The sequence below is a fragment of the Bufo bufo genome, chromosome 5 (genome assembly GCF_905171765.1).
Source record: "Bufo bufo chromosome 5, aBufBuf1.1, whole genome shotgun sequence".
Taxonomy (NCBI): domain Eukaryota; kingdom Metazoa; phylum Chordata; class Amphibia; order Anura; family Bufonidae; genus Bufo; species Bufo bufo.
The window spans coordinates 183,719,606-183,863,784 of NC_053393.1; positions in this window are offsets into that span (position 1 = coordinate 183,719,606).

A 144,179-nucleotide genomic window follows, 5' to 3' on the forward strand; every position below is an offset into this window, starting at 1 on the left:
GGTATCATCAAAGATGAGCTTGTGGGGCCTTTTCGGGTTGAGGATGGAGTCAAGCTCAACTCCCAGTCCTACTGCCAGTTTCTGGAAGACACCTTCTTCAAGCAGTGGTACAGGAAGAAGTCTGCATCCTTCAAGAAAAACATGATTTTCATGCAGGACAATGCTCCATCACACGCGTCCAAGTACTCCACAGCGTGGCTGGCAAGAAAGGGTATAAAAGAAGAAAATCTAATGACATGGCCTCCTTGTTCACCTGATCTGAACCCCATTGAGAACCTGTGGTCCATCATCAAATGTGAGATTTACAAGGAGGGAAAACAGTACACCTCTCTGAACAGTGTCTGGGAGGCTGTGGTTGATGCTGCACGCAATGTTGATGGTGAACAGATCAAAAGACTGACAGAATCCATGGATGGCAGGCTTTTGAGTGTCCTTGCAAAGAAAGGTGGCTATATTGGTCACTGATTTGTTTTTGTTTTGTTTTTGAATGTCAGAAATGTATATTTGTGAATGTTGAGATGTTATATTGGTTTCACTGGTAAAAATAAATAATTGAAATGGGTATATATTTGTTTTTTGTTAAGTTGCCTAATAATTATGCACAGTAATAGTCACCTGCACACACAGATATCCCCCTAAAATAGCTAAAACTAAAAACAAACTAAAAACTACTTCCAAAAATATTCAGCTTTGATATTAATGAGTTTTTTGGGTTCATTGAGAACATGGTTGTTGTTCAATAATAAAATTAATCCTCAAAAATACAACTTGCCTAATAATTCTGCACTCCCTGTATATATATAAATAAAATACAAAAGGGAAATGAAACACATCTTCAATGAAGCTTTGGTAGCACCAGGAACTCAGCGGAGAACCAAACACAAGCTAACCATAAGTCCATCAGAAGCTATAAACCGCAAAGCATAGTGGGAGAAACAACAATAAAAAGAGAAGGTAAAATGACCACAAAAGCCAAACCTGGGGAAAGAAGGTGTGGCAACAAGCACCAGAAACAACACAGATGTCATTTGATCCAAAAGGAAAACGTGTCAGATCAAACCACGTATTGCCAGCCTCACAGATTTCCTGCCATCTGTTGCAGGAATGTCCGTATGTCTCGGTACGTCCGTGACACAGAGCCAAACAGGCGGAAGGTGTGGCCAAGCTAAGTAGGAGGGGGTTTTGCAGGGTAATCTGTATTTTTTTTTATTGATAGCATTTTGGAATATGCCTTTTTGATCATTTGATCATATGCCTTTTTTTGGGGGGAGATTCAGTTTTGATTTTTTTTTTCCATTATGGCGTTCACTGTACGGAATAAATACATTTATATTTTAACAGTATGTATGCAACAATGGCAATTTTTTATCGTTTTATGCACTTTTTTCTGTTCTTATTATTTATTTATTTAAAGTCTCCCTAGGGGACTTTAACATGTACCATGTGATTGTCTGATCACTGCTCCTATATACTATACATGTATAGCGGAGGTCGTGAAGGGGTTAACCCTTTAAGGACCCTGAGATTTTCCTTTTTTGCGTTTTCGTTTTTCACTCCCCACCTTCCCATAGTCCTAACCTTTTTTTATTTTTCCATTCACATAGCCTTATGAGGGCTTATTATTTGCAGGACAAGTTGTACTTTCTAATGGCACCATTTACGTTTGCATACAATGTAGTAGGAAGCAAAAAATAAAATCCAAATGGGGTAGAATTGGGAAAAAACGCAATTCTGATAAAGGTTTATATTTTTTTGCTTTTACACTGTACACTATGTGGTAAAAATTACCTGTTATCTCCATTCTCCAGATCAGTATGTTTACAACGATACCACAGTTGTATCAATTTTTTTTTATGTTTTAATACTGAAAAAATAAATTAAAACCTTTAAAGGAAAAAAGAAAATGATAACCATATTCTGACCCCTTTAACTTTTTTGTAGTTATGTATACAGGGCTGTGTGAGGGCTCATTTTTTGTGGGCCGATCTGTACTTTTCAGTGATACCAATTTGAAGTGTGTGTGACTTTTTGATCACTTTTTATTTAAAAAAAATATTGGGTAGTTGAAGTGACAAAAAATGGCAAATTGGCTGTTTTTATTTTCTTTCCCGTTATGCTATTTGACGTATGCCATTAACATTGTTATACACTGCTCAAAAAAATAAAAAGAACACAAAAATAACACATCCTAGATCTGAGTTAATTAAATATTCTTCTGAAATACTTTGTTCTTTACATAGTTGAATGTGCTGACAACAAAATCACACAAAAATAAAAAAATGGAAATCAAATTTTTCAACCCATGGAGGTCTGGATTTGGAGTCACACTACAGGCTGATCCAACTTTGATGTAATGTCCTTAAAACAAGTCAAAATGAGGCTCAGTAGTGTGTGTGGCCTCCACGTGCCTGTATGACCTCCCTACAACGCCTGTGCATTCTCCTGATGAGGTGGCGGACTGTCTCCTGAGGGATCTCCTCCCAGATGTGGACTAAAGCATCTGCCAACTCCTGGACAGTCTGTGGTTCAACGTGACGTTGGTGGATAGAGCGAGACATGATGTCCCGAATGTGCTCAATTGGATTCAGGTCTGGGGAACGGGCGGGCCAGTCCATAGCATCAATGCCTTCGTCTTGCAGGAACTGATGACACACTCCAGCCATATGAGGTCTAGCATTGTCTTGCATTAGGAGGAACCCAGGGCCAACCGCACCAGCATATGGTCTCACAAGGGGTCTGAGGATCTCATCTCGGTGCCTAATGGCAGTCAAGCTACATCTGGCGAGCACATGGAGGGCTGTGCGGCCCTCCAAAGAAATGCCACCCCACACCATTACTGACCCAATGCCAAACCGGTCATGCTGGAGGATGTTGCAGGCAGCAGAACGTTCTCCACGGCATCTCCAGACTCTGTCACGTCTGTCACATGTGCTCAGTGTGAACCTGCTTTCATCTGTGTAGAGCACAGGGCGCCAGTGGCAAATTTGCCAATCTTGGTGTTCTCTGGCAAATGCCAAACGTCCTGCACGGTGTTGGGCTGTAAGCACAACCCCCACCTGTGGACGTCGGGCCCTCATATCACCCTCATGGAGTCTGTTTCTGACCGTTTGAGAAGACACATGCACATTTGTGGCCTGCTGGAGGTCATTTTGCAGGGCTCTGGCAGTGTTCCTCCTGTTCCTCCTTGCACAAAGGCGGAGGTAGCGGTCCTGCTGCTGGGTTGTTGTCCTCCTACGGCCTCCTCCACGTCTCCTGATGTACTGGCCTGTCTCCTGGTAGCACCTCCATGCTCTGGACACTACGCTGACAGACACAGCAAACCTTCTTGCCACAGCTCGCATTGATGTGCCATCCTGGATAAGCTGCATTACCTGAGCAACTTATGTGGGTTGTAGACTCCGTCTCATGCTACCACTAGAGTGAAAGCACCGCCAGCATTCAAAAGTGACCAAAACATCAGCCAGGAAGCATAGGAACTGAGAAGTGGTCTGTGGTGACCACCTTCAGAACCACTCCTTTATTGGGGGTGTCTTGCTAATTGCCTATAATTTCCACCTGTTGTCTATCCCATTTGCACAACAGCATGTGAAATTGATTGTCACTCAGTGTTGCTTCCTAAGTGGACAGTTTGATTTCACAGAAGTGTGATTGACTTGGAGTTACATTGTGTTGTTTAAGTGTTCCCTTTATTTTTTTGATCAGTGTATTTTAATTGTATGGGCATTTTTGCACACGGCGATGCCCATGATGTTTATTTTTTTATTGATTAAGTATTTTTATTTTAAGTAAAGGGGGGTGATTTGAACTTTTATATTTTTTTCATTTTTTTACATTTGTGAAAACTTTTTTTTGTACTTTTTTTTGTACTTTTTTTTAAGTCACCTTGGGTGACAATAACTGTTAATCATTAGATTTTCCATGGTGTTAATTGATGGCTATATTGCCATCATTGAACACTTTATTTACAATATAACAATGCACTGCTGCCACCTGGTGGCCTGTATTGGTATATTCCTGAAATAGACTCCGAAGCCTGCTTGAGGCTTCGGGCTATTTTAGCAATGTAACAGGCTCCCCGATCTCTGCCGGGGAACGCTGTTATTGGAGCAGAAGCACGCGGCTTTCTCTTCTGGACTGCTCAAATGCCGTGGTCACGTTTGACCACGGCATCTGAAGAGGAAAATGTATGCGATCAGCCTCATGGCTGATCGCATACATGTTCTGCGGGTCTCTGCTATTTAAAATAGTAGAAACCCGGCGGCTATGGAACCCAGTGCACGTGCGAGAGGGCGCCATGTTTAAAGACCAGACTTCCGCTGTACATGTACGGCGGAGGTCCTCACGGGGATAAGATAAAAGTAATTCCCCCATATAACTATTAAGCATGTAATATAATAATAAATAAAAAAATACTGAAAATTAACTCATGAAACTCAGACATTGCTTTCGAATTGTGGTTAACCAGAATAATTTATTAAACAAACTAATGAACTGGCCTGAACAAAAATGATGGTACCCTTAAAGGGACACTGACAGGCCTTCTGAGCATAGTTAGCTCTTTATATGCCCCCCTAGGTCTTATAATAAGTTCCCAATTCATATAAGTATTATCCCTGTGCGCATTATAAAACTTTTAAAATAATCTTTATAATCACCTCTCCTTTCTGCCCAAGGGGCGTTCTTTGTGGCGCATTTGTGCCCAGCCGCGTCCCAACTGCCGGGTCCTTAGACACGCCCATCTCATTAGTATTCACTTCGCTGGGCGGTATTTCTCAGTCCCCGACATTCGGAGATCATGCGCATGCGCCCGGCACCCTCGCTCGCCGGGATCACATTGCGCCAAGTGAATACTAATGAGATGGGCGTGTCTAAGGACCCGGCAGTTGGGACGCGGCTGGGCACAAATGCGCCACAAAGAACGCCCCTTGGGCAGAAAGGAGAGGTGATTATAAAGATTATTTTTTAACGTTTTATAATGCGCACAGGGATAATACTTATATGAATTGGGAACTTATTATAAGACCTAGGGGGGCATATAAAGAGCTAATTATGCTCAGAAGGTCTGTCAGTGTCCCTTTAACTTAATATTTTGTTGCACAACCTTTGGAGGCAATTACTGCAATTCCTGTAATTTCTATAACTGTCAAATATACTTAGAGTATATTTGGTCTCTGGCTTAAAAGGTGCCTTCTCCAGACTGCATGTTTCAGCTGCTTTCACAGACATTCAATAGGATTGAGATCAGGGTTCAAAGAAGGATGTTTTAGGTGAGTTTTAGGTCATTATCCTGTTGGAGGACCCATGAAGGGATGGTTTCTGGGAAACTAACGATGAACAGATTTCCCCAAAGAGAGTGCTTCTCTATATCTTCCACCTTTTCCTACAATTGCTTGATTTCTGCCTCTGCAGCTTTCAGATGAGAGCAAGTAACAGTTACCTCTGACTCCAGTAGAAGAGGTTTTATTCCCCCATATAACTATTAAGCATGTAATATAATAATAAATAAAAAAATACTGAAAATTAACTCATGAAACTCAGACATTGCTTTCGAATTGTGGTTAACCAGAATAATTTATTAAACAAACTAATGAACTGGCCTGAACAAAAATGATGGTACCCTTAAAGGGACACTGACAGGCCTTCTGAGCATAGTTAGCTCTTTATATGCCCCCCTAGGTCTTATAATAAGTTCCCAATTCATATAAGTATTATCCCTGTGCGCATTATAAAACTTTTAAAATAATCTTTATAATCACCTCTCCTTTCTGCCCAAGGGGCGTTCTTTGTGGCGCATTTGTGCCCAGCCGCGTCCCAACTGCCGGGTCCTTAGACACGCCCATCTCATTAGTATTCACTTCGCTGGGCGGTATTTCTCAGTCCCCGACATTCGGAGATCATGCGCATGCGCCCGGCACCCTCGCTCGCCGGGATCACATTGCGCCAAGTGAATACTAATGAGATGGGCGTGTCTAAGGACCCGGCAGTTGGGACGCGGCTGGGCACAAATGCGCCACAAAGAACGCCCCTTGGGCAGAAAGGAGAGGTGATTATAAAGATTATTTTTTAACGTTTTATAATGCGCACAGGGATAATACTTATATGAATTGGGAACTTATTATAAGACCTAGGGGGGCATATAAAGAGCTAATTATGCTCAGAAGGTCTGTCAGTGTCCCTTTAACTTAATATTTTGTTGCACAACCTTTGGAGGCAATTACTGCAATTCCTGTAATTTCTATAACTGTCAAATATACTTAGAGTATATTTGGTCTCTGGCTTAAAAGGTGCCTTCTCCAGACTGCATGTTTCAGCTGCTTTCACAGACATTCAATAGGATTGAGATCAGGGTTCAAAGAAGGATGTTTTAGGTGAGTTTTAGGTCATTATCCTGTTGGAGGACCCATGAAGGGATGGTTTCTGGGAAACTAACGATGAACAGATTTCCCCAAAGAGAGTGCTTCTCTATATCTTCCACCTTTTCCTACAATTGCTTGATTTCTGCCTCTGCAGCTTTCAGATGAGAGCAAGTAACAGTTACCTCTGACTCCAGTAGAAGAGGTTTTATTTCCAGCATTTCCCATTGTGTAAAAAGGATTGTGCCACCTTGCATGACAAGAACTCCTGCAAGTCAGGTAAGATTCTGAAAGCTATTTCTATAAGTGTCAATAATCTCCATTACTAGTGCGGTTGTTGCAGCCTTGCCAGTAGTGATAAGAGAAGGATGCTCTGGATCCTATATCAGAAGTCGCTTCACTCAAAAATTTTGCTTCAGTTCCGACTGGTAACTCAAAACTGAAGCCAAGTTTGGATCCAAGTTTTAAAGTGGTTTTCCTCTTTAAAAATCAAATACCAAAGTTATTCACAGATAATTTTGCGAGAATTCGTAAATATCTGACTTCGCCTCATCAGAGACCATACATTTTAATGCTGCACGGAGACGGATCTAGGATTAATACCAGCTTTAGGATGACCTTTTTGATTTGTTTTGCTCCCCATAGCTACTAACTCACAAAAAGTTTGAGATATTTGGGTTTCGGGTGAAATTTATGGAAAACGTAAAAAGTTCACACCACAATGATATTATATCATTAAAGAAGGGCAATTTAAGTAGAAACATGCAATGGTGATTTCCTCATTTCAAACTATTTATTGAAACACTTGAAAACAAGTGCGGTCACCGGGAGCAGGCAGTTCCGAGAACAGCCCAATGAAGGCCCCCGGTGGCTGTTCTCGGAACTGGCTGCTCCCGCTGACCGCACTTGTTTTCAGACTGGCTCGCGCACAGGCACAGTTAAGGGCTTACCTGTGCCTCGCCAGACTTGTGAAAAAAGATGGCAGCCTGCATATGTTCTCGGGCGAACAAAGCGAATTGGCCATCACTGGTGGTGGGTATACCCCCACAAAAAATGTCAATGTCTCAAAAACTTGTCATGTGGCCTTGTGCAATTACAGCTTGACAACAACGTCTCATGCTGTTCACAAGTCAACTTATTGTCTGCAGAGGCATGACATCCTACTATTCTTGTAGGGCAGCCCCGATCAGGTCTATGAGGTTCTGAGGTACAGGGTTACAAGCCTTTATACGGCGACTCGGCTGCTCTCATAGGTTTTCAATGGGATTCAGGTCTGGAGAAAGTACCGCCCACTCCATTTGCGATATCCTAGTCTCCAGCAGCCATTCCCTAATGATGCAATCTTGATGAGCTGGCGCATTGTCATCCATGAAGATGAAATTTGGCCAGTGTTGTTTATGCAGAGGCACAATAACTGTATTAATCATGTTATTCAAGTAGTATGGGCTTGTCATTGTACCATTCACAAAGTGTAGGGCAATTCTGTATTGACTAGACACAATGGCCCAAACTGTAACACCACCACTTAAGGCTTGTCTGGTGACAACAGTGGCTGATGTATAGTGGTCTCCTTGACGTCTCCAACATTGTTGGCAGCCATAATTTCTGTTAAGCGTGAATTGAATTTGATCATTGAACAGCACTGAGGCCCACTGGTCCGTCATCCAGCATACTGTAGATTCTCCCTGGTCCATGCAAGACGATGACGCCTATGGTCAGGTACTCTTGCAGGTCGCCTGGCATGCAGACCACACTGATGCAAACGGTTTCAAATGATCTGGCAGGACACTTGGGTGCCTCTCACCTCCCTTAAATGTGAATGAAGTTGTGTGGCATTCATCATCCGATTCCGCAGGGCATTGTTCGCAATGAAACAGTCATCAGCGTGGGATGTGTCAAAAGCACATCCTCTTCTATGCTTTTCTCTAATTCTTCCAGTTTCTCTATATCTCTGTTGCAACCTGCTGTGACACTTTAACCCCTTCTACCCCGGAAGTATTTTTGTTGTTGCATTTTTGTTATGCGCTCCCTGCCTTCCCAGAGCCATATTTTTTTTATTTTTTCTATTCATATAGCCGTATGAGGGCTTGCTATTTGCGGGACAAGTTGTACTTTCCAACGTCACCATTAAAAATTGCATATGATGTAGTGGGAAGCTGGAAAAAAAATTCTAAATGGAGTGAAATTGCAAAAAAAAAAGCAATTCCGTCATATTTTTATGGGGTTTTTATTTACGATAAAACTAACCAGTTAATTTCATTCTACAGGTCAGTACGAATTCAGCGAAACCTTATATATGAATAGTTTTTCTTGCATTTTGATAGTGATAAAATACAATGTTTTAAAAAATCAGTTTTATTTTTTCGTCGCCATATTTTTACCCCTCTAACTTTTTTGTAATTATGTTTACAGAGCTTTAAAGATCCGGCCAACTCCGTACTAGTGTGGCACTAGTCAGGAAGGGGTTAAGCACAGTTACACTTCCATCTGAGAACATCCTGCTTGATGCCTCGCAATGGCGAAGTACTGTTGATCAATTATTAGGTGTCGTCTTGGTCTCATGATGTCAAAATGTGAACAGCATGATGAGGAGGACTGTTAAATACCAATTCTAATTGAACCAGGAAATTTATTGGGCATTTCATGGATCAAATAACTATTGTGAATTTTGCCATTAAGCTTCTTGTTAGAGAACAGCAAGTTGTGCAAAAAGTACTAAAACACTTGGACAAGTGCATTCAAAAGTTTAGAGAAGGTCACATTAAGTTCATGTGCATTTTAGGTTCATCCTTAAATATCACCCACAAGCCAAATATATCTAACTTTTTGTGAGTAGTGTATATGCAGTGTCCCACATATGTGTGTAAAAGGGACACTTTAAACATCTGCCTATTTATCTAATGTATTTGCAATATATGGTATTTCCTATTTATCAGGCTGGCATTGTCATTGCACCCATTCGCCTCTAGGTGTTGCTAGCGCCATTCATTTTCATAGCTTGGGGTGTGTCTAGCTTATAAAAGAATGTAGAGTAGAGTGTATTGAAATGTTGTAGAAGGAAAACAAGTGTATGGAGGAGAGAAACAGGCATTGTCCACCATGTAATCTGCTATTTCTACCCCTTGGTTCTGGCCAGGCTAAGGGAATACAGCAAACATTTATCTGCAGCAGCAAAGCACAAAACAGCAAATCTATGTCTAAATATGAAGCAAGCCTAGTGAGGGTTACAGCTGAATCCAGCCTATGCACTTCACAAGCACAAGTGCATGAGGACAACTTTAGGAGTGCCGGGACACGAATGAATAATTGATGCTTCACTAGAAGCCTTCTGGGATATAGTGGAAACCTAAAAACCTGAATCCTTTGGGAGAGCATCCTGCAAATAATGTAGCAGAAGACTGATGCCTGCCACAAGGGAGAACGCACTCATTTGATAGCTCAAGATAAGTAGAAAACAGCATATTTAGTACCAGAGTGCTATAGTTTGGAATTAGAATAATTACAGAAGTCTTGCCTGTAAAGTGTCAGCCTTAAAGAGAACTCTTCAACTGACAATTGCCTAAACCTGATAAAAGAAATACTATTGGACCAATTTCTGAGTCATCACTCATGCCATACAAATGAAATGCATTTGCACTGACTACCTGAAGACAATTGATTCAGTAAATGTTCAACTGTTTGATTACAACCGACTCCTCATCATTTCTACTACTACTACTACTAGTCTCAACATATGCACCTTATGGTGCTGGCATCACGAAAACAGGGGCCCAGCCACCAAAGCACCTTAAACACCTATACCATCAAGGGCACCTCAACTTCCATCTGGCTGGTGTTCCCTGCAATAGAGAGTGTCCCAGAGGATTTAGTGCTGTCTTCCCATCCACTGTACTGCTGGCCCAGGGAGGCTTTGCTAACCATGAGTACATGAACTACTACCCCCATCGGCCCACCTTGAGCCTCACATGTTTCCCCTGTGGTCCGGCTCGTTGCATATATATATATATATATATATATATATATGTGCCCTCTCTGCATTACAATGGCAATTGTATTTAGGGACTCTGTTCCAGAATGAAGGGGAGAAAAAGTATGTCGGGACAAGTTGGCAGGGAGCCCTCATCACACACTGATAGCCTTTTGGTGGTTCTTTTCTATGTTATAGCACCTCAATTCCTCTGCAAACTGGAAATATAGCTGGTAAATAGACAAAAAGTCTCTAGTACGTTGCCTTTTTCCGCGTCGCAGGTCCCAATCGTGAAGTGGGTACAATTCACATAAATCTCAATCCTTTTCCAGTTGGACGTCGCTGCTCCAGAAGGCAGGAAAATCACCACTCTAGACTCATACCAATAATCCGTGGATATAGGGAAGCAGTAAGGCTACAGAAAGCCACAAAACCTCCACTCATTCGCCTCTGTCAGAGACCAAAGGATAACCGCAATAGTGAAGCACCATCACATATACGGAATTAATAGAATTTACAAACCGGATTCCAAAAAAGTTGGGACACTAAACAAATTGTGAATAAAAACTGAATGCAATGATGTGGAGATGGCAAATGTCAATATTTTATTTGTAATAGAACGTAGATGACAGATTAAACGTTTAATCCGAGTAAATGTATCATTTTAAAGGAAAAATACGTTCAAAATTTCACGGTGTCAACAAATCCCCAAAAAGTTGGGACAAGTAGCAATAAGAGGCTGGAAAAAGTAAATTTGAGCATAACGAAGAGCTGGAAGACCAATTAACACTAATTAGGTCAATTGGCAACATGATTGGGTATAAAAAGAGCTTCTCAGAGTGGCAGTGTCTCTCAGAAGCCAAGATGGGTGGAGGATCACCAATTCCCACAATGTTGCGCAGAAAGATAGTGGAGCAATATCAAAAAGGTGTTACCCAGCAAAAAATTGCAAAGACTTTGCATCTATCATCATCAACTGTGCATAACATCATCCGAAGATTCAGAGAATCTGGAACAATCTCTGTGCGTAAGGGTCAAGGCCGTAAAACCATACTGGATGCCCGTGATCTCCGGGGCCTTAAACGACACTGCACCACAAACAGGAATGCTACTGTAAAGGAAATCAAATATGGGCTCAGGAATACTTCCAGAAACCATTGTCAGTGAACACAATCCAGTGTGCCATCCGCCATTGCCAGCTGAAACTCTACAGTGCAAAGAAGAAGCCATTTCTAAGCAAGATCCACAAGCTCAGGCGTTTTCACTGGGCCAGGGATCATTTAAAATGGAGTGTGGCAAAATGGAAGACTGTTCTGTGGTCAGACGAGTCACAATTCGAAGTTCTTTTTGGAAATCTGGGACGCCATGTCATCCGGACCAAAGAGGACAAGGACAACCCAAGTTGTTATCAATGCTCAGTTCAGAAGTCTGCATCTCTGATGGTATGGGGTTGCATGAGTGCGTGTGGCATGGGCAGCTTGCATGTCTGGAAAGGCATCATCAATGCAGAAAAATATTTTCAGGTTCTAGAACAACATATGCTCCCATCCAGACGTCATCTCTTTCAGGGAAGACCCTGCATTTTTCAACAAGATAATGCCAGACCACATTCTGCATCAATCACAACATCATGGCTGCGTAGGAGAAGGATCCGGGTACTGAAATGGCCAGTCTGCAGTCCAGATATTTCACCTATAGAGAACATTTGGCACATGGAAGGTGCAACAAAGAAGGCCCAAGACGATTGAACAGTTAGAGGCCTGTATTAGACAAGAATGGGAGAGCATTCCTATTTCTAAACTTGAGAAACTGGTCTCCTCGGTCCCCAGACGTCTGTTGAGTGTTGTAAGAAGAAGGGGAGATGCCACACAGTGGTGAAAATGGCCTTGTCCCAACTTTTTGGGGATTTTTCCCTTAAAATGGTACATTTTCTCAGTTTAAACTTTTGTTCCGTGATTTATGTTCTATTCTGAATAAAATATTAGAAGTTGGCACCTCCACATCATTGGATTCAGTTTTTATTCACGATTTGTATAGTGTTCCAACTTTTTTGGAATCCGGTTTGCATTATACTCACAAAGGTGAATAAAAAACAGGCAGTATATAATATCCAATCTCATACACCCCTGGGTTCACTATTGCGGTTATCCTTTGGTCTCTGACAGAGGCGAATGAGTGGAGGTTTTGTGGCTTTCTGTGGCCTTACTGCTTCCCTATATCCACGGATTATTGGAATGAGTCTAGAGTGGTGATTTTCCTGCCTTCTGGAACAGTACGGTCCAACTGGAAAAGGATGGAAATATAGCTGGTTCCTACTCCATCTGGAACATTGTAGGCTTATGTTAGGCCCAGGAGAGTTTTGTTAGTGTTAGGTACCCATCTGCAGAAGCTTAGAAGCCCTAGGCAGATGGGCAGGAAGTGCTTAAACTAAAAAAAGGCAGCTACCCTCCAAACACACAGCAATACAATTTAGACTAGCAAATCCAAAGTCACTGGTACACATCCATAAATTTAACAAGCAAAATATGGCAGTACACTGTAACTACACCATTTATAGTATGTACTGTCCCTATATGTTGTAAATCAGCCAGTGCTGACTGCACAATCTGCCTGCCATTTCCTAGTTGCTGGTGAGTCACTCAGAGAAGGGACTGCTAAGGGACATTTCAGGACAAGGTTTTCTCTTAAAAATGCACTAGTTCTCTAAATAAAATGTATTAGAAATATATTCCCTATCACTGTCCCTGCAAATTATAAGAAAAAATAAATAAATGGCAGTTACACTTTAAGTGGTTAATATTCAAAAGCAGGTATTACATTTGTTTATCTCAGTAATCATGTAAAGTTATTGGTTATACAATACAAAGCAGGGATATGTACACTTTCCAGGACATAGCCATGTCAACTTCAACAAAAATGTTCATTACAATGCAGCAAAAATAAAGTTGAGGAAATCCCATCATAAAAAACAAACATGCAACTAAAATGAATTATACTAGTTATTGCATTATTTGCTATTTTCTCTGAAACATGTTTTTTATGGCTAAGGTCCTACGTTTTAGAGAAAATGGCATCGGTCAAGATACTTTATATAATAGAAAAACCATCTGATTAAAATTAGGTTGAGAGCTATGAATCAAATGCATATTTCATAATGTCTGACATCATTCTTGTTCTTAAGAAATAATAGCCAGTCTATATGCATAATCTCCACTTATAGCATCTGTTTCCTTTACAACTAGTTACGGTAACTTACAGATACTGTAATGGAAACATTTAAGTATTGCATTATTAGTGAATAGACCAGGCACATAAAATGAATTTAGTTATACTCTATATGGAAGGCTAGGAAATGGTTGAGGCTGAGGAAAAGGTCAGGGATGATGGCATTCATTATAGTCACACCAAATGGGACAGCAGCAAAAATCAATCACAGATAGTGTTAAACATGTCAAATACAAGGCAAGTCCAGGAGATCAATTTGGGTGTAAAGAATTATAATTCATGTTAAAGAAAAGAATGACACTATCCAGAGGCAAGAAAAAGCTTAAGTAACTTTCACAGTCTGTAATGGTGTCTACACTTTTCAAATGTGTGATCAATAATTACACAAAAACTGGTAATAGTCAGCAGTAGATGCATTAAGTCTAGATGCAGTCAATTGAGGAAAAAATACAAAATGATCCATTCGAAACATATTAACTATATACAGATGTAGCAGGGTTAACACACAAACTCTTAATTCAAATTTCTTAACTCATCGTGTTATCTTGAAGCAAAAGCCATTGAAAAGCAATTGAAGGTGTTTGCTTAACGCATTTAGTTTAGATAACACGTCTCATAAAGCATGTGTGTTAACTCTACTACATTCCTATGTGCATTAGTTTGTTATGAGTATTTGTTTGTCCTTTTAGTATACCTGATATTATTAGACTGGAAAAGCATTATTATAATTATTATTTTTATTATTAAAGTGCCATTTATTCCATGATGCCGTACATCTGAAATGGGATTGCAATAAGCATGAACAAGACAAGTTACAAACTGTTACAGAAGGCGAGAGGACCCCTGCCTACAAGGACTTGTGATCTACAAGTGCAAAGCACCACCCACAAGGGCCCTATCACGTCCCAGGTTTAGTGGAATGTCGAGTGGTGTGGTCCGATGCGGCCTAAATGTGTCACGGTGCTCCTACAGCGGGACCCCAGGCTTAGGCTCCAAAGCAAATAAAGGAGGGATTGTTGAGGTAGTGGATGAAAAATAAGTTGAGTCCAGAGCTTGGTAAACTTTAACAGTAGCTTTACTTGGGTAAACTTGATTCCAGACAATATTCAGGCTTTTCTTACATTCAGGCGTTCTCTTGGTTCCAGCAGGCTTTGGCACAAACTTGATAACTCTGCTTTCTCTCTTTCTCTGCTGGGCTGACAGGCTTGCTTAATAACTCTTCTTTCTTTCTCTCTGCTATGCTAAACTCTACTTGAGTCTGGTTACTGGACTTTTGGTCGGTTCTGGTATGCTTGAATTGGGGTGCCTTGGGCTGTTTTCCCTCTTCTGACACTCAGTGAAGTAAATTAGCATGGAGTCTTGGTGCTCTACACGCTAATTCCCTTTGGTGGCTCCTGCTCTGGCTGCTATATCTTCTTCCAACCAAAGAACATCTTCCTCTGGTTGCTATAGATGATGAGTGCATGTATGAGCATTTTTTTTCAGACACTTTGTTGAAGAATGCACAAATTCAAGAGATATTTTTGAGTTCAAGGCGGTATGGGATGGAAAGGGCTTGGATGTGTGGTTTGAAGGACAGAGCAGAATCAAAGGTTACTCCAAGGCAGCAGACTTTGTTGCCCGTGGAGGAGTGTGCAGCCATTGACTGTGATAGATAGGTCTTATGGGGGAGTTGAGTGAGATGGGGAAGATGATGAATTCTGTTTTCTCCATGTTATGTTTTAGAAAGCGAGAAGAGAAGAAGGAGGATATAGAAGATAGGCATTGTGGGATTCTGGATAGCATGGTGGTGGTATCTGGACCAAAGAGGTAAATTTGCGTGTCATCAGCATATAAGTGATACTTGAGGGACACCAACAGAGAGGGGATTAGACAAGGAGTTGTGTGCGAGTGGGAGACACTAAATGTCATGTCTGTCAGGTATGATGTGATCCAGGAAAGGGCCAAGTCCTTGATGCCAAGAGATGAGAGAGTTTGTAACAGAAGGGAGTTGTCAACATTGTCAATGGTGGCGAAGCAGGTTTTGGGGGAAGAGGACTGAATAGTGATATAGAGGGGCTGTGAGGACTGTAGGCTGAAGTTTTCTATGATGTTAATCTTTTGTTTGACGTATATGGCAAAGTGCTCAGCTGAGATGAGGCACCGTCCCTTAGAGCTCCGCCCTTAGAGCAGTATAATATGAAACCAGCCAAACACAGGGTGTGACCAGGACTGAGTGGAAGCTGTGGAGCGGAATCCTCAAAAGCAATGGCAGAAACAGAGCCCAGGACCGCAGCGGTGAAATGGGAAGCACCGGCCACAGATCACCGCTGGCACGGTGCCCGGAACCGCGGCAATAGGCGGGAGAACAGCGGAGTACAGCAGCCACTGCTACAGTGCATTCCATATTCATAATATTACATTCTTGTATATTTTGATTATGTGCACTTTACAGAGCCAAACTTAAATGACTTAAAAGTAGGCATATTGGACTGGAAAGTCAATTGAGCTCATGGATTCCCAAGGCAGAGATGACTTTAGGAAGAATCTTATACGTTATGGCATAATAAGTAGCTGATCAAAAGCTAGAAGCCTGGGATTCAAAAAGGTCAGAATCAGTTGTTTAGGGTAGCCTTGAGGTAGTCATGTAATAAGCCACAGTGGAAGACAGAGTGAACAGTTAAGCATTTATTCAGTTTGATCCAAGGTAGTGCTACATGCAATAAATGGCATTGCATAGCAAACTAGCAAGACTTGACAGGAGAGTATGTATGTATCACAAATAAACTCCTTTAGGACTATGCGATTTTTGGCTTTGTGTTTTTAACGGTCTTCCCAGAGCCATAACTTTTTTACTTATCTGTTCAGATAGCCCTATAAGGTCTTGTCTTTTGAGGAACAAGTTGTACTTTCTAATGGCACCATTTATTATAACATACAATGTAGTGATAAACTAAAATAAAAAAATCCAAAAGGTAAAGAATTGGGAGAAAAAAAACTATTCTGCCACAGCTTTATGGGTTTTGTTTTTACAGTGTTCCCTATGAGGTAAAACTGACCTGCACTCTTCATTCTCTGGGTTAGCATGATTACAATGATACTTCATTTATATAGTTGATGAAAGGGGAGGGGAATCTAAAGATATAACAGATGAAAACTATTTCCTGCACGAAGTGCCGGTTACGTTGAATTTTATTGTTGTTTTTTATAAGGTGTATTCCTTTTCTGGTATTTTAAGGTGCATTTAAACCCTGTTAATGGATTGGAGTAGTAAACTCGAAACGTAGGACAAGAGAGGTTCCCATGAGGACTCCCTCAACCTCTGGGGGATGATGGGGGTATAGCTGGTTGGAGTTTGATCCATGTCCTTAAGGACTTGGTTGCATGGTTTCTTTTACCTTTTACTGACAGTGTAAACATTTATGTGTTTCAGGACTGGACAAGTTCCAAACATGCATTGCTCTGATCCTTTCAAACCATACTAGACAAACTTAGAGTGATGCAGAAGCCTGGTGTCACAAGATATTTCTCATCTTGCAAGACCAGACTGGGTCAGAAACTCATTACAGGACTGAGCGACATTGCAAGCAGACGGAAACTTCAGTAGGGGCTAGTTGCTTTAGAAGACCAGTAAACAGTTTAATGTCTGAACTCCACTCTGCGGACATATATAAACAGGGGCGGACTGGGAACTTAAAGTCTCCCTGGAAAAAAATCTAAAAATGGCCCCAATTTATAGGCAGGTCCCAATTAACAGAAGGCGGGGCAACACAAATAGTTGGGGTAAAAAATACCGTAGTGCAAAATACCATTCCAGCAGAACCAAATAACACAATGTAGCACAATATACTGCCCCAAAAGCTGGTCCTCTGTGGTGACTATCAATAGCTACCATCTTTTGTCCTCCTCCTCCAGTTGTCTATGGAGCAGGGGGCTTAGGAGGTGAGGTGCGGGCCATAGCAGTCGAATTCAGGAGAGTATGTGCAGTCGCTGGCCCGTTAATTACTGTTGATAGATCATTATGTACCTGGTCAGCGGCAGAGAGGGTGGCCCTCTGGGGAATCGGCCCACCTGGAAATCTCACTGTAAGGTCTATGGCCATCCGCCAGTTAAGGAAGAAGCAGCTGTAAGCAGATATACTTACTTTGTATAGTATATCATAAGCAGATATACTTACAATAGGTTTGTGTGCTTTGTTTTAAGAGCGTTGAATACTATTTGAACAGATTTAAGTGCATTCTGGAATTTATGGTTTCACAAATGTTTCCTGTGTTGTAGTTGTGTTCCAAACAGAGAATTGAAAAGAAAAGGATTTAGATTTTTTCCGTTTTCTACTAGGTTTTATATTTCTTGTCTACATTCATCACTTTCCATTACCTGTATACCATTGCCATCTGCTTCATTGCCAGACTCCATCTTCCTCACCCATTGCCATCCTCATCCAGTTTCCTATCATCTTTCTGTGAGTTTTACTCTTCTGTATTTTTTGCCTGTCAATCTGATTCACGCTTTTATATATTTTCAGGCAACCTTTTTGTTGTTTAGTCCTGGGGGTATCTAAGTACCATGAGCCATAGTTAGAGCTTGGAAAAGGTGGATTCTATAAGTGAAGTCTGCAGTCTTGCAATTACTGACATAATTTACAGACAAGTCCTCTGTAAGCAACAAAAGCGTAAATAACTGAATGAATGTGCATCACAATGCCCAGAGGTAGACCAGCTGAGATAGACAATAAGCCAAGGTTCTGGCTACCCAGGATACACAGGAACTCAATATCTAAGCAATTCTGAATACATGTGCCTTTTGGGTAACTAGATATAAAATCAAATGAAGAAGAGTGGTCTAAAATGAGCAGCAGACGACAACTGAAAAGATATTGGGCTCGGAAACATGCAGACTAAAGTCATATTATAGCTCCCATGCAAACCTTCTGGAAAGTACAAGCACTTCATTAGCACGAACGAACGATAGATAGATAGATAGATAGATAGATAGATAGATAGATAGAGCGATATGAGATTGATATTAGATAGATAGAATACTGTAGGTTGATAGAAGATATAAATACAGATATTAGCTAGATAGATAGATAGATAGATAGATAGATAGATAGATAGATAGATAGATAGATAGATAGATTAGAAAATACAATAGAGTAGTCCAAAGGGGAAAGGAGGCAGACACAGAGAGGCTCTAGATTGTAGTTCCTCCTGGTTTTCCACTGTAGCTGTTTCATCCATCATCCTTCTGTGGTTCTTCAATAAATAAGTCAAATGAAGAAGAGCAATGACTTCGGTTTCTATGTGCAACCATTCAAAGTCACATTTTCCTTTCAGTCCACTTTGATCTATTAATTGGAAAATGTGCTACAGTAATTTGCACTGATGTCCTTGTTGATAGATCTTTTTGTCAATTTTGAACTGCTGAACTGTGACGAAGGAAGTAGATTGCCGCCATTCAATCAGCATACTTCTCCATACCCTATACCTGCTCATCTTACCGATCAGTGCAATGCTTAATGAGATTGTAGTCTGTTTTTCAAGTTCTTAACTAGTGTATTGTTTTTCAAGTAGTCTAGATAAATGGGTGTAAGCAGATAAATGGATACCAGTTAAGTGCTCATAGGAACTCTCTACAGTGCAATCGCTTCTTTCTTTCTTTCTTTTTTTTCTACCAGTCTATAAAAAAAATCACCAATACCTGAGATTGAGTAACTGAGTATAAATATACCATTGCAAGAGGCATTAGTCACAAATGTTTATGTGATATCACAATCAATAGGCAAAACAGATTCATTTGCTTTATTACAAATGTCCTAGCAAGTTAATGAAACAAATATAATTAATAATGATTGGATATTGGGATAGACGGAACATGTTTAGGGTGAGACATAATTATAGCAATTACATTAAAAGGAAGCTTGTTTTCTTGATGTGACTCTTGGGAAATGTGAGTGACATACTTATTATATAAATTGATGTATACTTGAGTACATATCATTTATTTTTGCATACATGTTTTTTATTAAAAGCGACATTGTTGTTGCGCACACAATGTTTTAATTACTTTATAATTAGAACTGCTTATGAATTAGTTGACTCACTTTTGCAAAAAAATTAAATAAAATGAAAAAAATTACAGGAATTTACAAACCTTTGCAAACTGTATGTTTCCAGCCTTATAGGCTGTTGAAGTCCTTCAACTTAATTATGTTATTTGTCCATAAATGTCTCCTTTGTTTTCAGATGATAAGAACTGAACAGGGAAAGCAGAGGTTAATGCATTTAATCAGATTTGCTTGTCACACTCAATCATTTGAAGCCTAGACAAAGTAAAAGTATTGTAGGCATATCTTAATATTCCAAGGTGAATTACCAAGCAAGATGGATGCTGACACAACAGATTATGGTCAAAGTAAGATTTTAATATGCCTGTACTTAGCAACAGAATGTCAGTCCCGTCACCCCAGAAACTTTGACAATCTTAATGCAAGCAATGGATAAAGCGATTAGAAAGCAGAAACCATTGGGTAAGTTATGGTATTATGCACTTGGATTAGGTCATTGTGTCTTGCACTATTACAGCAGCTGCTGCAGCTCAACTTGCCAGTCCTGGTTTCTTGTCTGGTGTTCTCTCTGTCACATCATTTTCACCAATATATATAACATTATTGCCCCACAGAAACGCTGGGCAGGCTTTGGTTTTCCAAGTGCCCAAAGCAAAGCAAAGCTTACCCAGCCGGGCACTTCGGAGTACATAGCGGTATGTTTGGAAGTACAATCTTCTGTGGGGCAATGCTGTTATATTGGTGAAAGTGACCCGATCGACTCCCTTTAAGGCAAGGGATACATGGCGACACTGGTTGCGTGACACCTGTCGTGGCCAGGATCGCTGAGCAGAGGTGATCGTATAGAAATGAAAGTGATCGCCATGGCAGTCGCAAGAAATCCAACACGGCTTGATTTCTTGCGACTGCCACAACTATCTCGTGTAGCCCTAGCCTAAGAGCTAGAGGGAGCGTGAGTGCCCTAAGGGAAAAAGAGGAGAAGCCTATCCAACATTATTCGGCTCAATGCTAGAGTATATATCTAATATATACACTGCGTGCAGAATTATTAGGCAAATGAGTATTTTGACCACATCATCCTCTTTATGCATATTGTCTTACTCCAAGCTGTATAGGCTCGAAAGCCTACTACCAATTAAGCATATTAGGTGATGTGCATCTCTGTAATGAGAAGGGGTGTGGTCTAATGACATCAACACCCTATATTAGGTGTGCATAATTATTAGGCAACTTCCTTTCCTTTGGCAAAATGGGTCAAAAGAAGGACTTGACAGGCTCAGAAAAGTCAAAAATAGTGAGATATCTTGCAGAGGGATGCAGCACTCTTAAAATTGCAAAGCTTCTGAAGCGTGATCATCGAACAATCAAGCGTTTCATTCAAAATAGTCAACAGGGTCGCAAGAAGCGTGTGGAAAAACCAAGGCGCAAAATAAGTGCCCATGAACTGAGAAAAGTCAAGCGTGCAGCTGCCAAGATGCCACTTGCCACCAGTTTGGCCATATTTCAGAGCTGCAACATCACTGGAGTGCCCAAAAGCACAAGGTGTGCAATACTCAGAGACATGGCCAAGGTAAGAAAGGCTGAAAGACGACCACCACTGAACAAGACACACAAGCTGAAACGTCAAGACTGGGCCAAGAAATATCTCAAGACTGATTTTTCTAAGGTTTTATGGACTGATGAAATGAGAGTGAGTCTTGATGGGCCAGATGGATGGGCCCGTGGCTGGATTGGTAAAGGGCAGAGAGCTCCAGTCCGACTCAGACGCCAGCAAGGTGGAGGTGGAGTACTGGTTTGGGCTGGTATCATCAAAGATGAGCTTGTGGGGCCTTTTCGGGTTGAGGATGGAGTCAAGCTCAACTCCCAGTCCTACTGCCAGTTTCTGGAAGACACCTTCTTCAAGCAGTGGTACAGGAAGAAGTCTGCATCCTTCAAGAAAAACATGATTTTCATGCAGGACAATGCTCCATCACACGCGTCCAAGTACTCCACAGCGTGGCTGGCAAGAAAGGGTATAAAAGAAGAAAATCTATTGACATGGCCTCCTTGTTCACCTGATCTGAACCCCATTGAGAACCTGTGGTCCATCATCAAATGTGAGATTTACAAGGAGGGAAAACAGTACACCTCTCTGAACAGTGTCTGGGAGGCTGTGGTTGCTGCTGCACGCAATGTTGATGGTGAACAGATCAAAACACTGACAGAATCCATGGATGGCAGGCTTTTGAGTGTCCTTGCAAAGAAAGGTGGCTATATTGGTCACTGATTTGTTTTTGTTTTGTTTTTGAATGTCAGAAATGTATATTTGTGAATGTTGAGATGTTATATTGGTTTCACTGGTAAAAATAAATAATTTAAATGGGTATATATTAGTTTTTTGTTAAGTTGCCTAATAATTATGCACAGTAATAGTCACCTGCACACACAGATATCCCCCTAAAATAGCTAAAACTAAAAACAAACTAAAAACTACTTCCAAAAATATTCAGCTTTGATATTAATGAGTTTTTTGGGTTCATAGAGAACATGGTTGTTGTTCAATAATAAAATTAATCCTCAAAAATACAACTTGCCTAATAATTCTGCACTCCCTGTACAGCTGAGTGTATTTATGTGTGTGTGTGTGTATGTCCGCTAAAGGAATCTGCGCCGTCGCATTTACAATCACGAAATTTGGTACACAGGTACGTCATGTGCCTGGGAAGGTTTTAGACCAGGTCTCAGCTCTCTAGCACGAACCATTCCTGAGATATTCCAAAAAATGCATTAGCCAATAGAAGCCTGGTCACATGACCCTTATCAACCAATAGAAGCTTGCAGGCCCTTAGTCTCCACATACACACAGTTTTAAACCAGGTTTCCATAACAACTGAGCCATTTTTCTTCACTGCTATAGGTCAGCTTTAAAGGGGCAGGGCTCTGTGGATGACACTGTTAAGGGAGCGGAGTGCTGTGGAGGTCACAGTTCAGGGGCAGGTAGAGTGGCCAATCAGGTCATCCTCAAAAGATGGATTTAAAAACCACGCCTTTGGTCCCACTATGCCACGCCCCACACCAAGTTAGGCCATGCCCCTCCCACTCCACAGCGGGAGGGGATTGAATAAATTAAGTTAAAAATCAACTTCTGTCAGCTGCAGGGGATCGGGGGAGGGTGACTTTCTCCCTGCAGCTCAAGCTCATACAGCACAATGCTGCTATCTGAGAGTGAGCTGTTCAAAAAGACATCGCTGTGTCCGTCCAGGTCCTGCGCCGGACAGAGGACAGGGAGTCTGAAAGCTGGACTGTCCACCCTAGGAACAGGTTGCTGGGGAGGTCACAGTTAAGGGGACGGTCCACTATGAAGGTCAGTGTTAAGGGGCAGATTGCTGTAAAGGCCACTGTTAAGGGGGCGGGGTGATGTGGAAATCACTGTTAAGAAGACAGGGTACTGTGAAGGTCACTGTTAAGGGGGCGGGCCAATGTGGAGGTCACTGTTAAGGGGCAGAATGCTGTAGAGTTAACTGTTAAAGGGGCGGGCGCTGTAGAGGTGTCTGTTAAGGGGGCAGGGAACGGTGAAGGTCACAGTTAAGGGGACAGTCCGCTATGGAGGTCAATGTTAAGGGGCAGGGTGCTGTAGAGGTTACTGTTAAGGGGGTGGGATATTGTGGAAATCACTGTTAAGGAGAGGTGGTACTGTGGAGGTCACTAATAAAGGGGAGAGCGCTGTGGATGTTACTGTTATGGGGGTAGGCTGCTGTGGAGGTCACTGTTAAAGTGGAGGGCACTGTGGACGTCACTGTTAAGGGAGGAGGGGACTGTGGAGCCCACTATTAAAGAGAGGTACTGTGAGGTCACTGTTAAGGAAGCGGGGTACAGTTGATGTCACTGTTAAGGCAAAGGGTGCTGTGCCAGTCACTGTTAAAGGGGCGGTCGCTGTGGAGGTCTCTGTCAAGGGGGTTGGGAATGGTGGAGGTCACAGTTAAGGGGACTGTAACCTAAGTTCAGTGTAAAGGGGCGGATGCTGTAGAGGTCACTGTCAAGGGGGTGGGCTGCTGTGTAGGTCCCATTTTAAGGAAACAGGGCACTGTGGTGGGTCAGTGCTAAGGGGTGGGGGCTGTGGAGGTTACTGTTAAGGGGGCGGGGTACTGTTGATGTCACTGTTATAGTGGATACTGTCGATATTTTTTCACGACACACACAAAAATGTAAATAGATGAAATGTACCTGTGCAAAGCCGAGTCCTTCAGCTAGTCTAATATATAAAGCTGAGTATATTTATGTATGTATGTATGTCCGCTAAAGTATTCTGCACCGTCGCATTTACAATGACATAATTTTACATAGCCGCCTCCTGTGACACGGGGAACGTCATAGACTATGTTTTGACTGCAAATTTTCACTCACGCTTTCCAATAATTTGCCAAAAAATATGCTTAGTAGCCTAACCGCCAAAGTACAGGAGCCACTTTCTGTTGGCTGTTGTGGCAGTTAGCCTGGATATTCATCCAGTTGCATATAGCAACCAATCATAGCTCAGCTTCTATTTTAGTATAGGTAATTAATATGAGCTCTGATTGGTTGCTATAGGCAACAAAAGACATTCTTAGTATAAGACAGCTTATGTGTGTTAATATGATTTTGATTGCAACGCTTAGCCAATGTTGTTTTAGAGGCTGATGTAACTCACATGACCTTAAGTGCATACAGATTCTGTGGGGTTTTATATACTGTCAATTACAAACAATAATGCACCGTAAGAAAATGAATTTTTATGATTGTCAGGCCACTGTGGAGGTCACTGTTAAAGGGGCAGGGGAATGTGGAGACCATTATTAAAGGGGAAGCTGCTATGGAGGTCACTGTTAAGGCAGCAGGGTACTGTGGCAGTCACTGTTAAAGGGGCAGGTGCTGTGGAGGTCTCTGTTAAGAGGCCAGGGAATGGTGGAGGTTTAGGGGACTGTCCCCTATGGAGGGCACTGTTAAGGAGTGGGGTGCTGTAGAGGTAACTGTTAAGGGGAGAGGCCCCTGTGATGGTCACTGTCAAGGTGTTGGGGTGCTGTGGAACTCACCGTTAAAGGGGCATGCTGCTGTGAAGGTCAAAGGTAAGGGGGGCTGCTGTGGAGGTCCCTTTTTAAGGAGGTGGGGCACTGTGGGGGGGGGGGGGGGGTCAGTGTTAAGCGGTGGGGTGCTGCAGAGGTCACTGTTAAAGGGAGAGGCCCCTGTGATGGTCACTGTCAAGGTGTTGGGGTGCTGTGGAACTCACCGTTAAAGGGGCATGCTGCTGTGAAGGTCAAAGGTAAGGGGGGCTGCTGTGGAGGTCCCATTTTAAGGAGGTGGGGCACTGTGGGGGGGTCAGTGTTAAGCGGTGGGGTGATGCAGAGGTCACGTTATGGAGGGATACTGTTGATATATTTTAATGACACACACAAACATTAAATGAAATAGATAAAATACACACGTGCAAAACCGGGTCCTTCTGCTAATATACAGTATATTGTGGGGATTTGCTCTGGTAGACAGGATAGTGGACGCAGTTCAGTGATTTATTCACACATACAGAAAAACAAAAAGTAACGGTTTGCAGTCTTGGTGTTTGTTCACACCATAAAAAGGTCACAGAACAAAAGCCTTCACCTGGTCAGCAGTTTTTCCACCCGCAGTCCACAGCAGGCTTTAGGGCCTGTTTCCCAGCAGGCTTCTCTCAGTGAGATGTGGCTTCTTTCATTCCCAGGAAAGTTCTCAGTTCCCAAACACACAGAGACTGACAGCGCTCCACTGTCAGAGAGGAGAAAACCACACCCAGCTGAGACTGCTTGCCGGGTTTAATATAGGCCAGTAAAGACCCGGCCGGGAATATGGGGAGCGGCCACCCACCCAGCACTTTGGCTGCTCCCAGTAAGAGCTGGCCCAGATCGGCATTACAGCCATACTAACAGCAAACAGTGTCAGTCAGCACTAGCTGCCGCTGACACTCAAAACTACCGGCTCTTACCTCACCGAGGCCGGTGACACATACCTTTCGTCAATGACGGTCCCTTGAGCCTTCCTAATATATATATATATATATATATATATATAGTGGGGATTTGCTCTGGTAGACAGGCTTGCTGACGCAGCAACAACAATGTCTTTAACTTAAACAATTCGGTGTTTATTCACACATAAGGATAAGCAAAACAAAAAGTCAGTTTCAAGGTAAACAGACACCTTGAGTCTGGTGTTTGTTCACACAATGCAGCAATGCAGAAGTCCTTGGACATAGCAGAAACCAGCTGCTCTCACGCCAACAAGGTAGCAGGCCCAAACTCCCAGGTTCCAACACAGAGACTGACACATATCTTCTGTCAAAGACGGACCCTTGCGCCTTCCTGCAATATATATACAGTACATACCAAGAGTTTTCTTTATATTAATGACTATGAAAATTGTAGATTCACACTGAAGGCATCAAAACTATGAATTAACACATGTGGAATTATATACATAACAAACAAGTGTGAAACAACTGAAAATATGTCATATTCTAGGTTCTGCAAAGTAGCCACCTTTTGCTTTGATTACTGCTTTGCACACTCTTGGCATTCTCTTGATGAGCTTCAAGAGGTAGTCCCCTGAAATGGTTTTCACTTCACAGGTGTGCCCTGTCAGGTTTAATAAGTGGGATTTCTTGCCTTATAAATGGGGTTGGGACCATCAGTTGCGTTGAGGAGAAGTCAGGTGGATACACAGCTGATAGTCCTACTGAATAGACTGTTAGAATTTGTATTATGGCAAGAAAAACGAGTGGCCATCATTACTTTAAGAAATGAAGGTCAGTCAGTCAGCCGAAAAATTGGGAAAACTTTGAAAGTAAGGGCTATTTAACCATGAAGGAGAGTGATGGGGTGCTGTGCCAGATGACCTGGCCTCCACAGTCACCGGGCCTGAACCCAATCGAGATGGTTTGGGGTGAGCTGGACCGCAGAGTGAAGGCAAAAGGGCCAACAAGTGCTAAGCATCTCTGGGAACTCCTTCAAGACTGTTGGAAGACCATTTCAGGGGACTACCTCTTGAAGCTCATCAAGAGAATGCCAAGAGTGTGCAAAGCAGTAATCAAAGCAAAAGGTGGCTACTTTGAAGAACCTAGAATATGACATATTTTCAGTTGTTTCACACTTGTTTGTTATGTATATAATTCCACATGTGTTAATTCATAGTTTTGATACCTTCATAGTCATGAAAATAAAGAAAACTCTTTGAATGAGAAACTTTTGGTCTGTACTGTATATACATATATAATTATATATATAAAATATATATATATATCATATTTTTTGCTTTATAACACGAAAAATGGCTGTGCATCTTATAAAGCGAATACAATGAGCGCTTCTATTATGGAAGCGCTCATTAGTATGCTTTAGGTTACGGGAGTAGGGAGTGAAGCGCTGCAAGCGCTTGTAATACTCACCCTCCTGGTCTTCATTCCTCCCCTGTCTTCCCGGCCGGCGCATCACTGTCCTGACCGCGTACAGTGTCAGGACATAGTGCGTGTACTATGACCTGACGCTGCACACAGTCAGGTGAAAGTAGCCTAATATAACGACGCATACTTCTTACATTCAGTGACGTCTCCTCTGATATAGATGTTCTCTGTCCTTATCTTCTCAGACCAGACCACTATGATGATTTCTTTCAGCCATCTCTTCTCTCTGCAGATTTCGACAGACAGACATCTTAGTTTCCAAGTTTTCCATCATCCTCCCACCTTCTGAACACCACATCCTGCCACCCCCAATACTGTGCTCACTGTGCTCCCTAATACTACTAGTAACACACAGATATTACTGCCTTCAGTAATTATTGGCACACAGAGCCTTAAAAAATAACTGCACCCAGGAAATACTGTCCCTGACACTAATAGTCTAAACATAATGTTCCCCAAAATAATTGTGCTGACACTGTGCCAGGGTACCCTCCACAGTAATAGTGCACCCCAAAGTCCCGCCAATAGAAACTATTATCTGCACGTGTTAATAATAGTGCCCCCCAACAGAAATAATGTCCTCACTGTGCCTCAGAAGTGATAATGCTCCTATAGTGCCCATACTAATATTAATGGGTCCCCAACTGCAATAAAGCCCACCATAATGCCCTGGTAGTAATGATTCTCTTTATAATGTGTGCCAGTAGAAAGTGCCCCCTTATAATGTATGCCAGTACATAAAAATGCCCTGTTGTGTGGCAGTATAAAAAAAAAACTCCTCTTAGTGCCCCCAGTAGAACCATTTTCCACATAGTGCCCTCATAATGTATGCCAATGCACCCTACTGTGTGCCCAAACAAACATCTTAGTGCCTCCAGTTGAGCTAAGGTTCCCATAGTGCCCCTAGGTGTGCCAGTATATAAGATAGGGCACCCATAGTGCTTCTCCCCCTCCATATTCCCCCCATGTGTGACAGTAAATAAGATAGTGCCCCAGTAGATGCCCCCATAGTGCTCCTCTCCCCTCTTCTCCAAAGTGCCCCCCATGTGTGCCAGTATATAATATAGGGCCCCCATAGTGCTCTTCCCCTTCAAAAAATAAACTCACTTACTTATCCCCATGCCTCTTTCAGCCATTTGATGCAGGCCTACTCAGGCTTGTGTCCTGCACTGTACGACTCAAGCAATGCTATCCGTCTGCACCGGCCTGTGATAGCCACTAGGCCTAGTGCCTATAGCCTATCAGAGGAACAGGTAATGGAGACACCTGTATCGCTATCATGCCCTGCTGTCAAAGATGCACAAGGGCACCTTCCTACACTAGGCCCCTGTGCAGCCGAACCGGCTGCACAGGCGGTATGTCGGCCCCTGAGTTAATGTAAGGCCCTACATAGGGACTGAATAGATAATTACTTTAATTTAATATTGATTTGTGTGATTTTGTTGGAAAAATTCACAGGCGCTTCAGAATTGTACAAATATATACCATTGATCAACAATAAGCTTGCATACAGTCAGGTCCATAAATATTGGGACATCAACACAATTCTAACATTTCTGGCTCTATACACCACCACAATGGATTTGAAATGAAACAAACAAGATGTGCTTTAACTGCAGACTGTCAGCTTTAATTTGAGGGTATTTACATGCAAATCAGGTCAACGGTGTAGTAATTACAACAGTTTGCATATGTGCCTCCCACTTGTTAAGGGACCAAAAGGAATGGGACAATTGGCTTCTCAGCTGTTCCATGGCCAGGTGTGTGTTATTCCCTCATTATCCCAATTACAATAAGCAGATAAAAGGTCCAGAGTTCATTTCAAGTGTGCTATTTGCATTTGGAATCTGTTGCTGTCAACTCTCAAGATGAGATCCAAAGAGCTGTCACTATCAGTGAAGCAAGCCATCATTAGGCTGAAAAAACAAAACAAACCCATCAGAGAGATAGCAAAAACATTAGGCGTGGCCAAAACAACTGTTTGGAACATTCTTTTTAAGAATGTTCCAAACAGTTGTTTTGGCCACGCCTAATGTGAGCTCAGCAACACACCAAAAGACCCGGAATACCACGGAAAACAACTGTGGTGGATGACCAAAGAATTCTTTCCCTGGTGAAGAAAACACCCTTCACAACAGTTGGCCAGATCAAGAACACTCTCCAGGAGGTAGGTGTATGTGTGTCAAAGTCAACAATCAAGAGAAGACTTAACCAGAGTGAATACAGAGGGTTCACCACAACATGTAAACCTTTTGTGAGCCTCAAAAACAGGGAGGCCAGATTTGAGTTTTCCAAACGACATCTAAAAAAGCCTTCACAGCTCTGGAACAACATCCTATGGACAGATGAGATCAAGATCAACTTGTACCAGAGTGATGGGAAGAGAAGAGTATGGAGAAGGAAAGGAACTGCTCATGATCCTAAGCATACCACCTCATCAGTGAAGCATGGTGGTGGTAGTGTCATGGCGTGGGCATGTATGGCAGCCAATGGAACTGGTTCTCTTGTATTTATTGATGATGTGACTGATGACAAAAGCAGCAGGATGAATTCTGAAGTGTTTCGGGAAATATTATCTGCTCATATTCAGCCAAATGCTTCAGAACTCATTGGACTGTGCTTCACAGTGCAGATGGACAATGACCCAAAGCATACTGCAAAAGCAACCAAAGAGTTTTTTAAGGGAAAGAAGTGGAATGTTATGCAATGGCCAAGTCAATCACCTGACCTGAATCTGATTGAGCATGCATTTCACTTGCTGAAGACAAAACTGAAGGGAAAATGCCCCAAGAACAAGCAGGAACTGAAGACAGTTGCAGTAGAGGCCTGGCAGAGCATCACCAGGGATGAAACCCATCGCTTGGTGATGTCTATGCGCTCCAGACTTGAGGCTGTAATAGACTGCAAAGGATTTGCAACCAAGTATTAAAAAGTGAAAGTTTGATTTATGATTATTATTCTGTCCCATTACTTTTGGTTCCTTAACAAGTGGGAGGCACATATGCAAACTGTTGCAATTCCTACACCGTTCACCTGATTTGGATGTAAATACCCTCAAATTAAAGCTGACAGTCTGCAGTTAAAGCACATCTTGTTCGTTTCATTTCAAATCCATTGTGGTGGTGTATAGAGCCAAAAATGTTAGAATTGTGTTGATGTCCCAATATTTATGGACTTGACTGTAGCTGCCCGTGATGAGAACAAAGTTCTACCACTTTACAAATCACTAGTCAGACCACACATGGAGTACTATGTACAGTTCTGGGCTCCTGTGAACAAGGCAGACATAGCAGAGCTGGAGAGTGTATAGAGGAGGGTAACTAAAGTAATAACTGGAATGGGGAAAATACAGTACCCTGAAAGATTATCAACATTAGGGTTATTCACTTTAGAAAAAAGACGAATGAGGGGAGATCTAATTAATATGTATAAATATATCAGGGGTCAGTACAGAGATCTATCCCATCATCTATTTATCCCCAGGACTGTGACTGTGACGAGGGGACATCCTCTGCGTCTGGAGGAAAGAAGGTTTGTACACAAACATAGAAGAGGATTCTTTACGGTAAGAGCAGTGAGACTATGGAACTCTCTGCCTGAGGAGGTGGTGATGGTGAGTACAATAAAGGAATTCAAGAGGGGCCTGGATGTATTTCTGGAGTGTAATAATATTACAGGCTATAGCTACTAGAGAGGGCTCGTTGATCCGGGGAGTTATTCCGATTGCCTGATTGGAGTTGGGAAGGAATTTTTTATTCCCCTAAAGTGGGAAAATTGGCTTCTACCTCAGTTTTTTTTTTGCCTTTCTCTGGATCAACTTGCAGGATAACAGGCCGAACTGGATGGACAAATGTCTTTTTTCGGCCTTATATACTACGTTATATACTATGTTATTGTTTTCACCTTCTACCATGGGGATCAGCAACCTCCGGCATTCCAGCTGTTCTGAAACTACAACTTCCAGAATCTTCCTTTCTATTGAAGTTATAAGAACAGCCAAGTAAGTGTGCATGCTGGGAGTTGTAGTTTTACAACAGTTGGAGCGCCGAAGGTTGCTCATACCTGCTGTACCACATTCATCATGAGGGTGTGTGGCTGCGTGGCCATGTGTTCACATGTTATGTATATTGACGCACCCCTTTTGCATTTTATAAGTATCAAATCAATACATCTACCTGATTAAACCAAGAAGAGACACTAAAAGACTTGAGTTTGGCAGCCTGCAGAATTGAGAATGTATCCCTGGATTATAATAGTGTACACACTAGAAGTTAGAAGCTAGAAAGACATGAAAAGAGGTAAAAATTTACACGGCATTGGTTCTTTCATCTCATTTTCTCATTGGGCTCCTTTGGATATTGGTCACTGTATGTTGCTGTATGTTTTTTTAGCTAGTTGTGGTAAGTGACTGCACTGTACATAATTTATACATCTGGCCTGTCTGTTATGCTTCTGAAAGTTAATGCAGTAGCCATAACATAGACTGAAACCTGGAATAAGACTTTTACGAGCGTCTGCAGCTGCTGCTTGCATTTAGAAAGCAATAAGACTTGATGTTGCTGGAAGCTTGGAAGCCAGATACAAGCTGGGTTACAGAAAATTAGCCTTTGGCTAGTGAACATGGGTTTATAGAATTTCTGTGAGTCTATTTCCCTTTTCCTAATGGTTGAATTCCAATTATTTCCATTATATCTAGAAGAGTTCTGTCTACAGCAAATAACATTGTGGGCTCTAATGTTTTGTCTAATCATAAAGAGCAAAACTCATTACTAGAGATGAGCGAATTTTTCAAAAAATTTATTTGCTTGTTCGCCTAATTTTTGGGGAAAAATTTGGTTAAAAAACAGCAATTTCCTGACTGCAAAGAACCTTTATAGTGGTGTAGAACCAGGGGCGTACATAAAAATCATTGGGCCCCATAGCAAGAATCTGAATTGGGCCCCCTAACTCCGACCAATACCTACCCTGGCCCATCCCACTACCTGCCCTGGCTCCTCCCCCCCCCCCCCCCCCCCCCCCATTGTATTACTACAGACCCAGAGAATGAAGGGCACAGGTCAGTTTTGCCACAAAGGGAACACCGTAGGAACAAAACCCGTAAAACGGTGGAGGAATTTTTAATTTTTTTTCTATTCCACCCCATTTGGAATTTTTTACCTGCTTCCCACTACATTGTATGCCATATTAATGCACAACTTGTACCACAAAAAAGAAGCCCTCATATGGATATGTGAAAAAAAATAGTTATGGCTCAATGAAGATAGGGAAGAAAAATGAAAATGCAAAAATGAAAAAACCTCCGGTATCTTAATGGTTAAAAGGGTTATCCAACCCCTATTATGTCCCTCAAAGTGCAACAGTTTTTCACCCTTATGGCCCCAGAATACACCACATGCCCCCTCCCTCACAGCAATGAGTTCCCCTCACTCACGGCATCTGAGAGTGTTAAAAACCGGAAGTGTGGGATTCCTCTTCAGGCGCGCTTTTCCCCAGTGGAGATCGGGAAAAGCACCATGTTCTATAAATAACCCACAGCCTGTACTAGGCTTCCAGGCTCATTGTTAGTATATCCGAGTTTAGGCCACTAGGTGGCAGAACTGTGATATAGTGATTTCTATACAGACTAATGGAGCAATTTACATCTGATGATTGTAAGTTGTGGTCTACTTAGGGGACCTAACAAAAAGTAAAAAGAATGTAAAAAAAGTTTTGAAAATATAAAAAAAAACTTAAAAATTAAAATCACCCCCATTCCTCATACTGGTAAAATATTTTTAAAAAAGTTAGCCCATATAGTGAATGGCGTAACAGAATATTTAAAAATAGGCCTATTCGCGTTTTTTTATCACTTTATCGCCCAAGAAAATTGAATAAAAAGTGATCAAGTCATACACACCCCAAAATGGTATCGTCAAAAATGACAGATCGTTCCACCAAAAATGAGCCCCATACATCTCCGTATACATAACTATAAAAAAGTTATGAGGGTCAGAATATCACAATTTTTTATGAAGTGAGTCCTGTGTATTTAAGTTTTATTTAGACTCTATTTTTAAAATGTTTCTGTGGGTATTTGAACTCACAACCATGTACATTAAATGCAAGAATGTTAAACCCTGTGCTACAAAGCATAATGTTAAGGCACTTTTGAAAAACCTCATAGAAGTTTCTCTTGTATGACACAAGAGAAACTTCTATGAGGTTTTTCCATAATGACTTAGCACTGAGCTCTATAGCCCAGTGGTTAAGGGTCTTATCTATAATGTAGATGGTTGTGAGTTTGAATCCTCACAGAAACATTTAAAAAATAGAGACTTATACAATGCTTGGAAATACCCCTTTTGTTCATAACACTGACTCCATATATGGACACATCCTTATATGGAGTCAGAGCAGGGACTCCTAAGCTGGGAAATTCCTCACTCCGGGGCCCTGACTGAGCATAATAAAGCAAGCAAGGCCTGGAACATAATAAAAGTGGGTGCTATCTGCCTTGAGCTCTGGGTCCCCCAGTGCCACGTGCCCCATAGCAGCTGTGTGGTCTGCCTATATTGGCAGTACGCCACTGTGTAGAACACTGTGCCTTGCAGTAACACAAATAGGGAGTCTACTATGGTAGTGAAATAATACTGTGAGTCCGTATGACAGACGTCACACTTAGAATCACTGCACACTTCGCTTATTTGGGCAGTCACAGGGCCAAAACTGACCAAATAACTCACCTATGAACTCTGCCTTACAGGTCAAAGTTAGCGCCAAGAAGAAGCACACTCCTTTTACACCGTCATCAGCTGATTCCACATAAATGTCTACAAACCCTGTTCTATTAAACACTTTTACAAGTAGAACCCCCCGACATAGTGGAGAAGGTGTCAGCAGTAAGTTTGTCATAACTTCACTGATTATTTTGCCCTTCCTCTGATCCGTCAGAACAATAACCCACAAAAAACGGATCCTGTCTGTGGAGCATCCGCATTTGGTCAGCAATCCATCAGTATTACTAATGGAGGAGTGAATACAAAACAGAGATGACACGTAAACGGAATAGTTGCATGTCCGTTTTTTGTGGGTTATTGTTCTGACGGATCAGAGGAAGGGCAAAATAATCAGTGAAGTTGTCACAAACTTACTGCTGACACCCTCTCCATTCTGTCGGGGGGATCTACTTATATAAGCGTTTAATAGAACAGGGTTTGTAGACATCTCCTGCGCATCCCCCATACTCTGGAACTCGCTACCCCAACATATCAGACTCTCACCTACAGTGGAATCCTTCAAAAGAAACCTGAAAACCCACCTCTTCAGACAAGCCTACAACCAGTGACCCTGCTGCCTCTATACCGCCATGACCAACTTCACCTGCACCTACTGTGTCTTTCTCCCATACCATGTAGATTGTAAGCCCTCATGGGCAGGGCCCTCTCTCCTTCTGTACCAGTTTGTAACTGGTTTTGTTTATGATTAGTGCAATTGTCTGTATTATGTATGTATACCTCTTCTCATATGTACAGCGCTATGGAATGAATGGCACTTTAATAATAAATAATAATAATAATAATAATAATAATAATAATAATAATAATAATGTCTTCTGTGTTTTGTACTCACTCCTGCTTTTGGCTATCAAATCTTAAGCCAATTCTGATGTGACCATACAGGCCTTACAGATGCTACACAGACTGGATCCGTTGTGCGTCTCATTTTATCTTCCTTCTGACAGATCAGAAGAAGGGTCAAATAAATGATGATGTCGGCCAAGCCAAAACGGCTAAATAGTGGCCCAGTCATGAAGTGGGGAGGGTGGGAACAGCATGAGAAGTCCACAGAGTGGTCCTATGACATAGTGGTTAGGTGGAAGCAGCATGAGGAAACCACAGATGGCACAATGACAGAGTGTGGTGGTGGCGGCAGCATCAGGAGGCCACAGAGTGGCTAGGTGACATAGTGTGGAGGTGGCGGCAGCATGAAGAGACCACAGAGTGGCACAATGACAAAGTCTGAAGGTGGCGGCAGCCTCATGAGGCCACATAGTGGCACAATGAAATAGTCTGAAGGTTGCAGCATCAGGAGGCCACAGAGTGGCACAATAACAAAGTCTAGAGTTGGCGGCAGCATGAGGAGACCACAGAGTGACCCAATAACAGAGTGTGGAGGTGGAAGCAGTATGAGGAGGCCACAAAATGGTACGGTGACATAGTGTGGAGGTGGGTGGCAATACCAGTACCCAATGTAGATGGTGGGTGAAAGAAGGAGCACTTGGCATCAGATGTCTGGCATCAGGTGGGTGGCAGCCTCAGAAAAGTAGCTGAAGCAGGTAGCCAGAAGAAACCGTTCTCTTTTGTCAAAGTGTTGGTGTCACGACCATGGTCGTGACTCCTTGAGCCGCATGCAGTTGCCCGCGGTCTGGTCTTGTTGTCAATCACAGGTGAGGCCTGTTAGTATTATGCTTCATGTGTGGTTGCTGCTGGCAACATGATGTTATTTGGCAGTATAGCAGCCTGAGCTGGTTGCTAGGCAGCTTGCTGTCAAGTGCATGCGGTTGCACCTGGCAACCTGTCTTTGTAGGTGTGCACTTTGTATGTTTGGTGTGTACGGGATTTCAGTTATGCGTGCATTTCCCCTTTAAGTGACACTTACCTTCTTTGGTGTTGGAAGGGTTAATTCCTTTCCTAGTATGTCTGTGTGGGTGTGGCTACTTGGGCTATTTAGCCTTTGCTGGAAGCCTGTAGCTGAGGGGTACTCCAGGCATGTTATGCTGGAGTCATCCTCCTGGTATCCTGATGCCATCTATCCAGTGAGGGCCACCCTTGTGGTCATAAAAATTAATGTATTGATGTTATGCTTATGTTTTGTGTGGAGTCTCACCTTATTGCAGTTATGGGTCTGGTTTCCTGTGTGAGTTTATGTTGTGTGCTGTGTCCTTTTGTGTTTGGTGTGGATAACAGCTATTGAGCACGGGTTCCAGTCAGTGTGTCTGTGGCAGGTAGGTGTGGAAGTGGTTTCACTCGCCTGCCATATCCATATGCTGTTGATGTTCCCCTTTCATTGCAGCTTGGCCAGTGAGACTCCTGTTCCTCCGTGTCTAGGAGGAACAGGTCGTCTTACCCTGCTCCTAGTCCAGGGATCTCTTGAGGGCTAGTAGGGACTCGAGGTCCCTGAGTATGAGCCCTCCTACCATCTGGGTTGGCTCATACAGTTAGGAGTCAAAGTCAGAGTTAGGGACGCTTTAGGAGGTGACCTGCTCCCTAATTCTGTTGTCCAGGCCTAGCAGCTTCCTTATCCTTAACATCGCACGGATGAGGGTTTCCCCCACTCTCATCCGTGACAGTTGGTATGGCATCATGTATGATCTAGTCTGATGCATTAGGCATTGGTGGGTGGAAATCCTGGCTGATAAATGCCTGATTCATCTTGACAAAGGTCAGTCTCTCCACATTTTGAGGTGACAGGCGAGTTCTTCTTGGGGTAACTATGGCCCCCGCTGCACTAAACACCCGCTCTGATGCAACACTACTGGCCAGGCAGGACAGCTTTTCCAAGGCAAACTCTGCTAGTTGCGGCCACAAATCCAGTTTGGCTGCCCAGTAGACCAGTGGATCTTCAATGTGGGTTGGCAGGGTGCTGTCCAAGTATGCCACCACCTGCTGGTTCAGGTCCTGCTCTATGTCTAGCTACTGGTAAGTAGTTTCTTCACTATGCGTGTGAAGGAAGCTGCTCATCAGCAACTCTAGACTCAGGCTCCTGCTGATGGAGCTGGTACAACTCCTGCCACCCCACCCCTCCCCAGCAGCCATGGCAGTGGAACGTGAGCGCAGAGGGCCCCCCTGTTCTGACCTACAAGAGGTTGGACGATGGAAGAGAGACAGTGGCCAACTGACTACATAGAATGTCTCTATAGTAGTTCAGTTTGTCCTCCGTCTCAGCGGGTGTAAAAAAAAAGCCCCCATTCTGGACCGGTAGCGAGGGTCCAACAAGGCGGAGGTCCAGAAGTCATCCCTCTGCCGAATGGTGACAATTCGGCTGTCACTACGCAAGCAAGTGAGCATGAATCGGGCCATTTGTGCAAGTGACTCTGAGGGACTCCCTGCCTCCATCTCCGCTGAATACTGCCACGGTGTATCCGGGTACTCTGTCTCATCTTCCTCATCGCCCTGAGCTCCTCTGGCTGCTCCTGCTACTCCTGTTCTGTTGGTTGAGTCAAAAAACCAACCATTTCTCTACACCTTGCATGTGCTTCAATGTCCCCCCCCCCCCTTCCTCCTACTCTTCTAGTTCAGCCCCCACAGGGCTCATGTGGCCATGAGATCTAGGCGCCACGTCTCCTGTCCCCTGACCAGTTATTGTTACCAGCATCTGTTCCAGGACATGAAGCAGTGGAACGACGTTGTTCATCCCGTAGTCCTGGCGACTGACAAATAAAGTGGTGTCCTCAAAGGGCATGAGCAAACGGCAGGTGTCACGCATGAGCTGCCACTGGCTGAAAGTTACACATTGGAGTACTCCTGTCCGCTTGGATCATCAGGAAATCGTTGATGGCCTTTCTCTGTTTGTACAGGTCCAACATATGGAGGGTGGAATTCCAATGGGTTGAAACTTTGCATATCAGCCTATGTTGGAGGATGCTGTACTGCTGCTGCAGCTCAAGGAGGGTGTGAGTCGCGGTGTCCAAGTGGCTGAAATACATGCAAAGTTTCCTGGCCATTTTTAGGATGTCTTGCAGATGGGTGGAAGACTTCAGGAAACGCTTGACAACCAGATTGAACACGTGTGCCAAACAGGGCGCATGGCTCAGCCCTCCTTGACGCAGTGCAGACACAATGTTCTTCCCATTGTCGGTCACCATGGTTTCAAATTTGAGTTGTCGGGGAGAAGCCAGGATTCGATTTTTTGCTGAAGGACACGGAGCAGTTCCTCCCCTGTGTGACTCTGTTCGCCAAGAGGCAAACGAGGTGAAGAACAGCATGACACCGTCATGCCCTGTACATGTGATATGCTGGAGGGGCACTGTGAATTGTCCCTGCAATTGTCCCAGAGGACACGGTGAAGGGTGAGGAGGTAGAGGCGGACATTGTCGCTGGATCAAAGCCATGGCAACGTGAAGGCGGAAGCGGCGTCACCTGGCCACGTTTCTAGTGTGGCTGTGCAGGAACCACATTCACCCAGTGGGCCATATAGGGCAAGTACTGTCCCTGATCGTAGTTATAGCTCCACACGTCAGGCTCAAGGACTGGCCCACCTTATGTTCTACATATTTGTGCAAGGCTGGTACTGCTTTTTTGGCAAAGATATGACGGCTTGGGACTCTCCACCTCGGCTTGGCACAAGATATCAGTTCTCTGAAAGGTGCAGAGTCCACCACTTGGAAAGGGAGGGATTGCAGCACCAGCAACTTGGACAGGAGCGCTTTCAGCTTCCGCGCTGTTGGATGAGTGTACGCATACTGTTGTCTCTTGGCAATCGCTTTGGTGATTGATTCCTGGCGTAATGCGTGACGAGGAGTAGTAGGAGGAGGAGCAGGAGCATAGGGACCAGCAGATGATGGTAATGACAGTCAGCTCCCTTCGGCTATGGTGGTGGAGCCTTGACTGCGTGAACCGGGTGCATGCCACTGGGTGATGCAGCGGTTGCTGCAGTAGGCTGGACCATTACATCGGAGCCACGTTTCTCCTAGGCCACTGCATGGCGACATTGACACTTTGGTCACGCTTCACCTTCTGCCCACAGATTCTACATATGGCCACGTTCACCTCCTCCGGTGGCTTAAGAAAATACTGCCACACCGCCGAGTAGGTGATTTTACCACCAACACTATGCACTGACTGAATGCTACCGCCGCTGCCTCCTTGAACCCCTGCACCACTACTTCCCAAGCAGTTAGGCTCCTATTCCTGGCACGTTTGGCTCCCGACCTTCCACTGCTGCCACCCTGCTGACTCCCGCCCATGATAGAAATTTGCTGGCTCCGCCGCTGGCACACGGGCAAACTGCCACCCCACCAAAGCCTTTACTACAGATAAGTGCACCGCAGAGTGGCAATTTTTTTTTTCCTTTTTGCACTAATACACATCACAAAAGGCTTTGCAAGAAATAACTACACTGCTGAGCCGCAAATATATTTTTTTTTTTCCGCTAAAACACCCCACAAAAACCTTTACTACAGATTACTGCACCGCAGAGTGGCAAATGCATTTTTTATTTTTCCGCTAAAAGACCCCATAACAGTCTTTACTACAGAGCACCGCACAAGGGCAAATAAGACGTAGAAATATTTCCATTGTAATAACCTCTGTTAATGGCTGTATCAAACAGCATTTGCACCCTAATCAGATTGGTTTTCTGGAATTACAGAGCTGTATAATGTCAATATGGGTGCCCAGTAAGTGCTACAAGGTCTAATAAGAATGTTCCTATTACCCAGGCTGTCACCTACCCAAATTAAACCTGTTCAACAGAAATGCAGTGGAATTATTCCTCCCTATCCTTTCCCTACATCTTGAAAAATCTTTCCCTGCACTTGTAAATCGTTTTTTTGAGCACAATGACGATTTTCACTGTCCTTTGCTCCTGCAGAAATGTCTCTCCCTGCAGTAAGTACGCTGGTGAATGGCAGAATCTAAGATGGCTGACATACTTATAGGGCTGTGACATCACAGGGCTGGCTGCTGATTGGCTGCATGCATGTCAGTATGGGTGAGCCCGCCTTCCCAGACTTCCTTTCTCCATGTCCTCACATGTGCAGCAGCCATTTTAGGAAAAATGCAATTCGTTACTACGAAGTACGAGGAAATTTGCATTCGGTGTGAATCGAAATTTTCCTGAAATTCGAAACGAATTCCACTTCGTCAGCACTTTTTGGCCATATACACTCACCTAAAGAATTATTAGGAACACCATACTAATACGGTGTTGGACCCCCTTTTGCCTTCAGAACTGCCTTAATTCTATGTGGCATTGATTTAACAAGGTGCTGATAGCATTCTTTAGAAATGTTGGCCCATATTGATAGGATAGCATCTTGCAGTTGATGGAGATTTGAGGGATGCACATCCAGGGCACGAAGCTCCCGTTCCACCACATCCCAAAGATGCTCTATTGGGTTGAGATCTGGTGACTGTGGGGGCCATTTTAGTACAGTGAACTCATTGTCATGTTCAAGAAACCAATTTGAAATGATTCGAGTTTTGTGACATGGTGCATTATCCTGCTGGAAGTAGCCATCAGAGGATGGGTACATGGTGGTCATGAAGGGATGGACATGGTCAGAAACAATGCTCAGGTAGCCCGTGGCATTTTAACGATGCCCAATTGGCACTAAGGGGCCTAAAGTGTGCCCAGAAAACATCCCCCACACCATTACACCACCACCACCAGCCTGCACAGTGGTAACAAGGCATGATGGATACATGTTCTCATTCTGTTTACGCCAAATTCTGACTCTACCATTTGAATGTCTCAACAGAAATCGAGACTCATCAGACCAGGCAACATTTTTCCAGTCTTCAACAGTCCAATTTTGGTGAGCTCGTGCAAATTGTAGCCTCTTTTTCCTATTTGTAGTGGAGATGAGTGGTACCCGGTGGGGTCTTCTGCTGTTGTAGCCCATCCGCCTCAAGGTTGTGCGTGTTGTGGCTTCACAAATGCTTTGCTGCATACCTCGGTTGTAACGAGTGGTTATTTCAGTCAACGTTGCTCTTCTATCAGCTTGAATCAGTTGGCCCATTCTCCTCTGACCTCTAGCATCAACAAGGCATTTTCGCCCACAGGACTGCCGCATACTGGATGTTTTTCCCTTTTCACACCATTCTTTGTAAACCCTAGAAATAGTTGTGCGTGAAAATCCCAGTAACTGAGCAGATTGTGAAATACTCAGACCGGCCCGTCTGGCACCAACAACCATGCTACGCTCAAAATTTCTTAAATCACCTTTCTTTCCCATTCTGACATTCAGTTTGGAGTTCAGGAGATTGTCTTGACCAGGACCACACGTCTAAATGCATTGAAGCAACTGCCATGTGATTGGTTGACGAGATAATTGCATTAATGAGAAATAGAACAGGTGTTCCTAATAATTCTTTAGGTGAGTGTACATGACCAGAGAAGTGTGTTTTGATTACGAATATATGGATGCAATTTTGGATATGCCATCATATAGTAGAAAACACAGTCCGATATCCATTATCCTACCACACATTAAGGACCACAGTAAAATAGAGTAGAACCATATGAGAGACTTGTGGAATTTGATTCCAAAATATGGATCTACATTAGGCCTTAAATGAGTTTTTCAGCTTTGGGAACTTGTTTAAATTTCAACCCCTATTTGCTGCATTTGCATAGTCACCTGCTTCCCACTGCTCATTTCTGGGTCCCATTTTTGGTGTTCCAGTCACCATCCTGCAAGCTTTGAGACAGACTGGGTGATGGGTGCAATCTCAGCAATTTACTTTCCAGGGCACATGGCCCAAGTGATGGTTCAAGTGTCCAAAAAGCTGCAAAAATGCTGAAATCGTATGTGTGTATAGTGTCACATACCATATGTTATAGTATTGGGTTAGTACAAGTTCAGTTTTTGCTCAGTATAAGATTCAGTACAAGTTCTATCACGGTATAAGGGTAAACACTAGTTTTGATCGAGCACCATAGTGCACGGGTGCTCGGGCCGAACACAACGAGATGCTCGGTTGCTCGGAAGTCAATGGGAGAACTCAAGCATTAAACCAGGCACCCCCTGCTCTGAAGAGGGGACGGTGCCTGGTTAATAGGAAAAGGTCAGAAATTTATGGAAACACCATCAAAATGGTTCAGAAAAAGCATGGGAAGTATGTCTGGATGCATCTTGGACTCCCAGGTCGCTGCTGGGAGCGATGTTGTCCGAGAAGTACGCCACTTTTACAGACTGACAATAATACGCACCAAACTGAAAATAAAATCGATTTTAGAGGAAACATTGTTAGGAAAGATTCTTTCCTGTAGATTTACTTGTATAAAAAGTGCAAGTGCTGCCAAAAATTACAAGGAAGTGGCACTCTGATACAAGATGTATATCACATAAAGGAGGCCCTCATTCACATTGTGGTACAATTGTTCATGTAGTGGGACTCCTACACTCATAAAGCCTATGCTCTAAGTGAAAGGGCTGCCAAAAATTACAAGGAATAGGCACTCCAATACACCCTTTGTTACACATAAAGGAGGGCATCATACAAAGCCTTAAAAAATTATGATTGATGGCCTGCTGATGACCCGCAAAATCATTTGGAGCAAGCGCCTGCTGGTGACCCTCTAAAACATTATGGGCGAGGGCCTGCTGCCGCTTTGGTGACTCTAGATAACCTGGGGCTGATCGCACATCCCCGTGACGGTGACGATCCATTCGGATGTCTGCCCTATCAACTATCGATGTTAATTTCAGCGCCAACCACGGTAACCAAGGGTAAGGGGAATCAGTGTTCGAATCCGGAGAGGGAGCCTGAGAAACGGCTATGGCTACCACATCCAAGCAAGGCAGCATGAGCGCAAATTTACTATTAGATATAATTAGGTGAGGACCTGCAGATGAGCCGACCCTGTAAAACATTATATGTGAGGGCCTGCTGCTGAGCTGACCCTCTAAAACATTATGGGTGAAGGCCTGTTGCTGAGCTAACCATTTAAAATATTATATAGATAAAAAGAAAGAGACAGGAGGCAGCGCCTCGTGTGTAAAACCGTATGATATTTTATATAAAAACACCAAAGCACTGATTGCGCTTACCGTATCGGGTTGTGATGAGTCACAACTCCTATGAATCACTTATACTGGTAAAAGGCCCGTCCAGCTTGCGGGGGTGACTGCTGCTGATGCCCAGGTTCTTACCTGTAGCCGTGGGGTACGGTGTCCGGGTATAGGTAATGGTAGATAGAGGTAAACAAAAAATTGAACCTTATATAAAGCGGCGCTACTGCAGAAGACATGACTCAGGTAGGTAAAATAAAGTGGGTCTTTATTTGTAAAAGTCTACGCGTTTCAGGGGCGGACTGCCCCCTTCATCAGGACAATAGGTCTGTACAACAGACAGACCTATTGTCCTGATGAAGGGGGCAGTCCGCCCCTGAAACGCGTAGACTTTTACAAATAAAGACCCACTTTATTTTACCTACCTGAGTCCTGTCTTCTGCAGCAGCGCCGCTTTATATAAGGTTAAATTTTTTGTTTACCTCTATCTACCATTTAAAATATTATGGGAGAGTGCCTGCTGCTTTGCTGACCATTGAAAACATTTAGGTGCGATGCGTGAGGTGAACGCATTGCACCTGCACTGAATCCGGACCCATTCATTTCTATGGGGCTGTGGCCATGAGCGGTGATTTTCACACATCACTTGTGCGTTTTTCACGTAACGCAGGCCCCATAGAAATGAATGGGGTTGCGTAAAAAATCGCAAGCATCCGCAAGCAAGTGCGGATGCGGTGCGATTTTCACGCACGGTTGCTAGGTGACGATCGGGATGGGGACCCGATCATTATTATTTTCCCTTATAACATGGTTATAAGGGAAAATAATAGCATTCTGAATACAGAATGCATAGTAAAATAGGGCTGGAGAGGTTAAAAAAAAATATAGATATATTTTAACTCACCTTAATCCACTTGTTCGGCATCTCTTCTGTCTTCATCTGTGAGGAAAAGGACCTTTGATGACGTCACTACGCTCATCACATGATCCATCACCATGGTGATGGATCATGTTAAATGACCATGTGATGAGCGTAGTGACGTCATCAAAGGTCCTTGTCCTCACAGATGAAGACAGAAGAGATGCCGGCTGCACGAACAAGTGGATTAAGGTGAGTTAAAATTTTATTTTATTTTTTTAACCCCTCCAGCCCTATTTTACTATGCATTCTGTATTCAGAATGCTATTATTTTCCCTTATAACCATGTCATAATGGAAAATAATACAATCTACACAACCTTGAACCCAAACCTGAACTTCTGTGAAGAAGTTTGGGTCTGGGTACCACAGTTGTTTTTTTATCACGCGCGTGCAAAACACATTGCACCCGCGCGATAAAAACTGAACAAAGGAAAGCAATCGCAGTCAAAACTGACTGCAATGGCGTACCTACTCGAGCGGGTTTGCCGCAATGCACCGGGACGCATCCGGACCTTATCTGGACACGCTCGTGTGAAAGGCCTTACAGTGTTCAAAGCAGGCCAGGTCACCTGAATACTTCAGCTAGGAATAATGGAATAGGACTCCGGTTCTATTTTGTTGGTTTTCAGAACAAGGGGACATGATTAAGAGAGACAGCCGGGGCGATCCGTATTGCGCCGCTAGAGGTGAAATTCTTGGACCGGCGCAAGACGAACCAAAGTGAAAGCATTTGCCAAGAATGTTTTTATTAATCAAAAAAGAAAGTCCGGAGGTTCGAAGACGATTAGATACCGTTGTAGTTCCGACCTTAAACGTTGAGGACTGGCGATCCAGCGGCGTTATTCCCATGACCCGCCGAACTGCTTCCGGGAAACTAAAGTCTATGGGTTCCGTGGGAAGTATGGTTTTAAAGCTAACAAAGTACACTGTATGTCACAGATAAGTTTTTGAAGCGCACACGTTACACTGCAGATGTGGCCCTAGTAAGGTCACTGTCAGAAGCGGACACCGTCTAAGGAAAAAACTCATTGCATGACAGATAATTTTTTGAAGCGCACACGTTACACTGCAGATGTGGCCCTGGTATGGTCACTGTCAGAAGTGGACACAGTCTACGGAAAAATTACATTGTATGTCACAGATAAATTTTTGAAGCACACACGTTGCACTGCAGATGTGACCCTGGTAAGGTCACTGTCAGAAGCAGACACTGTCTACGGAAAAAGTACAGTGGATGTCACTGATATTTTAGGTATGAGCACACTTTACACAGGAGATGTGGTGCAAATAATTTAACTGTCCGTAGCGGCTTATTACACGGTATTTAGTGCAGGATGCACTAGAAATATATATTGCTGCTGTCATTTAAAGGACTTTTGGGTCTCTGAAAAGTTTTTGGTATAAAAATCATCCTATTACACTCCCTACACTGTCTGTCCTTTCCTATGCACAGCTCTCCCCAACACTGAGCAATTTAGAGCAGGTTGCGCTACAAACATATATTGCTGCTGTCACACACAATAGTCCTTACAACGACTTTTGGGTCTCTGAAACTTTTTGGTACCAAAAAAATATTCAATTACACTCCCTACACTCTCTGTCCCTTCCTATGCTCAGCTCTCCCTGACTGCAAATGAGCCGAACATGTGTCATCGGGTGCTATATAGCACCCGATGTCGTGTTCCGGCCAGCCAATCACTGTAATGCCAGTAGCCAACATGGCTACTGGCATTACAGTGAGGGCAGTACTTACCTGCATGTTTATTGGCTGTGTAGCAGCCAAGAAATGTGCGGTAGGATACTCAAGCATGGCGCTCGAGCACATGCGGTACTCGGCCGAGTACCGCCATATGCCAGCATCGAGATTCTCGAGCCGAACAGGCGTTCGGCCGAGCATGCTCGGTCATCACTAGTAAACACAAAGAACATTTTTTTCCAATTAACGCAATTGTGATATAGGGATAAAAATAATAGGTACTAGTATGATACCTATGCGAGGTTTCATACTTATTTACTTTCCATTCTTCATTATATACAAAGAAGAGTCCAGTGAACGCTCCTGCTTCACCTGATATTTGTTAACTCTTTTTGTGCTGTGGTTTGTTGTCTTTTAGCTTCATTTACTGTAGCTTCATTTGCTGCTTTCTAATGGACAAATCAAACTCTTTTAGTGTATATTCAGCGTAAATATCAAACATCTCAAAGTGAAATAAATACAGGCAGACAATTACAAAGTGAATACAACCAAGACAACCATTATACACGTGGACAAATACATTGTAAGGGGGAAAAATAGTGGGAGGAATGCTATGTCAGTGACTCAAGGTGGTCCTAAACAGTGCTAAACCTCTGCAGATCAAATTGATAAGGAAGAAATCCTGGTCTGGTGTTCTGGAGTGGAGATCTCTCAGCTAACTAAGAATTGAATATAGGTGAGTTTCTAAAAATGCTTCATGGATGCCAAAGGGTGAGATGACCATTAACTAAGCTATCATATCTTTTTTGCACATTTTGCTATGTAATTCTTCCTCCAAGTGATGTCAGGTGGATGAGTTAGCTGATTTTCTAAATTTGGAAAATACTAACTGCATAGCGATAACAAAATGTCTAAAAACATTTTTCAATGAGGAGATGGCCAGGGTTTTTGAAGAGTAAACTATCTCTTGTTACGATATCTGTTCACTGTGTTCCATTGTCTGTGAAGGTTCTCATCTTAACGGAAATAAGCAATTAACGACATATCAGCATGGCTTCGTGAGGGATCGGTCATGTCAAACTAATTTAATCAGTTTCTTTGAGGAGGTAAGTTCTAGACTTGACAGCGGCGAATCAATAGATGTCGTATATCTGGACTTCTCCAAAGCATTTGACACTGTACCACATAAAAGGTTAGTATATAAAATGAGAATGCTCGGACTGGGAGAAAACATCTGTATGTGGGTAAGTAACTGGCTCAATGATAGAAAACAGAGGGTGGTTATTAACGGTACATACTCAGATTGAGTCACTGTCACTAGTGGAGTACCTCAGGGGTCAGTATTGGGCCCTATTCTCTTCAATATATTTATTAATGATCTTGTAGAAGGCTTGCATAGTAAAATATCAATTTTCGCAGATGACACTAAACTGTGTAAAGTAATTAACACTGAAGAGGACAGTATACTACTACAGAGGGACCTGGATAGATTGGAGGCTTGGGCAGATACGTGGCAGATGAGGTTTAACACTGACAAATGTAAGGTTATGCACATGGGAAGAAATAATGCAAGTCACCCGTACATACTAAATGGTAAAACACTCGGTAATACTGACATGGAAAAGGATCTAGGAATTTTAATAAACAGCAAACTAAGCTGCAAAAAACAGTGTCAGGCAGCTGCTGCCAAGGCCAATAAGATAATGGGTTGCATCAGAAGGGGCATAGATGCCCGTGATGAGAACATATTCCTACTACTTTACAAATCATTAGTCAGACCACACATGGAGTACTGTGTACAGTTCTGGGCTCCAGTGAACAAGGCAGACATAGCAGAGCTGGAGAGGGTCCAGAGGAGGGCAACTAAAGTAATAACTGGAATGGGGCAACTACAGTACCCTGAAAGATTATCAAAATTAGGGTTATTCACGTTAGAAAAAAGACGACTGAGGGGAGATCTAATTACTATGTATAAATATATCAGGGGTCAGTACAGAGATCTATCCCATCATCTATTTATCCCCAGGACTGTAACTGTGACGAGGGGACATCCTCTGCGTCTGGAGGAAAGAAGGTTTGTACACAAACATAGAAAAGGATTCTTTACGGTAAGAGCAGTGAGACTATGGAACTCTCTGTCTGAGGAGGTGGTGATGGTGAGTACAATAAAGGAATTCAAGAGGGGCCTGGATGTATTTCTAGAGTGTAATAATATTACAGGCCATAGCTACTAGAGAGGGGTCGTTGATCCAGGGAGTTATTCTGATTGCCTGATTGGAGTCGGGAAGGAATTTTTAATCCCCTAAAGTGAGGAAAATTGGCTTCTACCTCACAGTTTTTTTTCCCTTCCTCTGGATCAACTTGCAGGATAACAGGCCGAACTGCATGGACAAATGTCTTTTTTCGGCCTTATGTACTATGTTATGTACTATGTAAGGTTCTCATTTATCCAGGTCATGGTATATCTGTAAAGAATAAATCAAGGCAACTGGACTCGTTCTTCCAACGAGCTTTCTCAATTCTGAGTGACTGTACAATAATTCTCCCCTGCTGGGTATAATTACCAGATGTTGATTCAGTTACATATTTATTCCCAGAGAATTCTTGTACAGTCACTCAGAATTGAGAAAGCTTGTTGGAAGAACGAGTGAAACGTTTTCAAGAAATCTACAGTAAGTCCAGTTGCTTTGATTTATTCTTTACAGATATACTGTGTTCCATTGTATGCCGTGTGGCTGTTTGCTGTGTTGTGCATACTGGCCACAGATAACTATGGGCGTGATCATGATCTTTGTGTTTGTTTCTCCTCTCTGCATCTATGTGTGTTTTGGACTAATGAGTTCAGATATATGATCTGTCTGTCTATCCCACCCCTTGGCTGAGCAACAGCAACAGTTTCTGTATCTGGTACATATATGATAGGCACTCCTCCTTCTGGGTTATGTGTAAACAATAATTTATTTAATTCAAAAACAATAAAAAAAACAATCAATCTTCCATGATCAATCCATAATTAATTCATAAATAGCTTTGAATTGATGGGGCCCCAAGAAATATATATTCCAATGTATTAATGAGCTGATATAGATGTGTTCTAAAAATTAATGTTTATTGTAGTAATTCATCAAAACATTACACTCTATACATAATTAATCCAACCCCCCAAAAATATGAGTCTTCTAAAATAAAATAAAAATATACTATGAATGATTACTAAAAGTAGATCCTACACATAATCCATATAAATAGTCCGTATCAAATCTGCTTGGATTATAATTCTTGTAAATACTCTGAATCAAATACAATTGACTTATGTACGTCATACAGTGTTATTAGGTATATAGGGTTAATCTGCACTTAAAAAATATAAAAATCTTGTATACCATATAGTATCTCTCCGACAAAATATATATATTAGAGAAAATCAAAAACACTCCTGCGCTCCCATACAAAAAAATCTACCAACCTATAGTTGAAGGTCCGCTGCACAGTGTATATAATGGGCTTTGCTGCTGACGCCCAGGGTACAAAATTGATTAAATGTTGATTTACCTTACGGTAAAAGCTTACACTGGCGCTGGTAGGTAGAAATGTGACACATAAAATACAGTGGCTGTATGAATATTCCGATTTAGTAAAAGATGGATATCATTGACAATCCAATGAATTAATCACCGCAATGATAATTACCTTTTCTCTGGATGTGGGCTGGAGAAATAGTCTAAGTTCTTTAAATATTTGCACAGTTCCCGTTCCTGTGTGTAGAGGGGTGTGAAGAGAGGCAAGAACTTCACTGCTCACCTGCTAGCATTCACACTGCTCCGGCCGGTAGCTGCGTGGTGCGAGGGAGCAGACTATGGTTTCGGCGTCCAGGATTTTCTGTGCGTGTGACGTCACCGCAAAGTACTACTGGTGCTCCCAGAGATCAAAGTTCATCCGACGCGTTTCTGAGCCGTCGGGCTCCTTCATCAGGGATGGTCTGACCCTTCAAGTCTGGGAGTTATATAGGCGTCCTGGTTGCCAAGGCAACACCTACTCTTATTACACACAGGGAGAGAGAAAAAGAGGAGAGGGGAAAGAGCCCAGAAAATAGTTCCACAGCGGCTACAATATGCAGATTATGCAAATTCACTGAGGAACAAAAAGTTCACTGAAAAGCGAAAAGTTCGATTTCACGATTGAGTCCATTTGGGGCTAGGCTGTTTAATTTAAATATCCAGCTGCTTTCCGCTCTGGCTTTCCGCCCCTTTTATCTTCCATCACTTTTTCCAAGCCTCCAAAGGTAGAGCCCCGAAATTTTGCCGCATGATGTTGTTGATAGTGTCTAGATAAGGGATGTCCGTCAAATTTTTTTATTATGTTTCTGACATGCTCACTTATCCTGGTTTTCAGTAAACGTTTTGTTCTCCCTATATACAATTTGTCACAGGGACATTTAATAAAATAAATCACTCCTCTCGTATTGCAGGTAATGAAGTTTTTTATTTGAAATGTATTTAAGGCTTTTATGGTTTTTTTTGTATGGTCTCTAGTGATTTTGCAATTTCGGCATGTTTTGCAAGGGAAAAAACCCATTCCATTGTGACTGGTCCTATTAATTAAACTGTTGGACTTGATGGATGGAGCAATAAGGGTATTTAAATTTGGGGCTTTTCTAAAAATAAATTTAGGTTTTGATGGAATTTTGTCACCCATTAGACTATCCTGTTTTAGGATATCCCAATAACGCCTAATGATTTTCCTAAAATTCCCTGCTCCTGTACTGTATCTAGTAATAAGCGGAATATTAAAATCCTCTTTATTTGTATTTATTGTTGTCAAATCTGTTCCGTATTTGTTCTCTTTTAGTAGAAGATTACGGTTTAATTGTTTTACCTTGTCTATTGTAGGTTGTAAATCTGTTAGTTTGTAGCCTTTTTCTTGAAATTTATTGTTCAGCTGGTCTATCTCTTTTACAAAATCCACCTCATTTGAGCAATTTCTTCGTGCTCGTATATACTGGCTATAAGGGATATTTGTGAGCCAGGTAGCTAGATGACAACTGATTAGCGGAATGAAACTATTTGTATCCGTAGGCTTATGATAGGTCTTAGTTTTGAGTGAGCCGTTTTCTATAAATATGGTGAGATCTAAAAAGTCAATAGATACTTTATTATAACTAGCTGTAAAATTCAGATAAAAATCATTTTTATTAAGGTTAGTTAAAAATTGGATAAGAGATAATTCATCACCGCGCCAGATAAAAATGACATCATCAATAAAACGTTTCCAGAGGACCAGACCCGCACCGAGCTCTCCACTGGGGAAGATGGTAAGCTCCTCCCATCTCCCCACATATAGATTAGCGAAACTCGGTGCGAATCTGGTCCCCATCGCGGTACCCCACGTCTGTAGATAAAAATCGGGGCCGTATTTAAAATAATTGTGCTCTAAAATGAAAGTGATACAATTCCCGATAAATTGTATTTGATCTTTTGGCACCTTGCTATCTTTATTTAGAAAGTATTCTGTGGCTTCACGCCCTTTACCATTTTCAATAATAGTGTATAAGGAGGTAACATCGAGTGTACCTAATATAAAATCCGATTGCCATTTGATTCCTTGTAAGATTTGTATAATATGTTTTGTATCTTTTAGGTAGGCTTGTAATTTTTGTACTTGAGGTTGTAATAGCACATCCACATATCTGGATAAATTTGCCGTAAGGCTCTCAATCCCAGAGATAATAGGCCTACCCGGAGGTTTATCTTTATTTTTGTGGATCTTTGGCAAATAATAGAAAAAGGGGATCCTAGGATTCTGGTTATTGATGTATAGGGCCTCTTCCGTTGATAAGATCCCATCTCTTTTCCCTTTGTTAATCAGTACACTTAATTTGTTTTTAAATGTTTCCGTGGGGTTCATAGGGAGTTTCTTGTACGTTTTGTGGTCCGAGAGTAATCTAATAGATTCTGCATGATACTCTTCTTGATCTAGTACCACTATCCCCCCCCCCCTTATCTGCGGGCCTAATGATAATATTATGGTTCACTTGTAGGGTCTTAATGGCTCTAGATTCCTGTTTAGTTAGATTTCGAGGGCCCTTGTTGTTTTTACCTTTATTTTTATTAATATTATTCAGTTTATGTAGGTCCCTAATCACCAAAGTTTGAAAGGTTTTCATTGGGTCTGAATATTCATTTAATGGGTGAAAATTAGATTTTAATTTCAGGCCTGTATGAATAAAAGTGTCCATATTTGTGGAACCTAGAGTTATGTTGTCCGTATGGGTCCTAGTAAGGTTCTGAACTGTTGGATCATTTTGTGGTTTTGATTTTATGGATTTTCCAATAGGGATCTCTTTATTAGGATTGGTTTTCTTTAGGAAGTATTTTTTCAGTGCTAAATTGCGAAGGAATTTTTTGACTCCTATAAAGGCATCGAAGGGGTTAAATCTAGAGTTAGGTGCGAACTTTAGCCCTTTTTGTAATAGAGCTAATTCTCCTCCTTTGAGGCTATAGCTGCTTAAGTTAAAGATGCCTGATTCAGCCTCTCTTGTAGGAATACTCTTCTTTTTTATTCCTTTCCCTCGTTTACCCCTTTTTGTTTTTTTCGTGTATTTATTCTTGCCCTGAAAAAATCCTTATTAACTGTTTTTTTAAAGGTTTTTTTGGGCTTTGTTTTTACTGCAGCTGCGTAATCAGATGTATTATTGGGGCTAATGGAGGTAATGTTTAAATGTATATTCTCCTCAGTGTTCGGAGCTTGTCCCCTTTTAGTTGTTATAGCAGAAGTTGAATGATTAATGCGTGAATTTTCTATGCAGTCGAATTCTATCCTTAATGGAGTTGTTTCCTTCCTTTCCTTATCAACATCCTCATTTGTGATGGCTTCCAATATTGCATATCTATTTTGGGATATTATTGAGCCATTATTAAACCCTTCGGGTTTTTTGTTACATTCAATCTGTATATGAGGTAATAATGGTGGATTATGGGTATTTCTTGTTTCCTTCCCTTGTTCTGGTAAGATCTCTTCCGTATGATCTTCATAGATAGAAAAATTATTGAGGGTACAATCGCATAATGTATCGTCTATAGTGTCTAGATCCATATTACTCATATTATCACCTTGTTGTTCTGACCCCTGTTGCACTCAAAACTAAGACCTATCATAAGCCTACGGATACAAATAGTTTCATTCCGCTAATCAGTTGTCATCTAGCTACCTGGCTCACAAATATCCCTTATAGCCAGTATATACGAGCACGAAGAAATTGCTCAAATGAGGTGGATTTTGTAAAAGAGATAGACCAGCTGAACAATAAATTTCAAGAAAAAGGCTACAAACTAACAGATTTACAACCTACAATAGACAAGGTAAAACAATTAAACCGTAATCTTCTACTAAAAGAGAACAAATACGGAACAGATTTGACAACAATAAATACAAATAAAGAGGATTTTAATATTCCGCTTATTACTAGATACAGTACAGGAGCAGGGAATTTTAGGAAAATCATTAGGCGTTATTGGGATATCCTAAAACAGGATAGTCTAATGGGTGACAAAATTCCATCAAAACCTAAATTTATTTTTAGAAAAGCCCCAAATTTAAATACCCTTATTGCTCCATCCTTAAAGTCCAACAGTTTAATTAATAGGACCAGTCACAATGGAATGGGTTTTTTCCCTTGCAAAACATGCCGAAATTGCAAAATCACTAGAGACCATACAAAAAAACCCATAAAAGCCTTAAATACATTTCAAATAAAAAACTTCATTACCTGCAATACGAGAGGAGTGATTTATTTTATTAAATGTCCCTGTGACAAATTGTATATAGGGAGAACAAAACGTTTACTGAAAACCAGGATAAGTGAGCATGTCAGAAACATAATAAAAAAATTTGACGGACATCCCTTATCTAGACACTATCAACAACATCATGCGGCAAAATTTCGGGGCTCTACCTTTGGAGGCTTGGAAAAAGTGATGGAAGATAAAAGGGGCGGAAAGCCAGAGCGGAAAGCAGCTGGATATTTAAATTAAACAGCCTAGCCCCAAATGGACTCAATCGTGAAATCGAACTTTTCGCTTTTCAGTGAACTTTTTGTTCCTCAGTGAATTTGCATAATCTGCATATTGTAGCCGCTGTGGAACTATTTTCTGGGCTCTTTCCCCTCTCCTCTTTATCTCTCTCCCTGTGTGTAATAAGAGTAGGTGTTGCCTTGGCAACCAGGACGCCTATATAACTCCCAGACTTGAAGGGTCAGACCATCCCTGATGAAGGAGCCCGACGGCTCAGAAACGCGTCGGATGAACTTTGATCTCTGGGAGCACCAGTAGTACTTTGCGGTGACGTCACACGCACAGAAAATCCTGGACGCCGAAACCATAGTCTGCTCCCTCGCACCACGCAGCTACCGGCCGGAGCAGTGTGAATGCTAGCAGGTGAGCAGTGAAGTTCTTGCCTCTCTTCACACCCCTCTACACACAGGAACGGGAACTGTGCAAATATTTAAAGAACTTAGACTATTTCTCCAGCCCACATCCAGAGAAAAGGTAATTATCATTGCGGTGATTAATTCATTGGATTGTCAATGATATCCATCTTTTACTAAATCGGAATATTCATCCAGCCACTGTATTTTATGTGTCACATTTCTACCTACCAGCGCCAGTGTAAGCTTTTACCGTAAGGTAAATCAACATTTAATCAAAATATATATATTCTTTGGGTTGGATTCATTATGTATAGAGTGTAATGTTTTGATGAATTGCTGCAATAGACATTATTTTTTAGAACATATCTATAGAAACTCATTTATACATTGGAATATATATTTCTTGGGGCCCCATCAATTCAAAGCTAATTCTGAATTAATTGTGGATTGATCATGGGAAAATTGATGATATACATAATATTTTGGAGTAATATTGTTTTTACTGGTTTTTATTGTTTTTGAATAAAATAAATTATTGTTTATTCATAACCCAAAAGATGGAGTGCCTTTTATATATATATATATATATATATATATATATATATATATATATACCATTATTTCCTATGCACACTGGAAGTGGGTGTTTCAGTGGATAGCAAACCCTCCAATATCTAAAACTTGTACCGTATATGAGAGCCCCCTTATCTATAATCAGTTTCTATATCTGCTTCTGCTGTTCTATTTGCCTGTCCAGTACTTGCCAGTCTGTATGTCTGATCTATGTCAATTGTCGAGTCTGTCCTGTTCCTGCCTGAGTTCCTGCTGTAGTCTGTCTGTGTTATCCTGCTCTTTTGGTCTCAGTTTCGTTCTGTTCATGTTTAGTCATCCAGTCTGGTGTTTCAGCCTTAGTTCCAGTCTGCCTGTTTTTGTGTGTTTTCTGCTTTCCAGAGACCTGCATTCTAGTCTTGGTGTCAGTTTAGACTGTACTAGTGGTTTTGGTGTGTCTCCTTATTCCTGTGCCCCCAGCTGCTTGCACCAGAGCTCATGAGCCTGAGGGTCAGCTGCCAAGTATATTGGGAGCATCCTGGTCACTAACCTGCAGCGAAGTCAACATTACTGTATAAGGTGTAGGAACTGGAAGGCGCAAGGTTCCGTCATTGATGGAAGACACGTGTCACCAAGGTTCCTGGCCTCGGTGAGATAGGAATCGGTAATTTTGTGTGTCAGCGGCAGCTAGTGCTCGCTGACACTGTTTTTATTTAGTGTGACTGTTAAGCCGATCCGGGCCGGTTCTTATTGGGAGCAGCCAAAGAGCAGGGTGGGTGGCTGTTCCCCACGTTCCAGGCCAGGTTTGGGGCTGGGATTTAAAAAGCCAGCCAGCAGCTCAGCTGGGTGTGGAATGATCCTCCAGGTGATAGTGGAGCTGTGGAAGCTCTGTGTTTGGGAGCTGAGGAGTTCCGTCATGCTGCAAGGCTGAGAGCCGCATGAGAGCCGCCTGCTGAGAGTCAGGTGCCCTAGAGCCTGCTGAGAACTGCCAGGTGACATGTTTTGTTCTGTGGACTCTTGCTGTGTGAATTAACACCAGGACCCTGCAAAGTATTGTTTTTCTTTTTGTGTGAATAAACACTGAACTTTTGCTTTTCAACCATGGTCTTGCCTTTGTATTGCGTCCGCTTACCCTGTCTACCAGAGCAAATCCCTACAATTGGTGGCTTGGAGCGGGCAAGCGCAGTGAGGCTGGTATGAATGCCAAAATATTTTTTGGGTTTGCACACTGTTGTATGTCATTTATCAAACCGGCTTGATTCAAACCTGTGTCACATGACAAAATGGAGGCTGCCTTGAAGGCCCTCATGGAGGCTAATCTGCAGCAGCGAGAGACCAACCTCCAGCAATGCGAGGCTAATAAGCAGCAGCAAGAGACCAACCAGTTGCTGCTACAAAACGTGATGGCTTTGCAGACAGCAGGAACAACCCCAAGCGTTCACGATGCCCGGAAAGCAGTCCGTGCAGCGATCCCTAAGATGACACCCACAGATGACATCGAAACCTACCTGGCAATGTATGAGAAAGTGGCCACCAGGGAAAGGCTTCCCCAGGACCAGTGGGCTGAGGTCGTCACTCCTTTCCTGGCATCAGAGTCTCAGCGGGTGTATTTCGACTTGCCGGACGATCAAGTGGCCGACTACTCAAAGGTAAAGGGTGAGATTTTGGCAAGACTGGGGGTGAATGTACTGGTCCGGGCCCAGCGGGTGCATCACTAGGGGTTCAACCCGGCTGAGCCCATGAGACCCCAGTTTTATAACCTGCTCAACCTGTTGCAAAAGTTGCTTCAACCTGATGTGCTGAGCCCCACTGCTATGCTGGACCGGTTGTTAGGAGACAGGTGCTGGAGGGCTCTGCCAACCCCTCTCCAGCAATGAATTGGCCAGGTCTCTCCAGGTAATGTGCTGGAGATGGTCGACCTGGTGGAGTGCTATGAGGCTACCTGGAACTTAAAGGGGGTTCTTTTGGGAGGGGGCAGTCAAATCCTGTATCTCTCCACCCCGGACCCGGTGACTGGTGCCCACCAAACCTGCCCTGCCCTAACCCCTGTGGACTCCGCTCTAATAGTCTGCTGGCTGTGTCGGGAGCCTGGCCATGTTCAAGTGGACTGTCCACAGCAGGGGCAACCCATGGACATAAACTATGGTTTCCGTCAATCATTGTATGCCAGGACACTGTGTGCAGTGGGTGCCCCAGAGTCTCTGAACCACCTGTGCCAGGTGGAGGTGGGAGACACTCCAGCGGAGGCTCTGTTGGACTCAGGGAGTCTGGTGACCCTGGTAAGGGCTTCCCTGGTATGCTCCGCTGAGTACACCGGCCGTAAGGTCGGAGTTATGTGTATACATGGGGACTTAAAAGACTACCGTACTGCTATGGTGTCTTTGTTCAAGGTTTACGGCAGGTGTACCCACGAGGTGGCTGTCGCAACAAACCTACATTATGAACATATAATAGGGAGAGACTTCCCGGGCTTCCCGGCACTGTGGCCGGTTACAAGAGTGACTGATACCCATGAGACAGGGGTAACCCTAGCAGGGTTACCCTCAGGGGGTAGACCAGAACCCTGGGAACCTGAGTCCAAAGGGCCAGCGGTAGGGGTGACTGCCACTTCGGACTCAGGTCAGGACTCGGAAACAACCCCGCTAAGTGTAATGGTGGGAGCACTGGGAGACATGGAGGACTTGCCGCCGGGGCCTGGGCTGGCAGACCTCAATGTCTCCAGAGATAATTTTGGTACTGCACAACACCGGGATCCAACCTTATCCCGAGCCTGGGAAAATGTACTAATAATAGATGGTGAACCACAACAACCAGGGGCAGAGTCGGTGTTCCCCCGTTTTGTGGTTCATCAGTATATGTTGTATCGGGTAAATCAGCTGCGAGGTGAACAGTTGGTGGTGCCCCAGGCTTATCGCAAACTCGTGTTAGAGTTAGCCCACCAGCATGTTCTCGGGGGTCATCTGGGAATGCAGAAAACACAGGACCGGATACTACAATGGTTTCACTGGCCCAGTGTGTTTAAAGAGGTGGACGAGTTCTGTAAGTCTTGCCTGACCTGCCAGGCAACTAGCCCCCAGCACCTTTTTCGCAGTCCCTTGGTACCTCTCCCGATCATCGAGGTACCGTTTGAGTGAATCGCTATGGACCTAGTAGGCCCAGTACTGAAGTCCGCTAGGGGACACCAACACATCTTGATTGTCCTTGATTACTCCACTTGGTACCCGGAGGTAGTGCCACTGCGACATACATCGGCAAAACTTATAGCTAAGGAGCTAATAGAGATGTTCTCCCGAGTGGGGCTTCCAAAAGAGGTGCTGACTGACCAGGGGACCCATTTTATGTCCAAGGTCATGAGGGAACTCTGTAAGTTGCTGCATATTAAACAGTTACGGACGTCCGTGTACCATCCACAAACAGACGGTCTAGTGGAAAGGTTTATAAAACTCAAAAAAAGTGTTAAAAAGGGTGGTGTTCAAAGATTGGGAAGAATTTGGACTCTCTTCTGCCCTATCTCATGTTCGCAGTGCGAGAGGTGTCCCAGGCCTCTACTGGGTTCTCGCCCTTCAAATTGCTATATGGCAGACATCCTCCTGGCTTGTTGGACGTAGCCAAAGAGGCGTGGGAACAACAACCTTGAATATGTTACCAAGATGCAACAGCGAATAGAGACCATTTTGCCTCTTGTCAGAGAGCATATGGCGGACGCTCAGCGAGCCCAGAGTCGGATCTATAATCGGCAGGCTTGGGTCCGGATCTTTAACCCGGGCGATCGGGTTTTGGTTCTGGTGCCGACTGTGGACAGTAAGTTACTAGCCAGGTGGCAGGGGCCCTACGAGGTACGGGAAAAAATTGGAGAGGTAAATTACAGGGTACACCAGCCGGGGAGGCAAAAGCCAGAGCAGGTTTACCATGTTAATTTACTAAAACCTTGGAAGGATAAGGAAACCTGTACGGAAGACAGCCCGCGACCGGGTTTTCTAGGGGAAAAGGTTTCGGCTCCTCTGTCTGATGCAAGTGAAGCGGTTGACACAATAAAAATTGCTGACAGCCTCTCCTCTAAACAGGCTCAGGAGACCAGGGAGTTTGTTAGTCGGAACACGGATGTGTTCTCGGACCTGCCTGGACGCACTTCCGCAATCCAAAATGACATTGTCACTGAGCCTCAAGAAAATGTCCGGTTAAAGCCATACCTGGTACCCGAGGCTCGGTGAAAAGCCATCTCGGAGGAAGTGCAGCTCATGCTGCAACTTGACGTCATTGAGGAGTCTAAAAGTGAGTGTGCTAGTCCTGTAGTCTTAATTCCCAAGCCAGATGGAATGTTATGATTTTGTAACGATTTTAGGAAGCTGAACAAAATATCTAAATTTGATGCATATCCCATGCCTCGGGTAGATGAACTAATTGAGAAGTTAGGCCAAGCCAGGTATTTTTCTGTTTTGGACCTCACCAAAGGGTACTGGCAGGTACCCTTGATGGAGGCTGCCAAATGTAGTGTCCCACTAGGTAAAGGTGGGCACTACACAAGGGTCAATTGGTTTGCTTGTTACTCCAACTCACAAGGGACAGAAATGTTATGTTTAACTATGCATTTAATGTATTTTCTAATGTGTTTTTATATGCAATGCTCCCCTGTGTTAATGCTTAGCAGGCCTAGTTAGGGTGTAGTTAGACATCCTAGACACTAGAGTGAGATAGGGAGCCCCTAGTATAAATGTCCAGGCCCAGACAGGGAGAGGGGAGTTCAGAGTCAGGAGTCTGTGGAGACAGAAGTAAGAAGGCACCAGCCAGAGATATGCTGAGGGCCTCCTCCTGACATGCAGCTTGATAGCCATGGCTGCTAGCTATGACCAGGAGGCTAGTGAAGAATCCTAGCCTACCTGTACTCCAAATGAGCCTCAGTTAGCTCAGAAGTCACCCCAGTAGAAGGACAGGACCTCCTGGGAGAAACCTGCAGTCATCCTCAAGCCAAGTAAGGATATTTCCAGCCAAGATAAGTACACTAATAGGCAGAGGAACTATAAAGCAAAGCAAGGATTAATACGGGAGGAAGATATATATTTTACCAAGGATTTAAGCCACCATTTAGGCATCCGGGCCTTGGGATAAGAAACCAGACAAGAGTTCTAAAAGAACAGTGTACACTATTTCCGAGGAAAGGTACAACCTGATTCTGAGTGTGTTGTGGATTTACCCTCTGAGTATCTTGCATGATCAATACCTGCCATCTTGTGAAATAAGCCTGCTTGTGAAGCTTGTGATATAAAGAACTGCATTGCTATCTCGATGTACAAAGTTGGACTGTTTAAGTAAAGCAACGTTTGGTTCACTATACCACCTGTGTACCTCACTTATTCCAACTATAAATCGGTGTGCCACCGTTACAGGCACTGGCGTCACGAATCCAAAAGGGACCTTGCCCCCAGGCACTCAAAATACCTGTAACATCCAGGGCACCTCATCCACCATCAGACCTGGTCCCTACATACCGAGTGTGCCCCAGAGGAACTGTGTCTACCTCTCCTTCACTGCCGCATGCCTGCCCAGGGTTCTTCAGTACAGTGAGCAACCCTCGATTGCCCATAACCGTGACCTCACTTCGCAATACCCTGCAGGTCTGGCGTGCTGCACAAAGAGAAAACTGCCTTCATCACACCAGAGGGGCTGTACCAATATAAGGTGTTACCCTTTGGCCTGCATGGCGCCCCCGCCACTTTTCAACGTCTAATGGATATTGTACTTCGTCCACATCGGCGGTACGCCTCGGCTTTTCTGGACGATATTATCATTCACAATACCGACTGGGAAAGTCACCTGCCCAAAGTACAGGCTGTAGTGGACTCCCTTCGAAAGGTGGGACTAACAGTTAACCCTAAGAAATGTGCAATAGGGTTAGAGGAGACTAAATACTTTGGGTATGTCATTGGGCGTGGAGTCATAAACCCCAAGTAAACAATATACTGTAGAGGCGATCCGGAATTGGCCCCGACCTGCCACCTCTAGACAAGTAAAGTCGTTCCTGGGAATGGTGGGCTATTATATGAGGTTTGTCCCCCATTTTGCCACTTTAATGGCTCCGTTGACAGGGCTCTTAAAGGGACGGAAGTCTGTGATAGTCTGCTGGAATGACCAGGCGGAAGAGGCTTTCTCCACTTTGAAGTCAGCCCTGTGTAGGTCCCTGGTTTTGGTGACGCCCGACTTCAAGAGTAAATTTGTAGTACAGACCGATGCCTCTGAAGTAGGCCTCGGTGCGGTACTGTCTCAGGAAGTCAATGGGGAGGAGCATCCCGTTGTCTTCCTCAGCCGTAAACTCACTCCAGCGGAGACCCGGTACAGTATAGTGAAGAGAGAGTGTCTGGCCATTAAATGGGCACTCGAGTCTCTCCGCTATTATCTGTTGGGGAGGAAGTTCCGTCTGGTGACCGACCACTCCCCTCTCAAGTGGATGAGCCAGGCCAAAGAGAGAAATGCTCGGGTCACCAGGTGGTTCTTGTCTCTACAAAACTTTAAGTTTACAGTAGAACACAGGGCAGGCTGGTTACAGGGAAATGCGGATGCCCTGTCCCGAGTACACTGTCTGGCTTGTGTTCACACCCTCAGGGTTGAACAAAGGGGGAGGTATGTAGGAAGGTGCAAGGGTCCGTCATTGACAGAAGGTATGTGTCACCGAGGTTCCTGGCCTAGGTGAGATAGGAATCGGTAATTTTGTGTGTCAGCAGCAGCTAGTACTCACTGATACTGCTTTTATTTAGTGTGGCTGATCCGAGCCGGTTCTTATTGGTAGCAGCCAAAGAGCAGGGTGGGTGGCTGTTCCCCACGTTCCAGGCCAGGTTTTGGGCTGGGATTTAAAAACCCAGCCAGCAGCTCAGCTGGGTGTGGAATGATCCTCCAGGTGATAGTGGAGCTGTGGAAGCTCTGTGTTTGGGAGCTGAGGAGTTCCGCCATGCTGCAAGGCTGAGAGCCGCATGAGAGCTGCCTGCTGGGAGTCAGGCACCCTAAAGCCTGCTGTGGACTGCCAGGTGACATGTTTTGTTCTGTGGACTCTTGCTGTGTGAAATAACACCAGGACTCTTGCTGTGTGAATTAACACCAGGACCCTGCACAGCATTGTTTTTCTTTTCTGCCTTTTTGTGTGAATAAACACTGAACTTTTGCTTTTTAATCCTGGTCTTGCCTCTGTATTGCGTCCGCTTACCCTGTCTACCAGAGCAAATCCCTACAAGGGGTTAAAGGGTGAATACCTAGGAGGCACCAGAATAAATCCCTTGGCTAGGGCTACACAGCAAAACTGGTCGCGCAACCCCTGTCGTGGCCAGGATCGCTGAGTTAGATTTCTTGCGAATGCCGCGGCGATCCCATTCATTTCTATGAGATCACCGCTACTCAGCGATCCTGACCGTGTCGTCATGTAGCCCTAGCCTTAGGGTTTGGCCAAACATTAAACAGGTTACTTGTCTCAGTGGTTCCACACTACCACTGTTATATCTTGATCCGTAACAGTGGATTTGTAACATTTGTTTTGTAATAAGGGCGTCTCCTCCAAATAAAGCATTAAATAGAGTCGTAATATCCCCCCAGAGGGACTGAATCAGGGAACAGCACCAACAAATATGTTTCATGGTGCCACCTGCCGCCCCATAGTGTCAACAGGTATCCAGATGTGTAGTGGTGTGAAGACTGGCAGGCAATCAGTATCAATGGCATTTTTTAACAATTTCCAGAAATATTAAAGGAAATATCTTATGTGTATCCTGATTCTTTTCCCATTCTGACCTGGAGACATTTGCATTCAACTCTCTGTCCTTCATGTGGATACAAATGGAAAAGAAGAATTTGCCATTCCAATCATAAGCAACCCATAGATCAAAGAAAGAAGATGAGATGAGTGGTCCCATGTGTCCGTAAATGGGGTTTCCAAGATTATCAGGGATTTTAACAGATATGTTAGTGTAGTTGCTTACCTCATTTACATCTTCCCCATGCCCGCTTTTCAATTTGGACTCTCGTGACCCATTTTCCCTATGTAAGAAAGTTATTCTGGTTTGTTCTCTCCTGCAGGTAGCACTTCCTGTTGCTGTATCCAACCAAACCGATCATGTACTTCTTTCTCTGCCACAGCTCCTGCACCACCCCTAACAATGCCCAGCTAGTTTATAGCCCCTCCCACCCAGCTAGTTACATAGACACTCCTCCCTTATCACTGCCCCTAACAATGCCCAGCTAGTTTATGGCCCCTCCCACCCAGCTAGTTACATAGACACTCCTCCCTTATCACTGCCCCTAACAATGCCCAGCTAGTTTATATCTCCTTCCACCAAGCTAATTTCATAGACACTCCTCCCTTATCACTGCCCCTAACAATGCCCAGCTAGTTTATATCTCCTTCCACCAAGCTAGTTACATAGACACTCCTCCCTTATCACTGTCCCTAACAATGCCCAGCTAGTTTATATCTCCTTCCACCAAGCTAGTTTCATAGACACTCCTCCCTTATCACTGCCCCTAACAATGCCCAGCTAGTTTATATCTCCTTCCACCAAGCTAGTTACATAGACACTCCTCCCTTACCACCACCCATAACATTGCCCAGCTAGTTTATAGCCCCTCCCACCCAGCTAGTTATATAGACACTCCCCTAGCACTGCCCCTCTTGCTGCTTTGACACGCCCATGGACATAACATCATTGGAAATAAGAAAGAGCTGCATGGACATGGTTATGTGACCAAAGCCCGGAAGGGAAGATAGAAACAATAAAGGTAAAAGAAATACATTACAAAATTACAGCAACCCCTATAAATGATTATTTTGAAAGATGTTGATGCAAATCAATAAACCCCTTTAATAACCGCCTCACGTCCGCCCATAGGATATAAACGTCCTATGGGTGGACGTCTATTTCTGACAGCACGTTTTAAAACGTCCTGTCAGAAATAGCAGCTGCACGCTAATCGTGCAGCTGCTGATCGGGTTGCCCGCTGTCAGTGACAGCAGGGCAACCCAAAGACAAGGCAGGGACAGTTCCCAGGTGTCCCTGCCTTCACGATCGCTGCAGACACAGCGCTCACCGAGCGCTGTGTCTGCAGAGCAGGAAGCGCTGTGCGCTTCCTGTTCCGGCCCGGCGGTCATGTGACCGCCGTGACCGGAGAGTGCAGGGGCTGTGTGAGGTCTCTCAGAGACCTCGATCAGCCCTGCTGTGAGGCTGTACAGCGCAGGATTGCTGCTGTACAGCCTCTATAGGGGTGCATTTGTCCTGTAACTGGGGCTACTATCTCAGCCCCAGTTACAGGAGAAATCAACTGTGAAAAAAAAAAGAAAAAGTGAAGCAAATGTCCCCCAGAGGTCTTGTATGACCTTATGGGGGACGAAAAGTGTAAAAAAAAAATAAAAAAAATAAAGGGTTGAAAAAATAAAATAAAATAAAGTTTCACATGTAAAAAAAAAAAAAGTTCCCAAGTTAGGAATAAAAAAATAATAATTAAAATAGAAAAAATAAAGTAAAATAGACATATTTAGTATTGCCGCGTCCGTAAAAACCAGCTCTATAAAAATATCACATGACCTAACCCCTCGGGTGAACACCGTAAAAAAAAAAAAAAAAAAACTGTGTCAAAACAAGCAATTTTTGTCACCTTGCATCACAAAAGGTGCAACACCAAGTGATCAAAAACGCGTATGTCCCACAAAATGGTACCAATAAAACCGTCACCTCATCCCGCAAAAAATGAGCCCCTACATAAGAAAATCTCTCAAAAAATAAAAAAACTATAGCTCTTAGAACATGGAGACACTAAAACATAATTTTTTTGGTTTCAAAAATGCTATTATTGTGTTAAAGTGAAACAAATAAAAAAAAGTATACATATTAGGTATTGCCGCGTCCGTAAAAACCAGCTCTATAAAAATATCACATGACCTAACCCCTCGGGTGAACACCGTAAAAAAAAAAAAAAAAAAACTGTGTCAAAACAAGCAATTTTTGTCACCTTGCATCACAAAAGGTGCAACACCAAGTGATCAAAAACGCGTATGTCCAACAAAATGGTACCAATAAAACCGTCACCTCATCCCGCAAAAAATGAGCCCCTACATAAGAAAATCTCTCAAAAAATAAAAAAACTATAGCTCTCAGAACATGGACACATTAAAACATAATTTTTTGGTTTCAAAAATGCTATTATTGTGTAAAACTTTAATAAATGAGAAAAAGTATACATATTAGGTATCACCACGTCCGTAACAATCTGCTCTATAAAAATGTCACTTGACTGAACCCCTAAGGTGAACGCTGTAAAAATAAATAAATAGAAACTGTGCTAAAACAACCAATTTTTTGGTCACCTTGCCCCATAAAGTGTTATATTGAATGATCAAAAAATCATATGTACCCAAAAATAGTACTAATAAAACTGGCACCTTATCCCCTAGTTTCCAAAATGGGGTCACTTCTTGGGAGTTTCTACTGTAAGGGTGCATCAGGGGGCTTCAAATGGGACATGGCATCTAAAAACCATGTGGAGTTCCTTTCCTTCTGCGCCCTGCCGTGTGCCCATACAGCAGTTTACGACCACATGTGGGGTGTTTCTGTAAACCGCAGAATCTGGGTAATAAATATTGAGTTTTGTTTGGCTGTTAACCATCGATGTGTTAGAGAAAAAAATTGATTAAAATGGAAAATCTGCCAAAAAAGTGAAATTTAAAAATTTGATCTCCATTTTCCTTTAATTCTTGTGGAACGCCTAAAGGGTTAACAAAGTTTGTAAAATCGGTTTTGAATACCTTGAGGGGTGTAGTTTCTACAATGGGGTCATTTATGGGGGTATCCACTATGTAGGCCCCACAAAGTGACTTCAGACCTGAACTGGTCCTTATAAAGTGGGTTTTGGCAATTTTCTTAAAAATTTGAAGAATTGCTTCTAAACTTCTAAGCCTTCTAACGTCCTAAAAAAATAAAATGACATTTCCAAAATGATGCCAACATAAAGTAGACATATGGGGAATGTTAAATAATAAATATTTTATGAGGTATCACTTTCTGTTTTAAAAGCAGAGAAATTGAAATTTAGAAAATTGCGATTTTTTTTAAATTTTTGGGTAAATTTGGGATTTTTTCATAAATAAAGGTGAAATATTTTGACTCAAATTTATGACTATCATGAAGTACAATGTGTCACGAGAAAACAATCTCTGAATGACTTGGATAAATAAAGGCGTTCCAAAGTTATTACCACATAAAGTAAGATATGTCCGTTTTGCAAAATTTGGCCTGGTCAGGAAGGGGGCAAAGGGCCCAGATGGGAAGTGGTTAACATTGTGTGAAAAAAGACACAAGTGGCCATGTATGGATTCTTCGTAAATATCACAAAAAAACTTTTTCTTCAATAAAACACATTTGTAGGAATCTATTATGCGTAAAGGCTTTTCAAAGAAGCATTATTAGCACTAATTTGAAAGAAAAGCATTATAATCCATACTAGATATAAGTATGGTTATTGGCTCCTTTCTAGATTTATTAATTGCATGAAGCATTCTAGTTAGCGCTGACAGTTTAAAAAAATTAAAGATTCAGGTTCTATATATGCCAGTAAGTTTCCCACTGCTTTCTATCAACATATATCCTTTTTAAAAAGCAAAATGTGCACAGGTGGGAACGCCTGCCAAATTCTCAAAATGTATCATTGGTAATCAATTTGCTCATTAGAGATGGCCTTGTGGTTTGCCCGAAGGTCGTTTCGCGGCGAACTTTGCTCGTTCGGTTTTTGCCGAGCGGGTAAACATATGGCGATGTCCGCCGGCGCCATATTCTTTTACATTGTGAAGAACTTTGACCCATGACACATCCATCAGGTGGTACAGGACAGCTAATTGAGACATTTCAGTACATGGACATATCCCATACCTTATAAATAAACCCGATCTGGCCGCCATTTTACATTCAGTTTTTTGCCAGTGTAGGGAGAGGTTGCTGTGTGGAGCAGGGACAAACTGTTAGGGACACCAAACGCTAGCTAATAGGGCCACAAAAGTCCTTTTAAGGACTGGTATAGGTGTGCTATCGATAGGTGTGACATACTGAGCGGTGTAATATACTTATAATATACTTTCTAACACAGAAAGTACATTATAGTGCATTTGTATTGTGCAGCAGTTGTGTGCGGTTCTGCTGCGTTACCGCAGCTATATAGAGGGATAAGCGGTATTGGAACAAATAATTTCTACTGGTGTGATATACCAGTTGCCCCCCAAAAAAACTGATTGAAGCAAGGGTGTGATAAACATATAATATACTTTCTATATAGTACATTTAGGTAGTGAAGCATTTGTCAGCGGTTTTGCTGCATTACCTCTGCTCACAGAGTGAAAAACGCTATTGGAACAAATAATTTCTACTTGTGTGATTTACCAAAAAAACTGATAGAAGCAGGGTGTTATATACCAAAAAAAGTACTTTCTATATAGTGCATTTAGGTAGTGCAGCATTTGTGTGCAGTTAAGCTGCGTTACTGCATCTACATAGAGTGACAAACGCTATTAGAAAAAATTATTTCTACTGGTGTGATTAACCAGATGCCCCCCAAAAAATTGATTAAAGCAGGGGTGCTGTATACCAATTATATACTTTCTATATAGTGCAGTTGAGTAGTGCAGCATTTGTATGCCGTTTAGCTGCGTTACCTCAGCTACAGATAGGGACAAACGACAGTGGAACAAATCATTTCTACTGGTGTGATATACAAGTTGCCCCCCAAAAAAACAGATTGAGGCAGGGGTGTTATATACCAATTATATACTTTCTATATAGTGCATTTGGGTAGTGCAGCATTTGTTTGCGGTTTTGCTGTGTTACCTCTGCTGCACAGAGTGACAAACGCTATTGGAACAAATAATTTCTACTGGTGTGATTTACCAGTTGCCCCACAAAAAACTAATTGAGACAGGGGGGTGATATACCAATAATATACTTTCTATATATTGCATTTAGGTAGTGCAGCATTTGTTTATGGTTTTACTGCGTTACCTCAGCAACACAGAGTGACAAACGCCATTGGAACAAATAATTTCTACTGGTGTGATATTCCAGTTGACCCCCAAAAAACTAATTGAGACGGGGGGGGGGGGTGATATACCAATCATCTACTTTCTATATAGTGCATTTAGGTAGTGCAGCATTTGTTTGCGGTTTTGCTGCGTTATCTCAGCTACACAAAGTGACAAACGCTATTAAAACAAATAATTTCTACTGGTGTGATATACCAGTTGCCCCCCAAAAAAAATGATTGAAGCAGTGGTGTGATATATCAATTATATACTTTCTATATAGTGCATTTAGGTAGTGCAGCATTTGTTTGCAGTTTTGCTGCTTTACTGCACCTACACAGAGTGACAAACTCTATTGGAACAAATAATTTCTACTGGTGTGATATACCAGTTGCCCCCCCCAAAAAAAATGATTGAGGCAGGGGTGTTATATACCAATTATATGCTTTCTATATAGTGCATTTGGGTAGTGCAGCATTTGTTTGTGGTTTTCCTGCATTACCTCAGCTACACATAGTGACAAACGCTATTGGAACAAATAAGCAAATACGGGCAGGGAAGGAACATAACTTTTACTGCCCACTGGGTGAACCTTTTGACGCTGTCAAGCATGCAACCCGTGGCACCTATGTAGATTTGGTGATACTGCTACGGATTGCATGCAGGCCTGCCTCTTCTCCTCCTCCTACTCCATCCTCCCTCTCCTCCTCGGCTGGCTTCTCCATTTCCGCTGCTACTGTCTCTTCTGCTGCGCCCCCCAAGCTTCCCAGAAATTATTCGACATGCCAGGTGAGATGTTGCCATGCTGTGCTGTCTCTGTTGTGCCTGGAAACCAAGAGCCAGACCGGTCCTGCACTCCTTTCAGCTTTGAGTTCACATGCCGATCAGTGGCTAACCCCGCTCAATTTAACAATTGGTAAAGTGGTGTGCGACAACGGTGCCAATATGCTGAGCGCGCTGAAACAGGGCAAAAGGACACACGTGCCGTGCATGGTACACGTCCTGAACTTAGTTGTGCAGCGATTCATTGCCAAATACCCCGGGGTCCAGGACGTCTTGCGACAGGCAAGAAAAATCTCTGGCCATTTTAGAAGATCTTACACGGCCTTGGCTCAACTTGCTGACACCATCTGCCCATCAGACGTCTGATTTGTGACTGCCCAACGCGATGGAACTCCACCTTGTAAATGCTTGATAGGCTGCTCCAGCAGAAACATGCAGTTAACGACTACCTGTACGAACTCTGCGGCAGGACAGATTCTGGGGAGCTTGTTTTTTTTCCACCGTGCCAGTGGCTCCTCATGCGTGACGCATGCAGACTTCTGCTGCCATTTGATGAGATCACCAAACTGGTCAGTCGCAGCCAGGCCGCCATCAGTGACATCGTTCCTTACGCCTTCTTTCTGGATCGTGCATTGCATTGTGTCATTGATCAAGCCGTCGAGGAGCAGGAGCAGGAAGATAAGGAAGTCGCAATGCTGGATGATTTCCCAGGGGGGCTACTCCATCCGAGACAATTCAACAACAGGAGTCTGAAGAGGAGTCAGAGGAGGATGGTGCCGGGGCGGAGGAGGAGCAAGAAGAGCATGCTTTAAACATTTCTGGGATCCTTGGTGTTGTCCATGGCTTGGGGGAGGAGAACGAGGAAGACATTATCCCTGATGATGAGCAGAAGCCAGGCCACTCCGCCGCTTCCAGTTTAGTGAAAATGGTTGCCTTCATGCTCCAGTGTTTGAAAATGGACCCCCGTATAAAAAGCATAAAGGGAAAGGACCAGTACTGGGTGGCAACGTACTTAGACACCCGGTGCAAACACAAAAGAGCGGAAATGTTACCATCATCACAGATGGCTGTCAGAATGCAGCACTTCCAGGCCTTGATTCGAGAAATGCTGCGTTCTGCTTTTGTGGCAGAGGAATTTCCACTCACAGAGAAACAGTTGCGGGTACTAATCCAAAAGCGCATGAAAGAAGAGGGCGGTTTGAAGATGTGTTGGTCACTTTGGATATGAGGGCATTCTTACAGCCAACCCATCGACAGTCGTCCTCCGGATCCAGACTCAGAGAATGCCTAGACTGACAGGTGTCCGACTACATCAAGTTAACGGCCGATGTGGACGCTCTGAGAAGCGATGAACCCCTGGACTACTGGGTGTGCAGGCTTGACCTGTGGCCAGAGCTGGCACAATTTGCCATGGAACTGTTGGCTTGCCCCTCGTCCAGTGTCCTGTCCGACTGGATGTTCAGCGCAGCAGGGGGGATCGCGACCCATAAGTGCACTCGCCTAGCTCAATACAGTGTGGACTACCTCACATTTCTAAAAATGAATGAGGCATGGATCTCAGAGGAATTCAACACATGTGACGAGTCAACCACGTTTGATTGACTTTCCTCATGACAGCCCACAAATATCCGTCACCACCCAGAACAAATTATGTTCCCTGTCTTAGGTAAATACAGCGGCATAAAAGAACTTTTATGTCTGTTGAATGCCTAATTTTTGGGGCCTGTACTGGCCGACAGTTACATATTTATCCTGTGACCGCCTTATGTACCTCCAGCCAAAAAATCCAAAGTTCTTTGCTGTCAGGTGAGTGCCTATTGGCTAATGTTTGGGGCCTGTAGTGGCCGACAGTTACATTTTTATCCTGTGACCGCCTAATGTACCTCCAGCCACAGAATCCAAAGTTCTTTGCTGTCAGGTGAATGCCTATTGGCTAATTTTTGGGGCCTGTACTGGCCGACAGTTACATTTTTATCCTGTGACCGCCTAATGTACCTCCAGCCACAGGATCTAAAGTTCTTTGCTGTCAGGTGAATGCCTATTGGCTAATTTTTGAGGCCTGTACTGGCTAACTGTTACATTTTTATCCTGTGACCACCTAATGTACCTCCAGCCACAGAATCCAAAGTTCTTTGCTGTCAGGGGAATTCCTATTGCCTAATTTTTGGGGCCTGTACTGGCTGACAGTTACATTTTTTATCTCCAGCCACATAATCACACCCTTGTCTCACTCCTCTGACTCTCATTATGGTGACGTATGAACCACATTCACCATAAGGACCTTCTAATGTCACAGGGTCATGTGACTGTGCCCCTCACCCTGTACTGTTCCCCTCACCCTGTACCTGTACTGTGCCCCTGTATACCCTGCATTGTGTCCTCTTACCACACCCTATGCAGTGCCCCTAGTCATTCCCTGTACTGTGTCCTCTTATACTCGTTTATCCGTTCAAAGTATGACTCTATTATCCGGTCATTGTGCAGAGGTGTTATCCGGTCAATGTATGGCGGTGGTATCCAATATCTGGATGGCCATAACTGTATCCCTTTCCCTGCCCACGCCATCCTTTTTTAGACCTGGCATGAGCGGGAACAATATGCAGATTGCGGTGCTAAGGATCTTTGATCCATCCATTTAATGCATACAAAAAATGTATGCTTTAACAGATGCCTCAGACTGATGCCGTACAGTGGCGTCAGTTCACCATACAATTCCATGGTAGAAAAAAAAATTACGTTAACGTATAAAAAATTTTTATGGACTCCAAAAACATGGAGTGCTGCACATTTGTATACATCAAACCGATAGGAAAAAAAGTGTTTCTAGGCTCCAGCAGGGCACATTTTTGGGAGTTTCCCTTTAAGATGCATAAAAATGGCCCCTGATTAAGATACATATTTTTTGTGGGAATTTTTGCAAATGATCCCCCTCTGGTATATCACTGTCCATGTTGTGGGACAATTTGTGTACTTCTAGTAAGTGTTTGCTGGCTGCAATTATGAGCTGAAGGTTTTTGAGGTTCGCCTGCCATTTAAGTGAATGGGGCCCACAGCGAACTTGCGGTTCACGAACATTTGATCTCGTTCGCGAACCGTTCCAGGACGATGTTCGTCCATCCACTATCCGCCACCACCCAGAACAAATAATGGTCCCTGTCCTAGGTAAATACAGCAGCATAAAAGGCCTTTTCTGTCCGTTGAATGCCTAATGTTTTGGGCCTCAGAGGAATTCAATACCTGTAATGACCACGTGTTTAACTATTATCATTAGGGTTTTTTTTCAAGAGGGGGGATTTTGCCATGTTTTTAATCCTATTTTATATTTTTAGTTCTTTTAAACATATGTAGTTGACCTCCATTTGTACTGGCCTTCAGTATAATTGATATCCATTGACCGTCTAATAGACCTCCAGCCACATACTAACTTGTTCTTTTATGTAGGCTGAATGCGTAATTTTTGGGACTTGTATTACACTGGCCTGCTGGAAAATTGATATCCAATGACTGTGTAATCTACCTCCAGCCACATACTTATTTGTTCTTTTATGTACGCTGAATGCATAATTTTTGGGGCCTGTAGTGAACTGGCCTGCTGAAAAATTGATATCCAATGACCGTGTAATCTTCCTTCAGCCACATACTTACTTGTTCTTTTAAGTACGCTGAATTCATAATTTTTGGGGGCTTTAGTCCACTGGCCTGCCGGAAAATTGATATCTAATGACTGTGCAATCTACCTCCAGCCGCATACTTACTTGTTCTTTTATGTACGGTGAAAGAATAATTGCTGCGGCCTCGGAGGAATTCATCAACAGTGATGTCCACGTGTTATCAAATTTCAACTGTTATCATTAAGTTTTTTTTTCAAGAGGGGGTATTTTTTTAGCCATGTTTTTAACCCAATTTAATATTTTTAGTTCTTTTAAACATATGTATTTGACCTGTATTTGTACTGGCCTGCAGCAAAGTTGATATCAATTGACTGTGTAATATACCTCCGGCCAACATAATCATTTGATGTTTTATTTATGGTGAATGCATAATTTTTGGGGCCTGTAATCTAAGTGGCCAACAGTAAAATTGTTATACGGTGACCGCCTAATGTGCCTCGAGCCACATAATCAGAATTTCTTTTATGTCAGGTGAATGCCTAATTTTTAAGGCCTGTATTCCCGTGGCCTAAAAAAAAAAATTCTATGCTCCAACAGGGCACATTTCAGAGAATTTCCCTTTAAGACGCATAAAAATGTCCCCTGATTAAGATACATATTTTTTGTTGGAATTTTTGTCATTGATCCCCCTCTAGTATGTCACTGTCCACGGTTGTGCGACTATTTGTGCACTTCTACTAAGTATTTGGTGGCTGCAAATATGAGCTGAAGGTTTTTCAGGTTCGCCTACCATTAAAGTGAATGGAGCCCGCCGCAAACTTGTGGTTCGCAAACATTTGATCAGGTTCGCGTTTGCGCTATCTCAAACCATCCTGGACGATGTTCGTCCATCACTATTGCTAATTTTCTTTTTCACTCTATGATATCATCTTTCCTTATAGAATGTGTCGGCAGATAAGAACCATTTGGCCCATCTAGTCTGCCCAATATACTGAATACTATGAAAAGCTCTTGGCCCTATCTTATATGAAGGATGGCCTTATGCCTATCCCATGCATGCTTAAACTCCTTCACTGTATTTGCAGCTACCACTTCTGCAGGAAGGCTATTCCATGCATCCACTACTCTCTCAGTAAAGTAATACTTCCTGATATTACTTTTAAACCTTTGCCCCTCTAATTTAAAACTATGTCCTCTTGTAGCAGTTTTTCTTCTTTTAAATATTCTCTCCTCTTTTACCTTGTTGATTCCCTTTATGTATTTAAAAGTTTCTATCATATCCCCTCTGTCTCGTCTTTCTTCCAAGCTATACATGTTAAGGTCCTTTAATCTTTCCTGGTAAGTTTTATCCTTACTTCTGTTGATGAGAGTAAGACTCCGTACATGGCTATATTATGGATCAACGTGGTATGGTCTATACAGCACTTATAGAATTCAATGGACCCATACTGAATATCCATGTAAATCAGAAAGAAAAATAAATAAACAAATATGTGGCATATTTGCAAGCAGGCACAACAATTTCTGCAACAAGTCTCCCATGTGTGAATGTACACTTGAGGAGACACCATATCACAATATACAGAAAGTCTATGGGTTTATGTGTAAAACATTGCAGTATGCATGTGCCTACATGACAGAAAATGATATGGCAGCAAGTTGACCACTATCATTGAACTTGAGTTTTAGAGTAATGTGATATCATTTGATAGGGACCATGCTATGTTTTTAAAACAGTTGCTTAGTTAATTTATTTTGGAGCACTGTGTTTTTAAAAGTAAGAGATATTCCCAAAGAGTTAAATTGTTATTCTGGTTTTAATGATTACATTGATTTATTTGGAGAATATGATGCTGAACAATTTTCTAATATACCTATATATATTTGAAATTTTACATGGAGACATTTATTAAATCCACAGTATCCTCTCCCTAAAGGAAAAATATGGTATGGCCTATTTTAGTCCAGTGAAATGCATCCATAGGAGAGTTGAATGCGACTAAACATGGTGTCAGTCATATGAACCTCACATATGTCATGTGATCTGGCTTTCAGTCATGTGATTCCTGGGCATCTAACATGTAAATAGTAGTGCATTGGGGACCAGAACATGTACAGTATATGCATTATAACTATCTTTAGCAGCGCCTCTTCATTATGTCTACCAGTGTAGAAAATCTGTGTGTGTTGTTTATTTTGTTTTTGGGGGTTTTTATACTAAGTTTTATTGAGAACATGACAACATCACCTAGAGACAGGAGGCCAGTTTACAAATCATCTAGAGATAGGAAGACATATAAATGCACACAGTAATGTAGTTACTCTAACTTCAATAAAAATCATTATTCCACTACTAGGCCTATTTAGTTTTCAGATAGATGTATCCTATCTCCTGTACTGGCCCAGCACATATATGTTATGTAACACTCAGTGGCATACATAGAGAAGTAAGGGCCCCAGAGCAAGGATCAAACCAGACCCCCCACACAGGACAGAAGAGTTTCTGCCTAAACCCTATTAAATGACTCTTGGGCCATTATTCCACTGCCTCATTTGCTAAAAGGTGTTCCTTTAGAGGGTAGAAACCTGACCAGGTTTTCTCCTCCAGTAGACGAGGAGATAATCCCAACTAAGATTAGGCCCCCACTTGCCATGGGCCCCATAGCAGTCGCATTGTCTACCGCTATGGTAGTTATGCCCCTGGTAACACTGTTGTAGACTGAATGTCAGGGTGTAATGTGTCACATGACTGATGCCATGTTTTAGTTAGGCCAGAAATGCACTACATAGGACTGATCTATGGGCTGTACCATATACAGGGTACCATGTACCTTGTATAGGGGTCACCTGCCTGATATATGAAAGGTGTGTATGTAGAATTTTAAATACATGTATCCAAAAAAAAAAAAATTGTATGATTTCCAATTATATAAGCAAATAAAAAACTGGAATACCCATTTAAATAACATATTTAGACATCTTTCGTATGTGATAGACAATCTTGTGTTTCTGTTTTTTTTAGCATATAATTGTGGCAAACAAGAGAATATTTAAGGGGTTCAAAAAAAACATTTCAATGAAACTAAAATGTTACGATGATAATTAGGGAGTTCCGTAGCCATGAAGGGGTGTACTTGGTCTACAACAATGTATAAGCGGATGGTACATGTCAAAGTAACATCCACATGAAACCCAGGATCCAAGGTTTCCAAGTAGAACATTGTCCACAGCATTAAACTTCCTGGATTGGCTTGCCTGCTTCCATTAGTACACCCTGGTGCCATCTTTTTTCCCAAGTAAGTGACTCAAATGCACCAAGATGTCCTTATGATATAAAAAAACATGATTCATCCCCACCTTTAATGAATGCTTCATAGTCCAGTTCTGATGCTCTTGTGCCCATTCTAGGCACTTATAATGATGGATAGGAGATAGTATGAGCATTTTGAACAATATGGTACTTATTAGCCCCTGTATATTCCAACACTTTTATATCAAAGCCAGCATTAACGTTTTGACTCATTTTTGCTACATTTGCTCTGTGTGATCGAACCAGATGGTCTAGCCTTTGCCCCCAATGTGAATCAATGAGCATTGGGTGCCCATGACAATTTTTACAGTTCACATGTTGTTCTCCCTTGGCCAACTTTTTGCACTACTAACCACAGCATCCTAGGAACACTGTCATTTAGTCAGTACAATTTTGACCCATTTTGTCTGTTTTGAGCACATAAAAACTGACTGTTCAATTGCTGTCTAATATATTCTTCTTGACAGGTACCGATGTCACAAGATAATCAATAGTATTCACTTAAGCTGTCAGTGGTTTTAATGTTATGCCTGATCAGTGAACAGTTTGTCATAGGGCACTCATTATATGTAGGTGCAATAGACTACTTAATGTGTAATGTAGGACATGTTGATTTTATCAGAATATACTCAGTATTTGATACATAGTATTTGTTCCTTGTCTCCTGCAATCATGCTGATGGCAGCATAGATTTTATACCGGTGCATGATAAATTTATACCACAATTTATTTTCTTTAATTTAACCATTTAGAGTTGATTTCCCAAGATAAAACCTATTAACTATACGATGTGGCTAATTGTTGGAGTAAGCATTAATTTATATTTTGCCAGTTTATATTTTTTATACAATGTTACGTCCCAGTGCTAGTTAATGAAATAAAATCAGCATCAGTTTGAAGATTTCCACCAGTTCATGACATTTACAGTAGTCTCTTGTGACCAGGGCTATGCCAATCTAACAGTTATTTTCATTCTTACTTCTTGATGATTGGCATACTGTCAAAATGTCATTTCCCAATAAATTATATACAGAAAAGCAACGGCTCCAATTTTCTTCAGCCAAAATTGTACATTTTCTCAGAATTTCTTTCCATGATTCAGTTTATACTCACATATGGTTATTGGTATTATTACAATTGTGGTTATTTTTATCATTATGAAAAACTGAGTCCATATTTATGTGTATGTATGTGTGTGTTTTACCATGAACACTGGTTGCAATTTCACATTATTTGTTTTGAGTCTTTACCTTCGTTACCGAATAATACAATATTTTATCGGTCTCTTGGAATATGCAATAAGTTTCCAATATTGGCTTACTAACACAGTGTAAGGATGACTGTAATAGTAGCATGAAGCAGATTAATTTTAAAGATTTCATTACACTTCCAAAGACTTTCATGAAATAAGACTCCTATGGTGATGGAAGCAAGGAATAAGCTGTAGTTTTGCAGCAGAAGTCGTGCATCAGGTGTGATGTAAACCAGGGAGTCTACCCATAATGTATATACGTTTTGTATTCTGGTAGCTAGTTGCACAGTTGCCGTTTTATAACTTGTATAATATAACCATTATGAATAGTCACTAAATGCTGCGGATTCTGAGCCATCTCAGCGTGACCTGCCATAATGTGCTTTTAATGACTCAGACCATACCATACCCATGTAAAGACGCAAATTAATTGCTCTCGTAGGCAATTTTGTTCTTGCACCGTGTATTTATGACATACACCATAATCTTTCCTCTGTATATATTTTCATTGTGTACACCTGGTCCATGTAGGGCAGTCATGGCCAACAAAGTAAAATGAACAAAGAAACCGTGCAGATTGCAGTGGAAGGCAACCAGTTGAGACCAGGTTTATTGTTGCTGGAGGTTTGTCAGTGATGCTGAACCGAGTTTGAAGGTTGGTGCTAGATAACATAATTTTTTTCAGCACATAAAAAGCTGTTTTTATGTGTGTGATTCGTCACACCACGCCACCTTTTTCCACTGCTGCCAAAACTGGAAACGGCACACACGACTTGCTGTTTGAAGATGCTCTGAACCAGTCATGAAAGTTGAGGTGGTGGAACCAACCCAGGCTTCTCAGTCCTTGGACACTGTATCATCAGCATTCCATTGATGGTCTATTATTGTCTGTGTAAGCATGTGGATCCAATGGTGCTTAAATGGGTGTGAACATTTTGCATGGTTTACAAATGGCAAAAGATCTGCATCTGATGAGATGTGTACACAAAGGCTAAACAGTTCCTATCACTCTGTACTATGGAGCCATAGGCACTCCATGCCTGCTATATATTGTCTCCATAGGTCACAGTATTATGGAATTTTCTCCCCCAGAAGCAATGCTGTTAGGATACACCTTCAGGTTTCCTAATGCAGTTTTTGAAACTAAAATTAAGAGTTTAATAAGAAGAGGAGTCGTATATGTCCTTTATATTTTCTCTCGTACTATAGTTCACTTCAGGTTTTGGCTTCCAAAACTGCATCAGGAAACCTGAAGGTGTGGTTGTACCTTTAGGGAAAAATACCTTGGTAATGTATCGTCTAATGGAACAATTCTCATGGATTCATACAAAATAATAATCTTTATTTATATGGCACCAATATATTCCACAGAGCTTTTCAATTAGAGGGTTCGTGTAGAGAGTCCAGACAGTAATAAATTACATAGCAACAGACAAGTTAGCAATTAAAACAAGAGGAGTGAGGGCTCTACTTGCAATACCTTACAATCCATGAAGAGATATGGGTGGCACAAAAGTTAAAAAGTGCTTGTTTTCATATGCATACATGAACCAGCCACCAACCAATATTTGTAGTGCTTTTGAATGCATGGGGTGAGGTGGATAGTGCTCAATGATGGATCAGGTTCAGAAGAATTATGATGAAGGAGGGGGGGAGGGTGAATGGAGAAGAGTTATTTTAGGGAATGTGGTAGGCCACCCTAAAAAATGTGTTTTTAGGGAGCACCTAAAACTGTGGATGTTATAAATTAACCTAATTGCTTAGGGTAGGGCATTCCAGAGTACTGGTGCAGCTTGGGAGAATTTTTGGAGAAGGAAGTGAGAGGTTCAGATTATGGTGGTTGTTATTCGTAAATCATTTGCAGAGCATAGGGCATGGGTAGGGTGGTAAACAGAGATAAAGGAAGATATATAAGAGGGTTCAGCACTGTTGAGAGCTTTGTGAGTGAAAATGAGCAGTTTATTAATCCTGTAATGGATAGGCAACCAGTGCAATGACTGGCACAGAGTGGAGGCATCAGAGTAGTGATTAGACAGATAGATCAGCTTTGCTGCTGCGTTCAGGATAGATTGGAGAGGGGAGAGTCTGGTGAGGGGGAGAACAATTAGTAATGAGATATAGTAATCAAGATGAGAATGGATCAGGGTCACAATGAGAGTTTTGTTTCCACAGTAAGAAGATATTTTTGAGGTGCAGGCGGCAAGCGGGCAAGTGATTGAATATAGGGGGTGAAGGAAAGATCAGTGTCAAACATAACCCTGGGACAGTGGGTGTGCTGTCTAGTTGTTATGGTAGTGCCACACAGTAAGAGGGAAATATCAAATTTACGTAGGCTAGTAGATGGAGAAAACAGTGGTTCAGTTATTGAAAGATTCAGTTTCAGATAGAGGACATGATGTTAGAGACAGCAGACAGATAATCATTGGTGTTCTGTAGTACAGCAGGGGTGATGTCACATGTTGATTTGTATAGCTGGGTGTCATCAGCAAAGATATGTGATAAAACAAACATATAGCCGTGGAGTTTCCTAGCGAAGAACGGTTAATAACAATCATGGCGAGCAATGTAATTGTGCTTACCAGAACTAGCTGTGCTACTTCAGGCACAAATCTGAGAAGTGCATACAGTCAAACGGAGTGAATGCTACTCCCAACCAAGTGGGATATCTGTGCCAGTACCCGATATAGAGAAGTTAAAAAAATATATATAAAAATGGTTTTCTGGGGCACTTCACACTAAAACTGTAATTTATTGCACAGAAGTCATTAAAACAATTAAAACAATAAAACAGACAAGCAGTGGACGACATGTTTTAGATGCGGCCCACCCCCTTCCTCAGGCCAATGAATGCTGACACCATTACCAATTCATAGCAATGCCCCAGAAGTGAAAAGTAGGTGCAAATGTCATAGTATAATAAAACAGAAACAGATATAAAAGATACATGAACATACTAAGTGTCATATTATAAAATAATTGTGATAGCAAGAAAAATTGCCATAAATACATGAATATAATGGGAAAAAACACCAATTATTACATAAATGAATAAGTGAATGTGAACAAATAATAATGACTAAAGTAATATTTAACATACATTATTTAACGGTAAAGTGATAAATTCTAGTATTTATCAACATCAATGTGTTAAAAATAGAAAATCACACTGCTTTTCTATTCTCTTTATTAACATTCACATGAGGACGCAAGCTCATGTTCTCCTGGGCATGCATACTCTCTCTAACCTCAGGACTAAACTTGTGTTTTCCCAAGGAATTAGAGGAAAGGAGAATATGCTGTAGAGGAGTAGGCAGAGGGTTAAAGAGGACCTTTCACCGATTATTACACTATGAACTAACTATACAGACATGTAGAGCGGCGCCCGGGGATCTCACTGCACTTACTATTATCCCCGGGCGCCACTCCGTTCTCCCATTATGCCCTCCGGTATCTCCGCTCACTAAGTTATGGTAGGCGGAGATTCCAGTCACTAAGTTATGGTAGGCGGAGTCTGCCCTTGTTCTGCTCTAGCGCTGGCCAATCGCAGCGCAGAGCTCACAGCCTGGGAGGTTCTTTTCTCCCAGGCTGTGAGCTCTGCAATGCGATTGGCCAGCGCTACAGAAGAACAAGGGCAGACTCCGCCTACTATAACTTAGTGAGCGGAGATACCGGAGGACATAGCAGGAGAACGGAGCGGCGCCCGGGGATAATAGTAAGTGCAGTGAGATCCCCGGGCGCCGCTCCACATGTCTGTATAGTTAGTTCATAGGGTAATAATCGGTGAAAGGTCCTCTTTAAGTACACTGTGAACAGATAAGGTGCATGCTGCTCCAGTGTGAATAGTGTCATTGCAGCTATCAGTAGAATGGGTAGTCATAGGATTGGACAGTTTATACTTAATAGGTTAGGATCCAGAAAATATGGAGAAAGTGGAGCTCACCTTATTACTAGAGCGAACTGTAGTGAGATCTACAGTAGAAGATGGTAACGTCAAATCTATCAGTGTAAAGGAATTATCATTGGAAGCACTAGAGTCACATAGTTTAAACATAGAGGTGGTCCCATGTGGGGAAATTTGTCTTTATTGGGGGGAATGGAGGATCTCCCCAACTGATTTACATTAATTTATGTAATAATTGTTTGGTGTTTTTTTCCCATTATATTCATGTATTTTTGGCATTTCTTTTATAATATGATACTTATATCAGTATCTATGTATCCTTTATATATATTTCTCTTTTTTTATTATTATTTATTTAGTATTTTTTCAACACAATATGGTTCATGCTATGACCTTTGCACTTGCTTTTCAATTCCTAGGCATTGCTATAAATTAGCACTCAGTATTCGTAGATCTGAGGAAGGAGGCAGAACAGAAACGTGTCATCCTCTGTCTGTCCAGTTCCATTGTTTTATTTATTTTTAATAACTTATGTGCAATAAATTACAGTTTTAGTGCTCAGTGCCCCAGAATACAATTTTTTTCTGTTTTTGTTTTCACTCATCTATATTGGGTTCTAGCACAAATATCCCGCTTGGTTGGGAGCAGTGTTTGACTGTATGCACTTCTCAGAGTTGTGCCTAAAATGGCACAACTAGTTCTGGTAAGCACAATTACATTGCCGGTCATCATTCTTAATAACAGTGCTTCACAAGGAAGCGCCTGGGTACTCTGTTTGTCTGTTTGTACTCTGGGTCGTGTCCAGTGTTCGTGGAACCAAAGGTTAATTTTTTGAAGCAGTGGCAGCATCGGTTTAACACTTTTGTTAAATAAAGAATGATTTATCAAGATCCAACATGGAGTTTCTCACAGAGAGAAAGTTTCTCACAGATGAGGAATCAGTATATCCTAAATTATTATTATTATTATTATTATTATTTATTATTAAAGCGCCATTCATTCCATAGCGCTGTACATATGATGAGCGGTGCACATACATAATACAGACAATTGCACTAATCATAAACAAGACAAGTTACAAACTGGTACAGAAGGAGAGAGGGCCCTGCCCGTGAGGGCTTACAATCTACATGGTATGGGTGAAGGACACAGTAGGTGCGAGTTAAGTTGGTCATGGCGGTATAGAGGCAGTGGGGTCACTGGTTGTAGGCTTGTCTGAAGAGGTGGGTTTTCAGGTTTCTTTTGAAGGATTCCAATGTAGGTGAGAGTCTGATATGTTGGGGTAGCAAGTTCCAGAGTATGGGGGATGCACGGGAGAAATCTTGGAGTCGATTGTGGGAAGAGGCAATAAGAGGAGAGGAGAGAAGGAGGTCTTGTGAGGATCGAAGAGTGCGTGTGGGGATGTATCTGGAAAGTAGCTCAGAGATGTAGGGAGGGGACAGGTTATGGACGGCCTTGTATGTATTTGTTAGTACTTTGAAGTGAATTTGCTGGGCAATGGGGAGCCAGTGAAGGGATTGGCAGAGGGGAGAGGCAGAAGAGTAATAGGGGGAGAGGTGGATTAGTCGGGCAGCAGAGTTGAGGATAGATTGGAGGGGTGTGAGAGTGCTAGATGGAAGGCCACAGAGGAGAATGTTGCAGTAGTCTAGGCGAGAGATAATGAGGGCATGTACAAGAATTTTCACAGATTCAAAGTTAAGGAAAGCACGGATGCGGGAGATGTTTTTGAGTTGGAGGCGGCAGGTGGTGGAAAGAGCTTGGATTTGCGGTCGGAAGGAAAGTGCAGAATCCAAGGTCACTCCAAGGCAGCGGACTTTGTTGACCGGGGAGAGTGTGCAGCCATTGATCATGATAGATAGGTCTGTTGAGGGGGTTGAACAAGATGGGGGAAAGATTATGAATTCTTTCTTATCCATGTTAAGTTTTAGAAAGCGAGAGGCGAAGAAGGATGATATAGAAGATAGACATTGTGGGATTCTTGATAGTAAGGTGGTGATTTCTGGACCAGAGAGGTAGATTTGTGTGTCGTCAGCGTAGGAGTGATACTGAAAGCCATGGGACTCTATGAGCTGTCCCAGGCCAAAGGTGTAGATAGAGAAGAGCAGGGGTCCTAGGACAGAGCCTTGCGGGACACCAACAGAGAGGGAATGAGACGAGGAGGTGGTGCGAGAGTGGGAGACGCTAAACGTCCGGTCTGTGAGGTATAATGTGATCCAGAAGAGGGCCAGGTCGGTGATGCCAAGAGATGAGAGAGTTTGCAACAGAAGGGAGTGGTCAACAGTGTCGAAGGCAGAGGACAGGTCAAGGAGAAGGAGGACAGAGTATTGTTTCTTGGTTTTGGCTGTCAGTAGGTCATTGGTGACTTTGGTAAGGGCAGTTTCGGTTGAGTGGTGGGGTCGGAAGCCAGATTGTAGGCGGTCAAAGAGGGAGCAGGAGGAGAGGTGGGAGGACAGTTCTGAATGGACATGTTGTTCAAGTAGCTTTGAGGCATACGGAAGAAGTGATATGGGGCGATAACTGGACAAGGAAGATGGGTCAAGTGAAGGCTTTTTGAGGATGGGTGTAATCGTAGCATGTTTAAAAGCAGAGGGGAAGACACCAGAGTTTAGTGATAGGTTGAAGAGATGAGTTAGGGCTGGGATAAACACTGTGGTGAGGTTAGGGATGAGGTGGGATGGGATTGGGTCAAGTGCACAGGTGGTCAGATGAGATTTGGAGAGTAGAGTGGAGAGTTTTTCTTCTGTAATGGTGGAGAAGCGGGTTTTGGGAGAAGGGGACCGTTGTGTAGAGGGTCTGTGGGGACTGTGTGGTGAAGCTTTCTCTGATGTTGACTATCTTTTGTTTGAAATATTTGGCAAAGTCCTCAGCTGAGAAGAGAGGAGAGGGTGGGGGCGCTGGGGGGCGGAGAAGGGAGTTAAAAGTGCTAAAAAGTTGTTTAGGGCTGTGTGACAGGGAAGATATGAGAGATGAGAAGTAGGCCTGTTTTGCATCAGCGAGTGAGGATTTAAATATGAGGAGGGATTGCTTGTATGCAGTGAAATGATCATTTGAATGGGATTTCTTCCATTGCCGCTCCGCAGCCCTGGAAGCTTGTCTGAGTTTTTTGGTCAGGTTGGTGTGCCAGGGTTGTCTGTTGATTTTTCGGGTTTTGTTGTGTGTGAGGGGGGCAACAGTGTCCAGAGCTGTACTTATTGTGGTGTTATATAGGTGGTAGCAGCTTCTGGGTCTAGGAGGGAACAGATGGTAGAGAGTGGGAGAAGAGAGTCGGAAAGCAAGTGAAAGTCGAGATGTTTAAGGTTCCTGCGGGGGTGTGTTAGTGTGTGGACCGGGGGAGCAGCAGAAGAGACCAGTGAAGAGAAGGTGAGTAGGTTGTGGTCGGATAGGGGGAGAGGCGAATTAGAAAGGTTAGATAGGGAGCAGAGGCGGGTAAAGATCAGATCCAGAGTGTGACCATCTCTGTGGGTGGGAACTGAAGACCACTGTGATAGGCCGAAGGAGGAAGAGAGTGACAGGAGTTTAGAGGCGGCCGAGTGGCATGTGTCAATAGGGATGTTGAAGTCACCCATGATGATAGTGGGGATGTCGGCAGAAAGAAAGTGTAGTAGCCAGGTGTTAAAGTGGTCAAGAAAGATGGTGGCTGGGCCTGGAGGGCGGTAAATGACAGCTACTTGAAGGTTGGAGGGAGAGTAGATGCGAACAGAGTGTACTTCAAATGAGGTGAGCGTAATGGAGGGTGGCAGTGGAATTGGGCTGTAGGAGCAGGTGTCTGATAGGAGGAGACCAACTCCTCCACCATGTTTGCAGCCGGGGCGGGGAGTGTGAGTGAATTGAAATCCACTATAAGAGAGTGCAGCAGGGGGGGGAGGTGTCTGGGGGTGTCAGCCATGTTTCAGTGAGACCCAGAAAGGAAAGGTTTTGAGAGATGAACAGTTCATGAATGTATGACAGTTTGTTACAGACAGAGCGCGCGTTCCATAATGCTCCTGCAAGAGGAACCAAAGGAGCAGGGGTCAGAGGAATGGTTATTAGGTTTAAGGGGTTGGAGAAATTTGTAGAAGGAGATTTGTAGTGGGACATGGAGGTGATAGTGGGGATTTGCTGAGGGGGTCCTGGATTTGGAGAGATATCACCAGCAGTAAGGAGAAGCAGAGAAAGTGTTAATAGATGAGAATAAGAGAGGGCATGAGGAGTGTGTGTGTGTTTGGGAAGGAAGTGTTTTATGTTGGCAAACAGGTTTGTGCAAGCGATCAGATGAGAAGGTAAAATGTAAGAAGAGATGAATAGTTCCTTGCTGGGTGAATGGATGTGGGGGTATTTCAGGAGGTGTTGGAAAAGTGGGAAGAGTAAGAGGAAAAATTGAAACATTGTTTGCATTAACTATGTCTGTAATTACCTGTGATCCCCTTCTGGTCCAATTCTGGTATAATTCAGTCAGTGCACTTAAGAGTGGCACTTGAGAGATGTGGCATTTGGAAAGACCAAATGTGGTAGGGTTAGACCTCTGTCTCCTGAAGAGAAAAAAATAAATGACTGACACTTTTTTTTTTAGAGCTAGAAGTTATGTACAAGATAAAATTTCAGCATGCCCTGGATATTATGCTATTGCAGTTATACACCAAAGGAAAAAATCAGCAGGGGGCTGAGACTGGTCCAGAAATCAGCCTTCAAACATGATCCGGTGTTCACTAATGTGGAATGTTTTTCTAGAACAGTGTTCACATGGACTGATCACTAGTCTGATCACTAAAAGAACTGATATTGTTTCCAATACTCTAAGGGAAATCTGTAAGTTAAGAAATACATTATTGGCATATAGCAATTGAGTATAAGAGAGTCTACAAGTATGGCTATCCAGTTATCATCAGAGTGCTTGATGTTAATGATATGCCTGTCACTGCATAAGCAAGCAAGCATACAGGTCGCCATTCTGGCCAGTGTGCCAGAGCAGCAAGTTATTTCCGGGTCTGCCCCAGCTAAATGAGACGATTGGTTGTAGTGGCCTTTTGCTCCTCCACCTCCCTCCAACTCCTCCTCTTCCAGTGGCAGCTCTGAATCCTCATCCCCGGCCTCCTCCTCAACGGCAGTTTCTCCTTGTAGATCCCCATCAGCTACAAGGCAGGCAGATAGATGCATTAGTTGTTTCGTCATTATCTCTTCCGTCGTCGACTCCCGCTGCATGAGCATCAACGTCTGTTCTAAGATGGCTTTCATGGCCTTCCACTGCTCGTACAGATGCTCTAGCATGTGTAATGCTGGTTTTAAATGAATTGGAACGTTGTGGATTAAGATCTGCCGCTGCAAGTCCGGGAGAGCATTCCTTGTCACGTAAGAATGGCTGAAATGCGAGGACAGTCCCCTGGACTTTACCAGCACCTTGCACAATTCGGTGTACTTATTTAAAAAGCTTTGCATGAAAAGGTTAATGACATGCACTATGGAGGAACCATATGTTATTTCCCCTAGATTCAGGGCGGCCACAATGTTGTGGCTATTGTCGCTGACCACCCTGCCAAGTTGTAGTCTGCAGGATGTTTGCTGCTAGGTTTACCATAGCAATTGCTCACCTGTGTGACTACTCTCGCCCAGACCGATCAGCTCCAGCACGGTGTGGCAACACTTAACTTGACACTTGATAGGAAGGAGGAGGAGTGACGCTGTTCACTGTTGAATTTGGGGGCTGGAGGTTGTCCATGAATAAGGAGGTGGATAATTGGCTTTAGTGGGAGCTAGGCCAACATAATGGTGGTTAGGTCAAAAGGACCTGGCCTTGTTCCTGGGGTGCTGCCTCTCCACTGTCACAAAAAACATTGAACCAGTGAACCGTGAAAGTGTCACCGCCACTTCTGTGAGAAGGTCTGACAGACGTCCTTCTCTACCTCTTGCATGATGTTCTTTGTTTTGGTTTCACTTTCTCATCTCATTTTCTTCTCCCAGGTGTCACCTATTTAGACTAATCCTCTTTCCTTTATATTCCCTCCCATACTGCCTCACTTTGCGGTTTATACTACTTCCTGGATTGAAGTATTCACTGCTGGAGTCTTCTGCTGTTGCTTGTTCAGATAAGTCCTTTCATGTATTGTGTTTCCTTGCTGGCTTTTTTCTAGGTGACCCTGACTCCCTCCGTATGAAGTGCAGGGAGCCGGTGGTCGTGTCCCCTCACTATTATAAGAATACAAAAAATCTGCAGCACTCGTCAGTGTGATAAATCCAAGGTGGTTTATTCCATATACAGCAAGGTGGTGCGACGTTTCGACCTAACCAGGTCTTTCTCAAGCAACAAAATGAATTTAGTCTGTGTGTGTTTTATACCATACAAAGTGGGTGGAGCCATCACTCCCCCAGGTGAGGTGATTTATCCAAATACGCATACATTCGTCATCATAATAATGAGGATCACTCCCGATCCAATATAGTGAACAATCTTAGTGACATATAGATATAAACACTCCTATATAATAGTAACATTGTCTCCTACCCTAAGGTGACGTCCCCGGGGTTTTACTCCATGTCCGCAATGTTCTTGCAGCGCGCTGAACCCAGCGTCTCAAAAGTTGTACTGCACATGTGTCCCCGCCTGTCGTCAGCCAATAGAAAATTTCCTAGGTATCGCGTCAACTGTTGTCAGCGTCCGCAAGCAGAAGTGCTTCCCGGCACTGCATCAGATGAACAACATCATGACGTAGGTAGTTACCATGGGGACGCGGCTATCAACACAACGAAATCATGGATAGTCCGCGTTACTCCACGTACTACCCCCTCATTATGTAGATGGCATAAGGGTAAATGGCGGTGGGTGAAAGGCCAATATCTTCAGTCCTTAGGCATTAACATTTCAAATTACCCTGTTAAATCACGGGTTCGGATCCCTAAATATTATACGTGGTTCCTCCAGGTGGAGTACCGATTTTCATCAGTGCTCCCTCCTTCCTGAGGATACCACATACCCATTCATACTACTCCCTTTGAAAATGTCCATGTCCCCATCCAATGTATCAGATGAGACATGTATACACTTTTCAGGGTTATTTTCAGTCGCTAAGGGTACCACACGGATCGATCACTATAAAGTGACAACAGTCCAAGTGGTCCACCGCGGCTGTCCATTCGTACATCATTATATGTTCAAAGGCCACGGACCAGAATCGTGCACTTACCCCCACCAGTCAGACCCAAGCACCATAGAGCATCGAAAAATCAGGCTGAGCTAAAGCGGGGTCAGCATGGAAAAATTTTTTTGCGGATCAGGGAGAGTCCCGGTGAGGTCCATCCTATGGGGCGACAAGAATAAATATATAAAAAGAAGTGTTAAGTGAAACCCATACATAAAATCCTCACAACAATAACCTTTGTTGGGCACAAAACTTAGTTACTAAAAACAAAAAAAGTTTGTTCATCTATACTGTGAGAAAGAACCGTAGGAATCCTTTACAGGAAGACTCCCAAATTGAAGTCCCTGTTGAGTCCCCTCGGTTCCCGTGTATTTAGCCTATAGATCCACTTAAGTTCCAATTGTTTTAGAAGGGTTTCTCGATCTCCCCCCCTCCTAAGTGGTGGTATTCCATCTATTACCTGGAACCTTAATTGTGACACGTTGTGTCCCAATTTGTGGAAATGTTCTGGTACTGGAAGGTCCAAGGCTTCCTTGCGGATTTTGGACTTGTGCTGTGTAATCCTCTTTTTGACCTCCTGTGTGGTCTCCCCCACATAAAGGAGCCCACACGGGCACTGAAGGATATAAACAACATGAGTTGAATTACAGGTATAGAACTGTCTGATCTCATATCTCTTTCCTGTGTGCGGATGTACAAATGTTTTACCCTTTGTCATGTTATTACAGTGGCAACAGCCTAGGCATGGATAACATCCTGTTTGTTTATGCTGTTGTGCATTCGGGGGTTTGTCTGCATGTACCAACTTATCCCTGACATTAGGGCCTCTTCTGTACGAAAACAAGGGAGGATTTTGGAATTCTGGGGTATCTGGAAATGCCTGAGTAAGCAAAGTCCAGTTTTTTCTGATCACCGTGGCAACCTGTCTGCTCACTGCTGTATATCTAGATACAAAAGGGATTCTAATTTGTATCTTTGTTTTATTTTCATTTTTCTTGAGCAACATTTCCCTTTCCATCCTACGTGCTCTATCCTGATGTTTGTTCGTCAGTTGTAGGGGATACCCTCTCCTGATAAATTTCTGATTCATTTCTTCTAATCTGACCTCCACCCTTTCTTCATCGCTAACAATTCTGCGGACTCGCAGAAATTGGCTGTATGGGAGCGATTTTATCATTGCCCGTGGGTGTGAGCTGTCATATTGTAGGATGTTATTCTTGTCAGTATTCTTTATGTGGATATCCGTGCCCAATGCATCCCCCTGTACACACACCAGTGTGTCCAGAAATTGCAATTGGGTCTTAGAACTGACCCTAGTAAATTTCAGTGCTGGGTGGATGTTATTCAAATGCTCATTAAATGCCCCCAATTCAGATTCCGTACCTGTCCATATGAGAAAGATGTCGTCTATGTATCTCATCCAGCCCCTCACCAAACTGAAGAAGCTGGATGGATACACAGACGAGCTCTCCACATAGGACATATAGATATTAGCATACACCGGTGCAGCATTAGACCCCATCGCGGTCCCCCTGTTTTGCACAAAGAATTGATCCTTAAATTTAAAATAATTGCACGTTAGTATGATCTCTAGCAACGCCAGAATGAAATTCACCATAGCAGGTGTATACTCTGAGTTGCGTAAGACATACCTAACTGCTTCAAGTCCCTTGTCATGGTCAATGCTGGTATACAGACTAACCACATCGAATGAGACCAGTGTGTCCCCTGGCTGGAATGTCAACTCTTTTAACTTAAGTAAGAAATGGGTAGTATCCTTCACATAGGACGTTGCATTGATGGCATATTTTTGGAGTACTCCATCCAAGAAAATGGCCGATCGTGAAAGGACAGAGTTGATCCCAGACACAATCGGGCGCCCTGGTGGATCAACTCTGTCTTTATGAATCTTCGGCAGGGTATACAGAACCGGTGTCACGGGATGCATTACAATAAGATAGTCATGTAATGAATTATCTATGATATCCTCAGCGTATGCATCGTCGACCAGGAGCCTAATTTTACGAGAAATCTCAAATTTCGGGTCATGGTCGACGAGGCGATACACTGAGGTATCATCAAGTTGTCTCTGTATCTCCTGCTCATACTTTACCGTGTCCATAATAACAATCGCTCCGCCTTTATCGGCGGGCTTGATGGTTATTTCATCCCTATTGCTGAGTTTTTTAAGTGTTTCTCTTTCTGTCCTGGTTAAGTTAGATTTAAATTTAATCTGAGATTGTTCTCTTAATTTTTGCATACCTTTTTTGACCAATGCAATGTAGGCCTCAATAACATCTATATTTGGCGGGGGTTGGAACCTACTTTTTAATGAGAGATTGAACTCTTTAAGGGTCATAATGTTGTCCCTATCACCCCTCCCCTCCTCAATGATATTGCCATCCTTCTCAGAAAAAAAACCTTTGAGCCTTAAACGTCTAAAAAACATATACAGGTCAACCTCATATTCAAACCAGTCTATGAACATAGTAGGGCAGTAGGATAAGCCCTTATTGAGCAAAGTCAGTTCGGGCTCGGTAAAGGTGAACGAAGATATATTTACCACAAGCATATCTATTTCGGTCTGTTCATGGCTTGTTCTTTCATTTTGTTCAAATGTCCCGTCCGGGTCTGGCCCACAGGAGGTTTCCTGGATCTGGTCATTACGGTGCTTCCTCCATCGCCTATGTTTTGTTCCTCCCCTCCTTTGTCGTCTTGTCTTTTCCGGTCGAGTCCTTGTCCTAAAAAAGGAAGTTCATCGCTGCAGTCCTCTGATGATTCTGTAGCAGTCATGTCCCGGTCTGATCTTTCATTATGTGGCTTGCGTCGAGGTTTTGATTTAAATTGCACGGTTTGATTCCTCTGTCGTCCCATGGTTTGCTTTCTATAGACATCTCCTCTCAAGTAATCATCCAGATCTCGATGCCATTTTTGTCGTTTGGTGGTTTCTATATTACTTCGGTATTTAGTCAAATCTGTGTCCAGTTTAGCTTTAATTGTTGATATTTCAGCTGCAGATAGTAGAGTATCTAACTGGCTCTCTAGCATATCGATACGTTTCTGATTAGCTTCTAGCTCTATCTGTAAGTACTCCATGTTCAGGAGCATGATGTCCATGGAATATCGATTGGAAACCATTTCAAATTTTGCGCAAAATTCCTTATTATTAGGCAAAAGGATAGGTCTCAGGTGAGAGCGGAGGCCCCTAGGAATTCTCCCAACTTTGTAGTACTCCCGGAGAGTCGACAAATGGAGTTCATGGGAAACCCATATCTTTCTTTCCTGTTCCAATTTCCGCTTAATTAAATCTGACGTGGGTTTGTTCAGGAAGGAATCCTCTCCAGAGGTCTCCCCCAGGATCCTAATCACTTCCTCATCAGTATAGACTGAACTTCCCGCTGTTGCCATTATAACAAATATTTGTAGAAAAGTACTCAAAACAAATTGAGTTGTCCGTTCTTCAGTGTGCACGCACAAAAATTGGCCACAAAATACGATATACAAAAAGGTTTGGCAGCACTACTGTCCCACATAAGGGAAGGCCATTAGAAAAAATACCTTAAAGGTGATGGTGCACGCAGATGGGGACCCTGGCTGGTGATCCCAACGTCAGAATAAGAATACAAAAAATCTGCAGCACTCGTCAGTGTGATAAATCCAAGGTGGTTTATTCCATATACAGCAAGGTGGTGCGACGTTTCGACCTAACCAGGTCTTTCTCAAGCAACAAAATGAATTTAGTCTGTGTGTGTTTTATACCATACAAAGTGGGTGGAGCCATCACTCCCCCAGGTGAGGTGATTTATCCAAATACGCATACATTCGTCATCATAATAATGAGGATCACTCCCGATCCAATATAGTGAACAATCTTAGTGACATATAGATATAAACACTCCTATATAATAGTAACATTGTCTCCTACCCTAAGGTGACGTCCCCGGGGTTTTACTCCATGTCCGCAATGTTCTTGCAGCGCGCTGAACCCAGCGTCTCAAAAGTTGTACTGCACATGTGTCCCCGCCTGTCGTCAGCCAATAGAAAATTTCCTAGGTATCGCGTCAACTGTTGTCAGCGTCCGCAAGCAGAAGTGCTTCCCGGCACTGCATCAGATGAACAACATCATGACGTAGGTAGTTACCATGGGGACGCGGCTATCAACACAACGAAATCATGGATAGTCCGCGTTACTCCACGTACTACCCCCTCATTATGTAGATGGCATAAGGGTAAATGGCGGTGGGTGAAAGGCCAATATCTTCAGTCCTTAGGCATTAACATTTTTGCGCAAAATTTGAAATGGTTTCCAATCGATATTCCATGGACATCATGCTCCTGAACATGGAGTACTTACAGATAGAGCTAGAAGCTAATCAGAAACGTATCGATATGCTAGAGAGCCAGTTAGATACTCTACTATCTGCAGCTGAAATATCAACAATTAAAGCTAAACTGGACACAGATTTGACTAAATACCGAAGTAATATAGAAACCACCAAACGACAAAAATGGCATCGAGATCTGGATGATTACTTGAGAGGAGATGTCTATAGAAAGCAAACCATGGGACGACAGAGGAATCAAACCGTGCAATTTAAATCAAAACCTCGACGCAAGCCACATAATGAAAGATCAGACCGGGACATGACTGCTACAGAATCATCAGAGGACTGCAGCGATGAACTTCCTTTTTTAGGACAAGGACTCGACCGGAAAAGACAAGACGACAAAGGAGGGGAGGAACAAAACATAGGCGATGGAGGAAGCACCGTAATGACCAGATCCAGGAAACCTCCTGTGGGCCAGACCCGGACGGGACATTTGAACAAAATGAAAGAACAAGCCATGAACAGACCGAAATAGATATGCTTGTGGTAAATATATCTTCGTTCACCTTTACCGAGCCCGAACTGACTTTGCTCAATAAGGGCTTATCCTACTGCCCTACTATGTTCATAGACTGGTTTGAATATGAGGTTGACCTGTATATGTTTTTTAGACGTTTAAGGCTCAAAGGTTTTTTTTCTGAGAAGGATGGCAATATCATTGAGGAGGGGAGGGGTGATAGGGACAACATTATGACCCTTAAAGAGTTCAATCTCTCATTAAAAAGTAGGTTCCAACCCCCGCCAAATATAGATATTATTGAGGCCTACATTGCATTGGTCAAAAAAGGTATGCAAAAATTAAGAGAACAATCTCAGATTAAATTTAAATCTAACTTAACCAGGACAGAAAGAGAAACACTTAAAAAACTCAGCAATAGGGATGAAATAACCATCAAGCCCGCCGATAAAGGCGGAGCGATTGTTATTATGGACACGGTAAAGTATGAGCAGGAGATACAGAGACAACTTGATGATACCTCAGTGTATCGCCTCGTCGACCATGACCCGAAATTTGAGATTTCTCGTAAAATTAGGCTCCTGGTCGACGATGCATACGCTGAGGATATCATAGATAATTCATTACATGACTATCTTATTGTAATGCATCCCGTGACACCGGTTCTGTATACCCTGCCGAAGATTCATAAAGACAGAGTTGATCCACCAGGGCGCCCGATTGTGTCTGGGATCAACTCTGTCCTTTCACGATCGGCCATTTTCTTGGATGGAGTACTCCAAAAATATGCCATCAATGCAACGTCCTATGTGAAGGATACTACCCATTTCTTACTTAAGTTAAAAGAGTTGACATTCCAGCCAGGGGACACACTGGTCTCATTCGATGTGGTTAGTCTGTATACCAGCATTGACCATGACAAGGGACTTGAAGCAGTTAGGTATGTCTTACGCAACTCAGAGTATACACCTGCTATGGTGAATTTCATTCTGGCGTTGCTAGAGATCATACTAACGTGCAATTATTTTAAATTTAAGGATCAATTCTTTGTGCAAAACAGGGGGACCGCGATGGGGTCTAATGCTGCACCGGTGTATGCTAATATCTATATGTCCTATGTGGAGAGCTCGTCTGTGTATCCATCCAGCTTCTTCAGTTTGGTGAGGGGCTGGATGAGATACATAGACGACATCTTTCTCATATGGACAGGTACGGAATCTGAATTGGGGGCATTTAATGAGCATTTGAATAACATCCACCCAGCACTGAAATTTACTAGGGTCAGTTCTAAGACCCAATTGCAATTTCTGGACACACTGGTGTGTGTACAGGGGGATGCATTGGGCACGGATATCCACATAAAGAATACTGACAAGAATAACATCCTACAATATGACAGCTCACACCCACGGGCAATGATAAAATCGCTCCCATACAGCCAATTTCTGCGAGTCCGCAGAATTGTTAGCGATGAAGAAAGGGTGGAGGTCAGATTAGAAGAAATGAATCAGAAATTTATCAGGAGAGGGTATCCCCTACAACTGACGAACAAACATCAGGATAGAGCACGTAGGATGGAAAGGGAAATGTTGCTCAAGAAAAATGAAAATAAAACAAAGATACAAATTAGAATCCCTTTTGTATCTAGATATACAGCAGTGAGCAGACAGGTTGCCACGGTGATCAGAAAAAACTGGACTTTGCTTACTCAGGCATTTCCAGATACCCCAGAATTCCAAAATCCTCCCTTGTTTTCGTACAGAAGAGGCCCTAATGTCAGGGATAAGTTGGTACATGCAGACAAACCCCCGAATGCACAACAGCATAAACAAACAGGATGTTATCCATGCCTAGGCTGTTGCCACTGTAATAACATGACAAAGGGTAAAACATTTGTACATCCGCACACAGGAAAGAGATATGAGATCAGACAGTTCTATACCTGTAATTCAACTCATGTTGTGTATATCCTTCAGTGCCCGTGTGGGCTCCTTTATGTGGGGGAGACCACACAGGAGGTCAAAAAGAGGATTACACAGCACAAGTCCAAAATCCGCAAGGAAGCCTTGGACCTTCCAGTACCAGAACATTTCCACAAATTGGGACACAACGTGTCACAATTAAGGTTCCAGGTAATAGATGGAATACCACCACTTAGGAGGGGGGGAGATCGAGAAACCCTTCTAAAACAATTGGAACTTAAGTGGATCTATAGGCTAAATACACGGGAACCGAGGGGACTCAACAGGGACTTCAATTTGGGAGTCTTCCTGTAAAGGATTCCTACGGTTCTTTCTCACAGTATAGATGAACAAACTTTTTTTGTTTTTAGTAACTAAGTTTTGTGCCCAACAAAGGTTATTGTTGTGAGGATTTTATGTATGGGTTTCACTTAACACTTCTTTTTATATATTTATTCTTGTCGCCCCATAGGATGGACCTCACCGGGACTCTCCCTGATCCGCAAAAAAATTTTTCCATGCTGACCCCGCTTTAGCTCAGCCTGATTTTTCGATGCTCTATGGTGCTTGGGTCTGACTGGTGGGGGTAAGTGCACGATTCTGGTCCGTGGCCTTTGAACATATAATGATGTACGAATGGACAGCCGCGGTGGACCACTTGGACTGTTGTCACTTTATAGTGATCGATCCGTGTGGTACCCTTAGCGACTGAAAATAACCCTGAAAAGTGTATACATGTCTCATCTGATACATTGGATGGGGACATGGACATTTTCAAAGGGAGTAGTATGAATGGGTATGTGGTATCCTCAGGAAGGAGGGAGCACTGATGAAAATCGGTACTCCACCTGGAGGAACCACGTATAATATTTAGGGATCCGAACCCGTGATTTAACAGGGTAATTTGAAATGTTAATGCCTAAGGACTGAAGATATTGGCCTTTCACCCACCGCCATTTACCCTTATGCCATCTACATAATGAGGGGGTAGTACGTGGAGTAACGCGGACTATCCATGATTTCGTTGTGTTGATAGCCGCGTCCCCATGGTAACTACCTACGTCATGATGTTGTTCATCTGATGCAGTGCCGGGAAGCACTTCTGCTTGCGGACGCTGACAACAGTTGACGCGATACCTAGGAAATTTTCTATTGGCTGACGACAGGCGGGGACACATGTGCAGTACAACTTTTGAGACGCTGGGTTCAGCGCGCTGCAAGAACATTGCGGACATGGAGTAAAACCCCGGGGACGTCACCTTAGGGTAGGAGACAATGTTACTATTATATAGGAGTGTTTATATCTATATGTCACTAAGATTGTTCACTATATTGGATCGGGAGTGATCCTCATTATTATGATGACGAATGTATGCGTATTTGGATAAATCACCTCACCTGGGGGAGTGATGGCTCCACCCACTTTGTATGGTATAAAACACACACAGACTAAATTCATTTTGTTGCTTGAGAAAGACCTGGTTAGGTCGAAACGTCGCACCACCTTGCTGTATATGGAATAAACCACCTTGGATTTATCACACTGACGAGTGCTGCAGATTTTTTGTATTCTTATTCTGACGTTGGGATCACCAGCCAGGGTCCCCATCTGCGTGCACCATCACCTTTAAGGTATTTTTTCTAATGGCCTTCCCTTATGTGGGACAGTAGTGCTGCCAAACCTTTTTGTATACCCTCACTATTATAGGGTTTTCAGATGTCACAAACTCTTAGGTACGGGGGCATACAATTGTCTACCTTTGAGACCCTTGTATGTGCTTAGCAGTCAGGGTGAGCTCTTAGGGTTTTATAGGGGTCACTTATATGCTCCTTAGTTTGGGATCAAGCCAGTCGGACGTTTATTCATTACTTCCAGCTATCTGCAACTTCATCCGTGACAAAAAGACATGCACCGTCCTCAGTGGCGTCGCCAGGGGGGGCCAGAGGGGGCCACGGCCCCCCCTACATCATGCTGTGCCCCCCCATGTGCCCCCCCAACTAAAATGCCCCCCCCCTAAGTGAGCCGCCGCCGCCGCCGGGCACAGGGAGATGAGCGCTTCCATTGCGCTCATCTCCATTGTAACCTGCCTGTGCCAGCGGAGGTGCAGGGGAGGGAGAGGCGTGTCCCTTCCCCTTCCTCTGATAGGCTGCAGGCACTAGGCCGGCAGCCTATCAGAGGCCGGCGCAGGCGGAGCGATGACGTCATTGCGCCGCCTGAGCCTTACAGCGCGGGACACAGGAAGAGTCTGCATCGCATCGCTGACACTGAGGTAAGTATAAGTGTTTTTTTTTTGTTAGTTTTTTTACAATAGTGTTACTGGCACATTGGGGGGGCTTATTACAATGGGGGGGGGCTTATTACAATGGGGGGGACTTAATACTGGCACATGATGATGGGGGGACTTAATACTGGCACATGATGGGGGGACTTAATACTGGCACATGATGATGGGGGGACTTAATACTGGCACATGATGATGGGGGGACTTAATACTGGAACATGATGATGGGGGGACTTAATACTGGCACATGATGGGGGGGACTTAATACTGCAAATGATGATAAGGGGGACTTAATACTGGCACATGATGGGGGGACTTAATACTGGCACATGATGGGGGGGCTTAATACTGGCACATGATGGGGGGCTTAATACTGGAACGATGGGGGGCTTAATACTGGTACATGATGGGGGGGCTTAATACTGGAACATGGGGGGGCTTAATACTGGAATATGGGGGGGCTTAATACTGGCACGTAATGGGGGGGCTTAATACTGGCACATAATGGGGGGGCTTATTACTGGCACATAATGGGGGGCTTATTACTAGCACGTAATGGGGGGCTTATTACTGGCACGTGATGGGGGGGCTTATTACTGGCACGTGATGGGGGGCTTATTACTGGCACGTGATGGGTGAGCTTATTACTGGCACGTGATGGGGGGCTTATTACTGGCACGTGATGGGGGGCTTATAACTGGCACATGATGGGGGGCTTATTACTGGCACGTGATGGGGGGCTTATTACTGGCACGTGATGGGGGCTTATTACTGGCACGTGATGGGGGGCTTATTACTGGCACGTGATGGGGGGCTTATTACTGGCACGTGATGGGGGCTCTTGTTACTGGCACGTGATGGGGGCTTATTACTGGCACGTGATGGGGGCTTATTACTGGCACGTGATGGGGGGCTTATTACTGGCACGTGATGGGGGCTCTTGTTACTGGCACGTGATGGGGGGCTTATTACTGGCACGTTATGGGGGCTTATTACTGGCACGTGATGGGGGCTCTTGTTACTGGCACGTGATGGGGGCTCTTGTTACTGGCACGTGATGGGGGGCTTATTACTGGCACGTGATGGGGGGCTTATTACTGGCACGTGATGGGGGCTCTTGTTACTGGCACGTGATGAGGGCCTTATTACTGGCACGTGATGGGGGGCTTATTACTGGCACGTGATGGGGGCTCTTGTTACTGGCACGTGATGGGGGCTTATAACTGGCACATTGGGGGCTCTTGTTACTGGCAGTGGCACGTTATTGAGGGCACTTATTACTGGCACATTATTGGTGGGCACTATAGGGGCATCTACTGAGGCCACAAAGAAGGGGTGTTTTATATGGGGGGCTCTGTACAGTAGCATTTTATACTGGGACACATTATGGTGGGTACTATGGAGAAGGGGAGACAGGAGTACTATGGAGTCATCTACGGGGGGCACTAAGTAGGGGTATTTTATACTTTCAAATTATGGGGGACACTGAGGGCATCTACTGGGGCACGATATATGGGGCATTTTATACTGGTACATTATGGGGGCACTAGCAGGGAGGGGGGAGAGGAGCACTATGGAGGCATTTACTGGGGCACTATATAGGGGTACTGGCACATTATGGGGGACATTAGCTCAACTGGGGGCATAAGGGGGTATGTTTTGCACATTATAAGGAGAATTATTTCTACTGGGGGGCATTATGGTGGGTTTTATTACTCCGCCATGGTATGACCCCCTAGTAGCAGCACCAGCCTCTCTCTGCTCTGCTATCCCTCTGCCCCTTCTCCAAATCCTTATTATGAAATCTTTCTCATTAGGATAAAACACAACATCAGCTCCGCCGAGCCCCCGGCCAAAGTGTTGAAGTGGCGTCCGAGATCCCCAAGGGCCAAGTAATTGTAAGTGTTCATGTGAAATATGTTTATTTTATATATGTACACTCCTGTGAGAGGCGGGGAGGGAGATCTGTGGATGACACTGTTATGGAGGGGGAAATGGGGATGACACTGTCATGGGGTGGATCTGTGGATGACACATATAGCATAAGATGCTATATACGGTATGTGGCATCCACAGATCCCCCCCATAGCAGTGTCATCCACAGATCCCCCTCTCTATAAAAGTGTCATCCACAGACAGCTGGACTTTTCTTCCCTGTTGCGGTTTTAGGTATTGGGTAAAGTATTGCAGCATTTCTAAGCGTACTTGTGTAAATGTATCGTTGTTATAGCTGCCCCCCCCCTACTTTTGTCCTGGCCCCCAGTGTGCCCCCCAAAATTTGAAAGCTAGAGACGCCACTGACCGTCCTTACCTATAAGAGATGCTGCAGGTGTCCAGCACGGTGTGAACCTTGACGCACAGCGAAAATTGCAGGAATCGGCCCACGTTCTCTTCTACATCAGTGTACAAGGCAGGGATGGCTGTTTGTGAGAAATAATGGTGGCTAGGTGTCTTCCAAGGAGGCTTTGCACATGCCATCAGCTCCTTAAAGACAGCAGACATGACTAAATGGTATGGCGGTGACTGTACTGCCAGCAACTTGGCCAGGTGGAAATCAAGCTTGCACACCAGTGGATTGCTGGACATGTAGAGTTGTTTCATTCTGTTCATTACGCTATTGATGGCTGACAATGAAGCTGAGGAGGAGGAAGATAGAGTCATGCCGCTTCCTGTGCTTCAATAGAGCTATGGTGTCTACTTTTGTGTTTGGCTGCCCAGGGCAATGCTTCAGTCTTACGGAAGCGCTGAAAAAAACTTCCAGACGGAAGATACTCATGCAGAACTAGAGACATCAGAGATTTGTTTAGCTGTAGCACATTTTGGGCCTAACCCACCCACAGTGTCAGCAGCATCACCAAATCCTGAAGCAGACATTGCCCTGGCTGTTCTTTGAAATGTATGTTGCCTCTGCTCTTTATTGCTGCCGCTGCGGCCACCCCCCTCCTCCTCTGATGTTGCCTCCTCCTCAGCACTCCAATCCAGCTCCCAGGTCCTTTCCAACACACAATCATCATCAGAGAGCTCAACAACCCTTCCACTTTTATCAGACTGAGATATCATAATGGGCACCTTAGGACCCTTCCCCTACTCTGCATTTGCTCGACTGCCACTGTCGCTCCCCCCACCACCATTATCATGGCTGTGGATGTCACTATTACGATCACCAACACAGCTATGCATGGAGTCTGCAGCCACCTCCTGAACCTCCTCCTCAGGGCAGTACAAATGCTGACTGCTCTCACACAAGTAGATGTGGTCCATGATAAGTTAAATAAGGTAAATGTGAACAAGGCTCCGGGTCCAGATGGATTACACCCAAGAGTGCTTAAGGAACTTAGTTCAGTCATTGCTGTGCCCCTGTTTATAATTTTTAAAGATTCTCTAGGTACTGGTACAGTGCCAAGTGATTGGTGCAAACCAAATGTGGTGCCCATATTCAAAAAAGGATCTAGGTCCTTCACAGATAATTATAGACCTATAGGCTTGGAATGTATAGTTTGTAATTAGAGTGAAAACTGGCTGGAGGACTGTGTCCAGAGAGTTGTGGTCAATGATTCCTATTCAGAATGGTCCTGGGTTATAAGTGGTGTACCCCAAGGTTCAGTGATGGGCCCACTATTATTTAATTTATTTATTAATGATATCGAGGACGGGATTAATAGTAGTGATGGATGAACATCGGTCGGGACGATTCGCGAAAGTGATCAAATGTTTGCAAACCACAAGTTTGTGGCGGGCTCCATTCACTTTAATGGCAGGCGACCCTGAAAAACCTTCAGTTAAGTGCCAGATGTGACCGTGCATGGTGTATAGCCCGCTCCAGATACATTTGCAGTCTGCTTTTTGCCTCCTGTGCACTGTGAGTTCTGCTTGCTTCTCCTCCTTCTCCTCCCTATCTGCTGTTCCGTCTCTCCCTCTGAACTCCCCTCCTCTTCCTCTCTTGTGGGCACCCACGTGACGTTCATTGACATGTCATCATCATCACCTTCACCACCACTGACATTTGAGATCTTGGAGTAGGCAGCAACAGCAGGGACCACCCTCCTTGGGCTGATCTGGGTACTGTTGTCAGACCGCTGGGTGGCGGCCTTTGCTACCTTCTCTTTCTCATCCTCTGCCAAGAATAGCTGCGCATCGGTAAGGTCTGGGAATGGATGGTAAAATAATTGCTCGAGTGGAGGGGCTATGGTTTTGGTGGTGGTGTCTTTGGGGGTGCACACAGCAAAGAGTGAGGAGGGTGCTGATACAGAGGATGAGAAGGGTGCAGAAGCGGAAGGCTGATTGAGCCACTCAACCAACTCTGGTGCGTCCTTCTACGTAATCACACGCACCTTCTCCAATTTCCCATTTAGGCTCCGGCCTGGTGAACCTGCCCTACTCCTACCACCCTTGCGGAATGGCCTGTCTCTTCCTCTGCCTGTCATTTTCAAAATGACCCTGTGACAAAGTCCCTATAGAAAAGCAGTATTTGTGGAAGCAGGTATTTAGAACCCCTTAATGAGTATTTGCTAGAAGCAGGTACAGTACAGACCAAAAGTTTGGACACACCTTCTCATTCAAAGAGTTTTCTTTATTTTCAAGACTATGAAGGCATCAAAACTATGAATTAACACATGTGGAATTATATACATAACAATCAAGTGTGAAACAACTGAAAATATGTCATATTCTAGGTTCTTCAAAGTAGCCACCTTTTGCTTTGATTACTGCTTTGCACACTCTTGGCATTCTCTTGATGAGCTTCAAGAGGTAGTCCCCTGAAATGGTTTTCACTTCACAGGTGTGCCCTGTCAGGTTTAATAAGTGGGATTTCTTGCCTTATAAATGGGGTTGGGACCATCAGTTGCGTTGAGGAGAAGTCAGGTGGATACACAGCTGATAGTCCTACTGAATAGACTGTTAGAATTTGTATTATGGCAAGAAAAAAGCAGCTAAGTAAAGAAAAACGAGTGGCCATCATTACTTTAAGAAATGAAGGTCAGTCAGTCAGCCGAAAAATTGGGAAAACTTTGAAAGTAAGGGCTATTTGACCATGAAGGAGAGTGATGGGGTGCTGCGCCAGATGACCTGGCCTCCACAGTCACCGGACCTGAACCCAATCGAGATGGTTTGGGGTGAGCTGAACCGCAGAGTGAAGGCAAAAGGGCCAACAAGTGCTAAGCATCTCTGGGAACTCCTTCAAGACTGTTGGAAGACCATTTCAGGGGACTACCTCTTGAAGCTCATCAAGAGAATGCCAAGAGTGTGCAAAGCAGTAATCAAAGCAAAAGGTGGCTACTTTGAAGAACCTATAATATGACATTTTTTCAGTGGTTTCACACTTGTTTTTTATGTGTATAATTCAACATGTGTTAATTCATAGTTTTGATGCCTTCATAGTCATGAAAATAAAGAAAACTCTTTGAATGAGAAGGTGTGTCCAAACTTTTGGTCTGTACTGTATATCAAACTCCTTAATCAGTTTTATTTTCTGGGCAACTGGTACATCACACCAGTTGCAATTAGCTGTTATAATAGCGTTGCTCCCTCTGTACAGCTGCAGTATCTCAGCAGAACAGCACACAAATGCTACACAATACAAATGCACACCCCTGCCTCAATCATTTTCTTTGGGGGGCAACTGGTATATCACACCAGTTGCAATTAGTTGTTCAAATAGTGTTTGTCCCTCTGTATAGCTGCGGTATCTCAGCACAAATGCACTACGCAGTACCAAGGAATAAGCAGAGAATAGTCAGGAGAAGCCAAGGTCAAATACCAGGAGAGAAACAAAGTACCACAGGAGTCCACAAAGAATCGTCAGGTGGAAGTCGGGGTCAGAATACCAGGAGAGATGCGCAGTACAGGAGGAGCAGGCAGAGAATTGTCAGGGAACACAGGATCAGGTAAGTATGCAGGAAACCAAACAATCGCCATATACCAAATTAACAGGCAACCTGTGGCCAGCAGGCTGCCTGTTAAATACTGGCAGGCTGAGGTCATGTGACGTGGCCAGCGCCACATGACCCGCACAAGGGAGAACAGCTGAGCACCGAGTGCCCAGCTCGGTGCTCAGACCTCCCCTGGTTACTGGGGGAACTGAGGACGCCGGCCGCGCGGAGGAGACGTGCGCGGCCAGTCCGTCCCACCCCCTGTTACCTACAAGACGAGGACACTGTGCGCGTCCACTCTCCTGCACAGCAAAGGGACGCCGACGGCGCTGAGGAGAGCGAGCGCCTCGGCACCCCGTGACAGCACTATATAGAAATTATATTATAGGTACAGTACAGACCAAAAGTTTGAACACACCTTCTCATTCAAAGAGTTTTCTTTATTTTCATGACTATGAAGGCATCAAAACTATGAATTAACACATGTGGAATTATATACATAACAAACAAGTGTGAAACAACCTGGCCTCCACAGTCACCGGACCTGAACCCAATCGAGATGGTTTGGGGTGAGCTGGACCGCAGAGTGAAGGCAAAAGGGCCAACAAGTGCTAAGCATCTCTGGGAACTCCTTCAAGACTGTTGGAAGACCATTTCAGGGGACTACCTCTTGAAGCTCATCAAGAGAATGCCAAGAGTGTGCAAAGCAGTAATCAAAGCAAAAGGTGGCTACTTTGAAGAACCTAGAATATGCCATATTTTCAGTTGTTTCACACTTGTTTGTTATGTATATAATTCCACATGTGTTAATTCATAGTTTTGATGCCTTCATAGTCATGAAAATAAAGAAAACTCTTTGAATGAGAAGGTGTGTCCAAACTTTTGGTCTGTACTGTATATCACACCCCTGCCTCAATCAGTTTTTTTGGGGGGCAACTGGTATATTACACCAGTTGCAATTAGTTGTTCCAATAGCGTTTGTCTCTCTGTGTAGCTGCAGTATCACAGCAGAACCGCACACAACTGCTGCACAATACAAATGCACTATATTATACTTTCTATGTTAGAAAGTATATTATAAGTATATTACACCCCTCAGTATGTCACACCTATCGATAGCACACCAATACCAGTCCTTAAATTGACTTTTGTGGCCCTATTAGCTAGCGTTTGGTGTCTTTAACAGTCTGTCCCTGCTCAACACAGCAACCTCTCTCTGCACTGGCAAAAGACTGAATGTAAAATGGCGGCCAGATAGGGTTTATTTATAAGGTAGGGAGTGTGTCCATGTGCTGAAACATCTCAATTGGCTGTCCTGTCCCACCTGATGGATGTGTCATGGGTCAAAGTTCGGCACAATGCAAACGAATATGGCGCCGGCGGACATCAACAAATGCGGCCATCTCTAATTAATTGCAAAATAGCACCATTTCTATTTTTGCAGATGACACTAAGCTATTTAAAACTGTACAGTCTATGGAAGATGTCCATAAACTACAAGCTGACTTGAACACTGAGTGATTGGCAAATGAGATTTAATGTGGATAAATTAAAAGTTATGCATCTTGGTAGTAATAATCTCCTTGCTTCATATGTCCTAGGTGATGTAACACTGGGAGAGTCACTTATAGAGAAAGATTTGGGTGTCCTTGTACATGGTAGATCAAATAACTGCATACAATGTCAATCAGCTGCAAGGAGGAGAGACAGGAGGAATGCTGTGACCCCTGGCTCCACGGCACGGTGTCAGACTCTGAAGTCACCTCCATGTCATCTTGCTGCAACTGAGTGAGCCATCTATTCTGGATTTTGGCTTGGTATTTCACGTTATCACTCAGAGATATACAGTCAGGTCCATAAATATTGGGACATCGACACAATTTTAACATTTTTGGCTCCATACACCAGCACAATGGATTTGAAATGAAACGAACAAGATGTGCTTTAATCAGGTGAACGGTGTAAAAATTACAACAGTTTGCATAAGTGCCTCCCACTTGTTAAGGGACCAAAAGTAATGGGACAGAATAATAATCATAAATCAAACTTTCACTTTTTAATACTTGGTTGCAAATCCTTTGCAGTCAATTACAGCCTGAAGTCTGGAACACATAGACATCACCAGACGCTGGGTTTCATCCCTGGTGATGCTCTGCCAGGCCTCTACTGCAACTGTCTTCAGTTACTGCTTGTTCTTGGGGCATTTTCCCTTCAGTTTTGTCTTCAGAAAGTGGAATGCATGCTCAATCGGATTCAGGTCAGGTGATTGACTTGGCCATTGCATAACATTCCACTTCTTTCCCTTAAAAAACTCTTTGGTTGCTTTTGCAGTATGCTTTGGGTCATTGTCCATCTGCACTGTGAAGCGCTGTCCATTGAGTTCTGAAGCATTTGGCTGAATATGAGCAGATAATATTGCCCGAAACACTTCAGAATTCATCCTGCTGCTTTTGTCAGCAGTCACATCATCAATAAATACAAGAGAACCAGTTCCATTGGCAGCCATACATGCCCACGCCATGTCACTACCACCACCATGCTTCACTGATGAGGTGGTATGCTTAGGATCATGAGCAGTTCCTTTCCTTCTCCATACTCTTCTCTTCCCATCACTCTGGTACAAGTTGATCTTGGACTCATCTGTCCATAGGATGTTGTTCCAGAACTGTGAAGGATTTTTTAGATGTCGTTTGGCAAACTCTAATCTGGCCTTCCTGTTTTTGAGGTTCACCAATGGTTTAAATCTTGTGGTGAACCCTCTGTATTCACTCTGGTGAAGTATTCTCTTGATTGTTGACTTTGAAACATATACAACTACCTCCTGGAGAGTGTTCTTGATCTGGCCAACTGTTGTGAAGGGTGTTTTCTTCACCAGGGGAAAGAATTCTTCGGTCATCCACCACAGTTGTTTTCTGTGGTCTTCCGGGTGGTCTTTTGGTGTTGCTGAGCTCACTAGTGCGTTCCTTCTTCTTATAAATGTTCCAAACAGCTGTTTTGGCCATGCCTAATGTTTTTGCTATCTCTCTGATGGGTTTGTTTTGTTTTTTCAGCCTAATGATGGCTTGCCTTACTGATAGTGACAGCTCTTTGGATCTCATCTTGAGAGTTGACAGCAACAGATTCCAAATGCAAATAGCACACTTGAAATGAACTCTGGACCTTTTATCTGCTCGTTGTAATTGGGATAATGAGGGAATAACACACACCTGGCCATGGAACAGCTGAGAAGCCAATTGTCCCATTACTTTTGGTCCCTTAACAAGTGGGAGGCCCTCATGCAAACTGTTGTAATTCCTACACCGTTCACCTGATTCGGATGTAAATTCCCTCAAATTAAAGCTGGCAGTCTGCAGTTAAAGCACATCTTGTTCGTTTCATTTCAAATCCATTGTGGTGGTGTATAGAGCCAAAAATGTTAGAATTGTGTTGATGTCCCAATATTTATGGACCTTACTGTAAACCACTACCTTTTGTATTTTTAGACTCTTGTATATGCTATTTTCCAAAATAAAATCAAACAACAAAATAAATACATTTGAACTGCCTAGAGATACACCAACTTGGATTTTGGCCTTGTACTTCATGTTATCAATCAGAGATTGATGACGTATTTCTTTGTAACAAAGCACATTTTTTTGTTAGTTGCGATTGTGACTCCTTCTCTCCCCCCCTGTCATCTCTGATTGCAGCATCTAAGATCAATATTAAATCATTTTAGGGGTTGTTCATAAAAAAATAAATGAAAAAAAATTCTATTTACCTCATCTATTTGAGCGCAGAGGCCACTGCAGCCATAATGCTTAAAATCATGCGTAGTGCAGGATTACGTCATGTCCCGTCGTGGTCGGCATAGTGACATCATACGTCAGCGCGCATAAGATTTTGCTCGGGATCTTCAAGCAAGGTGGCCTCAGTAGCCTCTTCACACTCAAATGAATGAGGTAGGTATGATTTATTTTAATATTTTTACCACCATTTCAGGGAAAATCAATACATTACCATGAAGCACAAGAAACTCGGCTACACAGCAAATCCAATTTTTCCTGAAATTCGGATTGAAGTCCACTTCATTAACTTCAATTCGCTCAACACTAATTTTATTCTTACAATTATATATTTTTCTTTCTTTATCACTAACTTTGCTAAAGCTACATTTCACTTATACAGTAAATACCAAAGGAGATTCTATTTTGCTAATTCAATTTCTAGAAAGCAGAAATATCCTGCAATACACCAAATCTTATTGCATAAAAAAATGATATGCACAAAGCTGAACATTAAACTGAAGACCACATTTTTATATTTTTCTTCCATAAGTACTGACAGATCAAGCACAACATCTTTTCATGGTACATTTTCATGTGTTCTATTTTCTACCTTTCGGTAATGAAGTTATCTTTTTTTTATTTCATGCACAATTTATTCTGTTATGCTACCCTTAAATATATAGGCACCACCGTGACATTTCCATTTTTACGCATGACTCTAAAGATGTATCAATGCTGTGCACTGTATCACCAGACATGAAACTGAAGATGTGAATACAAAGAAAGGCTCATATTCCATTGAAAAGAATCAATTATGAGAGCAAAGTTGTCATTGTTCTAATAACACACAAAATTATCTTGGAATTTATAGTTACCATTTCTAAAATCACCATGCATTGTCAGCATCTAATCCCATAAATAAATTATTGTGTGCTGAGTTGGTAAAAAATGTTAGAAAACCTCTGTAAATAAATATATTGTCCTCATATTCAAGCCTTTGCTTGCAAGGAAAATATATGCAATATAATCAAGTAACAGAAGCTTCACATACAGTATCACCCATAAGAAGGACAAGTTCACCAAAGTTGGAGCTAGCCTTTTGCGGAAATGTTTCCTGACCTGAGTATTTCTTTTGATTAACGATAATAATGTCATTCGTCTGCTGTCCGCCCCCATGCATCTATTCCGCAAATTATAGAACATCCTATTCTTGTCCAGTTTGTAGACAAGAATAGGCAGTTCGATTAGGAAAAATGAGACTTGTACGCGGCCGGTATCTGTATTTTGGTTTGCAGGCCGCAAAATGCATACGGTCATGTGCATGTGGCCTAATGTGTATGATATAACCTCTATTAAAGGGGGTTGTCCCACGAAAAATATTCTACAGTTTACAAATCAGTACCTGGATCTGAATATTTTTTTAATTGCATGTAATAAAAATGTTAGCATAGCCATTGAGTTATTCAATAAAATGTATTCGTATAGTGTCACCTTTTTTTCTTATTATTTCTTTGTCCTACTCAATCAGATGGTCGCACATGCTCAGTTTCATCTGCCTCCTGAGCTGTGATAGGGAGAGCATGGACACGCCCCCTTATCTGCAGCAGAAAAGACACTCCCCCTGAGCTGTCAGCTTGATATAAGTCTAGCAGAGCAATGAATGGGGAGATCTCTGGATCCATGTGAGGTACAGGGCTGGTTCTAGCATTCTTAGAAATTGATCATCATGTACTATATCATGACTGGTTTATATCTTTTACCTTGTCAAGGGATATCCCTTTTAACTGAAGATTGTGAATCTATAGAACATGTTCATACAGGTCAGCATATCTTTTGGCAAATCAGAGGACCTAAAGCATAAATCTTAAACTGAAATTTGGATTTATGACACATATGTGCAGCATCTCTACTGGCTGATCCATGTGAGGATTAACTCCATTCAGTTTAGCTCATGTGAGGCTAATTCATTGCTTTTCTAATGAACATGCATATTTGTTTCACAGGTGATTTTTCCATATTGCAGAAAAATACTGCACAGATTTTTTTTCCACTCCATGTGAATAAAATGTAATGTACACCATTAACTTCCATGGAATGCAGAATTTAAAATATGCACCAAAAGACACATCAAATCTGGAATTTTGGAGTTGAGCCTTACTAAGGAAAGACTCATCTAAGGCTTTGTTCACATCACCGTTCAGCCTTTCCGCTCTCCTGCTTCATTTAGGAGCAGGAAAACGGAAAGGACTTAGAAGGCACATAAATGAGCCGAACGGAGCCCTTAGGACCCCATAGACTATAATGGGGTCCGTTATGTTTCCGCTCAGAAGATGATTTTGAAGCGGAGACAAAAGTCCTGCATGCACAACTTTTGTCTCCACTCAAATATCATCTTCTGAGCGGAAACACAACGGACCCCATTATAGTCTATGGGGTTCTTAGGCTCCGTTCGGCTCAGTTATGTGCCTTCTCCGTCCTTTCCGTTTTCCTGCTCCTAAACGGAGCAGGAGAGTGAAAAGGCTGAACGGTGATGTGAACGAAGCCTAAGGTGTTTCACTGAGTGAGAAAATTTTCCCACCACATTGTGCTTTTTGTACAGGTCTATGCGCACACTTTCTCTCTGGTGTCAGCCAATGCTTGAACTTCCAACTTTAATCTACTTGGTTTCTTGGTCCTGAAATTATTAGTGGATACGTCTATAAAGGGCACCTGTCATCAGATTTGTACCTATGATATTGGCTGACCTGCTGCGTGTGTGCTTGACAGCTGAAGGCATCTGTGTTGGTCCCATGTTCATATGTGCCCACATTGTTGAGAAAAAAAGTTTCAATATCTGCAAATGAGCCTCTAGGAGCAACGGGGGCATTGCCATTACACCTAGAGGCTCTGCTTTCTCTGCTACTGCAGTTCGCTCTCCACTTTGATTGACAGGACCAGGCAGTGAAAACATCATCATGCCTGGCCTTGTCAATTAAAGTGGAGAGAGTGCGGACGTTAGAGAGAAAGTGGAGCCTCTAGGTGTAAAAGCAGAAACCCCCAATGCTCCTTATTTGCATATATTAAAATATTATTTTTCTGAGCAATGCAGGCACATATGAACATGGGACCAACACAGATTCCTTCAGCTGCCAAGTGCACATGCAGCAGGTCAGCCAATTTCATAGGTAGTGTTGAGAGCGAATATTCGAAAAGCAAATTTTTATTGCACTTCGAGAATTTGCAAATATTTAGAATATAGTGCTATATATTCGTAATGAAGAATATTCTTTTTTTTTTAACAGAGTACACCTCAGGTGATCATCCCTCCCTTTTTCTAGCTTGTGGACCAACGAGAAGGCTTTGTCACAGCTTAGCAACATCCCTAGCAACAAATAGAAAAGTTGCCTACCCCACGCCGGTATTTCGCGTGCATTACGTGAATAATACATTGCCAATTTTCGCAATCAAGAATATAATCTCGAATTTGTGAATTCACGAATATATGACAAACATTCTACAAAATATTTGCGAAATATCGCAAATTCGAATATTGCCCCTGCCGCTCATCACTATTCATATGTACAAATCTACTGAAAGATGGACTTTAAGTAGTGATGGGGTGGAGTATAATCTCCTGTACAGCTAAGTAGTCTCATCCATACAGACATGTGCTATGAGAACCATTGCAGTCTCCAGTTTACATTTTTCTACATCCCGCACACTTTCTTGACTATACTGATCGCTTTTAGGCCTCTTTCACACTTGCGTTGTTGGGATCCGGCATGCACTTCCGTTGCCGGAGGTGCCTGCCGGATCCGGAAAAACGCAAGTGTACTGAAAGCATTTGAAGACGGAACCGTCTTCCAAATGCTTTCAGTGTTACTATGGCACCCAGGACGCTATTAAGGTCCTGGTTGCCATAGTAGTAGTGGGGAGCGGGGGAGCGGTATACTTACAGTCCGTGCGGCTCCCGGGGCGCTCCAGAATGACGTCAGAGCGCCCCATGCGCATGGATGACGTGATCCATGCGATCACGTGATCCATGCGCTTGGGGCGCCCTGACGTCACTCTGGAGCGCCCGGGGAGCCGCACGGACGGTAAGTACACTGCTCCCCCGCTCCCCACTACACTTACCATGGCTGTCAGGACTTTAGCGTCCCGGCAGCCATGGTAACCACTCTGAAAAAGCTAAATGTCGGCTCCGGCAATGCGCCGAAACGACGTTTAGCTTAAGGCCGGATCCGGATCAATGCCTTCCAATGGGCATTAATTCCGGATCCGGCCTTGCGGCAAGTGTTCCGGATTTTTGGCCGGAGCAAAAAGCGCAGCATGCTGCGGTATTTTCTCCGGCCAACAAACGTTCCGTACCGGAACTGAAGACATCCTGATGCATCCTGAACGGATTACTCTCCATTCAGAATGCATTAGGATAATCCTGATCAGGATTCTTCCGGCATAGAGCCCCGACGACGGAACTCTATGCCTTGAGTGAATCGACCTTTGGATCATAGATCTGAAGTTAATTCGTTCAAATACTTCAATTTTAATGCTGTTTCTGTACAGCATTAAAAGGTATTGGCTCTCTGGAGCCAAAGTTCTTCTTGCCCAAAGGCAGGCAAGACTTCCTACTGTACTCATATCTGCATAATAAAAAAGAATTTAAAATAGAAGTCAGAACTGGACTCCATTGAATGGAGCAAAACCACGAGCAGGCTTCAGCTTTTCCAGCTTGGCGAGATGTTTTCATGGTAACCATGCCAAGAAAGGACAAGTGAATTCTTGGCGTGGTCCAGAAAACCACACATGAACTGTGGCATGGCCTCCCATTGAAAGCAAAAGAGGTCAATTCAGCACAGATTTAGCTGGGTTTTCAGCGCCAAATCCTCCTAGAAATGTGCCAAAAAACTCTGAATATACCCTTACAATACAGAACTTAGTTTGGTGAGGGGGCTAGTTAGAAGCTAACCTGGCTTGTGGTCCTTGTTGAAACTGTGCCACCCATAAGGTTACACCACAGGCTGTCTACTTTACAAATGCTCGTTGACACTTCCTTCTAATGTTTCTAATCATTAGAGCAGGTGTCTGTCCAACTGATAAATTCCTTTAAACAATTCCCAGTCTCAAATTTTTGTATAACTAAAAACCTAGGTTAAAAAGAAAAAGCTGTTGCTTGCATAAAATATGCAAGGAACTGAACAGAAGTACATGTGAAATAGATGTAGTTCATGCATATTACAGAAGATAAATTTGCACTTCATTCATGGCAACTGAATTATCCTAATTCACAGATTACACAGACTATCATGTCATGTTATTTCCAAAGTCATTTCTGTTTTAGTGACATTTAGGCACTCTTTATATGACAGAGTCAATTGTTCGGAGCCTGTACTGCAGAACTAGTGGAAGAGAATAGCTCTGTACAAAAAGGCAAGGTCAAACTGGCCCACCAGAGCACCAGAGCATCCTCCAGTCGGCCAAAGGTCTGACAATAATGGACTCCTAATAAAACATGACCCTTAAGATCCTACATACATGGAGGATGGGCCCTTGGAATCATTGTATCTGTTGAGTGAAACATCAGTCCAATGCTGCAGATAGGATACAGTTGAGCATGCAATGATTGTTTTCTATCAGATTCATACTTATGAAATAAGAGGCATGCAGAAGTATAGTAGAGGCCTCATGTACTTGAATAAGAGCTCTATCACTGCCTTAAAGGGGTTGTCCATCCTTCTTAATAATCCTCAGTATAGGTCATCAATATCTGATCGGCAGAGGTCCGACAAGCACCCCCTGCCGATCAGCTGTATGAGGAGACAGGGGGCGCGCAATGACCACATGCCATCTCCCTTCTCTCTTTCTGTTCACTGCTGCTGTCCCATAGACATACAGCAGCGGACAGGAATCGAGAAGGGAGACTGCATGTGCACTCTGTGCGCGCCGTCTTCTCATACAGCTGAGGATAGGACATCAATAGAGATGTCGCGAACATAAAATTTTTGGGCACTGCGCTACCAGATATGAGTGGTATGTTAAGTAGTACTATTCCTATCAGTTTAATCCCTGTTACGTCTCCTATCAGGGGCCGGTGTATGGAATAGATTTTAGGAACCCAGGAGATGGAAAAAGATGCTTGGTTGGTCCTCTTACCTCCAATTTGGGGCACTGCGCGTGCGCCATGCAATTTACTGTGCTACCAGATATGAGTGGTATGTTAAGTAGTACTATTCCTATCAGTTTAATCCCTGTTACGTCTCCTATCAGGGGCCGGTGTATGGAATAGATTTTAGGAACCCGGGAGATGGAAAAAGTCGGTCCTCTTACTTCCAATTTGGGGCACGGCGCATGCGCCGTGCAATTTACTGTGCTACCAGATATGAATGGTATGTTAAGTAGTACTATTCCTATCAGTTTAATCCCTGTTACGTCCCCTATCAGGGGACGTGTATGGAATAGAGTTTAGACAACCGCAAAGAGTTGGCAATAGTTGACACACTCATGACATAAATTTTATTCCTCTATGCGTCAATCTTGGTGTAGTGATAACTGTGCTCGTGCGCACGTTTGGGAGATTGCAGTCGATGGTGGTTTTTCAAAGCCTATGGTCGTGCTGAGGTAGTTCAGTGACAGTTAAGTGACCCAGAAAACAATGATTCTGCAGTGTGGGCCCATTGTTGGCCTAGTAGGCTTTAATGATCACCTTAGATGATCACAAATAAAATTAATGTTTTTTCTATGTAAAATTATCCAGCCGATCGCTTTTGGTCTGTTCACAATGAAGCAACGACCTTATCTCATCTGGGGTGTGCCAACATTGCCATTGCCAACACACTCATAGAGGTGATCGCTTCATTGTGATACGCAAGCCCCTTCACCACAACAAGTTAACGATCACGAAGGGGAATTGACACATGTATGTGCCTTTTTTGTTTTGTTTTGTTTTTGCAGCCACAGTGCAGCACCAGAGGCCAGAAAAATTAGGCATATACACATGCCTGAAAAATTAGGTATTGTTGCAGAAAGTGCACTAAAACATTGCGGCTTGAACCCTAGTTGGTGGCGGAGAATTCACGCAAGTCATCCGGCATGCAGAAATTAAATACAGCAGCGTGTGGACCATTTATAGCCCAAGGCATCTCATCAGGCCTTTTTTAGTCAAATGCATCTTCCCACTGTCAGTCCTTTCGGGATTCATGCCTCATTCATCTTAATAAAGGTGAAGTAATCTAGACTTTTTTGACCTAGGCGACTTCTCTTCTCAGTGACAATACCTCCTGCTGCGCTGAAGGTCCTTTCTGACAGGACACTTGAAGCGGGGCAGACCAGAAGTTCTATCACAAATTGGGATAGCTCAGACCACAGGTCAAGCCTGCACACCCAGTAGTCAAGGGGTTCATCGCTCCTCAGAGTGTCGATATCTTCAGTTAAGGCGAGGTAGTTTTCTACCTGTTGGTTGAGTCGTTCTCTGAGGGTGGACCCCGAAGGGCTGTGGCGATGCGTAGGACTTAAAAAGCTCTGCATGTCCTCCATCAACAACACGTCTGTAAAGCGTCCTGTCCTTGCCGGCCTGGTCGTGGTAGGAGGAGGATTACTTTCACCTCTTCCCATGTGACATCACCCTTATACGCTGTGTAAAGCATATTTTTTAACTTGTTTTGGAACTGCTGCATCCTTTCCGACTTCCGGTAATTCGGTAACATTTCAGGCACTTTCTGCTTATATAGGGGGTCCAGTAGCATGGCCACCCAGTACAGGTCATTCTCCTTCAGCCTTTTTATACGAGGGTCCCTCAACAGGCATGACAGCATGAAAGACCCCATTTGCACAAGGTTGGATGCCGAGCTACTCATGTCCCGTTCCTCGTCCTCACTGATGTCATTGAAGGTCTGTTCTTCCCCCCAGCCACGTACAACACCATGGGTGCCAGATAGGTGACAACGAGCACCCTGGGATGCCTGCTGTGGTTGGTCTTCCTCCTCCTCAAAGCCACATTCCTCCTCTGACTCCTCCTCCTCAGACTCCTCTTCCAGCGTTTCCGCAGGTCCAGCAAGCGATGCTATTACGGCTGTTTCTGGTGGTGATGGTGACCACAACTCTTCCTCTTCCTCTTCACGCTCATCTACGGCCTGATCCAGCACTCTTCGTAGGGCACGCTCCAGGAAGAAAACAAATGGGATGATGTCGCTGATGGTGCCTTCGGTGCGACTGACTAGGTTTGTCACCTCCTCAAAAGGACGCATGTGCCTACAGGCATTGCGCATGAGCGCATGGCAAAAAAATACCCAGCTCCGCAGAGGCTGTCCTAGCACCCCGGTCATACAAATACTCGTTGACGGCTTTTTCTTGTTGGAGCAGGCGGTTGAACATTAGGAGTGTTGAATTCCAACTTGTCGGGCTGTCGCAAATCAAGCACCTCACTGGCATGTTGTTTCGCCGCTGAATATCGGAAAGGTGCGCCATGGCCGTGTAGGAACGCCTGAAATGGCCACACACCTTCCTGTTCTGCTTGAGGACGTCCTGTAAGCCTGGGTACTTATGCACAAAGCGTTGTACGATCAGATTCAACACATGTGCCATGCTCGGCACATGTGTCAACTTGCCCAAATTCAATGCCGCCAACAAATTGCTTCCGTTGTCACACACCACTTTGCCGATCTCCAGTTGGTGCGGAGTCAGCCACTGATCCACCTGTGCGTTCAGGATGGACAGGAGTGCTGGTCCGGTGTGACTCTCTGCTTTCAGGCAAGTCAACCCCAAGACGGCGTGACACTGTCGAATCCAGGATGTGGAATAGCCCCTGGGGAGCTGGGGGGGGGGGGGTGCAGTTGATATGGAGCAAGACACAGCAGCAGAAGAGGACTCAGCCGAGGAGGTTAGCGAAGAGGATTGAGTAGGAGGAGTAGAGGAGGTGGCAGCAGGCCTGCCTGCAAGTCATGGCGGTGTCACCAACTCCTCTGCAGAGCCACACATTCCATGCTTGGCAGCCATCAGCAGGTTTACCTAATGCGCAGTGTACGTGATATACCTGCCCTGACCGTGCTTTGCAGACCAGGTATCAGTGGTCAGATGGACCCTTGCCCCAACACTTTGTGCCAGACATGCCATGACTTCCTTTTCCACAATAGAGTACAGGTTGGGGATTGCCTTTTGTGAAAATTAATTTCGGCTGGGTACCTTCCACTGCGGTGTCCCAATGGCTAAAGATTTTTTGAAGACCTCAGACTCCACCAGTTTGTATGGTAAAAGCTGGCGAGCTAAGATTTCTGACAAGCCAGCTGTCAGACGCCGGGCAAGGGGGTGACTCTGTGACTTTGGCTTCTTATGCTCAAACATTTCCTTGACAGACACCTGACTGTGGGCAGATGAGCAGGAACTGCTGAAGGTGAGAGGCGGAGTGGCGGATGTTTGAGAGGGGGCAAGGAGGACAGCAGTGGTTGACGTGGCTGAAGATGCTGGACCAGGAGGAGGATGGTGGCTTTGAGTTTGTGTGCTGCTTGTACTCATCATGTGTTGATCCCATAGGCGTTTGTGATTTGAGATCATGTGCCTTCGGAAAGCAGTTGTACCTAGGTGGGTGTTGGACTTCCCACGACTCAGTTTCTTTTGGCAAAGGTTGCAAATGGCATCGCTGTTATCAGAGGCAGACACACACACAAAATGCCACACTGCTGAGCTTTGCAATGACAGCATTCTGGTGGTGACAACAGCATGCGTTGATTGGCGTGCTGTCTGGCTGACCCCGGGTGCCGATACATGCTGTCTGACTGTGCCACTAGCTCCTTGCGACAACCTCCCCCTGCTTCCAACTCATCTCCCCCTCCTCTCTGTCTCCCCATCTGAACTTTCCCCCTGTTCTTCTTCTCTTCGAGCGGGCACCCACGTGACATCCACGGGCACATCGTCATCATCAACCGCTTCACTTGTATCTGACAACTCAGCAAAGGAAGCAGCAGCGGGTACAACATCATCATCATCACACCGTACGTCGATGTGTGTAATGCTGCCTGCCTGAGACATATCCCTGTTACCTACATCCTCTGGCAATAATGGTTGTGCATCACTTATTTCTTCCAGCTGATGTGTAAATAACTCCTCTGACAGATCAAGTGAAGCAGCTGTGGTGCTAGTGTTGGTGGTGGCGGCAGGCGGGCGAGTGGTAACTTGAGAGGTGCCCAAAGCTGAGCTGGAGGAGGATGGTGCGTCAAGGTTCCGAGCGGAAGCTGTAGAAGATTGAGTGTCCTGTGTAAGCCAGTCAACTATGTCCTCAGAACTTTTCGAGTTCAGGGTACGTGGCCTCTGAACACTGGGCATTATTCTAGGGCCAAAGGGAATCACAGCACCACGACCACGACGGCCCCTGCGGGGTGGCCTGCCTCTGCCTGTCATTTTCCGATTAGTTGTACTATGCATGCAAGCTACTGTAACACCAGATATGAGTGGTGGCACTGGGCACTGGCAGTAGTGGGCACAGTACACGATGTAGTCCTGACACACACGCTTGCAGGCAACTGCAATTATATTACAGTGAAAAAATTGAGTTTTTTTTTTTAATGCAAGCTACTGTGACACCAGATATGAGTGGTGCAACTGGGCACTGGCAGTAGTGGGCACAGTACACGCTGTAGGCCTGACACACACGCTTGCAGGCAACTGCAATTATATTACAGTGAATTTTTATTTTATTTTTTTTAAATGCAAGCTACTGTGACTCCAGATATGAGTGATGCAACTGGCCACTGGCAGTAGTGGGCACAGTACACGATGTAGGCCTGACACATGCTTGCAGGCAACTGCAATTATATTACAGTGAAAAAATTGTTTTTTATTTTTAAATACAAGCTACTGTGACACCAGATATGAGTGGTGCAACTGGGCACTGGCAGTAGTGGGCACAGTACACGCTGTAGGCCTGACACACACGCTTGCAGGCAACTGCAATTATATTACAGTGAATTTTTATTTTATTTTTTTTAAATGCAAGCTACTGTGACTCCAGATATGAGTGATGCAACTGGCCACTGGCAGTAGTGGGCACAGTACACGATGTAGGCCTGACACATGCTTGCAGGCAACTGCAATTATATTACAGTGAAAAAATTTTTTTTTATTTTTAAATGCAAGCTACTGTGACACCAGATATGAGTGGTGCAACTGGGCACTGGCAGTAGTGGGCACTGTACACGCTGTGGGCCTGATACACACGCTGGCAGGCAACTGCAAGCAATTAAAATAAAAAAATAAAATAAAAAGCAGATTGATGTACTAGCCCTAAAAAGGGCTTTTTGGGGTGCTGTCAGGACGCTGTCCTTACAGCAGATGAGTCTTTGAGGACTGGAGTGGACACTGAATACACTAGCCTAGCTAACGATTTTCCTATTAAATCAGCAGCAGCTGCACTGTCCCTCCTCTCACTAAGAATGCAGCTTCTGAATGAATCTTAGATGGATGCTGTCCTTGCTTTTTGATAGGAGGTGGGAGGGTCTGGGAGGGAGGGTATGCTGCTGATTGGCTGGAATGTGTCTGCTGACTGTGAGGTACAGGGTCAAAGTTTGCTCAATGATGACGTATAGGGGGCGGACCGAACATCGCATATTTTTTGCCCGCCGCGAACGCGAACAAGCGATGTTCGCCGGCGAATATTTCGGGACATCTCTAGACATCAATAGAAAAAGCCCAAATAACCTCTTTATGTAATATGTGCATGAGCCCTTACTATACAATGTCTGCAGTTTGGGAAGATAATAAATATCACTTTAATTTTGTAAATGGCAGAAATGTTAGTTTATTCTCTGACATGACCCCAATAACTCTATTCAACACATCATGAAGTGATGAGGCTGAAAGTTTCACAAATGGAATGTGTCACCCATATGTTTTTTTTTTGTTGTTGTTGTTGTTGTTTTTCTGGCAGTTAAAGCCAGATAGTGAAATCTGTTATTACTTCCTGATTGTAGATTTTTTTATTCTCTTTAAAGAACATGATTATGGAGGCTACCATCTTACCTGCGCTGTTAACATTTAGAGATATGCTTTAGAGCAGCCACCAAGGGCCATAAACACATTAGACTTGGGAGGAATCATTGACTTCTATGGGACAGTTTTCTAGGCATGATCTGTGACCTAAGCAGAGGTCTTGGGGGGGTGTAGATAAGCTTTTACAGCCGCCTATTGTCAATGACGGATTGTGTGTTATTTATATATAGGTGATATCTGTCATTCTAATATTTCCTGTGATGATAAGGAGATGACTCTAGAAAAGTGATCAATACAGACCAAGAATGGTGTCGATTAGGCTACATTCACATGACAGTGAAAATTGATACATTGTCAGTTTTTCTTGGCCATTTTGTATCGGTGTGTTGAAATGGCCGTTTATTCAGTTTTTAATGGCCATTTTGCATCTTTTTTAATGCCCATTAAAAATGTCTGTTTAAAATGGATGAGCAGCACAGTTTTTTTTTAAATCCCAACCCCAGAAATATACCCTCTATACTGCCTCCTGGATATTTAATGGCCCCCTTGCTGCCCCCAGTATCTATAATGGCCCCAAAAGCCCCCAGTATCTATAATAGCTCCTATAATGCCTCCAGTATATATAAGGGCCTATAGTATCACCTGCATATACACTCACCTAAAGAATTATTAGGAACACCATACTAATACGGTGTTGGACCCCCTTTTGCCTTCAGAACTGCCTTAATTCTACGTGGCATTGATTCAACAAGGTGCTGATAGCATTCTTTAGAAATGTTGGCCCATATTGATAGGATTGCATCTTGCAGTTGATGGAGATTTGAGGGATGCACATCCAGGGCACGAAGCTCCCGTTCCACCACATCCCAAAGATGCTCTATTGGGTTGAGATCTGGTGACTGTGGGGGCCGTTTTAGTACAGTGAACTCATTGTCATGGTCAAGAAACCAATTTGAAATGATTCGAGCTTTGCGACATGGTGCATTATCCTGCTGGAAGTAGCCATCAGAGGATGGATACATGTTCTCATTCTGTTTACGCCAAATTCGGAATCTACCATTTGAATCAAAAGAAATGGACGGCACTGTGCTTACGTGAACGGTCCGGGTGCACGGTTAGTAGGTCGGATCCCCAGCAAAATGTAGAAAGTAAACCAGCACTCCATAATTTCTTTGCAATAGATTTCTTTTATTCGTCACCCATATGTGACAGCGTTTCGGCACTGACATGTGCCTTTGTCAGACACCAGGTGATAGTAGCTCATTCCCACGAGTACAACAAACCTTTTTTAAATAGCCCGCCCCTGATCACATGACCAGTCACAAAATCGTGACTGAAGGCAGCCCGCCCCCTAGTCACATGACTGATCATGTGATTGTGACGTCATGTTGCTACGTGACACCAATACAGAAGATGGCTAGAAGGTTGGAGGAGTGTTTAAACTAGGGACTGGGGGGGAGGGTAATTACACTATAGAAGGGGAAGATAGTGCAGATAGAGACCGGGGGCAAGGTAGTGGAACTGGGGGAGAAATGGAAGGAGGGATAAGAACAGTTCAGAAGGAAAGGTGTAGGGTAAAGAATATACATAAACCTCTCATATGTATGTATACTAATGCCAGAAGCCTGACTAATAAAACTGGTGAACTGGAATTAGTGATGTGTGAGGAGGACTATGACATAGTGGGAATAACTGAGACATGGCTGGATGATAGCTATGACTGGGCAGTTAATGTACAAGGTTACAGTCTGTTCAGAAAGGATCGTCAAAACCGGAGAGGTGGAGGGGTCTGCCTTTATGTAAAGTCTTGTCTAAAGCCCACACTCCGTGAAGATATAAGTGAGGGACATGAACATGTGGAGTCACTATGGGTAGAGATACATGGAGCTAAAAACAACAATAAATTACTAATAGGAGTCTACTATAAACCACCTAATATACCAGAGTCCACAGAAAATCTACTACTAAACGAGATAGACAAGGCGGCAAATCATAATGAGGTGGTTATTATGGGGGACTTCAACTACCCAGATATAGACTGGGAAACTGAAACTTGTATATCTCATAAAGGAAACAGATTCTTGGCAATAACCAAAGACAATTATCTCTCCCAACTGGTTCAGGACCCGACTAGAGGGACGGCCATACTGGACTTAATATTAACCAATAGACATGACAGAACAACAGACGTGCAGGTTGGGGGACACCTGGGAAATAGTGACCATAAAGTAATAACCTTCCAATTATCATTCAAAAGAGTGTTTCTACAGGGAGGAACAAAAATACCAAACTTCAAAAAAGCTAAATTTAGCCAACTAAGAGAGGCCATAGGCCTAACTAACTGGGACAAAGTCCTCAAAAATAAAAATACAGCCAAAAAATGGGATATCTTTAAAAACATCCTAAAATCTCATTGTGAGAGGTACATACCGTATGGGAATAAAAGGTTAAGGAACAAAAAGAAACCAATGTGGATAAACAGAACTGTAAAGAAAGCAATAAATGACAAAAAGAAAGCATATAAAACACTAGAACAGGAGGGTAGCACGGAAGCACTGAAAAACTATAAGGAAAAAAACAGAACATGTAAAAAACAAATAAAAGCGGCCAAACTAGAGACCGAGAGATTAATTGCGAGAGAGTAAAACTAACCCTAAAATGTTCTTCAATTATATAAATGTTAAAAAGTATAAATCTGAAGGTGTCGGCCCTTTAAAGAGTAATGAGGGGGGAGTCGCAGAGAGCGACGAGGAGAAAGCAAAGCTGTTAAATATTTTTTTCTCCAATGTATTCACTGAGGAAAATAAACTGTCAGATGAAATGCTGAATGCTGAAATAAATTCGCCATTAAAAGTGTCCTGTCTGACCCAGGAAGAAGTACAACAGCGACTTAAAAAAATAAAAATAGACAAATCGCCAGGACCGGATGGCATACACCCCCGTATCCTAAGGGAATTAAGTAATGTCATAGCCAGACCCTTATTTCTGATATTTGCGGACTCTGTACTGACAGGGAATGTCCCACAGGATTGGTGCATGGCAAATGTGGTGCCAATATTCAAAAAGGGTCCAAAAACAGAGCCTGGAAACTATAGGCCGGTAAGTTTAACATCTGTTGTGGGTAAACTGTTTAGAGGTTTTCTGAGAGATGCTATGTTAGAGCATCTTAACGGAAATAAGCAAATAACGCCATATCAGCATGGCTTCGTGAGGGATCGGTCATGTCAAACTAATTTAATCAGTTTCTATGAGGAGGTAAGTACTAGACTTGACAGCGGCGAATCAATGGATGTCGTGTATCTGGACTTCTCCAAAGCATTTGACACTGTACCTCATAAAAGGTTAGTATATAAAATGAGAATGCTCGGACTGGGAGAAAACATCTGTATGTGGGTAAGTAACTGGCTGAGTGATAGAAAACAGAGGGTGGTTATTAACGGTACACATTCAGATTGGGTCACTGTCACTAGTGGAGTACCTCAGGGGTCAGTATTGGGCCCTATTCTCTTCAATATATTTATTAATGATCTTGTAGAAGGCTTGCATAGTAAAATATCAATTTTCGCAGATGACACTAAACTGTGTAAAGTAATTAACACTGAAGAGGACAGTATACTACTACAGAGGGATCTGGATAGATTGGAGGCTTGGGCAGATACGTGGCAAATGAGGTTTAACACTGAGAAATGTAAAGTTATGCACATGGGAAGGAATAATGCAAGTCACCCATACATACTAAATGGTAAAACACTCGGTAACACTGACATGGAAAAGGATCTAGGAATTTTAATAAACAGCAAACTAAGCTGCAAAAAACAGTGTCAGGCAGCGGCTGCCAAGGCCAATAAGATAATGGGTTGCATCAAAAGGGGCATAGATGCCCGTGATGAGAACATATTCCTACTACTTTACAAATCACTGGTCAGACCACACATGGAGTACTGTGTACAGTTCTGGGCTCCTGTAAACAAGGCAGACATAGCAGAGCTGGAGAGGGTCCAGAGGAGGGCAACTAAAGTAATAACTGGAATGGGGCAACTACAGTACCCTGAAAGATTATCAAAATTAGGGTTATTCACGTTAGAAAAAAGACGACTGAGGGGAGATCTAATTACTATGTATAAATATATCAGGGGGCAGTACAGAGATCTATCCCATCATCTATTTATCCCCAGGACTGTGACTGTGACGAGGGGACATCCTCTGCGTTTAGAGGAAAGAAGGTTTGTACACAAACATAGAAAAGGGTTCTTTACGGTAAGAGCAGTGAGACTATGGAACTCTCTGCCTGAGGAGGTGGTGATGGTGAGTACAATAAAGGAATTCAAGAGGGGCCTGGATGTATTTCTGGAGTGTAATAATATTACAGGCTATAGCTACTAGAGAGAGGTCGTTGATCCAGGGAGTTATTCTGATTGTCTGATTGGAGTCGGGAAGGAATTTTTTATTCCCCTAAAGTGAGGAAAATTGGCTTCTACCTCACAGGGTTTTTTTGCCTTCCTCTGGATCAACTTGTAGGATGACAGGCCGAACTGGATGGACAAATGTCTTTTTTCGGCCTTATGTACTATGTTACTATGTTACTATAAAAATAAAATAAGGCAAAGTTTTTATCAAAACTTATATATATATATATATATATATATATCATTATAGAGCCTGAGTAATCAAATCGACAATCTAATATGTAAACCAAATACACGGTCTATTATAATGAATGCACCATACGTTCCACAGGTTGATTTCAGATGAAGCTGTTCAACGTGTACTCCTTATTTAAACCCTTGGGGTCGAGTGTCTCAAGTCCGTGGATCCAATATGCTTCACGTTGGTGGAGCATCTGGATCCGATTTCCTCCACGTCGAGGTAAGGTCACTTCCTCTATAATTTGGAAACATAATTGTGAGATGCAGTGATTTTTCTCAATGCTGAGGAATGGGTAACAAGGTATTCTCTTTCCTGATTGTGGATTTATGTTTTCCCACTCTGTCTTTTATGCGCATTGTGGTCTCTCCAACATAACACAACCCACAGGGACATTTTAATAAATATATAACAAAGCTACTGTCACATGTGAAGTGACCCTGAACTGGAATTTGTTGTCCTGTGTGTGGGTGTGATATGTTGGAGCCCTTAATAACGCTTGAACAATGGACGCAGTTTAGGCAGGGAAATGTTCCCTTCCTAACTGCAGAGAGAGTGAGCTGTCGTGAGGATGTCCTATCACTCCCTATATCAGCCCGGATGATCCTGTCTCTGATATTCTTATTCCGTTTGTAGCACATCATAGGTAATTCCCTAAATTCCTGAATTGTAGGGTATGCTCTCTGCAGGATATTCCAGTGTTTATTAACCACTGCTTTGACTCGATCTATCCAGGGATGATATTTAACTGTCAATCGTACTCTCTGTCCCGTCTCTACCCTCTCCTGCTGCTCTGTAGGATTTTCTACCCTATTTCTCTGTTCATGTAACAGCTGGGAGGGGTAACCTCTATCTATAAATTTTTGTGACATTTCCTGCAAAATTATTGGGGTATTGCCGCTGCCCTTGTGGACATTGCACCCGTTCCTTGGTTGGTGCTCCCGCTGGACTTTTTTACTATATATATATATATATATATATATATATATATAGATCATGACATAGTAAATGAAATAAAAAAACACAAAAAATATATTTAACATAAAAACTTGATTTAAACAATAGGTAACTTTACAATGGCACATCCCCTTTAAGTCTGTTTAGTGTCAATGAAATTGATTTCTCCACTCAATGAATATGACAAACATCTTAGACAATACTCTTTTGAAATAGACATGACAAGACAAAAGAAGACAAAAATGTCTTTGCTACGTTATGAGCCAGTTGAAATGCTGAAGGAGAATACTGAAGTGTAACAGCACTATATAATGTGAAACGTACATCAGAGACAAAGGCAAACCAGTGAATATCAATGATCACAGCCTTCAGAGATTTGCTAGTGTATACTCTAAAACAATGGAAGGAAAATGTTTAAAATAGCTAATTAGATGGAGAGCGGCTCATGCTGCAAACAAGTTTCCTAACACTTAAAAAGTAAATATCTGCAGAGCAAACAAGTCAACAAATGGTATTTATCTACTGTGTGCTGATTAATAAACCTTATAATAAATCACAAATGTTACTATGGTATAACATCCAATTCCCCCTAGAGATACTGTGTAAAAACACAAACAATAGGTGTCAAAAAGCTATAGCAAATTCTAAATATATTACTATGGTAATATTATTACCTATGGCAGAGAAACCACATATTAAAGTGACTACAAGGTACTGAAAAAAAAAAAATATGTCAAGGGCACAGCTTTTTAGAATACACATATTTGTATGGATGTTTCATTTATTTGTTACTATGTAACTGCTTCATTTTCTTAAGGACTGATGCAATTCACTACAATATTGATCATGAAAAGATTTTAGCTGTGCATTGTTTAGTGTTGGTAAGAAGCACATTATTCAATATTATTAAATCCTTAATTCACACACATTGTCGAAGCTCCTCTTTCTACTTGTGATAAGCGAGCACCAAAGTATCTGGTCACTCTGTCAGAATTTGGTCAGTAATCCATCAGTATTTCTAATGTAAAAAAAAACCAGGAGTGGATCCAAAAGAGATGACACGAGAACAGAATATTTTCAAGTCTTCTGTGTTTTGTACCCACTCCTGCTTTTGGCTACCAAATAATAAGCCAATAAGACAGATCAGAAGAAGGGTCAAATAAATGATGATGTCAGCCAAGCCAAAAAGGCTAAATAGTGGCCCAGTCATAAAGTCGGCGGGTTGGAACAGCATGAGAAATGCACAGAGTGGTGCTATGACATAGTGGTGAGGTAAAAGCAGCATAAGGAGACCACAGAGTTGCCCAATGACAGAGTCTGTAGGTGGTGGCAGTATTATGAGGCCACAGACTGGCACAATGACAGAGTGTGGAGGTGGCGGCAGCATCAGAAGACCACAGAGTGGCAAGGTGACATAGTATGGAGTGGGCAGCAGCATCATGAGGCCACAAAGTGGCTAGGTGACAGTGTGGAGGTGGCGGCAGCATCAGGAGGCCACAGAGTGGCAAGGTGACAGAGTGGAGGTAGGAGCCGTATCAGGAGACCACAAAGTGGCAAGGTGACATAGTGTGGAGGTGGCGGCAGCATCAGAAGGCCACAGAGTGGCAAGGTTATAGAGTGGAATTAGGAGCTGCATGAAGAGACCACAGAGTGGCAAGGTGACATAGTTTGGAGGTGGCAGCAGCATAAGGAGGCCACAAGGTGGCTAGGTAACATAGTATGGAGTTGGCGGCAGAATCAGGAGGCAACGGAGTGGCAAGAGGACGTAGAGTGGAGGTAGGAGCAGCATCAGGAGACTACAGAGTTGCAAGTTGGCCTAGTGTGGAGGTGGCGGCAGCATCAGGAGGCCACAGCATGGCACAATGACACAGTGTGCAGGTGGCGGCAGCATCAGAAGGTCACAGAGTGGCACAATGACATTGTGTGCAGGTGGCGGCAGCATCAGGAGGCTACAGAGTGGCACTATGACAGAGTGAGTAGGTGGCGACAGCATCAGGAGGCCACAGAGTGGCACAATGACAGAGTGTGGAGGTGGCGGCAGCATTAGGAGTCCACAGAGTGGCTAGGTGACATAGTGTGATGGTGGAGGCAGCATCAGCAGGACACAGAGTGGCAAGGTGACATAGAGTGGAGGTAGGAGCAGCACCAGGAGACCACAGAATGGCAAGGTGACATAGTGTGGCAGCATTAGAAGACCACAGAGTGGCACAATGACAGAGTGTGGAGGTGGCGGCCGCATCAGGAAGCCAGAGAGTGGCAAGGTGACATAGTGTGGAGAGGGCAGCAGCATAAGGAGTCCAAAGAGTGGCAAGATGACATAGTGTGGAGGTGGCGGCAGCATCACGAGACGGCAGAGTGGCAAGATGCCAAGATGCCATAGTGTGGAGGTGGCAGCAGCCTCAGGAGGCCACACAGTGGCAAGGTGAGATAGTGTGGAAGTGGGTGGTGCAACGGATCTCCTGGCACCCCGACTGGGTACCTCCGTTGATGGATGCTCCTAGTGCTTTCCGAGGGATCCAAGTACTCCAATTGACACCGTAAGTACTGCCGACCCAACGAACCGCCGCAGCTTGGTTGGGCTCTCAACGTCTTCTATCCACCCTGGACCTACGACAAGGCTTCCAGGTTCCAGTGGGTGAACCTCTCTTCTTTCAGAAATCGATGCAGGAACAAACTCTTAAAAGAGCTCAGGGATTATAGCCAGGGGAGTATACAGCATATAGCATTCCCCAGTGTAGATGCAACCTTTCCCCCACACACATGAGACAAGGCTCTATGTTGAGGGTAAAACATGAACTCTTTATTGGGGCAACATGTCAGCCTTTTATGCAGGTCTTCCAGCAAGGTAAATTCCCCCTGGGGACCGTGTGGAAGACTGAGACAGTTTTTACATTAGCCAATCACATGCATTTACAGTAAGGAAACACCCCCAGAAATCTTACACCCCCCCTTCCCCCACCTGTGATACAATTACCAAACACAATGGGCTCTGCCTGTGATACAATTTAGAAACACAATCGGCTCTGCCAGGGATACAATTTACAAACACAATGGGCTCTGCCTGTGATACAATTACCAAACACAATGGGCTAACTTAATCACTCACAGGCAGTAAACACACATTTTTCCCCAAAACACAGAAAACACCCCAAAGCCCCACATATCCAGATATGGGTGAACAACATATGCAAAAATCATCCAGATCCAAGCAGGGGTTCCCGAATTCCATGGCAGTCACATTTGACCGACCTCAAGCATGGCTTTTCTGCCCAAAACTGTTCCACAAATTGAGGCTGTGCGGCCAGTCTATCTTCTCCTTCAAAGAATGTACAAATTGCACCAACGGATCAGTTTGTGCATACTTTTGTTGTAAGCGTCTTGTTCGGTAGTTTGTTCGGTAGATCACATTTGCCTAACAACATAGTAAAAAGACACAAACAAGCCTTTTCACTGAGAGAAAACAAAGTTTTAGTATATGGGCCATAATCCTGAGGCAAAAGGCTGGCAACCAGGCCCTCCAAAACCCAGTGGCGAGGTTATTTCGCCAACACGCCAATACCAGTACCCACTGAATTTGGTTGGTGAAAGAAGGAGCACTTGGTATCAGACGGGTGGCATCAGGCGGGTGGCAGCTACTGTTGGGCGCGTATATTCGAATCGCAAATTTTATTCTCGTATTTCGCCACTTAGAGATTTCGCAAAGATTTAGAATATAGTGCTATATATTCGTATTCTCAAATATTCTATTTTTTTATTTTTTTCATCTGAACCCATGATCTCTCCCTGCTTCTTGCTTGTGGGCCAATGAGAATGTCTTTGTCTGAGCTTAGCAACATCTCTAGCAACCAATAGGAAAGTTGCCTACCCCTTACTATATAAGAACCTCCCCAGCAGCCATTTTCTACAGTTTTTTGCAGTTGTGAGAGAGAGACAGCAGTGTCATTGCTGTGCTCTGTGCTTTGCTGTGTCATTACATTAGTTAGTTAGTTAGTTAGTTAGTTAGCTCATATATATATATAGATATAATACAGATAGTTAGTGGGAGATAGTCAGTGTAGGTAGGTTAGATTGTGATATAGTGTAGCTGTTCCAGTGCAGGGTGTTAGGTAGTGTGATTGGTTCTGCTGTCCATACATACATGCTCCAGACATAGTGTTGTGATGTCACAAGTTCACAACAATACTTAGTTCACCAATCAGTAATATGTAGTGTGAGACAGTGACAGGTCTCACAGAGGTTGGAGGCAGGGAAGGGGTGGATAGTGCGGTCCACACCCCTGTTCCACCACAGGTGAGACCAGCTGGATGTAATCAGGCTGGCATAAAGCGCCTCCCAGGGTGTCAGCAAGGGGGAAGTGTGTTACCTGCCTGGAGGCTCTGTCTGTGTGGTCTCAGCTGGGCAAGACTGAGGGCCCACGAGGCTGGGAGATAGCCTGGAGGTGGGGGACAAAGCGATGCCTGGGAGGGTCGCAGGCCTATAGTCAGGCGGACTACTAGGCCCCAATCCCCCACAAGAGACATTGGTCTGGTGGACAGAGGCCTGGAGGCTCTGTCTCTGTGGTCTCAGCTGGGCAAGGCTGAGGAACCATGAGGCTGGGAGATAGCCTGGAGGTGGGGGACAAAGCAACGCCTGGGAGGGTCGCCGGGCTATAGTCAGGGTGACTACTAAGCCCCAATCCCCCACAAGAAATATTGAACTGGAGACAGTCTCGTACTGTGCTCTGTACAGCCAGGAGGCTGTGGGACATTGGCTGACAAAGCCACATGAGTTCACTGGGTGTGAACTGTAACTTAGGTGAGTCAGGAAACTCTGTGTTAGTTAGAGCCTAGCCGGGCAAGTGTTTATTATTTTGTCATATTGTTGTTGCTGGTGTTGCACAATAAATGCACAGTTTGGACCTGAAACCTGGTGTCCTATAGCCGTATCTGTTAGAATGACCCCCAGAGAAGAGCTAACCCCCCCACAGTAGTCAGACCTGCTAAAATGAGAAGTTGCACGTATTGTGCAAAAATATGCGCATTATTAATTGCCAATTTGCACAATCGCAAATATATTGGAGCACTCTATCCGCATATAAAGCTATTGTAATGTTTAGCCGTGCCAATAATTTTCTCCAGTCTTAGGGAACTTCTAGCAGCGTGAAAAATGTAGCATAAGTGACTCACGCCTGTATTGCACGCGCAATACGCCCATATTACATTGCCGATTTTTGTAATCAAGAAAATAATGGCAAATTCTCGAATTTGCTAATTTATGACTAATATTAGCAACATTGGCACCCTGGCCACGCTTCACCCTCTGCCCAGCTCCCAAGTGCGATCAGCTATATCATCATCATTGAGTACTGTCTGTACGTCAGTGATGTCCTTCTCAACCGTCTCTGGGTCAGGAGCCTGACCACTCTCAACGCAAGCTCCAACGGCACTTTCCTCATCACTGCTTGCCCGCCTAGCGGAGGAAGGGCGGATGTCTCCTCAAGAACTTGGTTGGGCAGTAGTTGCAGACTGTCCTCTAGTAGCTCTTCCTCGCTGAAAAGTGGAGCAGAGCCTACAACATATAATACTTCTCGTGGTGAGATGTACAGAGGCAGATTGATGACAGGTGAAGGCACAGGGCTTGCTCCCACGCCATGCCACCAAAGGGTTGTGTCTGACAAACCCACCGACTCTTGGCCCCTTACTCTGATGCGACGTCTGCCTGCGCCAGAAACATTTAAGCCTGTGCCACTCCCCTGTGCAGGGCCTGGCACTTCTCTGTCTGGCATACTGTTAGATAAAATAATTAATTGTTAGATCAAATATTTTTTTATTTTGTCACTAATACACAGCAACATAGGGCTATAGAATTTATATCACTGCACCGCTGAACGGCAATTAAGCCCTTTTTTTTTTACTTTTACACAACACAACAGGCTTTTCAACAGATAAGTGCAATGCTAGATGGTGAATATATTTTTAATTTTGCCACTAATACTCAGAAAACAGGGATTTATAATATATCACTGCACGACTAAACGTCAATTAGGCCCTATTTTATTCTATTTTTACACTACACAAAAGGCTTTTCAACAGATAAGTGGAACGCTAGATGGCGAATATATTGTTATTTCGCCACTAATACATGGAAAACTGGGCTTTAGAGTATTTCACTGCACCTCACAAGTGCAATTAGCACCTAATTTTTTTCAATAGGGTTGAGCGAACACCTAGATGTTCGGGGAGTTCGGCCGAACTTTAAAAAAAAGTTTGGGTTCAGGACCCGAACTTGATCTGAACTTGGATCCGAACCCGAACCCCATTGAAGTCAATGGGGACCTGAACTTCACTTTATTATTTTCCATTATAACATGGTTATAACGGAAAATAATAGTATTAGCTTTTTCAGATCTGAGTTTTCACGATCGTGAAAACTCAGATCCGACAGTATATTCTAACACAGAGGCGTTACCATGGTGATGGGGACGCTTCAAGTTGCAATATACTAAGAACTGTGTACATAACTGCCCCCTGCTGCCTGGCAGCAACCCGATCTCTTACAGGGAGCTGTGATCCGCACAATTAACCCCTCAGGTGCCGCATCCCCCTCCCTCCCCAGTATTAAAATCATTGGTGGCCAGTGCGGCCCTCCTCCCTCCCCAGTATTAAAATCCATGGTGGCCAGTGCGGCCCCCCCACCCCCACTCCCCCCTTTTAAAATCATTGGTGGTTAGTGCGCCCCCCCCCTATTAAAATCATCGGTGTCCAGTGCGGCCTCCTCTCTCCCTTCCACCCCTAATTAAAATCATTGGTGGCAGTGGCCACAGGTTAACAACCCCCCTCCCCCCCATCATTGGTGTCAGCGGAGCGGCAGTTCCGATCGGAGTCCCAGTTTAATCGCTGGGGCTCCGATCTGTTACCATAACAGCCAGGACGCTACTGCAGTCCTGGCTGCCATGGTTACTTAGCACTTTTAGCAGCATTATACTTACGTGCACTGTCTGGTTGTCGGCCGGGCGCTCCTCCTACTGGTAAGTGACAGGTCTGTGCTACAAGCAATGCTCCGCACAGACCTTTCACTTACCAGTAGGAGGTGCGCTGGCCACAGACAGCACATGTAAGCATAATGCTGCTAAAAGTGCTAAGTAACCATGGCAGCCAGGACTGCAGTAGCGTCCTGGCTGCCATGGTAACCGATTGGAGCCCCAGCGATTAAACTGGGACTCTGATCGGAACTGCCGCTCCGCTGCCACCAATGAAGGGGGGAGGGGGGTTGTTACCCAATGACTTTAATTAGGGGGGGGAGAGGGGAGGCCCCACTGAACACCAATGATTTTAATACTGAGGAGGGAGGGGGGTCTGGCCCCCTGCTGCCTGGCAGCACCTCTGATCTTTTACAGGGGGCTGTGATCCGCACCATTAACCCCTCAGGTGCGGCACTTGAGGGGTTAATTGTGCGGATCACAGCCCCCTGTAAGGGATCAGGTGCTGCCAGGCAGCAGGGGGCCATTATGTCCACAGTTCTCAGTATATTCTAACTTGAAGCGTCCCCATCACTATGGGAATGCCTCTGTGTTAGAATATACTGTCGGATCTGAGTTTTCACATTCAAACTCAAATCCGATGGTATATTCTAACATAGAGCACAGCTATATTCCATATTAGGCTAGAATATGGAATATAGCAGTGCTAAGTTTAAATCTTCATGCGACTATTTCGTGTTATATTACTCGCATCGCAATTTCGACTTTTGCAAATGTTCTTAATATTGCTCTAACTTCGTCTTTTAGAATATTCGTAATATTCTAAGAGACGAAGTTAGAGCAATATTACGAAATTTCATAAAATACACATATTAGCCTAGCCATAGTCATTAGCATAGGAACGTTGCCTTATACTATCAAGATAAATTTTCGCAATATGCGAAAAAATAATTTCGCGATAATTGGAATAATTGCGAATATTCGATTTCGACGAATATAACACGAATATTCATGCGAATATTCGCGAATATTCGCGAAATCGAATATGGCACCTCCCGCTCATTACTAATAAATACAATGCTGGACGGTGAATATATTTTTATTTCGCCACTAATACATGGCAAAGAGGCCTGTAGAATATATCACTGCACCGCTGAGCAGCAATTAGGCCCTTTTTTTTTCTTTCTATTTTTACACAACACAAAAGGCTTTTCAACAGATAAGTGCAATGCTGGACGGTGAATATACACTGCTCAAAAAAATAAACACAAAAATAACACATCCTAGATCTGAATTAATTAAATATTTTTCTGAAATACTTTGTTCTTTACATAGTTGAATGTGCTGACAACAAAATCACATAAAAATTAAAAAGTGGAAATCAAATTTTTCAACCCATGGAGGTCTGGATTTGGAGTCACACTCAAAATTAAAGTGGAAAAACACACTACAGGCTGATCCAACTTTGATGTAATGTCCTTAAAACAAGTGAAAATGAGGCTCAGTAGTGTGTGTGGCCTCCACGTGCCTGTATGACCTCCCTACAACGCCTGTGCATGCTCCTGATGAGGTGGCGGATGGTCTCCTGAGGGATCTCCTCCCAGACCTGGACTAAAGCATCTGCCAACTCCTGGACAGTCTGTGGTGCAACGTGACGTTGGTGGATAGAGCGAGACATGATGTCCCAGATGTGCTCAATTGGATTCAGGTCTGGGGAACGGGCGGGCCAGTCCATAGCATCAATGCCTTCGTCTTGCAGGAACTGCTGACACACTCCAGCCACATGAGGTCTAGCATTGTCTTGCATTAGGAGGAACCCAGGGCCAACCGCACCAGCATATGGTCTCACAAGGGGTCTGAGGATCTCATCTCGGTACCTAATGGCAGTCAGGCTACGTCTGGCGAGCACATGGAGGGCTTACCATTACTGACCCAATGCCAAACCGGTCATGCTGGAGGATGTTGCAGGCAGCAGAACGTTCTCCACGGCGTCTCAAGACTCTGTCACGTCTGTCACATGTGCTCAGTGTGAACCTGCTTTCATCTGTGAAGAGCACGGGGCGCCAGTGGCGAATTTGCCAATCTTGGTGTTCTCTGGCAAATGCCAAACGTCCTGCACGGTGTTGGGCTGTTAGCACAACCCCCACCTGTGGACGTCGGGCCCTCATATCACCCATGGAGTCTGTTTCTGACCGTTTGAGCAGACACATGCACATTTGTGGCCTGCTAGAGGTCATTTTGCAGGGCTCTGGCAGTGCTCCTCCTGTTTCTCCTTGCACAAAGGCGGAGGTAGCGGTCCTGCTGCTGGGTTGTTGCCCTCCTACGGCCTCCTCCACATCTCCTGATGTACTGGCCTGTCTCCTGGTCGCGCCTCTATGCTCTGGACACTACGCTGACAGACACAGCAAACCTTCTTGCCACAGCTCGCATTGATGTGGATAAGCTGCACTACCTGAGCCACTTGTGTGGGTTGTAGACTCCGTCTCATGCTACCACTAGAGTGAAAGCACCGCCAGCTTTCAAAAGTGACCAAAACATCCGCCAGGAAGCATAGGAACTGAGAAGTGGTCTGTGGTCACCACCTGCAGAACCACTCCTTTATTGGGGGTGTCTTGCTAATTGCCTATAATTTCCACCTGTTGTCTATCCCATTTGCACAACAGCATGTGAAATTGATTGTCACTCAGTGTTGCTTTCTAAGTGGACAGTTTGATTTCACAGAAGTGTGATTGACTTGGAGTTACATTGTGTTGTTTAAGTGTTCCCTTTATTTTTTTGAGCAGTGTATTTTATTTCGCCACTAATGCATGGCAAAAATGGCTAAACATATAACTGCACCGCACAAGGGCAAATAAGACATACTGTAAAAATATTTCCTTGTAATAAACCCTGTTAATGGCTGCATTAAACAGCAATTGCACCCCAATTACAAGAACGATTTGCTGGAATGACAGAGCTGTATAATGGCATTTTGGATCCCCAGTCACTGCAGCAAGAGGTAACAGGATTGTTCCTATTACCCAGTCAGTAACCTCCCCTACTGAACCCTGTTCTATATAAAAGCTGTGTAATGATTCCTCCCTATCCCTTTTCTGCACTATGCCTGGCTTAGGTGATCTTGTGAAATCTAAAAGCATGTTGGATACTAATACCCTTAAATACTCATTGTTGTTTAGGAATATTAACTAGACCATATAAGTTCTTAAAGTTTGCCTTTCACTAGAATAAAACATCTAAACTAACTATACAGACATGTAGAGCGGTGGCCCAGGGATCTCCCTGCACTTACTGTTATACCTGGGCGCCGCTCCGTTCGCCCGGTATAGGCGACCGGTATCTTCATAGTTAGGCTCCACCCAGGGGAACCTGCCGGCGTCTCATTCTCCTAGGCTGTAGCGCTGGCCAATCGCAATGCTCAGCTCATAGCCTGAGAGAAAAAAAAGCCTCTCAGGCTATGAGCTGAGCACTGTGATTGGCCAGCGCTACAGCATGGGAGAATGAGATGCTTGAAGTTTCCCCTGGGTGGAGCTTAACTATGAAGATACCGGAGGCTATACCGGGCGAACGGAGCGGCGCCCAGGTATAACAGTAAGTGCAGGGAGATCCCTGGGCGCCACTCTCCATGTCTGTATAGTTAGTTTAGATGTTTTATTCTAGTGAAAGGTCCTCTTTAAGCTCCTTGTGTGGTATAAGACTATTATTTTTTATAGACAGTCTTCAATGGCGCAGCACCTAGTTGCCTATTATGTCCTAGTAATTTCCTCAATACTCTATTTACTGGGAATGATGCATATTAATGGGGTATCAGGGTCTAAGTTTGGCAAGAATCACAGGGATTTATTAATAGAATGCCATTTTTTCAGAGAGCTACTGGTAATGGGGTTCTTAATCTTTTTTTAGTTTATCTGCATAGGGGGAGGTTTTCCAAAGTAGAGTATATAAGTTGACATCTCAAATGTCATTCTCTATCTCTACCCATAGTTTTTTTTTTTAGATGGGGAAACTACCTATTCCAACAATCTAGTTAAAATGGAAGCATTGTGATACCCTTCAATGTCAGGCAGGCCTACCCCTCTTCTTCTCCTACCCCTGATCATTGTTTGGTAAGCAATCCTATTATGTTTATTTTGCCATATAAATTTCAGCATTGTTTTCTTAAACTATTTAAAAAACTCCTGTGGAATATCGATAGGAAGGGTTTGGAATAGGTGTAAGACTTTAGGCAATATTAACATCTTGATTATATTTATTCTCCCGAACCAAGAAAGGGCAAGTGAGTCCCAGTCGTTTAGGTCTTTCTCTAATTTTTTTTAGTAGAGGGGTATAATTAAGCCAGCTATTTCTAGGCAGATATTAACACCAAGATATTTAAACGCTTTGGGCGTAGGTTTTAACACACTTAACCGTTTCACCTCATCCCACTCTGAAGCGCGCAATCAAATGTTAAAGATTTCAGATTTATTCATGTTAATCTAAAAATCTGAAACTTTGTTGAAGGCCTCAAATTCATTTATTAATGCTGGTAAAGATTTCAAAGAATCTAATATCGCAAACAATGTGTCATCAGCATATGTAGCTATTTTATGTGTCATCTCGAGAGTTGTCAACCCTTTGATATTCTCATTGTTTCTGATTCTGGTCAGGAATGGTTCTAAGGACAAAACAAAAAGAAGATGGGATAGGGGGCAACCCTGCCTCGTGCCGTTGTGAATATTAAATGCATCTGATAACAGATTGTTCACCTTGATATGAGCTGATGGGAAAGAGTATAAAGCTATTACTTTTTCAATAAACAGAGCCAGAAAGGAAAATTTGTGCAACACTGCTTTAGAAGTATATCCAATTCAGTCTATCGAAGGCCTTTTTTGGCATCCAATGCAATCAATATCAAAAGGAGCTTTTCTCAGTTTTGCATGCTAAATCATCTGGAGTACCTTAACAGTGTTGTCCTTGGCCTCTCTACCTGGAATAAATACAACCTGAACTTCTCGAACCAAAAAACTCATAAGTGCCTGGAGTCTGGCCACAGGGAGCTTCGCAAAAATGTTTACGTCATTATTGAGCAGTGAAATAGGCCTGTAGTTAGAGCAAAGTGTATTGTCCCTAGCTTCTTTAGGGAGTACAGTAATTTGCTCAGTTGAAAGTTTGGGCACCTCAACATGTTCCATATATTCATCTACATATTACATATTTTGTACTACAAAAGGTGCAAATTATATAATCTCGAATAAAAGTCCTTGAAGGTATCAGCGATTTCTTTTGACTCATATGATTCAGTGTTTCTTTCTTAAGTTTTGCTATATTGGATTTAGCTCTGTCTTTGCGTACTATATTAGCAAGTGATTTGCCACATTTATTTGCTTCGAGGTAGCATTTAAATTTAAGCATGAAAAAGTATCTCTGGTAGTGAGTCTCAAGTAACGCTTTCAGTTTTATTCTAAGTTCTAGAAGTTCTCCTTCTACTTTTTTACAAAGAGAAGCTTTATGTAGGCCTCTCAAGTTTCGTGATTTTACCAAGCACTTCATCCACCTCCTTGTTCCTAGCTATTTTTCCTGGAGCTTAGCTGAATGATAACCCCCCTAAGAACTGTTTTGTGTGCCTCCCAAGTCAGAGGGTTGCATCCTCCCTCTGTCAAGTTCTCCTCAGAGAAGGTGAGAAGCTATCAGTATTTTATATTTTCTTGCTTAGCCACGAGTGAACCATTTAAGTGCCATGTCAAGGGACCTTTGTTATCACTACCAAACTGGAACTGAGCCTGGAGAGGAGCATGATAAGAAAGGAGAATTGAGCCATAGTTAATATTTGTAACAGTTTTTATATCTCTCTGATTTATCAATAGATAGTCAATACGTGACTATATTCCATGGATTTTAGAGAAGTAGGAGAAATCTTTAACTGATGGATGTGTTATTCTCCAGATGTCGACTAATTGATGTTCATGGAACAATTTCTTTATTGCCTTAAGTCGGCAATATGATATATAGGTTTTGCAGTATGAGGTGTCCATGGTAGGATCTAATGATACATTTAAATCTCCTCCCATAATCAAGGTACCCTCCATGAACAGCTCAAGTCTTTCTAAGATATACCTGAGAAAAGTGCATTGTTGTGAGTTGGGGGCATATAAATTAACCAATGTAAACAGTTGATCATTTATTGTCCCCTTTTAAGAAGATAAATCTTCCTTCTGAATCTATTAGAGAATCAGTTTTAATAAAATTCAATTGTTTAGTAAAGGCGATTGAGACCCCCTTCCTCTTCTGTGTTGGAGAACAAGCATTGAACCACAGAGGAAATGTCCAGATTTTGTAATAGGTGTATACACTGCGTGCAGAATTATTAGGCAAATGAGTATTTTGACCACATCATCCTCTTTATGCATGTTGTCTTACTCCAAGCTGTATAGGCTCGAAAGCCTACTACCAACTAAGCATATTAGGTGATGTGCATCTCTGTAATGAGAAGGGGTGTGGTCTAATGACATCAACACCCTATATTAGGTGTGCATAATTATTAGGCAACTTCCTTTCCTTTGGCAAAATGGGTCAAAAGAAGGACTTGACAGGCTCAGAAAAGTCAAAAATAGTGAGATATCTTGCAGAGGGATGCAGCACTCTTAAAATTGCAAAGCTTCTGAAGCGTGATCATCGAACAATCAAGCGTTTCATTCAAAATAGTCAACAGGGTCGCAAGAAGCGTGTGGAAAAACCAAGGCGCAAAATAACTGCCCATGAACTGAGAAAAGTCAAGCGTGCAGCTGCCAAGATGCCACTTGCCACCAGTTTGGCCATATTTCAGAGCTGCAACATCACTGGAGTGCCCAAAAGCACAAGGTGTGCAATACTCAGAGACATGGCCAAGGTAAGAAAGGCTAAAAGACGACCACCACTGAACAAGACACACAAGCTGAAACGTCAAGACTGGGCTAAGAAATATCTCAAGACTGATTTTTCTAAGGTTTTATGGACTGATGAAATGAGAGTGAGTCTTGATGGGCCAGATGGATGGGCTCGTGGCTGGATTGGTAAAGGGCAGAGAGCTCCAGTCTGACTCAGACGCCAGCAAGGTGGAGGTGGAGTACTGGTTTGGGCTGGTATCATCAAAGATGAGCTTGTGGGGCCTTTTCGGGTTGAGGATGGAGTCAAGCTCAACTCCCAGTCCTACTGCCAGTTTCTGGAAGACACCTTCTTCAAGCAGTGGTACAGGAAGAAGTCTGCATCCTTCAAGAAAAACATGATTTTCATGCAGGACAATGCTCCATCACACGCGTCCAAGTACTCCACAGCGTGGCTGGCAAGAAAGGGTATAAAAGAAGAAAATCTAATGACATGGCCTCCTTGTTCACCTGATCTGAACCCCATTGAGAACCTGTGGTCCATCATCAAATGTGAGATTTACAAGGAGGGAAAACAGTACACCTCTCTGAACAGTGTCTGGGAGGCTGTGGTTGCTGCTGCACGCAATGTTGATGGTGAACAGATCAAAACACTGACAGAATCCATGGATGGCAGGCTTTTGAGTGTCCTTGCAAAGAAAGGTGGCTATATTGGTCACTGATTTGTTTTTGTTTTGTTTTTGAATGTCAGAAATGTATATTTGTGAATGTTGAGATGTTATATTGGTTTCACTGGTAAAAATAAATAATTGAAATGGGTATATATTAGTTTTTTGTTAAGTTACCTAATAATTATGCACAGTAATAGTCACCTGCACAAACAGATATCCCCCTAAAATAGCTAAAACTAAAAACAAACTAAAAACTACTTCCAAAAATATTCAGCTTTGATATTAATGAGTTTTTGGGGTTCATTGAGAACATGGTTGTTGTTCAATAATAAAATTAATCCTCAAAAATACAACTTGCCTAATAATTCTGCACTCCCTGTATGTCTTTTTTGAAATGTGTTTCCTGGAGAAACAAAATATTTATTCTTTTCTTTCTAAACAGATGTAAGATATGCCCTCTTTTGGATGGATTATTCAGACCATTAGTATTGTAGGTTGCACAATTGAAGCTAGTCATGTTAAAATGTAAAAAAATAAAAATAAAAATAGATCCACTGTCATATACTGACTGACATAACATTAACAGTACAATACGGGGAAACATCCAGTACACCTCTATTAAAGATTTTAGTACTGTGGGGAAACCTAAAAGCAACTGATTCATAGGGGAAGAACAGAGACAGGGCTCTCCATAAGTCAGAGTTATAGTGCTTAGGTTATTGCACTCCTGGGGGGAAGATGCCATTTAGAAATGGGTATGTCTAATAAGCACTATTTAATACACAGGTGTGAGTCTATGTATTAGTAGAATTGCATAACATAAAATGTAAAACAATAATAAAAGAACTAAAAGAGTAAGTAAATAGGTAGGCGGTCTCAGAGCTAATTGTTTTGACCTCTGGCCTATCCTATTGGTATAACAGATTCTGTTGATTCCACATAGGACTTCAGATGCCCCAATCTGAATCAACACAATCAACTTAGTAATCACATGAAAAAGGATATGGAGCAAGATCAGTCGGGCGTAATGCCTCTTAGGCTTTTACGAGGTGCCTTGTGGACCATTGGGTCCTGAATTTTCAGTTTTTTCTGTCAGGGGGTGGTGATACATTTCCATTTATCCACCTGCGGGAGATCAGGGAAAACAACTGTAGTATTGCTCATAGCCCAGTCAGAAATCTCGATCTGAGCAAGATTTAGCTTTGGAAGGACAACTATCAGATCCTCAGGTAAAATTCCTGTTGTTGTGTGTCACCAATAATCCAAAAGGGTAAAGCCATCGGTACTTTATATTTTGGTCCCTCAGTGCTTTTGTTAGTGGAGTGAGCTGCCTTCTCAGGTATAATGTGTACGTAGTAATATCTTGAAAGATTGTTAGTCCCTTCCTTCATACTCAATCTTTTGAGCCATACAAGCTTTTTGAGGATTTCTTCCTTTAACCTAAAGCTTAATAAGTAACACAATAAGGCTACTTTCACACTTGCGTTCGGAGCGGATCCGTCTGGTGTCTGCACAGACGGATCCGTTCCTATAATTCAAACGCTTGCATCCATTCAGAACGGATCCGTCTGCATAAGTTTTTTTCAGATCTGATTTTTTACTTCGTGAAAACTTAGATCCGACAGTATATTCTAACACAGAGGCGTTCCCATAGTGATAGGGACACTTCAAGTTAGAATATACTGAGAACTGTGTAATAACCTGAGGGGTTAATTGTGCGTATCATAGCCCCCTGTAAGAGATCAGGTGCTGCCAGGCAGCAGGGGCCAGACCCCCCCTCCCTCCCCAGTTTTAAATTGATTTGTGGCCAGTGCGGCCCCCCTCCCTCCCCAGTATTATATTCATTGGTGGCCAGAGATGCCCCCCTCCCTCCCCAGTATTATATTCATTGGTGGCCAGTACGGCCCCCCTCCAACTGGGACTCCTATCGGAACTCTCCGCTGCCACCAATGATGGGGGGGTGTTTTTAATTAGGGGGGAGGGAGGGAGGGGGGCCGCACTGACCACCAATGGATATAATACTGGGAGGGAGGAGGGGCCGCACTGGCCACCAATGAATATAATACTGGGGAGGGAGGGAGGGAGGGGGGCCACACTGGCCACCAATGAATATAATACTGGGGAGGGAGGGAGGGGGGCCGCACTTGCCACCAATGAATATAATACTGGGGAGGGGGGGGGGGCTGCACTGGCCACAAATGAATTTAAAACTGGGGAGGGAGGGGGGGTCTGGCCCCTGCTGCCTGGCAGCACATGATCTCTTACAGGGGGCTATGATACGCACAATTAACCCCTCAGGTGCGGCACCTGGGGGGTTAATTGTGCGGTTCACAGCCCCCTGTAAGAGATCAGGTGCTGCCAGGCAGCAGGGGGCAGTTATTACACAGTTCTCAGTATATTCTAACTTGAAGCGTCCCCATCACTATGGGAACGCCTCTGGGTTAGAATATACTGTCGGATCTGAGTTTCACGATCTAACTCAAATCCGATGGTATATTCTAACATAGAGGCGTTCCCATGGTGATGGGGACTCTTCAAGTTAAAATATACCATCGGATTGGAGAAAACTCAGATCCGATGGTATATTAATAGGGACTCCTGACTTTACATTGAAAGTCAATGGGGGACGGATCCGTTTGCAATTGCACCATATTGTGTCAACGTCAAACGGATCCGTCCCCATTGACTTGCATTGTAAGTCAGGACGGATCTGTTTGGCTCCGCACGGCCAGATGGACACCCGAACGCTGCAAGCTGCGTTCGGGTGTCCGCCTGCTGAGCGGAACGGAGGCCAACGGTGCCAAACTGATGCATTCTGAGCGGATCCGCATCCACTCAGAATGCATTGGGGCTGTACGGGGCCGCTTGTGAGAGCCTTCAAATGGAACTCACAAGCGGAACCCCGAACGCAAGTGTGAAAGTAGCCCAAGTCTCTTGGATTGTCTCAAGAGATGTTTCTGGGACGAAATACTTGATGGGCTCTTTCAATTCCCCCAGATCTTGGGGTTCCTCTTTGCCCAGTAGCTCTAGAAAAATCTGGGTCAGTACCTGGGGGGTTTCCCTATCCTCTGCTAGTTATGAAAGGCTTTTTATTCTAAGATTGTTCCTCCTAGACATATTTTCAAGGTCGTCAATGTGGAGGCGCAAATCATAGATCTCTTTTTGTTGTATTTTGAGTTCCAAGTGACTAGCATGTTGAACTACCTTCTCTGAGGCCTCTTCTATAGAGTTCAGCCTGGAAAACCCTTGTTTGATATCCCATTTAATCTCAGATAGCTCTGTTTTAATAGTGTTGGAGATATCTTGAAATATATTTCTTATGCTCTATTTCTTAAGTCATCACATTCTTGAACAGAGTCTTCATCTTCGCTATCGGAATCTGATCCTTGAGCTGCAAAGAACCTACTTGAGCTTTTCATATTAGTAGAGCGTACTGACGTAGCGGCAATATTCTTTTGCGGTTTGTTCAGTTTAACTTTCTTTTTAGGTGGTTTTGGAGATCTTCTTATATCTGGGATCAGTTTTGGTTTTCCCATGATTTATACAGCACGTCCTACAGAAGAGACTTACATCAAATGTATATGAGGTGTCCTTTAAATCAGAAAGAGCCACAAAGACCAAGCAAATTTAGAAAGAGAAGAAAAAAAAATAAAAGGCAGTCCATTTAAAAAAAATAATAATAATAATTATATATATATAGATGGAGATATAGATTGTCAGCAAATTATTGCATTATTGGACCCTGTTCTGCTTCAATAATGTGGAACAATTCATCCCTATCCTTTCCCTATGCTTCTAATGCTCTTTCCCTGAGCTTCTATTGAGCAAAATATACGTTTTCAAGTCTTTCCTAGCACTTTCCCTAGCGCCTGCTAACGTCTCTCCCTGCACTAAGTACACTGCAAAATGGCTGAATCAAAGATGGCTGAGGCTATTTATAGGGCTGTGACATCATAGGTCTGGGTGGCTGCTGATTGGCTGTATGCATGTCATTGTGGGTGATCCCTTGTTCCCAGAGTTCCTTGCTCCGTGTCCTAATATGTGCAGCAGCCCTTTTAGGAGAAAATGCAATTCGTTACCATGAAGCGTGAGGTAATTCGGATTCGGTGTGAATCGAATAATTCCTGAAATTTGGATCGAATTCTACTTTGTCAGCTTCGATTCACTTACCTCTAATTCACAACCACAGCTGAAATGTGGTTGTTCATGAAACAAGATCCAATGTTCTTGTAATACACTCATGGCTAGACCTTTTTACTAAAAGTCGCCATGGGTAAAAAAAGAAATTGTAAACAGAATAGTTTCTCATATTGCTTGCATGCATTGTGCTGTCCTCCCCTGCACTGAATACCAATGAAGACAAAAGCTTATTAATACAAGAGTCCTGAACTTTTCAAGACAAAAAAAAATTCTCCACTCTAAAATCTAATAAAGTTCTAATAATATATCAAATACCATGGAACTAGGCAGACACAACATAATTCTGAAATTGTTATGCTACAAAATGCCATACAAAAAACCATATGCACTCACTGCTGCTTAGATGTATTACCAGTAACATCTTCTGCATCATAATTTACTAATATAAATTAGCATTTGTTTTATTCTCCCTTGGGGGATTAATATAATTGCCATATCTATATCTTGCCTTTTTCAAGCTAATAAGGAGAAATAAATGAGAATACAATGTCAGAATGCATTTTATTGCTTGAAAATGCTGTTTTAACCTTGTATGAACAGATTTTTTTTTCAAGGCCATCAAATATGATACCCAAGAGACACAATTCCAAGGGAGCCTACTACAAGCACAATTTGTCTCCATAATCAGGCTTATGGAAAGATAATTTATGTCTGGATGATTGTTTTGGATTCATTTGGAGAATGTGTTATTTGTCTTGACCATTTTGTTCAGTTATTTCCTTCCACATTTTAGTTAGTAATAACCTAAGAAAGTTGTGTGGCTTCTCAATCATATTAATTGAAGACTTCTTTGCCAATATGCTTTTATGTTGACTGGTTTCCTCCAGGCAGGCTTGGCTGTCACATAATAATCACTCTGCTACTGTTCTGCAATTGACCTGATTGAGACACTGGGAAGAAAACAAGCACTCCTTTGCAATCAACTGGTCAGACGGAATGTGAAATAAACCTAAATAAACTGGTATACTATCATCTATTGTTGCAGTGCATGCTCACAGATTCTAAAAGATGACAGAAGGCGGAACACTTCAGTAGCATAGATTGAGCACAAATTGGTATGTGTCCATTTCAATCGAATGAAGGGAAAATGGGATATGCTGTTGTCTCTGCTGATTTATATTTTTATTTATCATCACTTGTTTGTCATTTTTTTTCGTCTTTCAAAAAGTATGTTACTTGCAATAAAGTAAATGTTCATCCAATGGTAATTTGCTATTTGATCACTTGATTGAGGTTATTCTATAAATTAAGGGGAACTTTTATCAAGATTGTCCTATGCTTCAACGGTCTTGATATCCCCTGCACTTCCAGAGGATGTGCTTAATTCATGGCAAGGTGCAGGCCTCGGGCAGTTCATGCACCAACTGTGAAATGTATGGTAGCTCTGAGCTGCCCCAGATTTCAGTCTTCATTAAACTAAGGTAAATCTGCTGAGCATGCTGACCATATCCCCCTCTCGCAAAGTGGTGGATCTGGAATCGAAATTTCAAGTGAGACTATATTTAGGTGCAGTTAGGGGTGGACTGTCCAAAAACTGCTGGAAAATGCACTCCTGAATTCAATTGTATCTCTGTCTTCAGAATGGTGATATAGTTGAATACTGCGGTGGGGTAAGGGAGCCCATGGCTGTCTACCCTTCAAATTCATCATCGTAGGCCACAGGATACTATATGAGGCAGTGTACAAATAGTTCAGGGAGACAGGCGTCTCAGGCCGTAGGCTAGAAGATGCCTGTGACCTGTACTGGAGATGGTGACGTGAAACGGCACTCAGGTATACTTTTTCTTCTTTGCTTGGCTAATTAGGAAGCATTCCACTGTGGCTACTGTAGTGGTTATTACTAGTGAAAGTCCAGGCAGTATGCTGAAGGTAGGGCTAGCTTGGTGTTGTGGCTGG